The sequence below is a fragment of the Sparus aurata genome, chromosome 9, assembly GCF_900880675.1.
Source record: "Sparus aurata chromosome 9, fSpaAur1.1, whole genome shotgun sequence".
NCBI classification, from domain to species: domain Eukaryota; kingdom Metazoa; phylum Chordata; class Actinopteri; order Spariformes; family Sparidae; genus Sparus; species Sparus aurata.
In genome coordinates, this window is record NC_044195.1 from 8,635,148 (window position 1) to 8,779,326 (window position 144,179).

Here is a 144,179-nt window from a genome sequence, read left to right on the forward strand (position 1 = left end):
TCGTGGTTGAAAATGTCACCTAGGTCCACCTCCAAGGTTGAGTTGTACTTGAGGCATGCATTAGGTTAAACATAAAGGGAGATCTTAACCTTTAAGATATAGAAAAAAAACTGGAACTTGACTGTTAGAAACATGACAACTGTCCATGGATTTGAAGACCATGACAGAAACAGATAAGTCTTTTACCACATTAGATATTTTGCCAAGCAATCATCAAACTGGAAAACACTTTCACAGAGAAAAATCATTTTAATCAGTGTATAAAAAAAATTCAACAAACCTAACAGTACAGAAAGTTTAAACACCAATGATGTCACTTCCTTCAAATCTCAATTGAAATCTCTTTGAAATCATACAAAAAAGATAATATACAATTCAAGGAAGTCAAGAAGTTTGGCTCATCATTTTTATACATTCTGACATAATCACAGTTGTGACAATAAAGTTCATGCTGATAACTTCACTGATCTGAAGTCTGTTTTCTGGTTGTTGTTTTAAAAAAAAAAAAAAAAAAAAAAAATAGACACGACTGAAGAGAAAACAACCATTTTTACTCAAATGCTCCAGAGTTGTATTTGTGACATTCTGGACAACTCATTGTCATATTCCGACTTAAATCTTAACTTCTGTGAAAGCATTAAGTGAGGAAAGTCACTCATTTTCAATGCACCTTTACTTGGAATTATTCCACCCCACTGAATGTTTTCACTGTAACAGGAAAATAAGATTTAAAGACATTTAACAGCTGATTAAAATTGTTAACATCTACTTCACTTCGATTGTTTATTGAGTTAAAATGGGACTCTGAAATGTCCTTAAACTGACACGTTGCATCTTCCTGTTGCAAACATGAAAGTTCCAACTTAATAAGGCCCACATTTAGGCTGAGCTTGGATGTCATGTGACATTGTCAGTCCACGTTTCTGCATCAGGAGTTTTGAATCAGTGGGGATAGCTAAGGACAAGAGCTTAAAGAGGTGTGTGTGTGTGTGTGTGTGTGTGTGTGTGTGTGTGTGTGTGGAGGGGTTGTTTTTTGCCAACAGAGCTGAAATTATTTAAAGATGTGCAGATTCCTGACGTTATGACAGTGTGTGGGAGCACAGTAGGCGTCAGGACAGAGCAGGTGAGACTCTTCCCAACAGTGGCAGAAGATAGTCAACCAGAATTCACATTTACTGTGATAGTGTTACATCTTGGCATACCAGACGGGTGGGGACTGCTACATAAGACCGGTGGAAGTTAAGTAGTCACTGGAATGTTTTCAAAGTTTAGTAAATCTTTTTGCAATTGCCCTGATCAAGTAAAACCTCCAGTCTGGTAGTCCAAGTTGAATTGAATTAAGAGTAAAACTGAGCAAACTGTGCAAATAAAAAGGGAAATGAATGACTAAGGAACAAAATGCTCATTTTAACAAACAATTTAACAATAATTTCAATCTCCATTGGCAAGGAGAAAATAAAAATCAGCTGATTCGATCCTGTGAGTGTGAGAATGGAAATCAAACAGCAATTTGAAACTTGAAAACAAATCTACACCTTCTCATGAGTGAAGACCAGAGAGAGCAGCGCAACTGAAAAGTAGCCAGCATTTCACAAGACAAATCAGAAACAAATACGTGAGACAATAAATTAGTGCAGTAGGGGAGAATAATGTTTGTAATCCTCTGAAACTGGCGACGAACTGGTGTCATACAGCTGGAAGAAACACATCTGCCGACAGTAAGTACCTTCAGCTGGACAAGTAGTCTGAATTAACAAAGGCTAGGTACCCTTACACAGGCACCATGGAAGAAAACAACAGCCCTGTGATTAAGGACTCAACTAACAACTATTATTATTCATTCATGTATTGATTTTTTTGGTTAAATAGATCAGTTCATTTTTTAATCTCAAAAGTTTCAAGAAATTATGAAAAATGGCCCAGGTGACTTCCTGAATGTGTTTGTTTGTTTCTCTTCTTCTTTGTTTCTAATTTTTTTCAGTTCAAAACCAAACAGTATTCATTATAATAATACGAAACAGAAAAAGCAAATCCACACATTTGAGAAACTGAAACCAGTAAATGTTTGGCATCATTTCTAAATAATTAACTGAAATGACCAATCAATTGGGGAAAAAAGGGGAAAAAAAAGTCGCAGGTTAAATGACTATTTGATTAATTGCTTCAGTGTTAATTTAAGCAGGGTACATGTTCTTTATAAGCCCTGTTGCCTTCTAGACACATCCTTGATTGAGAAAATACAAACTTCCTGTGAGGAATAACCCACAGAAAAGCCAGTGGAGTTTGTTCTCCTCGTAGGAAACAACAAGCTTTTTGTGATGCATATATCGCCACTGTCATGTCTGCGTGGCATCTTACATCTTGAGGAGCAGTACGTCAACAATCCATTGTCAACATATCACCATCAATCCACACAGACACTTTGTGTGGATTTGTAGCTTAAAAGAATTTGTTTACATTTTGGGAAAAAGGTGCTCTCCTGGCCCGAGTTAATGAGTGAGGGATACAACTCAAGGGTATAAATGAAGCTGTGGTTTTACAGGAAACCAAACGTTTCCCCATGCTCACAGCAGTCTGTACGCTAAACTAAGCTCAGCGTCTCCTGGCTGTAGCTTTATATTTAATGTACAAATTTGAGAGTGATATTAATCTTCTCATCTCACTCATAAGGAGAGAGCAAGCAAGTGCATTTCCCAAAATGTGACAGAAAGTTAAAATTCTATGTTAGCATAAAGGGATTTTGCCAGTTGCACAAGCAGTGTGAGGTTTTTTAGATTTTGAATATCCCCCAGGCGTTAATTACTCTCCCCTGGGGTTTACCAATTGTGACCACAGGCGAACACAGAGGTTACAGCTTACCAGGGGGGAATTTCCAACTTCCGCCTGGGTGTAGCATTAGTCTTTACTTCACCCAGAGTTTCTGCTGCTAGCATGGTGTGGTACTGAATTTAATGGTGTGGACAGTCGTAATCTTCTCGTTTTAATCCAGGATTTGAAACATCTGCCAATATTCTGAGACATGACCACATGATGGAAAATGCTTTGAGCAACTGTATGGCTTGACATGATTCTTCATCTTTGAGGATGTTTGAGGAAACTGCTGAATAAGAACTCTTAGTGTAAGGCATAATCCAGAAACCATCCCACATCCAGAAATAGTCTGTGGTGAGCGACAACGACCGTTCACTAGGCCACATGCTGCTAAATGTGGGCTGCGACTGTTAATTTTGTCCTTTTGGCAGGGACAGAACAAAACGCGAGTTTCCTCACTATGGTTCAGAGCCTTAACAAGGGGTTAGGAGTTCAGACCACACGGGCAACATGATGTCCATAAACTGCCTCCTTTTGATAGATTGACGCCACCTTGTCACCCTGACAGGGAGGGCCCGCTGGTCTCCTGTCACAGACCTGAAGACTGGGAGGAATGGTAGGGTCCATTCACCTGAGATGGAGGAGAAGAAAGTCAAGGTCAACACAGATCAATATTTTGATATATTTTAATATAAATAAATTCTTTTTTTTACCTAATGCATTGAATACAATAAATTTTGCAAACTCATTTGTAATATCAAGCATATGTAGAGAACTATTTTTCCGACGTGCCCTCTCATCACATTCTTCAGTGCAACAATTTTTGACATGCTGCCATTTGATTGGCTGAAGGGTTATCATGTTCTCAGCACATGAAGATATTAATGCGCCTCTTGTCACTTCTGGTGAAGAAGACGCGATGTGTGGCAGAGCTGCTGCAAGATAGCTGGACTGATGGTAAGATATCGGGCTGGCTGTTGCAGACTGTGCTGACGTAAATACACCAGGAAATCATGAAAGTAAACCCTCACATCAGTATTTTGTTTGGTCTCACCATTTTTGCCCGTGTTTCTGCTTTGTAGAACCGAAAAAGAAAAGAGACAGCTGAGGCTACTTCACCACCCAGAGAGTAAGTAGTAGCCTAGCTGCTAGGCGGTTGTTAGTCAGCTAACTACCCACACAATGCAAGCCTCCTAGCCTAACATTAACACTCATTTTACTATGGAAAAGTGTTATTAAGGTGTTAGCGTAGTGAACTTAGGCTACTATTAAAGCTAACTGACTGTGGGTTCTGTAATGTTTGCCAGTCGATTTGAAGACAAGTGGATGCGGTCCCACACAAATGCAAACATGCTAGCCTAGCGTAATATCACCAGTTTCGAGGGTAGTAATAAAGCTAACTGTGTCCCTTCTAGTCTTTCAACCAATGTAAGCAATTACAAGGGTTAAACTTGTGAGTAACTGGCTTGTAACTATGAATCAGTGCACACAGGAAAAACAGCAGCATGAAGCTACAAATGTAGAGCAGGCTGATATGAATCAGGAACAGAGTTTCAGGTGAGCTGTTGACAATGACAATTACCAATTTTGTTTAGAATAAAGATGGCATTAGCATTGCAGTTCTTTGTATTAGGATGCCTTGCAGTTGTAACCTATGAATCTCATCATAATGCTGGTTATTTTGAAAATAAATGTTGGATTTGCATAATTAAATGTATCAAGATGTTATTCTTCAAATGTTACCCAAATGTTCTTTACCAAAGCTGAGACAAAACTTACGCCCTTGCATCAGGAGGTCTATATCAAACTGAATAGGGAAAAATTGTGAATTCACAAATAAGACAAAGAAATCAGTAAAAAAAAAAAAGCTGTGTAAAAACATAAAGGAAGGGTGGGGATACTTGTATAGTATGTTATACTGTTATTGCTGCAGTTGTATTCCATTATTACAACAAGGGCTTCACACTTTTCTGTTTTTTTGGCCAGTTTAAATAATAGTTATACTCAGAGCCCTACGCTGCTTACTCCTAACTGTGTGTAAGCTAATTTGAGTTTTAATGTTTATGTTTTAATAACTTAATGTTAGCTAGCTACCTTCAATGAATAATGTCGGCTTATTCTTTCAAAACGTCCAGGGAACCAGCTGTAATCTAGGGTGAGTGGCTAGCTTCAGCATGAATTCATTCATGTTATAATCGTAGCTATACAGTGGAAGAATTCAGTAACTGAAAAATTATTGTGGCCTTCACCTTCTCAATACAGTTTTCAGGGAAGCTACAAATAGCTCAACTCAAAGGCAAATCCAGCTCACCAGTTATCCATGCTGCTTGATGAATTATATAGGTGAAATACCATGAGGCTGTGTGTGTGTGTGTGTATCTGTACTGTAGTTTAGAAAATTGTCCCTGGTGAGATAAATAATGTTGTCTGAATCTGTGTCTGAAGGCTGGTGTTTTTACATAGAGCAACTCTATCACTTTTCATTCAGAGTTGTGTTTCTTGCTACCTGACAAGTCCATTATTCACAGACTCTAAGCTGTTTTTGGTGTCCACCAGCTTCTGTGGGGAATGTCAGGATTTTCACCTAAAAGTTCAACTACATTCACAATACATGGTGAGTTTTTAAGAGCCATTTGCTTGCTGTGGCTGAAAAAAGTAAATAAACCCACTTTAAAGAGCTAAATTCACCCCCCTTCTGGTGGATTTCAGGAAAAATATGTACAGTAGTGAATGTAGAGAGAAATCATTTTTGATCAGTTTGAATTTTACCATGAATTAAAAATTAGGATAAGGATCACTCAGTAAACTACATGGTCACGATCAGCACATGTAACCAACACGGCCTCCAACTCAGAGCAGAAAATGTATTAACAAATGTGAAAATAACTGAACTCAAATTTGCAACTGCAGTTATGTGAAAGGCTAGTTCATCAATTTTGTGAGCAAGGTAGCACACAAGAGCAGCTTTACAATGTTTGAATTACAGGTTTTGGTGACCATTCAACGAGACGGTGGCTGCTTAGTCTTCAAAAATAAATATTTTCACAGTCTTATATTTCATTGGTTTGATTGAAAAAAAACTATTAAATTGACAAACATCATATGTGTGAGCCACGTCACAACTCAAATGGGATCAAAAAATGAACTGTCTCTCTCCATTCACTACCATACAAAGATTTTCTGAAATATGCTCCCATGAGGGAAACCAGAAGGGGTGTGACATAAGCCCCATTCACACTGCCCTTTCGGTGCAGGAATCACGCACCGATACTCCGCCTCGCTGTCTGTGTGAAAGTTTCAGATGCAGAGACAGGGGGACAGTTTTACTGCAGCTCTGATCCGCCTCCGTCGGTAGTACCAGAGCTGCAGCAGAGTTGAGACGGCATCTGTGTGAATGGAAAAGCCGGAGGCGCAAATCTGAGGCGTGTTGGTGTGATGGGGTTCACAGTCTGACAGCTCAACAGATCCTTCACTCATCGTAAAAGCAACGTTACAGGACTAACCAACAGTAATGTGGCAACTGGTAGCGTCTCTGGCAACCTATGTGAGGAAATAAAAATACGGCAGTTATATGTGGAGAAATACCTGTCATCCCCTCTGTCCTACAGGCCCTTTGTCACATTTCTGTCAGAAAAACAGCATCTGTCCCCGGCAGCAGAGCCAAGAGGCTCCCGCAGTCGAATGACAGTGATTATGTGACGTGATTCAGAGCAAACTCACGTCTTTGTCGCTTCCACTATTTTGTTGTTGTTACCGTCTCTGGCAACTTGTATTGAAAAAAAAAATCACCTTGACTTTCAGCCCTCCTGACCGAGACTTTCCCCCCTCACTTTCCAGGATTTTGGCTGATAAATTGGAGGGCTGATAAATTGGAGGTAAAGACTTAAAAAAAACCCACAAAGATGTCAACATCTCTGTGTGAAAAGGGCTTTCAGCTCTCGTTGAGAGTGGGAGTAGTGAACCAAAACAGTCTGAGATCTAAACTTGTCTTTAAAGACCAGAGAAAGTGCAGAGTCAACTGATAAATCTCTGCAGGGTCGAAAAATTACAGATAAGAATCTCTTTATTACACATTTTTATTTGATACATTGTTTATATATAAATATCAAGCCTGGTAGTTAAAAATCATCATATTACACTGTCAGGACAAATCATATATTGTATATTTTGTCAGGTTGATGTGCTCACAGCGTGTGTCTGATGGTGTAAGAGTTTCTCCTAATAATAAATAATCATTATTTCCTGGACTCCACCAGCACTGTAATCCAGGCCAGCAGATCAAAGTATTTCTCAACACCGACGTGTTGATGTGAACGTTATTGCCCAGTTCACTGGCTGGCTGCGGTGCTGAAAAGGGGAAATGCACCGTACTACAACCTTCGAGGAGGCCAGCTCATTGTTTTCACTTACTGACAGTTGAATTCCCCGCCAGAGTCTGAGGTCGACCTAAAAATAAGTTCCTAGAAGAGCAAGTGAGGTCATGGAGAAAGCTTACACACCAGCAGCGGGAGTCATCTCAATATTGCTGAGAGAGACAGACAGCAACTAAGCATCTGACTACAACAACTACTAAAGCTGCTCTATTCTTGGTTAAAGCCGGTTCATAACACACTGCAAAATTCTCTAAACTGACATTTTGAAACATTTTGGTCCCATCCCTGATCAATGCTGTCTGAGAATTTCGACAGTTCTGTTTTGGTTCTGTACTTTGTTGGTACCAAAAGCTTACTGTTTTATTTCACATCCTCTCAGCTTTAATTTCATGGTGTTTGCATCCATATGAGATAAACATTGTGGGATATGTAGCTTTTTTTTATACAAGCCCCCAAGAGAGAGCCCTACACTTTTAACCCAATGTGGACATCCTTAACTGCTCTTAAAGCTCTGCACTGTAAAGCCCTTTTATTTGAATGCCGATGCCCCGATGAACAGGCCGGAAAAAATGAAAAAACTAATTTTCTTCTAGAGGTTTCTGACTGCACTGTATATCTGAATCAAATTCTTAGTTATTGTATCTTCTGCTAGTTTCACTTTTCATTTACAGTGATATTTCAATCTTTATTCATAGTTCCCCCACCAGTCTGACCAGGTTCCTGCTAGCTTTCCCATCACTACATCACTGCTAAAACCACTACTGTCATAAGCTGGGCATACATATATGACTTTAGAAATGTTGATAATTCCAACTCATACATACGAGTACATCTTCTGTGATGTAAAGCTCACGATTAATGTGCTCAACACTGTATGGTCAGATCGTCAAGCCACATCCTGGTAGCTCCCACTGTATGTGTAAGAACGGCCGGCTGGCCCCTGCGGATGTCCTGCCTGTTGACAATTGTCAATAAAGATGAGTTTGTAAGCTGCACTTTTCTGTGGCTGTGATGACATGCAGCTAGAGGGCTATACACATATTCATAGAACAAAAGTAACATATCGTAACTGCTGCTTTCCTCACTAACAGACTTCGGTAACATAAATTTGTTGTAGGTTGACAAGGCAGCCCAATTTCCCCTCTGTTGAAACAACACAACACCACTGTTGTCTTCATATACTCCCACCATCCAAGAAGTGAATATCCACTGGATTAACTTGATTTTTGATGGAAATGTCCCAACAACAACTGCAAAACTCTAACAGGCTGTGAGTGGGCTAACCCTATTACTTCAGACTGCTTTCTTAACGATGGCCAGCTAAATAACGGACTTGTGCACTTTAAAACTCAAGATGGATTGTTGCCAACTTCAAACGTGGAACCTCTAAGTTTTGCCATTTTCCGTCTATTGTAGGACGCTGGAGCAATGTTGGAGTTCCCCCGTCAGGAAAATTGTGTGAACATTAAGCATCATTTGAAGCCAGTAAAATAAGCCAGAAACTCTTCTTAATGTTGCCTTTTGTTGAACTTAATACTGAAATACTGAGTTCTGTAGTTAATGTTATATGAAAGCTCCTTCTGCTCCTTGATCCTGGCAGCATGCGTGTCTTGTTGTGGCCAAATGTACATTTACTTGATAGACGAGCCCCGTTATACATTGACTATAATATTCTTGGGGTTTTCTGACCATGTGTCCCTGTATATATATCAAAAACACATTTATACTGCTCAGTGGGTGATTTGTTAATTTTTAACAAGGGGGATGGCCCAACGCGAGCATCACCCTGCCCCGACACACCTATGTACACACTCTTAACCATAACTATGACATTTCTAATTCAACAATTCCATTTTATCCAGTTATCTTCCTTCTCTACCTACTACAATGGTCTTTTTATAACTGAATTAAAGTATTGAGTAAGTACACCTTTAAATTGTATGCAGTGGACTGAGTTTATTCAGGCAGGGTTTTCTCATGTTTCTCACACTTGGAATTTTTTACCATCTAAATTTCTTGAAGGACACTCAATGAACATTGTGCAAAATAGTAGAGCCTGACCGACTTATTTGTTAGCTGATTTTATCTATTTATTATATCTATTTATCCAATATTATCACAGATATATCGGTATCAGCGAATATATTGTCCAGTATGAAAACCTAATATTTAAAAACTACAAATACAGAATGGAGAAAGTCACTCTTACAGGGTGCGTTTCGACAGGGGGGTAAAAGAGCTCCGAAATGTAACAGCTACCTCACTAATGGTTAAACTATAAACCAGCACAACAATGACAATTACCAACATAACATAAGCCACCATGTTCTTAACAGACACACTAAAAACACTCACAAAAAGTAACATTTAGTTTTAGAACATAAATAACAAACTTACTATTAATATTAAACTGTCTGAAAAAACTCATCTCTGAAAAAAGTTAAACATTACTGAAAATAAACGTGTGCGTCTGCTACAGGTTTTATTCCGCCCTCTGCACGGCATCATAACGGGAACGTTTCAGAAGCGGAGTCTTTTGCCTGCCAGACTTTGGCTAGATACTTTATGCCGTTTCCGTGTCTGTGACTTCCTGTTGGCGCGATCTGCTCTGTGCAGCTTGTTGCGGCTTTCGTCAAAAATAAACCGGGCAGCCGGATCGCAAAGCAGCCGTGCCCGGCTTGACTCCACTGTGCGTCGGAGCTGGTCGCGGCCACTTGTGATTTTAGCACACTATCTGCTACTAGCGGATGGAGACTGATGTCAGGTTAACAAGGGGGATGCTTTTTGGTAATTTTGCTAACAAGGGGGATGGCATCCCCCCTCAAATCACCTACTGATACTGCTTATCAAAACCAAACCCAAAATAAAATCTCAACTGTAATCCCTGTTTCCAAGTATTAAATGCAACAGACTAGACAAGAGTCAGTAGTTTAAACTGTGTAGCTTTTGCTACTTTTGAACAGCCATCAATATTCCCTGCTGATATTCAATCAAACTGGGACATCTGTGTTTCATGAGTTTATATGTCAACTTAAAAATGTTATGCGTCACTGTGAGTTTATGTGTCACTTAAAAATAAGTTACAATTTCAAAATCATTTAATGGAACCTTGTGCGAATTCTGACGTAAGAATCTGTAACATGAAATGAACTCAAGGTTAATGCTCAGCTGGAGATAATACCTCTCAGTCATCATCCAGAGCCCAATATTCACCAAGGAAAAAGACACATTTCTACCTTTTATCAGCCAGCACAAACTTTAAATGACCACAAAGTCAAAATACACAGTCAGACGCAAGCCAACCACGGATCATAGGGAATCCAGACATGATGAATGGATCTTTTTTTGTGTCTTAGAAGTTTTCTGATCTCATTTGACATGTTTCCTTTTAAACAGCTGGCTTGAATTCAGAACAGTCACAGGCCAGAGTCTGCTGGTCTAAACATTTCTTCAGTCTATTTTCTTCAGAAGGACTTTCTAACAGATCTGTGCACAAAAGTAAAACTGGTAAAGCTGTTGTGCGTTCAGAGTTACCTCTTTTTATAGCACCAGAGCCATGCCAAATTGAAGCTATTAATATCCATGACTTCATTCAATTATCTTCACATCGGATCCCAAATTTCAAAGGGAAATCAACACAGACCATCCTGGAAAATCTCATGTTAATTGAGTTTGTGGCCTAACTGATTAATAGGTGTCATTCCTCGAACAACACGCATGCACTATAAACAAGTCATTCACTGATTGTGACTCTGTTTATCCACTCTGGTTTACATCAGAAAGAAGAGAAACTTCAAATTGTAAACAGTAAATAAACACACTTCATTTAGACTATTTTCCCTCATTCCCTCCCTCTGCTCTGCCTTTCCACTTTCTAAAACTGCTGATGAATAGTGCTCTGAATAAAACACACATGGATATAAACACATTTCAGCTTTCAGCTTTAGATTTGGGATGTGAGGACACAGCTAAATCAGTGGGAGGTTAGGTTTCCATTAAAACACAATAAGCTGGAGAGCAGATCTGGGGATTTACAGTGTGTAATTTGAAATGAAGTCTGGTGTCTCTTGCCACCTGTGACTGCAGAACTGATCTGAAATACAAAAAGGGAGCTGCACACACAAACACAAGATTTAAAAAGGAAGTCAGTCTCTGATTAGAAGACATCAGAGCTCTTTAAAGCTGCAATAATTATCTTTAAAAAGTTCAAAACACAGGGTAGCCATTATTTGTTTCAAATTTAAAATCTTTTCCGGACAGTTATTCCATATTCTGGCTTCTAATCAAGACAATCCACATCCTAAGCTAAATGATATACTACACTGCCTGTTGTAGGCTGAAAAGCATTGGCCTGAACACCCTGTATCTTTTGCAACCTACCACAGAAAATCCAGCACTATTTATGCACAGGCTAAACCCCACATACCTGGTCTTTGTTACTGTACTGTTTATATGTCATGCTAATGTCATTATATGATCCAGGACATTGTTTAAGTAGAGCAATTCAGTTTACACAGTATCTGAAAGGTCGGGAGTTACTGACAACTACCAGATACAGTTTTGACTATAGTCTGTCATTAAAACATTAAAAGGATCTGAAGGTTAGGGCCCGAATCTAGCAGCTAGAGAGTGACCTTCTTCTAGATAATGTCATACCAATGTAGGCCTGGGCAATAAACCTAAAATTTACTGATACCGAAATTTACGATGATACCCGACGTCATTTTGGCCATGTCGGTATATTCGGTGTCATAGGCATAACATCCGCTAGGGACAGGGGACATGTTAGGTCCACTTGATTAATCTACCTCGGCGTATACCAATGTGCTTATTTTACATTAATTTGATGGCAAACTCCGCCCGCTGATGCAACACCAGCTTTGCCAGGTTAGTAATCAAGTGAACCCACTCTCGCTGTGAGTCGCGGACAGTTTGTGTAATGATGCTGCGTTCAAAGGCTGCAACAGGCCACTGTCTTCGGCCGGGCCGTCCACTGATCAAACATTTGTGTTTTGTTTTTTATTCACTCAAAATAATGACTGTATTTCCAGCTAGAAAACGCGCATCTCTCTCCTCCCTCCATTGTTGTTTGCATTTGTGTCTCTGCGTGGTCTGACACGCGAGTGTCCTCATGCTGGAAAACGTGACTTCTCGCGTACGTGACGTCACTCCCCGAGACGCAAGAAGAAAGCAAAAAATATATATTTTTTACTAAGGAAAATGACAAAACTAGTAACGCGTTACCGGCATCACTGATTGTGTAGCTTGAGTGCAACATGGAGCATGAAGATGTAAAGAAAAAAATAAAAACAGTAGAATTAACTTTGAGCAAGTTTGGAGGAAAGTCGGAGGTGTGGACCCATTTTAAACAAGTCGTGGGCCGTGATAATAACATTTGTCGGCTTTGTCGAGTGCATTAAGTGCGGCACTTGTTGCATTACTCATTAAGATTTCTGTAGTTCAAACAACTCGCAACTGTAGTCGAGAACGTCAGTTATAACAGCCCACGTATTAAACAGTTGTCGGGTTTAAATCGGTCTCGGGCTCATAATTACATTCAGTGTGTCGGGCCGGGCTCGGACACAACGTGCACGGGCTCGGGCCGGGCTCGGACACAATGTGCACGGGCTCGGGTCGGGCTTGATTCTAAGCTCTACTCGGGTCCAGCCGCGACTTCACTGAGGTTCACCCAGTGTGAGCAGCAGGAGGACGGTCAGCTCACCTCCCAGAACATGGCACTGAATCGCTGGAAACTGATTTAGGGACTGTCATCAAATAACTTAGCATAAATATATTAATACAAAATAATTGCAGTTCTTTCAATATCTTCCATGTCATGGGGCCCAGTGACTCCAGCAGCAGATTGTATTAGTAAACTGACGAATGAGACAGTCATGTTTATTGTACTTTAGTGCTTCCTCTATTTTATATGAATATTAATATGCAGAAATCTTGATTTTTTTTCTCAATAGCTTCCATGTCATGTGACCCACTGACTTCTGAAACAGATTCTGTGTCTATCAAAAATATATAATGATATAGAAAATAATGGTAAAAAAAGTTCTCTAATGCTCAAGAGGTTAACATATTATTAAGCAGCAATGTCAACTTCTCTACTATTTTGTCTCATGTCTTAGATTCTGATTCTGAAGTCCTCAAAATGTTTATTTACATCCAACCTCTTCCACCACCTGCAGTACAACCACGTGATTCAATTCGAAGAAATAAAAAAAGCGAGAAGCGAGAAGCTTAGAGTTGTTTATAAGGGACTGTATATTTTATACTTTTAAACTTGTTCAGTTGTTGTCATTTCAAGTAATCTGTGCTTTTCAGCTGTTCAATCGTGTGCTTATCAGTTGTTCTTAACTACTAAATAAATAATAGAAATCTTAACTACAATGTAGTTTTACAGTCCTTTAAAGTGGCATTTCTGTAAATACACAGGATTTTTTTCCCTTTTTTTTTAGGTGGGTGGGTGGGGGGGTGTTACTTATGTTCATTTATCGTTATCGAGGTGAGTTGCTCAATATATCATGATATTGATTTGAGGCCATATCGCCCAGCCCTATACCAATGTATGAGTACTGTTATGTTAGCAGCATGCATGTCTAAAATGAGAACCGTCAAGATTTAAATAGTTTTCATACTATACTAAATATTCATAGAATAGCGCGAGAGGGACAAAGATCATGTGCCAGTATTCATCTTGTTGCCTACCCGTGCATCATACTCCAGGACAAACGGAGGGATGTCGATCTGCTCAGGTTTGATGCAAGTGAAGAGCTGCTGCAGGTTGTCCAGGTAGCGAACTTTGTCCTTCATCCCTGACACACTGAAGGTGGTGAAGAACCATGTTGAGACCTGGAATGAACCCATGAAAAATGTGTAGAAATAAGAAAGGAACATTGATTTGATCTTGATTTTGTAACCAAGATATTAATCTTGCCATGAACAATGAAGAAAAAAAATAAACACAACTTTCTTAAGCAAACAACAGGCTAGATTAAGTCTAATGAGCCTTTAATGATCCTCAAGGGGAAGTTTGGCCATAGGAGCGAAACGTACTGCATTTCAAGTAAACAACAAAGAAACAGATACAAACCAGAAAGCACTCAGAGACACCAAGGCTGCAAAATTATCTAATCATGTTATTTAGAAGTTTTAATTTTGCATTTGGATCAGGATTAGTAATTAATATACAGTGTGACAAACAATAAAATTTGATTCTGAATAATTCTGAATTCTAGGGCTTTGTCCAAGGAGAACATTGTTCAAAATGTTAAGTGAGGCACATAAAACCACAGTATTTGACACGATCAAGTTTTGGCAAGCACATTTTCATTTTTATTCAAGATCGGATGAAATGGGAATGTGGTACAAAAAAATTGTATGAAACTGGTCTCAAGGCTTTTGGCTGCTATTATGAGCAGAATCACAGTGTTAAATTTAGTTGAAATGTAGGAATGAAAATGAAATGTGAAATCTACCAGTAAACAAACAGAATTCAAATCTTACCTTAGAGCGAAATGTTGGATGGACAAAGTAGAAGGCCTTTAAATTCTTTTTAAACCTGCAATACATAAAACAGAACATCAGCAAGAATGCCTGGCAGCAAACAATGAGCCACCATTCCTTGAATACAACAGAGAAGAAAATTAATACTATGACAAAGATGGAAAAAAAGTGATTAAATGTCTGAAATTTGTGTCTTCAAAGCAATCAGCTCAGGCCTGTCCATCAGGATGGAAATACACAAACATCCTCCTCCCTTTCAGCTTCTCATTCAGCACACTAACTTTTATAGATGAGCAGTATTTGTAGACTGCTTAAGGCCATTTTAATTGTTAATTAATTTATTCCATCATGATCATCTTTGTATAATAGATTAGTACATTAATTAATAGCCTGGAAAAAGTCTGCACAGACAGTAGATACTTCTTCACTTGTCTGTTCAACAATGATGACACAGTTAATGCTAATTATCCAGTTCCAATGTTTGTTCCAAACTAAATTAAAAAAAAGTTACTATAATGGTGGGCAGCAGGGTGCTAATCTTCCAAGTAGCTTTTGTGCAATCCTGCTGAGAAACCAACCAACCAACAAATGAATACAGGTAAAAAACACAACCTCCATGGTAGAGGTAACAAACTTGCTGAAAACTAGTCGTCAGAAGCGATAGTGAAGGAACACACCAACTCTAGAGAGGTGCTGACCATGATGGTCAAGCTGAGAAGGAAAAAATATTCACTCTTGTAGGGTATTGAACCCTGTAATGTCAAAATGTTGTTAATTTATTACAGTATTTTTTGCCTCATAGCTCTGAGTATGTTACAGTTGACCCTGCAGTAGTCACAGTTAATTTCCCCTTTTTGGCTGTGATGCAAACACAACACCAGGGTGAGTGCACTCATTTTCTCCCCTTTTACAGGGCACAATACTATAAGGTGTATCCAAGTTAAGGCTGCTGGCTTGGTAATTATCTTTCCATCCATCAATGTCAAGCAGCTTAAACATCATTCAGTCTGTGCTGAGTCTGGAAGAGAGACTGAAGTTAAAGATATAAACAAAGTAACCATTGTTTGTGGCGTCCATGTGGTCTGAACCTGTCACCTGCCTGATCAATACTGAGCATGTGCAACTCATCAGAGATCAGAAAAAAAGTGAGATTACTCACTCCTTAGCAACTTCGTTATCAGCTCAAGAAAAAAAATACAGATGTGTCCAATTCAGAATATTACTGATTAAGACCAGAACAAGATTAACCTCCTCTGGATGTATTCTGATCTGCAGCTTTCTACTGTTCCCTGTTTATCCAGGGCGTTTGTGATGCTGAATTGTTCACATGGGGAAAAAAAAGCAGAACGGCAAACTTGTGCACCAGCAATGTGAACAGAGATCCTGGGTAAAAGTGGTGTGTTTCCAGCTGTTTCACAGAATCATTAAGCCATCTTTTAAATGATACATTTGTGATGTGATTTTAAATCTCTATGAACTAGATACACCTTGAATTACTGTTGTGTCACAGGATTTAGTTATAGAGGAGCAAAATGGAGATTATGGAGAAATTTAAACATACAGTTTTGGGGCACAGATTTTTCAGTAGGTTCCTTACTTACTGACAAATGTATGCCACAAAACTGTACCCTGGCTCCCAAACTATGAGAAACAGGGTTTAAACCCAAATTCAATTTGAAGTTCAAGTGGCCTTGATCAGGTGACTGAATCTTAATTACTCCACATGACACAGGAAGAAAAATATTTTCCATACAAAGATAACTTATTATAGCATTTGGTCAAACCATCCATTCTGAATATGTTCAGTTATTGAATAGACAAACTCTGCGCTTGAGGATTACATCAGCAAGTGGATCGAGGAATGGATGGATGCTATTATTCAATCCATTGATGATTAATGACTTTGTTAGCTGGAATGGGTATTTCTAACCACACTGGCAGTGGACTTCTGGAAGGTAATGTCTGTTTGTAGGGTTCATCAAAAGTTAAATATTTCAACACCAACTGGATGGATTGTCATTAAAATTGGTAAAGAAATTAATGTTCCCTAGAATATTTCTTAATCATCTGAGGTTTTGCAGTTACTCAGATTTTATCCAATGCAAACATGACATCACAATTGCCAACACTCATCCAACATCTTGGTTCTTGACGATATATTATGAGCAGGCCTCCTGGCCCCTCTAACTGCAATACTGATCAAATTGTCAAGACTGTACACAGGCCGTCCACCAACCATGCACTTCAAATAGTGAATTCCAATTATTATATTTGTCAATGCCTGTCTGAGTGCTCTTCAAATATCTCTGGGATATTCTATATTGGGCAATGGATTAGTGGAGAGTGTATTGTACTGTGCTGCACTGATCAAAACTGATCAGATGTGAGAGCCACCTTAACTACACTTCTGCCACCAGGCCAAACAGCAGGCAAAGGAAACTCATTTTAGTTTCTTGTCCCTATGATCTCATATGCTGAGCTAATGACCAGAGTTGAGTATTGGAATAAAGTGGAAGATTTAAAGAGCTTCACCTTCAGAAAAAGTTCTTCTTACCATGAAATTCTGGATCCGTGTAGCCAAACCAAAAGGTGCACAGGTCTTACACATTTTACTATCCCACATGAAAAGGCAAGACACTTGAACTCATTCCCTTTGGGAGAGCATATCAGTCCCAACCAGCAGGGAGCATTCCACCATTAACTGGAAAAGTACCGTGACCTCAGAACTGGAGGTGCTGACCCTCATCCCAACCACTTCACCCTCGGCTGCAAACCTCCCCAGAGTGTGCTGGAGGTCATGGTCCAATGGAACAAGAAAACCACGTCTTTGGCAAAAAGCAGAGATGCAATCCTGAGGTCAACAAACTAGTCTAAGCCAGTTCAACTGGTGATTCCCCAATAACTGGGAGCACACTCCCAGCTTCCTTGTTTTAAAAATGGGGCCACAAGTGACTGTCTCTTATTTCCATTTGACAGTGAAACCATGGCATCTCAAAAATACCCAGAGCCTCAGGGTTGATGTGCGATGCCAACAAACCTGAAGTAACCTAAACTGTAATTATTAACTGATCACTCAACAAACGTCAGCATTGATTTTCAAATGTTCGTGACTCACTACTTTTATAGATAGCTCATCTATAATCTACTCAGTACTGGTATTGGAGACTTGCCTGCTCATTTCATGTCAGTAAATGGACAATAACCGGCCACATTTGCAACAGTTTGCATTGTCATGCCACACACACGTAGTGGTGGTCTGGCTGTGGTAAGCTACATCTGTTCATATAAAACAAAACAGTTGGCCAAGGGGGGAAACTTGATATTTTAGTTGACAAACTAACTCAGTGGGGAATCAGGAGTACTAAAACATGATGTGGGGACTCTGATCTGGTCCAGCGCTGGACCCTAAAGGGACAAAAATAATGATCAACCTCAAAAGCTCATCTGTCTCCTGTAGAAAGAAATCAACATCTACCCACTTAGCCAGACAGTTTAAAAAACGTTTGAGTCCTTGTTTGGCTTTAGTCTGCTGGTTAGGTTGTCTGGAGCCAAAATGCATCTGCAGCAAATCAATAGCTTGTTGGGTTGAACATTCTGGACATGCCAGGCCATGGTTATTGGTTCCATTGCCTGCGTAGATCAACACTGTCTCGCCAAGCCAAAAGAGCAACAACTGCTTAAGAAGGGAAACTGAGACTGAAGATTTCCTTAGAATTAGTCACACAGCCTGACACAAGAGTTGGAGCACAAGTAGAAAACTGTAAGCCTTTACTAACATTTTCAGATGAAAGTTGTATGTATGTGAAATGTGATGGCAAAAAATTTTACAGAGAAATTACGGTTGAGTGGTACAAGCAAACAAATACCAGGGGAGAGCTTTTGGTTTACACTGGGAGTGCCCGGCCCACACAAGGTTGTAAGGTGCATTATATAGGCAGCCAAGGTGCAATATGCAAATCAAAATACAAATAACACTTTTCATTAAAATCAGCTAGCTGGTGGCTTTCACACAGTTTATAAATGCTGTCGGGCCAATCCACATTCAAGATACTCCTTGTAAGGTTTCATGAGTCAAGGCTGAAGTTTGCAGAGAGCTTGTGGAGCTTCAAACAACCTTGCATTTTAAGGCGATTAGCATTACAACCTGAGCATCAATGCTGTGATGACTCAGCAAAGTGTGCTAAAGCAGTCATGGTCATTGTTTATGACTGAACTGGGTTTTCCTGTTTCAATGAAAGGGGAGGCTGAATGAAGGGGTATTCATTCCTACTGAGCGTATGAATGTGGCATTTTGTCTGGCACTCTACCCGTTTGTCTACTGTGTGACTGAAATATATCACATAACCAGCACATGACTTCGACAGCCTTCGGGTAAGAAATATGTCATGCAAAATGAAGTTCAAACATCGGGAGTATGCTTCTACTTTTGTCTTGTACAAGACATAAGGGTTTGACTGAATTTTCCAGACAAAAAGGTGTGGTGAAACTGACAAGAAATAACCAGTTCCAGAAAGTAATGAACAGAGGAACACGAGGGTTGAAAGATGCATAATGACTGCATGGAGTTTCCCACTGACACAGGAAGCTCATTTGGTTGTGGTTACTTAAAACTAGAAAGATACTAGAAGAAAAAAGTTTTACAGAAGTTTTATTAATAACCGATTGAGCCCTGACGTTGCTCTCCAAGTTTTCATTCAAGTTAGAAAACGAAAAACTTTATTTTTTCAAAGATATGACAGGATTTTCCAGCACTAATTTCTGTTTTGTGTTTTAATGCCTTTGTTTTGATGTTGAGGAGTGCTATACAATCAACATAACTCACTTCAAATACTTTATTAAAGATACAAAGTATCAAACAGACACTAATTTGATGACAAAGTAAAGTAGCACATGTTCATGGGAGTTGCTGCCTTTATTTTTAAACAAGTCTATCTGAGCATTATGTAAAGATGAGCTAGAAAGTTGGTCTGTGAGGTGTGATGGATGTTTTCAACAGACTGTCGGGTAATAACTCACTTTTTGTTTGCTCCTTCTAACCTGGTGATTTGACACTCTGACTGATTGTTTCTTGACCAGTCAGACTTCCTCTAAAACCAAAAGTGCCATGTCTTCAATGGCTACACAGTTAAATCAAACAAGATATCTTAAGCATCAGTTTGCACTTTTCTGCAATTCACCCAGTTATATCATGCATGTTTGAAAGTTTTAATGCTCGACTAAAATTAACAGTAGGTCTAAACCATTCTTGGCTGCACACACACCCAATCACAGAGTCTGTGAGGGTTCAGAGTTCTGTATCACTTCCCAGTAGATAATACTGCACTGTGGACTTAATCTGATGGCCGTGGTGATCTGTAAAAAATCTAATTTCCATTTGCTGGATGTGGCACTGGCTTAATGAAAATATTTATCAAGTATAACTCTCACCAAAGCGAGGTGTAGTGTTAGGCTGGTTGGACCACATGCAGCGTTCCTGATGTGATAATGCTGCGATTTTACATTCAGAATATTGAAAAATAAAATAAGTGTCTCCATAAAATTTCTGATTTGGATGCAGGTCTTACTTCTGGACAGCATCTGTCTCTGTGACAAATTAGCATAATTATTATATCGATCTTATGTAGAAAAATGTAAAAAGTAAAGCAAAAAGCTCATTATTCAGTTGGTAAGTGGTTCATATGAAAGGCCTAACCAACTAGTTCAGAATGAGGTTCTGTTTGTGACTGAGTCACAGCAAATACATCACCCTCACAACCCACTCCAAGTTTTGGTTTCCTGTTCCAAATATGGTCGCCAGAATTCCAAAAACCACAGCGTAACAAAAACGTTTCAAAGTTTGTTCTGCTTTTCCAAAAGTCTAAACACTGTAACCTTGGTGTTGTCATACTGAGGCATGAGCGATGTATCTGAATTTGCGATGCAGCTGCAGATGTCAGTATGGTGAGAAAAGAACCGAGTGAAAGCCAAACAAAAGTCCAATGAAGGTCAAATTGCAGCTAAACCTCAAAGAAGATGTTGCACTGTGCAAACATTATCATACCCAGCCATAGCTTAGTCAGTGATGAGGGAAGAGATCATCTCATCTTGCAATCTTAAATTTATAAAGATATTCCACCTGGCTAGACTTATTGTCTTATTACTATAAACTGAGAAACAACAAACATGCCAGACCTTTGTTCCGTCTGGAAGATTTTTCAAAGACTTTGTGTATCATTACTTAAAAGAAAACTTTTGACACGCAGTTCTGGCTATTACTAAGCAAAGACGTGGTTGGCCAGTAGAGTTAGCCAAATGCCTGCAAACCAGAACATTCAACACAGTACATTTAAGTCATACACTAGGGTGGGTGGGAGGTTGAAGCAATAACAGCTCCAGAGTTCTATTATTCAATCATTTTGTGCAGGAGGATGGGACAAAACTGAGAAGTGAAAGATGGGAACCTTTGAGGATCTAATGTCTGATCTAATTAGGCTTCTACTAGACTTCAAAGAAAACTAATTTTGGATCAAAGCACCTCATGTGTGTTAAATGACCAAATCCAACAACTGGAAAATCTAAAATTATTTGTACAAAATGTTGCACATCCATGAAATGCAAGATATCCTGGCCAGGGTTTATATGCAGTTAAATTTGTAACAGTCGGCGTGTCCTGGGCGATTTCCACGTCCCAGACAAATGTGAGAAATTCAGGACAAGTATTATCTGTGTTTACTGAGCCTGTAAATAATTCACAGAGACTGTGAATTATTTACATTGTTGGTATTTGAGAGTGAGACTCAACAATCAAACATCTTACTCCAGAATCCCTCATCCCATGTTTAATCCGTAAATGTAATCTGCAGTAGGGACACGTTCCCACCCCTCTTTAAAAGCACAGTTAAAAATAATTGAGGAAAACCCTGCACCACGAAATGTTAACTAACAAGTAAGAACACTTTGCACTCCATCAGCAACCACAGTTATGAAGATACACAGGACCTAAACTAGTCCTGTGTATTGTCAAGTTAAAATATTAAACTATAAACTGCAGTTAAGCAACAACAAACAACATGTGCAGAAGAACTGTGATTCTTCATAAGATTAAAGACGTGATAAGCGTGACATAAATTAGATGGGCTGAGTAGGTAGCTAGCAAGACTAGTCATATGGTTTGCAAACAACATAAGATCATTGTGTCTTATTTGTTGGGTTTTATGGTAGTCCTTTAAGGTGGTGACTTAAAGTGCTGCATGCTACAGAAGTATTAAAATGTCTGCAGTCATTCCAGAAATTCGTTGGTTTGCAGCTTTAAAAAAAAAAAAAAAAAGTGTTGGCAGCTACTTCATGATTGATGATTCTGTGTTAGGCCCTAGTGGAGGAGATCCACAAGTATAGTACTCAAGTTTAATTGTATAAAAAATCTCAATTGATTGTATGTAATCTTAAAAGAACAAATAAAAAGAAACTCCAGGATTTGTTTTTGTTTTATAATTAATATGTATTTTAAAAAACTAGAGTAGATAATGCCTGCTCCAGTTTAACTCATTTTCTCACATAAAGATATTTGCACCTTATTGGTTAAACTTGACTCATGAACTATGAACTATCTTTAAGTATGCAGTATGCAGTTTAGTCTTCGGCGTTCAGTATGTCCCTACCATTTCAACAAAAGTGACGCCCTTGCTTTAATGCAATTGCAAATTGTGTTTATGAGGGATTATTTTCACCAGACATTATGACCAGGGAGATTTAAATACGTCGGACTTCATTAGATTTTCCAAAAAGAAAAAAAAAAAATCCCACCATGTATTTGGTGCACAGTTCAGATTATATTCATTTGATTTTTTACCCTTTTATGTATCCCTCACACAGGAAGTCATTACTAATAGTGCAGTTTTTGGCTCAGATTTACAAGGAATGTAAAATGTCAGACTGACTTGGCATCAACGATATCGTAGAGGTTCTTGAGAAAGTCAGAGTCCAGGTGGTTGTGCTCTCCGGTCAGCGTGTGGAAGTAAACCATTACATATTCCTTCACTGTGATGTGATCCATCACATGGATGAAGTACAGCAGGGCCTGCACATGCAAACACAGACACAATCAGTGTGCGCACATTCTCCCACAATTTTTCACACAAGTTAAGTTATATTTTAATTTGTTTCAAGCTTTGGAATTTCAGGGGGTGGTAAACATTCTGCAAGTGCACACACACAAAATACGTTGACATGTAAACAGACTCATGGATCAAGTAAAGTCTGACTTTGATTTCGTTAAAAGGATTTTATTTTGAAATAACTACTGCATTTTGTTACCTTTTCAATGTCGATAAGGGTGACTGGGATGTTTCGGCCAACCAGAATCATCACTGTCCTGCCACACATATCCACACCTGGGGGGGGGGGACACACAATACTAAAGATCAATCACACACAGGCTCAGACTTATAACAGGTAGAAACACAGGATGAAGAAATACGACTGTTGCAGTGTCTCAGCAGTTAAATATCCAAAGATCATCTCTTAGCTGAACAAAATGTATGTTAGTACGACATCTCTTTTGGATTTCATGTTTTTGCAGAGTGACTTTGTTTCGGTGATGTTTCTTTTCCTGTTCAGCCTTGATCACAGTTAACACTGCTGGTGGTAACAATCTTCTGTTTTTTCATAGATCAAAAGTTTGTTCGAAATAACGTTTCAGCATTTGAGCATCGTTTTAGTGCAGTTTGTCAAATAGATCATTCAAAAAAAGGAAGAATGCCAAATATTCACTGGTTACAGCTTCTAAAATGTAAGGATTTGTCATTGTAAATTGACCATCTTTTGGTTTGAGGCAGCTGGTTGGACAAAAAAAAAGGAATTTTAACATGTTACCTTGGGTTCTAAGGAGTTGTGATGTTTTACTGACTAAATGAAGAATTGACAATTTGTTTAAGAAATTAGATTACAACAGATTAAATGATGAATACTACAGCGACAAATTGAAATAGAGGTTAATGGAGGCCATGTCCCTGTTTTATCAAAACTGCAAAGTTATTTATCTGAAGTTACCTGCATGTGAAACACACCATATATTTAATGTTGATCTTTAATGAGTAGTTGATTAATTGATTAGTCAATCATCAAAATAACAACTTTGATGATCAGTTAATCAAGTACTTTATTCATCGAACTAAGTTGCCAAACATTGTCTGGTTTAATTCTTTCACATAAATAAAATGATACATAAAAACTGAGGCCTTTATAAAATGATTTGTTTCATTTCAATCAAAAATTGTTAGGATTTAAATCAGGACAAAATGGGCTCAGTAGGCTCCCTGGTTTGAGACAACAGGTTATAAACTGTTTTGCATCAAATTACCGTTTCAAATCTAAGGTCAAGGGAAAATTGTTATGTGACCCCTAGAACCAACCATGGGGCTAAATTGTATAAAAACACTGCCTCCTACTGGTTAAGATATTCAACTGCACCTCATAACAGCTGTGACTGGGGTCTGACCCCACCAGTATTCTCTGTACACGCACGCACACACACCAGTTTGGTATAAGGCCTTCAGTGCAGCGATGTCTGACAGATCCTCTGCTCTCGCCCGACACAGCCAGCGATTGTAACTGAAGACGAGAATCACACACAGAAATGGCTTTCAATTTATGGTTCATGGTTAAAAGGTGATACACAGCATATCAGAATCAGAAATCAGAAATACTTTAATAATACAGATTGGACTGCTGCCTCCCTAAAAATGTCAGTTATGTAAAAATAAAGTAAACCGTGGTTCATCTGGTAACACTTTAAATGCAGGTAGATTACCAGTGGGTTTGTGAATAATGGAACAGTGATTGGTTGGGGTTTGGCACGAGGTATCTTTCACCATCCCCGATTGGTTAGTCGCCACCCGCAAGGGGAGATGGGATAACAATGGCAGCGTCAACAACACGAGCAGAACATGCTGCTGCAACTTGCCTGAACACCCCGTGCTGCGTAAAGCCACTTTTGACGGTTGGAGATAAAAACATTACTTTAAATTTGTTGAACGTAAGGAAAATAACTTGACTGTAAGGTGCACACTTTGCCCGTGTTGGAAACTTCTCTCCATCGCTGCTAACACTACCTCAAACTTAACGAAGCACCCGGAAGCACCTACAAAGACAGCACGCACACACAAAGCTTGTTGCCAAGGAACCGTGGAGCAACATGAATGTAAAGAGTAATGTAACTAGTAATGTAACTAATTACTTTCTTCAGGAAGTAATCATTTAATGTAAGTCATTACTATTTTTGAGAGTAATGTGTAATGTGTAGTATATTACTTTTTTGAGTAACGAGCCCCAACACTGGCTATGACTCTTAGAAATGCACAGTTCATGCAATAAAATAATTCTGTTGGTCAATGGCTATGAAAATATTTCAATTTATGATCTCATGATAAACTATAACCTTTAGAAATTTAAGTGTCAGCCAAAATTTCTTACAAAGCAGACTCGTCTGCACGATCAGGTGTTAAACTAGAGACTCCATGTTCCCCGTCTGTCCCCTCTATCAGCAACTGAATAAAGCCGGAAGTGTCAATGCTAACATCGATAATGCTAGTGTCCGTTGAACACAATTGAGACTTGGAGCATTTAATTTTGTCGTACGAACGTTTGTGTTGTCACAGCATGTTCCAGTTGAACCCTTACTTCCTCTGGTGTTGTTTCTGCATGGCCGCCTCTGACATCTGCCCCTGCAGGATCTGTTTCCGCTGTTTGTCCACATCACCCTCCATGCGGGCAAAAGCGTGGTTCCCCACCTGACCCAGATCCAACTCCAGACTCTCCTCTTCAGAGTCGTCTGCAATCACAATCAAACAAACTGATGATAGTCAGTCATTTATTTGTAATTTACTTCACTAGCTACAATGGATTCATAATGGTTGTGGGGGCATACACAAGAGTTCTGATAAAGTTGGATTCACATAAGTCAAATTTTGCACACATTAGTGTTTGTCCCAGATGAAACACACACATATGAGACTCTAAGTATACTTCTTACAGGATCCAAGCAATAAATTATCCTGGGTCTAGCTTCATTGTGATTGTTAATATAATAATTTTTCCCCCAAAAGATCGACTGTATATACACACACACACACACACATTTGCATGGTGTACTTGTTTGCCTGTCTTTGTTTTTGTATTTCACTGATCCTCATCTATCTGAAGCATTACATTATTTGTGTGTGTGTTTGTGAAAAAGCCGTCGGTGAGGTCATGAACTCGGAGAATAGAATTCCGGCTCAGCTTCAAGTCTGTTTCTCTGCTTGCTTTTCTACAACCACATGTACGCTCATATGCATGTCCCCACATTTTATTGACATCCAAATGGACATGTGTGTCTGTCAGTTTGTATATACAGCAGCCTGTTGTTATTGGGTTTCACTCGCAGGCTGCCTGCTTGCTTTGGATCAACATCCTGAGGCCACATCTCGCTTCTTTGAAGCATCACGCCAGCAGACCATCAGAATGGAGATCAATGGAGGCAACAGGCTCAAAGCTGAAACCACAAACACTTCCTAACACATGGGCTGGTCTTACTTTCACAATCCTCTTCACCAAAAACTGACATTTAGACGAAGTGCAGCAAAAGCTTAGGCTGCTAAATTAAGAGGTCATACAAAATACAGTTTTGTTACGGTTGAAAGCCTTAACGAGAATTTAAACTGTTTAAGCCAAAATGTCTTATTATACTCATCCTTGCTTGTCTTATTGTTTTTGCAACAGAGCCAACCACTGTACAAACTGTGGTATAAGTATCAGCATTCTCTCAATTGCTCCATTACAATGGCAAAACTCCTCAGTCTACATATACATGGAGGACGACTAAATGTAAAAATCATAAAACATAAAAATATGATGTTTTTTGGGGCCAAACTGAGACTCCAGGACGGCTTTAATGGGCCTTGATATAGATTCTACCAGTTTCTGGAACACTACTGGATTGACCTTATTTGAAGGGGTTTGATATACTTATTGTGACACTGTAACATTCAAAGCTGCCTATTTCTCCCCTACTTTTCAGTCAGATCTCAACTGTACACCTTCTTATTAAGGAAAAAAAGGTCAGGAAATCATTCCCATAATTGTGGCAGACAGGGATCGAGTGATAATCTGGGGGTTCAGGAGAAATCGAGGTGGGCTACTATTGTTCTGAGATGATAACTGTGACTGCAGGCCAGTCACAGATGAAGTTCAGTATTAGCACTCTCTTTGAACTTACAAATATGCATTCAGTATCCAACAAAACAGTCTACCCTAAAAGTTCCTGGCAGCTGCCAGTGCTGTAATAAGATGCATCCAGGTGCCTGCTGGAAATGAATGCTGGCTTAGCCACATTTTTACAGCCTAACCTATTAGATGAACTTCTGCTTGCACAATGTATTATTTTTCTCCAATTTGCTCAGCACAAGTAAGTTCATGAAATCATTAAAAACACAAACCAAATGTTTTAATTCATATAGATTACTCAATGCCCCGCTAATTACAAACTATTACATCGTTGTTATTGTCTCCTTAGCTAGATTTTTGGCTGACTGCTGTGTAATAATCTCAAGCTGATGAAACTATTCATAAAATCAGTCGAACATTTGACCCTGTGATCACTTATATTTGAATAATGCATGTGAACTTGCCACAGTAGGACAGTGGTGTTACATGTATGCCTTCGAACAAGGCACAAACCAAATGTGTGCATGTGGTAAGGCAGCAAGTAAAAATTCAATATTACGACAGGGAATGCCGCAAACGAGCACATGACAAAGGGCTAAGAAGAACAACGCTGGACCAAAAGCAGTTTGTGTTTTGAATCTGAAATAAGAAGGCAGCATCTTACCTGATGTCCCACTTTTAGAATTATTATATATCGATTTAGCATGTCTGAAATCACCCTAAATAAGACTGAAATGGACTTCTTGTCCTTATATTCTGATAAATCCTTTGTAAGTCAGCAGAACTTCATACGCACTTATTATTCAGTTTAATTCCCTTAATGTGTTTTTGATATCACATTCAAAAGTATGGACAGTTGGATGAATGGATGAAAACATAATGCCTCCAGCTGAGGTAATTACTGGTGTCCAGTCATAAAAAATGTCTTTAAAACAAAGAGACTGGAATTTAATTTGAAGTTAAATACAAACAAGATGTCCTTAAATAACCTCTGAGTTCAGAACACAGAAGAAAAACATTCTACACAGCTCTTCTACTCTTTGACTGGCTCACTGACTGACCAAGCACGAACACACTGTCCTCATCAGAACTAAATTGTTCAGACCTTCATCTTTGGGCTGTATTTGATGTTTTGGTTTACTGAGTGGTTGACTGGTTGACTTTGACAGTGGAGAGGTGATTGTGGTTGCCCGAATGTCCTGTTGACTGATTTACTGGTCAGTTGACAGGCTGTATGTTGGGCAGTTTAAATGGTAGCCAAATGTTTGATTGACTCACTACTTGTGTAAGTGAACAGCTGGTCAACACTCTAGTTTTATTTTGTTTCAAATCTTTTTTATATATTAAAAGCAAAAACAATTTAAGATGGTCACACATCAATTTTTGTATCTATTAAAATGAGCACTCTCTCTTCTATGTGCAGTTGACACTGCAAAATAACATGAAAGCCCTCATCTGTCTGAGATCAAAATTAAACTGGAGGGAAAAAACAACAAATGCCTCCCTTTCTTCAGTATGTGATGAGTGAGGAGAGACATGGAAATGAATCAAAAATGATTCAAAAATTGATTCAATAAATCATGACTGAGTGTTTATTTAGCTGACTCTTACGGCCATAAAAGTACATCAGTTGATCTTGGACTATTCTTTATTGGTACAAGATGAGAAGACACAAGACTCAATAATTAAATAACTGACTGAAAAAAGAAAAAAAGTCTACACTGTTTAACAGATTGCTGACATAAAAGTGGACCACATTATTTGTCTTTCTTATGCCGGGAAACATTTCGTCACATCACAAAAGACTTGTTTAAACTGTCTACCTTCCAGGGTGCCGGGTTTCTCGGCGATGCGGATCTGTCTCTCTGGGACGACAGGTTCACCCTCAGAGTTGCCGATGTCAGCTGGGATGAGAGGCAGGCAAGCCTTCTCCTCTTCCTCAGAGCGAGGGTAGTACAGAGGCAGTAACTTCTTGTATACAGACTAAAAGAACACACACACACACACACACACACACACACACACACACACACACACACACACACACACACATGTGGTACATTTAGGTGCTTATCATCAACTGTTAAATTCAGAATTTCAAGTTGGCTTTCTTCTGACTACACTTTTAAGTCACCCATACTGTGACTGTTGCTAAATACAGCTAGATGGAACTGTCACAGATTGAAGTCATACAAACCTCCTCTGTGTCTGACACTGTGAACACCACGGCCTCCAAGCTATTTCCATGATTTTCCAGGAACCTGCGCACTGTTCCTATAAACATGTGAACACACACACACACACACACACACACACACACACACACACACACACACACACACACACACACACACACACACACACACACACACACACACAACTTTACATATGCCACTGACTTAAAGAGGTCATATTATTCTAATTTTCAGGTTTATTGTTTTAATAGGGGGTTCTAGTAGAATAGGTTTACACTTACACTTTCAAAAAAATCACATTATGTTTCTCATATGATGCATTACTGCAGCCTCCCTTTTCCCACTGTGTCTTGACATGCACAAAAATGCAACATAACACAATAAGGGAAAGACAAAAACTCAAAAAGCATAATATGACCTCTTTAACAATTAAAGGAATTAGGAATTTTGATTGATTTACTACAATTATAAATGGTGAAATACCCTGTGTAAACAATTTCTCCAAATGGCTTGTTCAGTCCAAAAACAAGAATTTTTTTCACATAATGCAACATTATCATAATAAAAAGTGCCATTGTATGTTTATTTATTTTTTGTCTAATCTTGTTTGTATGACCAGAACAAAAACTTTTGAAAATTGAAAAGTAATAAACCCATATGTATTAACTTGTGTGTCTGTATTTGGTAAACTATCTAAAACATGATATTCAGTTTTTGTTAAAATGGTTTAAGAGAAGTTTTTGGTTGGTGCTGCTGTTGCTGAAACAGATCCTTAAAGCCCCAATTGACCCAATTCCCACTTTTTGCAGGCAAGGCCTGTGATTTTTTTATCTGAAGCGTCACGTTGTACATCACTGATGTCATGTTTCATGTTTCAAATACACCGGAAACAGTTGCAGCAGAAAAGAAAACAATGAATATTATGCACTTCAGTGGTTTTAATGTTGTGGCTAGTTGGTGAATATGCAAGTACTCCTGATGCATCACCTCCACTGCTGGTTAAGCTCATTGGAGATGTAATATATTTGGATGCATCTGGCTGTTTTATTTTATCTTGTCAGGACATCGATTGAGCTTAATGGAACATGAACATTAAACTGAATGCCAACAGACATTAAGAATTGTAGTGTGTGTTTAAAATAAATTAGCCTGTCCGCCTGTATAATTTGTTGACCTAATTTGGTGCATATATATTATATACAGCCACGAGTTGTATGTCGTATTGTCAACCAGTGATTAGGTGTTTTGTGTGTTTTTGTATGATCCTGGCTGCAAGCTTATCCACGGGATGGACAAATGTGTGTCTTTGCGTGACCAAAGTTAGTGCTGTTACTTAGTATTCGGGACAATTATCTGTACGTATGTAGAAAAGGATGAAATGTGACAGGATAAAGGGATTTCACTCTGAATTGTAAGTTGTGTATCTCTGTATCTCAATGATCAAAAGCTGTGTGTGTGATGTTGTAAAGGTCTTACTGAGAGCGATGTGTGTAGCGTCCTCCAGTGGGTAACCTCTTTTGGTTGTGCTCACCACACAGAAGCCAACAGACGCCATTGACTGCTCTCTGTGGCGACAAGAAAAACAATCTCATGCACCGTACACCACATTTATAGATGGTTTGCATAGCAAATGACAGAAGTTCTTTTCATTAAAACATCTGTATATTTCATATATGTTAGATCATTCTTGATGTATGGTCTACCTTACACAAAATATAATGTTAAATTCATAAAGTGTTAAATAAACCAAACATTTTACATGATTATGAATTTTTTATTACACATTCCATTTTCCAATTCCACACACTCCAATTGTGTGCGTGCCAGTGGTTGTAAGTGCACTCCTATCTGGTCTGGGGATTTGCCAGGGTGATCATGGAGCCATGGAGTGAAGGCATAACCTCTTTCCCCTGTGTTACATCTTACATCTGGGTTTAATAAAATGTAAACTGGATGGTGGTTTTTAGAATGACACATCATTTACCAATCAGCCACCGATCTCCATCAGCTCTTTGAACAAGATGCACCCCACAGAACTATCTGCAGCAAAAATTAGTTGTGTGCTCCCCCTGCTCAATGGGCCACAACATTCAGGAGGTGTAGGAATTCGATTGAGGAAAAGGAATATGCGTGGACTCTACAGCACCACTGATATTCTGCACTACAACAAAAACAGCAGGAACAATATGTACTGGGGCATTAATGATATTATCACTTTCAGTACTCTCTGAAGCACACGGCTCAAATAGCACTGTGAAATGCCTGACCTGTCTCCCATCTATCTCTGAAATGATCCTGTGGCCAAAACACTGCATGTGCAGAGTACTTGGAGGTGCGGGTGTATGGAATTTGACCAGCGTGTGTTTCGCTTAAATTGAGGCTCCAGGTTACTGCACAAATCCATGAGCAGTGCTCGAGGTAATCTGCAGCCATTCATCTGTCTCATCAAACAGATACGTGCAATCTCTAAAAACGTGCTCTTGGTGTAAGGCCTGGTTTACCAAAACATCTATTAGCAGTAGGTAAGTCATGATTCAGCTGCTGAACATATGCAATCATCCCAGGGTTTTTATAGTCTTAATAACGATCAATTGAACAATAGTATTTTGCACAGAGTAAGAGTGCTCTCAACCACTCTACGACAATTTTCTCTTAACAAAGAGAAAAGCAAAAATAAGAAAACATGGGTGAATCTGAGAAATCAATGGGTTCTAACAAAATAAGAGAAAATTGCGGATAAAAATACAATTAAGAGCGAATTTGTATATCATGAGGCCCAATATTTAGCAACCAAAAAGATTTCAAATCCGAGAGGAAAGAAGAATATATAAGAAAAAATCCATCATCATCTGTCTTGACAGCTCTACTCTAAGAGAAATACATTTCACCTATATAACATATTGCTTCACCAGATTAACCTGGTTTAAGAGCAATTGAGGGGCTGACAGGCTTAATGTCTTATTGAATGACTTGTCGTTTTGATGGTTCTTACGCAGCCAGCTGCATGATGTTCCTGTAGCAGCTGTACAGCGAGCTCTCTGCCGCCGTCCTGTACTTGGCTTTGTATTTCGGTCCCACTGTGTGGATGATAAACCTCGCTGCCAGGTTGAAGCCTTTGGTTAGCTTCGCTTCTCCTGTCCGACATCCTGCACACAAAAATGCAAAGCAACGTCATTTACCATTTAGTATGAAGGCGGAAAAAATGTTTTACTAAGTTCGAAAATTAGGAAAGGCTAATGGCTGCAAAGGTGGGTGACTGGTCTATTTGTACATTAAAGTTTCTTTAATTGCTGCAAAAGTAAAAAAAAAAAAATGTTTATTCCTTTTCAAAGTTGAATTTTCATGTATGGGAGTCTTAAAAGGTTTAAGTTATTCAGATTACAAGAGCATATCTGGTATCTAGCCATAAAAATATTTTCAGCTTCGAGTGCAAATCTTTTTACATATTTTCCTTTAAAACTTGCAGCATGTCACTACCCTAATGACACCTTGGTGAATGACATGACATTGGTACTCACCAGGGCTGCACGATGTGGTAGAAAAAAAACCCAACAGATTGACATTAATGTGACAGATCTTGCCATCGTCATATGATTAATGATTAGTTGGAATGATCACTTTTGCTTCATAATTTTAATTTTCACTGAAAAACTATATATATAACTATTTAAATAATGATGATGTGACATTTGTTTTCTTACATTTGAAGAACAAGTTCTGTAGGCCAGGACATCTGTTCCACACTACAGTACTACATTATAATGCTGTTTTGTACATGTACCTTTATCAAATAACTGTAGCTTCTCGCAATTTGGATATTGCACTCAGCTTTATTGTGGTCTCAATTATTTTGTGATTAATTTTGCATCCTTGGTGCTCACAAACAATACATCAAAACAATACAATACAAAACATCTCTTTGCAAAACATGTAGAATTTTTCTGTTTGTTACGTGGATTATCTAGAGCAACGTTCTTCAATCCTGGTCCCCTGCTCTGCATGTTTTACAAGTTTCCCTGCCAGCACACACCTGTTTTAAATGAATGGGTCCTTATCAGGCTTTAACAGAGTCACTGAATAGTTTGTTTAGTATGAAATGATAAATGTACAATAGTGATGTACAATCACTTTGGACTCTTCACAATGGGTGTTCTGTCCATTATCAAAATCACAAAATAATGGAATATATTTTGGAAGGACAGTTTTAGTTCAAACTTGTGCAATCTATTTTATTATTATTATTTTGGCCTTTCATGGCTTTGTTTGAAAGGACAGCTCGAAACTGACAGGGAATTGGAAAAGAGAAAAGACGTGACATGTGATAAAAGGGCCACAGAGGATTCAAACCCTGTGCTGCTGCGGCAGCCTCAGTACATGGGGAGCTCGCTGTACCAACTGAGTTACCTGGGTGCCCAGTCCAGAGACAATCTATGCCAAGAGGATTGAGGCTGTTCTGGCACCCTGTGGTGGCTAGACACCCTACATAAAGACACTGTTCTTTTTGTAATACTTTTTGAAGCATATTTAAAGCCAATTAATAAATCATTACAAAGTGTTACTGATGTTTCACTGGTAAAACATCATTGTACTTGATGTACATTGTATTGAGTGCCATGAAAGGCGCCATCAAATAAAATGTATTATTATTATTATCATTATTATTATTATTATTAACGTTTTAGAGAAATGTATTTTCCTGATTTATCTCAGGGTTTCATATTGCATATCTTCGTGAGAAGCAGCTGAGGAGTTGTTGTAGATCAGCAATGTAATGAGCCTTTATTTCAATTTCAGCTGATCATCATGTGCCTGGTTATGTCTGTGTAAAACAATCAGAGAATTCAGTTTCATATCTTCTGTTCTCCGACTGACATTTATGTCTTCTGCCTCCAGACATTGGCCTGCAACATCACTGAGGAGGGAAACTCAATCTAAACTTTTTGTTGAAGTTACTGCTCATCTTTGCAGTTTTTCCCTCAACCGACCTTTGAGTTTGAGCAGCTCGTCTCGCAGCTCGGGCCCCGCCAGCTGATGGATGCTGTCAGACACTGGGTTCTTGTCATTAAGCGACTCGTTGCTGGTGTTCACGATTGAGGTGCAATTCAGCAGGGCCACGTCACCAGTGCTGTTGTGGAAAGAAAAAAAGTTAGTCTTCTAAAACACATACGTGAATGATATGATATGTCATTCATGGTATCCGGCTACAAATTACAACTATCTTTTAGATGTAAAAATCTAAAATGGCCTTGACTGAATCTCATTTTGTTTGGTATGTTTTTGTTATACCATTTTGTCTGGTTGACCTCATGTTATACTGATACTGGTATACACTCTCGATTTGTTTGAATCAATGTTTCTCTAGTAATGTAAATAATTTTATACCTCTATCTATACACATTTTTATCTAAACAACCTTGAAGACTGAGCCATTTAGCCAAAGTAAAAAGCTTATTTGATTGCTTAAAGTAGAGTCATTTCTCCATAGCGAAGCCCTGCAGGGTGTGTTTGGAAAGAATAATGAGGAACTGCTTGTGTTGAAAGAAACTGGTCACAGGACATGTTTAGCCTCAAAGATCGAGAAGCAAGAGGCTTTTTTTAACATCATCCCTATGAGGTAAATAAAAGATGAGGCACAATTCAAAACAAACCAGGCTGCCATAAACTAAACTAACTCTTACTCAGACACACAGCTAGATGACAGTATCTGAGAATGTTTAGGTTACAAATATTGCCTGTGAAGCAAAATGGTGACAAGTATTTTCCCAGATAAGCAGATTTATACAGGCAGGGTTACATCAACACAAACATTACAGTCTCCCCCGCCACCATTTATCATAGAAACAAAACTGTTTGCATGAATGTGTATGAGTGACAGTTAGGGGTGTGCCATATGCCAATGTTCATGATAATAGTGACATCATTTTTTATGTGATAAAAAAGTGTGACATGTTCGTGTGATGACTAATGCAGCAACAACAATGTCTGAAAGTGAAAATAATGTTGGTGCCAGCTCTGCTCTGCTGAGTTGGATCCACAAAAGGAGGTGACTTAGTGCGGCGGTGCTTAAGTTGTAAGAGCTCAGATCAGCAGCACACAATGGTCACGTGTAAGCAGTCAGAAGAGTTAAGAAGATGCTAACAGCAACAGGGAACAACACAGGAAACCCAAAACGTCTGGTTGGGGTTGCCCCAGTAGCTTTTGTAAAATTGTACAATTGTTTACAATATATTGTCATGTATTCTTTAGATGCAAAATGGCACTAGGATCCTAACTTTGCTTATCTGATTGACTTCTTGCATGTCACTTTGCCTTTTGTGCTCAGATTATCAAAAATATTTGTTTAATGAGGATCATTTACTGTCGGCGTGAACTGAAATATACCTTCGTAAATGTCTCAAATGTCAAAAGCCAATAAAAAAATTAAACATTTAGGAATGATATTAAATTTAAGAATTATGTATCCAACTGCATTACTATTTGCTAGCTTCAGTTTATATTGTTCAGTATTATGAAAAGCATAGATTAATCTGGAAGACAATCAAAGCCTGTCAAATTTTCACATGTTTAGACTAGTCACTGTCACCCACATTTAAGTGAGATAGTGCGACATTTTAGTTGGGTTGCATGGAAATCATGGGATCTCAATCCTGCTTCAGTTTCCTACCATCTTTCTCTAGAATCATGGTTCTAATCCTTGGGGGTAGGGACTCTTGAGTAAATGTGAGGAGCAAAATTATTACCAAGAAAGAGGTAAAAAACAACAACAACTGTTCAGTATTATAAAATTATAATATTCATTTTCTTAATTTTTCTTTTTTTCATTGAAAACACTAAATAATTTTACCATTTCTAAAATGTATTCAATTGCAATAATCTACAGTTATAAGAGAGAAATATATCTATGGTGGGAATGTTCACCATTCATAATCAACCTGAGACTAGGGGTCTCCAGCTTAAAGATACCACAGGTCAGATTTTATTGAAGCTCTGGTCATGTTAGTACAGCAGGAATGTGCTCACTCCTGATGACAGAGCAGGGGAGGGCTGCTACAACAACAAGGCTCTTATAGGGAGGCTGCTGCCAAGTCAGGCTGCAGTTGGTCATGTGTTTCTACACAAAAGATTTATGAGGTGATCTGGACTCTGAACTGGTCCGTGCAAGCTCATGGCGGGACACAGTCAGCGTTCACACTACAGATCCAAAACTGCGAAGAATACCTGATGAGTCACATCTGAAAATACTATTAACTGACAGGGATGACCAAAACAAATGCATGTGTAGAGTAACAATAAAGACTGTCACAAGCACGTCTGTGTCTCAGCTTCTCCTGCTTCTGTCTTTGTTTTAACTACTCAGCAACCTGTCACCAGACATGGGGTCACTCTGAATTTATCTAAACTCTATTGAGCTAGTTAGAATTACAAAACTGCAAACTGACTCAATCTAATCAGAGAAACATTAAAGTCCAGCCTGGCTGAATGTATCCCATCCACACTGTAGGCTGAATTGAGTGGAACCAGATGATTCAATTTAAAACACAAAGCAATGTTTGAATAAAGGAACTCAGTTTTCTGATACTATAAACTAACATTTCCATAACAGAATTCAGGATGATAAATGGGCAGACAATGATTTTCTTTTTAAAAGAGCATGAGCCTACCATGAGATATTTTCTGTAAACATTAGGCTTTGAGAATGGACTATAAAGAACTATTGACAACCTGAGATATTTGGAGGATAGCTTCATCACTGGGCTGATGGAAAAAAAATCCACTCCACTTTGATCCACAGTAATTCCAACAAGTACAAAGCCAGAATAACCTTTAATTGTACTTTACCGATTAATAGAAGCAATATGGAATTCAAGAGCCACAGTCACAGTATATTAGATTTTTCGTGTGCCCTCTCTTTGCCGTAAAATGGTTCAAAGCAGCTGGATGTGATGTCTGATCCACAGAGAGCAAATACAAACTCAGGTAAACATGAGTATACGTGAGGTTTGGAAAGAACATTTTCAGGGCAAAAATAATGCACACTTCTCCCATTAAATGACCATTTCACACCTAAATGAAAAGTGTGACGGGTGCAAATCTAATTTTCCATTGATTAGGACGTGTTATTAGTTTGTTTACACATAAAATTCCCATTAAAAAGCATGATTGCGTGACCATCTGAAGAGTGTAAACTGCATGGGTTTAATTCTGATCTGTACCGGTGCCAGCTAAAGTCAGTTCAGTTCACACTTCTTGTGTGAGGATCCCATGATTTTACAAGATGGAGGAAAGGGTCAAACAAAAAAGAAAAAGGTAGAATCAGCAGGTAAGCACAAATGGAGCAGAAATAATTTAATCAATTATTGATGCTAAATTTAAAATCATTATGATGATGAAGAAAAGTACTGGGCAGGCCTCATAAGCAGCATTGAAATTTAAAGGGACATGCTCACTCCTATGTGCAAGAGAATACATATGAATGAAAGTAATATGTGATTCCTGAGAGTATTACTACATCATATTATATTTTAGTTGTCACCAGAATGTGGTGTTTTCCTTTACATAAAGATATTTCAACCACAGACTGATGATGAGAAGGCACAAACTGACACATAACAAATGTACTATAAACACAGCAAATGAACTGTTTGTCACTCAGAATTTTTAAATGATTTATGACCCTTTCTACAGTCTGCCTTAATCCATTGCTTTCCAAACGTAAGAGGCAAACTCAAAATCCAACAGCAAGTGTGAAGACATATTTTGTGTGACTCACAATAGGATGATCTTGCGGTTGATGTCTGGTCTGATGGGGAAGGGCGAGGGGAAGGCTTCCTGGCCAAGCAGGCTTTCACTTTGGTTCAGGGGTGTCTCCTTGACATCCTCACCCAGCTGCTGCTGCCAAGTGGGGAGAGTCTGGACGTCAATGAACTGAGAGCGAGCACCCAGAGGATCCATCCCCTCTGCTACTGCACACCGACGCTGGATCTACAGGCTCACTGCAAGCAGATGAGAGAGAAGGAGAGGGCGAGAGAGAGAAAGAGAGAAATAGAGACAGAGAGAGAGAGACTTGGATCACAAGAATAGAGTTCAAGTCATTTTCTTAAAACAATTTATCACTTAATCAAAAGAATTTTGTTTAGGGCCTCATTATCAGTAAATCTACCTCTAAACTGTTTGGCCAACTAATTCTAAAAATGTTTGCAAAATAGAAAATATTTTAAAAAATGGATTTGTTAATTCACAACCACAATGACATCCTCAATTGTCTTGTTTTGTCCACAATCCAAAAATATTCTGTTAACTGTCATATCGGAGTAAAGAGACCAAAACATATTCACATTTAACAAACTGGAATCATTTCAGAATTTTCCTGACAAGTTACTCAAACTGATTCATTGACTGACAAAATAGCTGTCAATTAATACAATGCTTGGCAAATAAGAGATGAATCATTGCAGCTCTACTGCCCAGTGTTTCCTCAGTTGGCCAATTCATCATTTTTTCTGTAAAGACCACAGAACAGTGAGTATAACTAAGAGAGCACAGGGACATCTTCAATTACTTGGTTATATTCTTCACCACGAGTACAAAGCACAAAGACATTCAATTTTCTATTAGAGACGACAAAGAAAAGCTGATTACATTCATTATTTGTTGACAGACTAATGAATTAAGCAATTGATAGTTTCAGCTCTGTAATTTGATCCGTTAATCTTTAAAATTATTCATGAGGCAAAAATACCAAAGCACCTGTGGCTGCCAGTTCGACACATACTGGGATCTTTTTAATTAAAATATGTGTTAGCTTCAAGCCAGAATCAATCTATGTCAACTCATATTAATGTTCAGTTTTTATACTTGCATTTAGTGAAAAGGAGATGTATTTCACCCCCTTTTTCCTCAGCTTGCTCTGTCTAATTCTACTTCACTACATGATTTTCACTTTTACCAGACTCCCTGCTGACCCCGACTCAGACTGTAACCTGTGCTGCCGCTTGTTGGTCAGGAGGTAGAGTGGTCGTACAATAACTGGAAGGTTAGCAGTTCAATCCCCTGCCCCCATAGTCTCATAGTCAAAGTGCCCCTGGGCAAGATACAGCAATCAAATTGCTCCTGTAGACATAGCCATCGTTGTATAAGTGTGTGTGAATGGTTACCTCTGCTGATGAGCAGGAGGCACTTTGCATTGTAGCCTCTGCCTCTTGAATGGTTGATAAGATGAGACAAGAGCTACATAAATGCAGTCCATTTACCATGCATGCTTCCTGCTGCCTCTCAGGATAAATTGCTGCAGGTTGTTGTAAAACGCTGTTGCCATTAGATTCTGCAGAAATCGTCATGGCTGCCATTTGAGATTGCTGAAACATTTTGTAACACTGCAATTGTGATTGCTGGAAAGTTCTTTTTTGTTTTGGCAGATATGCACAGGACTGAAAGAAAGCTTAAATAATTGACAATAATTCACCCTGGAAAGACTGAAACCCAAAATGAAATGGCACGCTACCCCTCAGATGGCAAAGTGCCATGTCTGTGTTTTAATGTGGACTAATCTAGGACTGTAGCCACTAAATATTGTCAATTTCAATTAATCCAGAGATTTTAGAGGTGTCACGATTTTTTCAAATAAACTATTTGATTCATTTTTCAGTTTTCAATTTAAACATTTTCCTTTCCATGTCATTCCTCAACTTTTCAGTCTTGATTTGTAAAGACCAAGGGGTCATTGGTTTTAAGCTAATTCAATTTTCAATTTTCCTTACAAAGATTGGCTAAATAATATCAAGTGTGATGTAACCACCATGCCATTTTGGAATGTATCAAACTTAGGTAATAAGGTCAAATTTAAATCATTTATTTAAACGTTGTAACAATAATTCAACAGACAATTAGGAATAAACTGAAACAAAAAGACAAAGGGAAGAATCACTAGATGATGTACTTTAAAGATTTAAAGCGGGTGTGCATATAAGCAAAGGCAGAGACAAGAAATAGTAAGGAGAACTGCAGATTCTGCATCTTATTCTGTTACTCAAAATCATTTTGGTGCCAATTTTGTGGACGCCAATTGTAGATTTTTTTTATTTTTTTTTTATCAACTGATTTCTTTGTCCATTATTATATTGCCAGAAAATCAGTTCCTTAAGCCCACACCAACACCTTCAGATAGCTTGTTTTGTCTAAAAACAGTCTTTAATCCAGTATCCAATATTGGATCCAATAATAGGGATAATATAATGCACCCGATACCGCTACCGATACCGATACTGATGCCTGGGCCTGTGTATCTGTTGATACCTGATACCGATCTGATACTGTTGTTGAATTTTTATAATAAAGTGTATACCTTCCACCTTATACCTTCCTTCCACCAAGTGGAAGAGACTAAAGGCACCAGACTTTCCTAACTAGACATTACTTTCCTAACTAAGACAAAATAATCAAACAGTTACCAAACATTGTAAACATGTAAAAAAAATTTGAATTCTTATTCATTTGTTATTAAAAAAAACAACTGAATTCAAATCTAAAACAGAATGTAATTAAACTTCTTAGATTAAAATACATAAAATGTAGCTGCAGAAACAAAACACTGTATTGGTTGAACATACAATACTAATCACACAGTTACCAAACATTGTAAACATGTAAAAAATATATTAAGTGCAACGTCCTGCAAACAGGAATTCAAAATAAAACATAGCAGCTGAACCTGAGAATAAACTAATAAAAAGTTGGTCAAACAACAACTTGTGCTCTTCCTGATGAATGACATAGGATGTGCTGCGACGTAGGAAAAAAAAACAATGGATCGTCCTGTGGATCTGTTAATTTTTCCGATCCCCGATCCAGCTATTTTGTCAATATTGGGGACGATATCTGATCTTAATATCGGATCGGTGAGCCCCTAATATGTAATCAATATAAAATAGTATAAAATATCGCGAATTTGGAACAGACTGACTTTCTCTGACTGTTGTTGTGTGCCACAGTTTCATGTCTCAAGTTTTAAAATGTCATTCAAAGAAGAAAAGTCTGAGGAACCACTGAATATTTGTCTTTGTTAGCATGAAATTGCTCAAATCTGCAACAGATCAGCATGAAATACTGGTTAACAACTGCTAAATGAGAGAATCTGTCACAGGACAGCTGCTTTTCTCTGTACATCTTTGTTGGGTGGACATATAAAGTGCTAAAACAATTTGTCTGTCAAAGAAAGTTAATCAACAACTATTCGGACAATATATTAAATCAGCCCAACTGTTAAATTCAATCAAGCAAAAATGCCTAACATTAACTACTGCCAGTTTCTCAAAGGTGAAGATTTCTTGCTTTTCTCTGCTTCACATCAGAGTTTTAAAATGTTGCGCAGAGGAGAAAAATCCGAGGAAGCACTGCATATTTGTCTTTGTCAGCATGAAATTGCTCAAATCTGCAACAGATCAGTTAACAGCAACTTCATTGTGATAAACCTGAAAACATCAGTGCTGTCAGTCTCAGAAAAACCCAGCACTGATCAAACTACAGTACTTCTGGGGCTATCTTCAGTCTGACTTCAGCCAGATAAACCTTTACTAATTTCAAGCAGCAAATCTACTAATGTGATAACATTATCAGCAGATTAGAGAAGAGGAGCTCCAGGTCTCATTACATTAGCATGACAGCAGCGTCTGTTCATGAATCAGACATGATTTCACAGTTATGTGATAAGTAGTAGTTTAGAGAATATTTCTCAACACCCTAACACCAATTTTGAGTAAGTTACTGATGAGGTAAAACTTTCCAGCTGCTAAATGAGAGAATCTGCTGTGTCTGCTCGTTGATTGGACAAAAAGTGCTTAAACAATGTGTCTGTTAAATTCAATCAAGCAAAAATGCCTGACATTTACTACTGCCAGTTTCTCAAAGGTGAACATTTCTTGCTTTTCTCTGCTTCACATCAGACTGACTATCATTGAGCTTTGGGTCATTCCAACGGGGGTAAAAGACATATTCATCAACAGTTAATAGAGTTGTTAATTAGTCTTTAGGATGAGGAAAACACGATGCAGTCCTCAAAGATCTGGGTTTGTTTTTGGTTTGTTTGTTGGGTTGCTTATACTGGTTGTGAAATGACAACCAGGATATTCCTGTGACATATTCCCCTCTGTGTCACTGCTTCATATCTGAAGGCAGGGCTTCAAAACAGCTGCATCTCATTAAGTTAAGTTACCCAAAACACGGGGGGACTGTGACAAAGTCAGAGGCAGCAGTGGTCCGAACAGTCACGTTTCTGTCAAAAAATAAATAAATAATAATAATAATAATAATAATTAAAAAAAACAAACAATTTCCACGTGACAACTGAACTTCATTTACCTCTTAAAAACATGTATGCCAACCTCTAAGAGAAATACTTTCTATATAAACCATTACGTTGGTATTTTGGCCAGCCACCGTCTCTCAACCACACAACCAGCAGTTACCCACCTAGCCAGTTGTATTTCCTCCGGACAGGGGTGATGTCCACACCAGAAAAATAACGAAAAAATAATGAAGGTCGACACGACAGTTTACAGTGACAAGAGGTGTGGTCGTCCCTCTTTTCTTCTCATAGTAGCGCGCAAAGTAGTCGCCAAAGCCGTCAAAAATGAAGTTAACCAGGTTTAACTACACATTTAGCCAGTATGCTAGGTGCGTATTGCTGCAGCGTCATGGTAGCGCCGCCAACACAACACCATCCGGTCGGGACTTTCAAAATAAACCTCCAATCGGGCCTTAAAATATTGATTTTCAATGTTTTAGACAGGCAGCCTAAATTTCACACTGTGTGTAATAATTACTGGATTGGAGACACATTCTCAAATACACTACGCTTTTATAGAAACAGAAGCACATTTTAATTTTCGTAATCTTTAGATACATGTATTTTTTACATGGGGATGGACTTTTGTAAAGAAGAAACAAATGATAACTTTATTAATCCATTTCCAGATAAATTATTTTTTCCCCCACTCTGTTGTAAATGCCAGGGAAACCGGGAGGAGACTTTTTTACCGTAAGGGTGGAGGGCTAGATGATGATCAATTGTTGTATTTATTTATTTTCTATGTTATTTAACTCGTTTGTGTATGAATTATAACCAGCATCATGGGTAGCTTTTTCTTTGTGCAAATAAAACTGTTATAGGGTTATCATTAATGTTCTTTAAATGTATCATATTCCACAAAGGTAGGACCATAGTATAGCAAATGTTATTTGATAGACTCCCAGAGTTGTAACGCTTTTATTTTGTTTGAGCATTTAAGACAACGTCCGGCACAGTTCCTGTTATTTCTGTTGAAATTGACGAACCAGTCTGTCGATCCAAATCAGCTGACCAAGTAGAGACAAACACTTCCGCTCTAGCTATTTTGGGGTACTGAGAGAAGTCATTTCATAGTTTTTAACTGCAAAACCACTGACTGTAAAACAAACATGTCTGACCACTAATAAAATAATCGAAATGGTTGGCTGCAACGAAAAAACGTATAGTATTTTGGAGTTTGTTTTCTAATAACCGAGACAACTCAATAAAGTCTCTTATCAAGCGTGTTGTGCTTCTTCAGGGAGCGTAGACAAAAGCAACAGATAAAAAACAATCGAGCAGAAAAAGACAGACACAAGCTGTCACTTACAACACACAGTTGTGATTCACCACTGGTCCTAAATACTTGTTTGTAACAGTGTATTGTACTTTATTGGACAAGCTAGTGATACGTGGTGACAACAAGATTGTTTTTCTTTTAGTGTTTGTACCGATATGTGATCGACTGGTTGAGTCTGAAAGAGCTGCACAGGAAACACAACACAAGTTTAGCTAGCAGCCGCATTTCAGAGGTAAGAGGAGAAACTAACTGACCACAAAACACTTTACTTTGAAGGAAGAAACGTTAGCTTGATTTAAAACATGTACGGGCATACGTTAACATTATATCACATTTCAGGAGCTACATTTATCCAGGAACTTCACCACGTGGGTTCATGAACAACCGGTGTGCTATGGTTAGGTGTACTCGATTCGTTGTACAGTGGTTGCTAGGCGGACGGGGTTTGTCGCGTGTTGTGTTAATTATCAAGGCTGAACCGCTAAACCCCGACCACGCGGGCGATTAGGTAGTGACGAAACAAGCACCACGCTAACTGTGCGGACCAGCGTGCTATACCTCGCTAGAACCGTGTTAAAAGTAAAGTTGTAGGTTAACTGCGCATATTTAAAATCTGGTCAAACATACGCTAGTGACAGTAATACACAGGCACACATATAGTGACATTAAAGTGACACCAACGGGGGAGAATACACATCGAAACAATCAGACTCACTCTGGACCATCAGAGACGCATTATAAACCGTTTTAAGGTACGCATTATGATTACACTAATGATGGCATATAGCAGAAGAAGGTCCGTCATTAATGTAATGTTTAGTGCCTTATGCTTCAATGTTTTGGGGGGATTTATTACTATATGGTGTAAAGCATGGGATAACATACATAATTGATCAGAATAGAAATATGAATCGCAATGCACACATACATGCTTTGTAGTTAAGTTTTTACAATATATTTTCAAAAATATCATGAATATTACCATGTATAAATTGCCTCAGACACACTGTAGATTCCCATGGGAGCAGTTTAGGAATATTACAGTGTTTTTTCTCATGAAATGTTGTGGTCTGGATGTGTGTGCTCCAGTATAAATTGGACCTGAGGTTTTTTCTTGTCACTGCAATGTATTCCCCCCCCCCCCCTTATAAGTGATCAATCAGAGTCTCTTATGTGTTTTTGTGAAACAGTTATCACCATCACTTTAGGCTGCCGGTCATGGGGTTGACCAAGCAGTACCTGCGCTATGCCGCCAGCGCAGTGTTTGGAGTCATCGGCAGCCAGAAAGCCAACATCGCGTATGTGACCCTCAGAGGGGGAGAGAAGGGGCGCTACGTTGCTGTGGCTGCATGTGAACAGGTGTTCATCTGGGATGTCCGAAAGGGAGAGAAGGTGAGATTGTGCAGTAGATATAACAGCAGCGGAGCAACGGTCCAGGAAACGTCTTCCAACTCATATACACTAGATTTAAACCAGCCACCGTGTCTCTGTCCAGGTCCTGATCCTGCAGGGACAGAAACATGAGGTGACCTTCCTCTGCCCTTCACCCGATGGCATCCATATCGCTGTGGGATACGAAGATGGTGCTGTGAGAATCTTTAGCTTGCTGAATGGAGAGAGCAACGTCTCTTTCAATGGCCACAAGTCTGCCGTCAGCGTCATACGCTATGACAAGCTCGGAGCTCGGCTCGTCACGGGCTCCAAGGTAAGTCAGGAAGGGTTTTAATGATTTTTGTCGAGGTGATTTTCACACTGTTTCAAAATTGTACACAGGGTCGGCGTGTTAAGTGTTACAATCGGCAGAAGACAAAGTGGGTTGAGGGAATCCTTTATTTGTGTCCTGACTTGATCAAATCGGTCAAATTCCAGTCTGGATTCAGGCCTAATGGTTTGTTGCCTATTTGTCACAGCATGCGTTACACATGTTATTACATTTTCCTCCTCCCTTTAGGACACAGACGTGATCGTGTGGGACATCATCAATGAGTGTGGGTTGTACAGGCTCAGAGGCCACAAAGACGTCATCTCCGAGGCCTTGTTCCTCAAAGACAAGAACCTCCTGGTCACGAGGTAACACAGCTTTTACCTGCTGCCTTCGCTGATTCACCAATTTATTGATAACATGTAGATTCTTAAAACACTAACACATTATTACAGTAATGTCAGTGATTGACTATGTATTTTATTGAGGATCATTGAGGACTAGAGGTTGAAAGATAGTTCTTTTTCTTAATAACAAAACACTGAGATGCACTGCCCGGCCAAGAAAAATCTAACATATTCACAAAAATCTGAAATCCAAAATTTTCACTGGATCGTCTTTGGCTTTGATTATGGCACACATTTGCTGTGGCATCGTTTGATAAGCTCATGCAGTGTCACAACATTTATTTCCGGCCAGAGTCGTATTCATTTTTCACCAAGCTCGTGTACTGATGATGGGAGATACAGGTCGCTGTCTGACGTCTTCTCCAGCACAACCCAAAGATTCTCAATGGGGTTAAGGTCTGGACTCTGTGGCAGCCAGTCAATGTGTGTAAATGACGTCTCATGCTCAATGAACCACTGTTTCGCAATTTGAGCACAATTAATGGTGGCATTGTCATCTTGGATAAGCCCGTGCCATCAGGGAAGAAAAAGTCCATTGATGGAAAAACCTGGTTATTCAGTACATTCACGTAGTCAGAGCTGACAACATGTTTTGGGCAGATAACGATGCTGAACGTAGACCTGACCAACTGAATACACCCCAGATTATAACACTGCCCCCACAGGCTTGTACGCTAGGCACTAGGCATGATGGCTGCATCACTTCATCTGCCTCTCTTCTTACCCTGATGCGCCCATCCCTCAGGTACAGGGCAAGTCTGGACTCATCAGACCACATGACCTTCCTCCATTGCTCCAGAGTCCAATCCTTGCGCTGCCTAGCAAGTTGATGCCTTTTTTCCCATTAGCCTCACTGATGAGTTGTTTTCTTTAGGGCTACACAGCCGTTTGGTCCCAATGTGGGGATGCTCTGACTTTCACAGTTAAACATAGCTGTGAGCTCTACTAGTGATTTCTACCATTTCATTTGATCTCCACTGAAGATGTAGAAGAGTCAAACTTTTGGTCCACTCTATCCTCAGTGGTGACAGAGGTCAAGCGTATGTTAAAAGACAAACTGAACAAAAATCATTTTTTTACTTTGTATGTACAGTAAATACAACAAGCATGCAGGTTAAAGCTACGCTACACAACTTCACACTGTCTTTTATGCAACCAGACAGCCGTATGACCTGCATGTGGATTTCATTAGTGCTACTGTGTTTTAAATGATATGATCCTAAATTGAATAGTTTTTTTAAGCTAATAACCTTTTTAAGCCATTAGATTTAATAACATTGATAACATCCTCGTAGGGTTTTCACTGATCAGAACAAGATCTGCACTGCTGTGAACAAAGTGTGTGTCTGTGTGTGTGTGTGTGTGTGTGCTCTGCCCCTGTACAGCTCTAAGGACAGTTTCGTGAAGTGGTGGGACCTGGACACACAGCACTGCTTCAAGACCATGGTGGGCCATCGCAGTGAGGTGAGGGGCTCCTGACTCTGCAGTCATTCACACAAACGGAGTGACGCCCTGACAAGAGGAAGAGCAACTCAAAGTACACGGCACACGAGCCAGACTAGCTGAGTGAGAATGTGCAGCGGTTACTGGATTGGTTACTAAACACACGCAAACATAACTGGTGTTGTCAGAGAACTCGGAGCAGGTTTCACTTGTGATTGCTCTTCCTCTGACTTTTCAGCCCTGCTTTTTCTAAAGCAGAGCTAATTTAGTTTCAGTCTTTTGAGTTTTGCCTGAAAACATAATTTGATTTTATTACTGCTGTTGACATTAGGCCAGCGAGACAGGATTTATTAGCTTAACCTAATAGAGGCTGATGATTAGATCACTGTGGCTCCTCTTTGTGAAACAGTATTCTCCATTACACTCTACTGTTACATCTCTCTATTTGTTGTCAGCAAGCCCTTGGACTTCAGCGGAAAAAAAAAATAAGCTAAGAGTTTGAAATAGTCCAGATGTGCAGTTTTTACATGACATGTTTAGCATTGTATATTTTCGTGCGTATTGAGTGGTTTAAGTTAGTCTGGAAGCTATTTGTTAAACGGCAGCAATTTAATGTTGACCGGTCCTTGGACTGCTGGTAAAGACTTGGAGATGTTTCTTTGGTCTTCATCAGACAGTAATTACAAAAAAAGAGTCCATTGGAGTGTTTGGATTTTTTGAGTTTATTGTTTATTTTCTGTGTGTATGTGTGTGTGTGTTTGTGTGTAAGGTGTGGGGCATGGCACTGCTGAACCAGGAGAACAGGCTGTTAACAGGATCAGCAGACAGTGAACTTCGAGCGTGGGACATCAACTACCTGGAGGAGGTGAGGAAGAACACAGCTGGATTCTGTTCTCAATACATGCCAGCTGCTCAGCTCACTGTAACCGCCTGATACCGGGAAGAACTGGGAAGTTAGCTTGAGCTCTGTTAGCCACCATTGATAAGTCCCAACTATAAACCTTACTAAAAGAGAATAAATAAAGGAGACCGAAAAGCTTTGAATTGCTAGAAGATGAAGTTTGAGTGAACATAATATAGTCTTATGCGCAAAATGAAATGTGATAATAGGAAAGCTGATAAATAAGTTTGATCATATTTAGTACCACAACAGTGACTTAATAGAGAAAATAATGACTGTATATTTATGTTTAAATAAGTCAACATACACTACTCAAAATGAGTTAGGGATATTGGGATATGGGACAAATCCAGATTTGTCACAGAATATATATTATATATAATATACCATTAAAGGTCCAGTGTGTAGGATGTAGGGGGATCTTGTGGCAAAGATGTAATATGATAATTACCTTTTTGTTCGTAAAACTAAGAACTTTTGTGTTTTTGTTACCTCAGTCTGAGGTTTTATATCAACAGAGGGAGTGGGTCCTCTCCACCATGTTGCACCGCCATGTTTCTACAGTAGTCCCAAATGGACAAACCAAACACTGGCTCTAGAGAGAGCCTTTCAGGTTTTTAGCAGTCAGTGTAGTAGAGGGTGAAATGAGGGGTGGTCAACTGGTTTGATTTGCAACCTCACTGCAAGATACTACTAAATCCTAAGTACTTGACCTTTAAAGCAGCCAGACAAAGAAAAACTGATGTTCCCTTACAGTGTGCTGTAACAGTTCTGTCTGTCTGTCTGTCTGTCTGTCTGGCTGCCTGTCTGTCTTTCTGTCTGTCTGTCTGTCTGTCTGTTTGCTTCCTGCTCAGGAGAAAGCTGAGGGTGAGCCCAAAGTGAAGAAGGGGAAATCTCTGCTGGATGATGACGATGATGAAGACGATGAGGAAGGCGCGGATGAAAGTCTTGAGGAGGTATGACAAGAGTCGCAGTTTATATTTATATTCTTCAGAGAAAAAACTGTATTTTTATATACGTTGTTTTAGTCCTTATCAAGTGATGGAGGTATAAAGGCTACATCTCTGGATCGTAGTACCATGGAACACAGTACCATTAGTCTCTCAGAACAGTTATTAACAGCGTCTGTTTAAATGTGATATATTAAGTGTGCCACATTTACACTTCTCACTGATGAATTGTGTTTTAATGGTGAGGCTGTTGTGCCTCAGAAAGTATTTTTCAGCTCCACCGACAGCAGTGCTCCATCTTAAGCTCAAATAAATCTTCCCTTTAGTGTACGCGGTGTAAGCTTTGTCCTCGCTCTGTCTTTCTTTCTCTCCCTAGCGGATTTTGAGTTGTAAGAAAGCCGGCTCTATCCTGAGAGAGGCCCGAGACAGAGTCGTCTCACTGACAGCAGACGCCAAGGCCAGAGTCATCGCCTGCCATGTGAGTATCGAAGAGTGTTCTGGTTCTCTGACAGGTTAAGAAATATCTTGGACACACAGGTGTCAAATTGTCACAACATGAATAATATCAACATACTGAGATATTCTGAATATTTTTAGATTATAAGCATGCATAATGGTGGATATGGAAGATACATCAGAGACACAATAAAGCAAAGCACTAGCTTAGAATCATTTTGAAATCTCAGGAGGAGGAGCTGGAGGAGTACGGCCGGATCAGGACGACCATTAGTTTTGGGGGTTTTCCCAGCACTGTTAAATCAAATAGGTGCTCATCAGTGGCTGTGTGGCTGATTTAGCACACTAACTGCATTCACACTGCCCTTTCAGTGCAGGAATCATGCGCAGATACAACGCCTTGCCATCTTTGTCAAAGTTACAGTTACGGCGAGGGGGGTACAGTTTGACTGTGGCTCCGATCCGCCTCTGAAGGTAGAATCAGAGCCGGCGGCTTTGTGAAAATGAAAGAGCATGACACAGGAGTGTGTCGGCCTGATGGTGTTCACAGTCTGAGAGCTAAACAGATCCTTTACTCAGCAAATGAAAGAGAAATGTCCAACAAAGCAATGTTACAGGACCGAGCTACAGTATTGTGGTAACGTGTAGTGTCCTTGGCAACTTGTGTAAGAAAAATGAAACCACATCCATACGTGGAAAAGTGTCTGTCATCCTGTCTGTCCTACTGAGTTTTCGTCACATTACTGCCCGAATAACAGCATCTGTCTCAGGCAGTTGATTTGCGGTGATTATGTGACGTGATTCAAAGCAAAAACCATTATTTTGTTGTTGTAGTTGTTGTTACTGGCTCTGGCAACTTGTATTAAAAAAAAACACTGCGAGGGTCAGCCGTCCTGACCGAGACTTCAGTGAACTTTCCCTCAGAAAACATCGTCCCTCCCCGAGTGAAAGAGTTAATTATCGTTGCGGTGATAATGCGGAGTCTCTGTGTGAAAAGTTCTCTTGATTCAGTGTTGAGGGCAGTCTTGTGGCTCTTCAGCCTGGTGATATAGTGACTTTGCTCATTTACAGCGGTTTCCCGTTAATTGTGTTATTTTCTATTTGCACAAGCATGAAACCCCTCCCTTGACAACCTATCAATTAGAGACGTTTTAATACCATCCTCTGTGGCCGCCACAACTTTCACATCTCCTTGTTGGGTTTGTTTGTCGTTCCTTAATGTTTGTCGGATTAGGAGCGCTGTTTATTGACAAGTTATTTCCTGTCATGCAAGGAGAGGCAGGATGAATGTGCTCTGCTGCGTTCAGCTGGCTGTCAGATGTAGTTTTTGTTGTGTTCTGTTTAAATGGATCAGTGTGTGGCAGCTGTTGGTTATTGTTTCTGATAGTTACAGGAAGATTGTCTGGACTCTAAAACTGGAAATACAGACAGATTTGTATTTGTTTTTTGTAGTTTTATATGGAATCAATGCACTTTGTGTTTATCAGAGTGTGTGACTATTGATGGGAGGTAACGATACACAGACGTCACGGCTCCTACCTCGATTTTGAGTTCTCCTTCTCCTTCTCCTCCTTCTCTTTCTCCTTCCTCCCACTGCTTCTTATTTTTCTTCTTCTTCTTCTGCTTTTACTCTGGCACATAAACACTCATTTTTCCTATGACTGTATGCACTTGAACCAAGACATCCAAAACATGATGATTAGGGATGAATAAATATACAGATACACCTCTAAATATATGATATTTATAGGCAGTTAATATCTCTGTACATATGTCTCCCCTCTCCGTCAGGGCAATGATTCTGTCCTGGAGCTCTTCACTGTGCTGTCAGAGGAGGAAGTGCAGAAGAAAATGACAAAGAAGCTGAAGAAAGCCAAAAAGAAGGCAGCCAAGTAAGTTTTGGTTACCACTGCTACGACTAATATTACTCCTGATTACAACATTCGGTGTAAAACCTTCTGCTACCTCTCATATAACTGTGTCTTCTACCTACTTCCATGTCTTCATCTGCTAAGTTTAGCAGGTTTTTTTTGTTTTTTTAACATTACTGCACACCTGCTGCTACAACTGCCACTCCTTATACTGCTATTTTACTCACTTCCCCTACCTTTGCAAGTGCTTCTACAGTTTCTGACACTGCTGCACTCGTGTGTATGCAGCGGTTCCTCAGTCGCGGGGTTTTGATTGCAATGCTTGTTGAACGTCTGCCCCCTGCTGTAGAGCTCAGGAAGATGCAGGCGAGGAGGCAGCGGAGCCGGTGGTGGAGAGGATGCTGAAGGACGAGATCATCAGACTGACAAACATCAAGGCCTCCGCCAAGATCAGGTCAGTGTGGAGCCAAACATGACAGGAGCTCCTGGAGCTGGTTCTAAAGAAAAAACAAAACAAAAGCTGGCACTCCAAAGCACAGTCATTTATTTAGAAGAAGAAAGAAAGACATCAATCTTATCTTTATTTCCTAACCTCGTGCACACCTCTCCTCCATCTCCTCTCAGATGGGCGGAGTGCCTGTCCTGTGCAGGTGGTGAGCTGAAGGTGGCACTGCTGCTGCAGAACAACACCATCGAGACCTACAGCCTGAAGACTTCAGACAAGACCCCCGCGGCCAATAAGACGGCTCGCCTCACGCTCGGAGGCCACCGCACCGATGTGCGCACGCTGGCCTTCAGCTCGGACAACCTGGCCGTCCTCTCCGCCTCTGGGGACACCGTCAAAATCTGGAACAGGTGAAGCTGTCTCAGTCCCAGCTTGTCTTAGAGATGTCTTTGAAGTGTTACTGAGTGGTGGTCTAACAGGATGTGCCCCCCCCCCCCCCCAACATTACAGGTCGACTCTGCAAGTGATCCGCACGATGGCCTGTGAATACGCCCTCTGCTCCCTCTTTGTGCCTGGAGACAGACAGATCATTCTGGGAACCAAGGTAATCAACTCACTGAGACACTGTGGAGCAGGGTTTATGGTAGAAGTTCATCTTATTTTCCTTGTAGAAGAAGTTTCAATAGCTGGTTAATTAATCTGTGTAATTTCCACCTTTGCATAAATGTGCTGCTGTGTGGCAGCCGGTTCATTGTTTCAATTTAAAGTTTCAATGAAGAACTTCTGTGTGACAGAAGGACGGGGTTGCTACTGAGACTACAGACATTCGAGGAAAAGTCTTCTGTTGTTAATGTTTTGGGTTTGTTTTATCTGTCAGAGTGGGAAGCTGCAGATCTTTGAGTTGGCCTCAGGAAGCCTGCTGGAGACTGTGGACGCCCACGATGGAGCCGTGTGGTCTCTGTGTCTCGCCCCGGACCAGGTAAACATGACCATCTGCCTGTCTGTCTGTCTGCAGTCACACCCGTCTTTTCTTACTGTTTCTTACCATGTCATCGTCAGAGTTCAACAACTGGCTTCTCTCGCTTTTTCATTTGTTGTCTGTGTGTCATTCCTGTAGAGGGGGATTGTGACAGGAAGTGCAGATAAGACAGTAAGGTTCTGGGACTTTGAGCTGATAAAGGACGAAGGGACTGGCCAGAAGTAAGTCACCAGCTTGTTCACTGTTCAAGTATCAGTACGGTGCATTTAGGATGATCTCACACGTCCTTGCATCTAGTTTAAGTACTCAACTGTAACAGAAACCTTTTGTTAAAGGTTGTTTTTAATATTAGACTGCACAATGAATCCAAATATCATCAAGATCACAATATTTCCAAGTGCAATATTCAGTTAGCGGAAGCTACAATTTTTTGATGAAGGTAAAGAGTATATGACAAAACAGCATTATAAGCATTATAGTTATACAACAGGAAGTACAGTAGTGCTGTGGTTTGTAAAAAAAACACGTTTGTTTGGTACAGACCCCAACAAGTACCACATCATTCGGATTTTAATAGTTTTCTCAGTGATCTTTTACACTGATTGTGAATCATATTGCAACCGTAGCATCTGTTAGAATAGTCACAACATGATTTTATATATTTTTTTTCAACAGTAGTACATATAATCTGTACTAAATACGAAGTAGACTTCATGACTGTTTCATATCAAGTCCTATTACTATTCTATAGGAAATTCAGAAGTGAAAATTGTCATATTTAATATTGTGTTCAAATGACATATGGTGTGTGTGTGTGTGTGTGTGTGTGTGTGTGTGTGTGTGTGTGTGTGTGTGTGTGTGTGTGTGTGTGTGTGTGTGTGTGTGTGTGTGTGTGTGTGTGTGTGATACAGGAGGCTGACGGTGAAACACACGCGCACTCTGCAGCTGGAGGAAGACGTCCTGTGTGTGAAGTTCTCCCCTGACCACAGACTGCTGGCTGTGTCTCTGTTGGATTGCACCGTCAAGATCTTCTACACAGACACACTCAAGGTACATAAATACATGTTGTACATGACATTACACAAAGAGTAGAACTGCCCTTCAATCAATACGACTGTTCTGTGTAAACCTGCTTCATTTCTGGTGTAATAGATTGTGTTGACTTCATATCTCTCCTCCTTCTTTCTCCGCTCCAGTTCTTCTTGTCTCTGTATGGACACAAGCTGCCTGTACTGTGTCTGGACATCTCACATGTGAGTACTGTCGAGCTGCAAAATCAGCTGCTTTTAGGCCTCAATGATAAGATGTCGATATGGTTCATTTTGCAAGATGATGAATCAACGACTCAGAAAAATTCTCTTTCATTAGATCCTGATTGTAAACAGAATGTATGGTAGGGTTATATTAGCAGCTGGGTCAGGTTCAGCTCACGACGGTCACATCCCAGCTGGACTGCAGGTGTTGGGATTGTTAATTATCGGCATCTTGGTGTTGAATGAGATGCTTTTTGATGTTTGTTGTCGGTGCAGTTTGTGTAATCAGTTTCAGGCTCCAGCGGTATCTGTTTCCTTCATTATTCATTTATTATTTGACTGGGGTATACAGTGTGTGATGGTGTTTGTGTAAAAAAAAATCTGGGCTCGCATGTGTTGCATTATATAGTATAAAACAATGTGTTTCTGATACGCACTTAGCCTACTCAGACAAGACGTGAGGGAAACAAGCATCCTTCTTCTATAGATTCTTGCGGAGGACCTGATGACAATGCACATGAACTCAGCTTTGTCTGTGTCAGCTGCACAGAGACGGAGGCACTTTTTTAAAAACTTCTCCTGCAGTGTTAACTCTGCTGCTCGTAGTGGCCAACTTTCTTACCTAAGCTACCTGTTCCACCCATGGAACCTAAAAAAGAAGGTCGCTGAATCTTTCTTTGGGGCCAGACTGTGGTGACAGCAGTGCTGAAGTCAACTACATCGTATGACTTCTGATAAAGAAATGCCTCCAGAAAATGAAAGAACACATTTCAGAATCAGAGAGTTGGTTAACCACTATGACAAATCTGAGGAGAGGAACAATGTGTTGAAAAAAGAAGTTGTGTTAACCTCCTCTCTGAAGTGTGTTCTTTCATTTTTATGGAGGCATTTCTCCATCAGAAGTCATACGATAGTCATATGTTGGTTTTAGTTGGTTTCCCATGCATCTCCTATTGACTTGAACACAGCTGACACCACAGTCATTCTTTAATGAAAATCATACCTTTCGATATCTCTAAATACCCAGATACACCACAATACCTTGATACCAGCCAAGACTAACTGACCTCGTCTGAAGTACAGTGATGTTGACCCACAGTCCCGGCTCATGGTCTCTGATCTTGTGTTAACCAGGACAGCACGATCATCGCCACTGGCTCCGCCGACAGGAACGTGAAGATCTGGGGTTTGGACTTCGGCGACTGTCACCGCTCCATGTTCGCTCATGACGACAGGTAACGCCCAGCGACGAGGACCCAAACCAAACAGTCCGTGTGTTCGCTGGAACAAAAAAACGGCGTACATCAAATATGTGGTGGTGAAATCACTCCTGGGCTCTCGAGTTTCCAGCTCTGACTTCATGTGTTGTGTTCAGGGACTGTGATCCATGTCCTGTTAACTCACGCTGCCCGGTGACTTCACACCAGCTGCTCTTTCATCTCCCCGCTCATCTGTTCTCTCGTGGATCGTCTCACTTTGTCCTTGGTGTTTTTTTTCTTGTTCTGCATTTCTTATTTTCAGCCTCCCTGTGTTCATTTAGTTTTCTTTCAACCTCATTCTTTGTTACTTCTGAGCTTTTTTCTGTGTCTTTCTGTCGTTCTTCCCTACTTTCAAGCTCTCGATTTATTCTGCATATTATCTTTGCTCTCGGCTGACTTTCCCTTTCTACCCTCTCCCTGTTTGCTCTCCACAGCGTCATGTTCCTCCAGTTCGTCCCGAAGACTCATCTCTTCTACACAGCAGGGAAGGACAAGAAGATTAAACAGTGGGACGCTGACAAGTTTGAGCACATCCAGACGCTGGAGGTGACATGTTTCTCTCTGCTCTCGATATTTGAGGTCGAGTGGTGTAGCCCGAGGACCACACCTCATTTGTCAGCTGTGAACCAGATTTGTTGAACCGAGTCCAAAACTAGATACGGAGCAATTGCTGATTTGTGGGGTGATCACTTGTGTGCAGTTGTTAGCAGTTTGAATGATGATTTGCATTTGAAAGACGGTTCATAGGAAGGATGTAACGCCATTTACACAACAGAAATGTGTTATTCATCGCCACTAAGACGACTAAACCCTTCCAGGCTGACATTTGGCCCTTCTCTCTGCCTCGCAGGGCCATCATCGGGAGGTCTGGTGTCTGACCATCAGCCCAAACGGTGACCACATTGTGTCGTCATCTCACGACAAATCCCTGCGCCTGTGGGAGAGGACCAGGGAGCCCATCATCCTGGAGGAGGAGCGGGAGATGGTGAGGTGGCGGACAGGGCAGACACAGACGACTTCACAGCACACAGTTTCTCTGTTTTTATTGACCGAGCCTGTTTTTATCTTGACAGGAGAGAGAGGCTGAGTTCGAGGAGAGCCTGGCCAAAGGAGACGCGCCTGTGGTGAGTGCTCACTTTTCAACCTCCTGTCATCATCAGCATCTTTTTACTTTACACCAGACACTAACATGTATTTTAATTTGTTCAGCCCTAAAAGATAAACAACAGTTCACTTGTTTATTTTAGTTAACTAACACTGAGCTAAAAACTACAGCTAGGAGTGAAAAAACATTTTAGTTTACTGAAATTAATGTAAAAAAACAACTGAAAACCATTTTGTGTGGCTCCGGGTTTAAGTCCTGTCCTGGGGGCCTTTTGCTGCGTGTCACCCCACCTTCTTCTCACCCTGTTTCCTGTCATCTCTGAAGCTGTCCTGTCAATAAAAAGCCATACATGGGCCAAAACCCCCCAAAACAAAAAAAACAACAATATTGTATACTTTCAAAACACACTAAAACAAAATAAATCCAGAAAATGTCTTTAGTCTTTGTCAATTTGGTTAAATCTGTCAAAACAACAAGCACAAAAAGGCATCCCGGTCTCAATATGTTTATTGAGACTGGGAGTCAATAGAGTGTAGTAATGAGTCCAAAAACCCAACGCTAACACATTTTGCAGTTCTGGTTCCCTCATCTCAGTGTCTGAGTTTTCAAATTTGTTTTTGTGTAAATGCCTGAAATAAGGTGTGTGGTTACCACAGGCCAAAGATATTTACATGTTTTGTTCCACAACATAAAATACATCATTAAATGTCCCACAGTTTGATTGTTAAACTCTTAGGTGTATAAAAAAGAGACTACAGAGGTTTTCAGGAACATTAAACGTCATCACAGCAAACACAGAGACTCATCTGCCCACTAGTCCGTCTCTACAGGCCCACTTTAGTAACAAACTATTCTAACTCGAACCTCACAACTTATACATTGATCAGTTTATAGAAAACCTGTATAGTTATTGTGTAGAGGATGCTTAGTGGTGGTGATGTTTAAAGTCGTGTGACTGTGATGTCGTCTGTTAATAGTCTGACATTAGAAGTTTTTGAATGGAATCATCTGTCCAACTAACTGAATTGAAGGAATTTTACAAATGATATCCCCGCTAAATCTCCAGTAGAGCTTCCTGTTATAATCAAAGCAGATCAGTCCTGCCGATGTGTACGGTGGATGTAAGTGACGCATTAACCCTTGTTTCCACAGGTACCTGGAGAGACGGAAGGAGAGGCAGCGCCGGCCGGCAAGAAGACCGTCGAGACAGTCAAAGCTGTGAGCTGACTTCACCTCTTGTAGCACGAATATCTTTCCCATTCTTATTAGATCGTAGTCATCTTAGCTGATGTCACTGAGATTAAAGTACATCTGAATGAGTAAGTTTGCGTTGTTATCGTATGTCTTTTCTGATGTTCGTGCGATTTCTTTGCAGGCGGAGCGGATCATGGAGGCTCTGGAGCTTTACAAAGAGGAAACCAGGAAGATGGAGGAGCACAGATATGCTTGCGCGAACGCAGGCAAAGAGGTAGAGGCACGATCCGGTAGTGACGCATTTCGACATCTCTGGAATTTGGCGTGGAGCTTAAAAAAACTCGTTTGTGAATTTCTATGATGTCAGGATTCTGATTTATCCGACAAATGTGACAAACGGCTGATGTTGTTTTGCAGCTGCCTCCACCAAAACCCAATCCTGTCCTGGTGGCTTATGGAAACGTTTCGGTGAGTAGATCGACGATGAAGATTGACGCCTCTCCGACACTGAGCATTGATATCACCAGTAAACCTACATATTGTTATCAGCTGTAGGTAACTGAGTCTGTCTCTGTCCTCCTCTCAGCCGTCCCGCCACGTTTTAGATGTCATAAAGAAGGTCAGATCGAGGTGAGACGCGAGCTCTGGGTTGACAACACCAAACCCACATGATATCTCACTCTGACCTCACCCATAAATATAATCACCGTCTGCAGTGCTCTGTGCATATAAACAGCCTGTGGCTTTCCCTTCTCCTTTGTGCTGTGATCACCAGTGAGCTGGAGGTTTCTCTGCTGGTCTTACCGTTCCCTTACATCCCTGAACTGCTGAGGCTGTTCAGCAGCTACATCAAGGAGGGCCTGGAGGTGGAGCTGGTCTGCCGCTGCCTCTTCTTCCTTCTCAAGTAGGTGCTCTGTACGTGTGTGTGTGCGTGTGTGTATGTGTGTGAAAGGGAAAACAAAACAACAAAGAGCAGAAACTGGATGAGCTTTTTTTTTTAATACATTTATTTAAATACCATGTTGCCCAAAAGTTAATTAGCTGCATTATCAGCAACCACGTCACAATTATAATTTTTTTTGTTTCTGAATATATGTCATTGTCCAAAAACACAGATCTGAGGATCATAAAATCCTCTTTCCTGATATGTTTCAAACTCAAATTAATGTTTCCTTTCAAAACACAAGTTCATTCATTTATTTTACAACGTGGATAGTGGAAAAAGAATTGTAAAAACAAAATGATTGACTTCTCGATGCCTAGATCAGGTTCAGAGCAAAAATAAAAAAAGTTGATGCAGTGTTCTCCCAGACATCTGAAGTAGCTGGGGGAAAAAAACAACAAAAAATGGCTTCCAAAATGATTTCAAAAGACTTTATTTACACCCTTTTTAAGCTGAAATCTTCACTGGAGCTGCTAAACTTATAGCACTAGGGCACACCCAATTTTAAATGGGTGCACAAGCTCGACTATACATCAAGGGTGTAAATAACGTCTTTTCAGATCAATTTGGTATATCAGGGCTTAGGTAGACTTGGATTATACCACTAAAATGATACCTGGTTTACCATCGACTGTCTGCCTGAAGCCATGTGAATGCAGCATTAAAAGGCCTCTCTTCCCTTTAGATAACAATTAGAAGAACAAGTAGAAGAAAACCTTGCAACTAGTATTCAGGGTAATTAAGATATTAGTTTCTAGTTAGAACAATTTTAGTGTTACTATTCTGAAAGTAGAATATTAGAAGAGGAGTCTTTATTTATGCCACATATCTTACAATGTACATCATGGTGAAGCAGGAACTCGTACAGCGTGCACCCCACGGTGACCGGGAACGTGAATCTCTCGTAGAGCAAATCTAACTGCAAATGTAGATCTGCACAAGCTGCAGGTGCTTGCAGTATGCAGTACTGGGCTGATCTGACAGTGTTGTCTGTTTCTTTCAAGGATCCACTTTGGTCAGATCTCCAGCAACCAGATGCTGCTGTCAGTCATAGATGAGCTACGGACCAACACTCTCTCTAAAGTGCGCGAAATCAGAGTGAGTAACATCTGTGAAAGAGATTTGGTCACGAGGAAAGTTTTTTTTTGTCATCCTGACCAACGCGATCATCGCACCCTCCCTTCCTCATTTCCTCATCACTTCTGCTCCCTGTGTGTCTCAGGACGTGATGGGCTTCAACAGCGCCGCGCTGCAGTTCCTCCAGCGGGAGATCGAGAGCAAAGAGGACGTGATGTTCTTCGCTGAAGCCACGGGCCAGCTGAAGGACAAGAAGAAGAGGAGGAGGAAGAGGGAGCGGGCCATCCTGACCATCGCCTGAATCCTTATGGACATTCTGGACTGTTTGTGTATAAACATCCTCTCCCCATCTCCTCCCAGCTGTCTCCAGAGGCCTCACGCTGTTGGTTTTTGTATGTTATGAATTTCTGGTCGGATGTAACGCAGTGTTATTCAGCGACACGCTTCATTTCCCAAATAAACTGCATCGGACTTTTTCTCACAGTACTTCAGGTTTTATGGGGGGCTTTTAAAACAAATAAATCCTCCGCTGCAGAGAGAAATGTAGTGTGTATACACAGCAGCTCCCTCTGCTGCTGCAGCTCTCTATAAAATACATTCATATACGGCTGAGCTCTGAATACATTTCATGTTTAAATCAGTACCAGTGCTCCCCTCCGTGATCACCACACACAGAGGACAGCTATGATTTAAGCTGCTCTCTGTCCTACAGGCCCAAAGGGAGCGATTCAGGTCCGGAGCCAACCGGGCTAAAGATGGTTTGGACATGAAACCTGTCAGGAGTACCTGAGCTCCGGACCACCTGGGTGTCCCACAGAGCAAGTCTCCAGCTAGACGCTGAGAAAAAACGACCCTGATCCCCCGTTGGCCTCGCCACAGCCGTCCAGCACTGAAGTCAGGGAGATGTAGCTTGACTTTACAGCCCTGTTAACTGTGCCTGAATTTATAGTCCCGAGGCTTGCTAGATGTGGTAAACATATTTCATAGCAGGGGGGAGAAAATCTCGGTTTTCAGCTCCGCGTTTCACCCAAAAGTGAACAGTGGACGTTGTGGAGTGCCCGGCCCCACTTATCGCGTGACCTTTACAAAAGTTTCACACCCACATCAGACACTTCATTTTCCACAAGTGTGTTTATTTCCTGACCGTGGGGCGCTTAGGAATAATGAAATGAACCCTTTAAAACACCTCGCGCTCACTATTCGTGTTTTAATCTCACGGCGGACAAAAAACAAATTAACTCTGTATTTACGGGGTTGTTAAAAAAAAGAGGCCAGCCGCTCTTTATGGGGCTGGATTTGGTCTCTAGGCCGTAAATGTCACACCTACCAAAATTAAAAATTCTTCAGGAATATCCCAGACTGCACTCTCACACTCGCACAGCACTTACAGCGTATTAGCACCCATAACTGCAGTTTAGATTAACAATCACACACTGGGTTTAAAAGAGGGAAAATGCAACGCAGAAGTGAAGGTGTTTCACCTTAATTTGAGCCAAACGTGTAAATAATCCTGTGACATTTTATTGCAGTGGCGTCGCTGTACAAGACACAGTTCAGCAAATTTCAAATGGCTCAAAATCCGAACATGAAATCCCGCAGCAATATTTGCTGGGTGTTGTGCTCGGCAACAGAACACGAGCAGTGTAAATGAAATGTTGACAACGTTTCTGGCCTTTCTGCAATCAGTCCTGAATGTATTGTTCATCTGAGCCGTGTTTTCTTACAGTCTCAAGACACCAGCGAGGCGTTGCAGAAAGTTTGATCACTTTCAGTTTGTGCTCTCAACCACTGGCCACAAAATGAGTCTGACCTCAAATAACTTAAAGGATAACTACTCATTTTACACATTAAAGTCTGTTTACAGGTCTTTGGGAGGAAGTTGCTAAGTTGCATTGTGGGTAAGGTGTGGAATACGAAAGGAGATATCTCTGGTTCTGCTGTATCAATTCTGATTTTCATTTGTTTTTTAAATTGTCCATAATAACTCCAACAGTGTTACAGGAGTGACATGTTAGACCAGTGGACTGCTTTTCTAAACCTGGTGTCTACATTACCCACAATGCAGTTTACCCACTGAGGGTAATTTATCAGATTGCATTCCGCGTCCTCTGGAGCCACAAAAAGCTTTATACTACTTTTTTCACACACACAGAGGTACTCCCCGAGACCTGTACACACACTTTAATGTGGAAAGGTGGAGTTGCCCTTTAAAGGCTCCTGTTCAGCAGCTTGATGTTGGATTTTAACTTCAAGTGATTTTTTTTTTTTAAATAAACTTTAGCTATGTTTCAGTTGTTAACACATGTAAACCAGGAACATATGATCACCTAATGACCCAGTGTGCTGACAGTACGGATACGGTTTTAGGCACCAATCACATGGAACACATCATGGACATTTCATTCCGTTTATGTGTAGGCTTGCACTAGTAGGAAATTAGAAACATCTTAATTTATGACTGAAAGTCTTAAGAAGATTTTCCATTACATTTAAATTCAACACATTTCAGCATATTTATTCTGTTGTTCAGGCACGACACAGTCCAGTCACACACATTCACAATATACCGTCAAAGACAACATGTGTTTCATTGTTTTGATCTTAGTGGCAGTGTTGTTTAAAGAACCCCAGAGTCCTACTTGACTTAAAGTAGAGATATTTGTTAAAATACCAACAGTATCTGATTTAGGGTGATAAATGTACTTAATTATTGAAAGTAAATTATACATATATTGAGGTGTATTCATACACTGTGTAACAACAGCGACTATCAGATTTGATATTAAGCATTTGAACTATTATCAGATTCAGTGTTTGCTTGATCTAATTAACTTGTAAAATGTACTTAAGTATAGTATTAGAGCAAATGCACTTGGTTGCATTCCAGTGCTGCTTCATAGTGAAATTACTAAGAGTATGAATAACCATCAGGACACTGAACAGTCTGCTGTTGAGTCACTGGATGGCAGTCTTGTCTTTTCTTAAACTGGTTCCAGACTGCACCCTCTGGTGTCTGGACTCCATGTTCGGTGCTGACACACCACCTGCTGCAGCGCTCAGCCACATGACGGTAGAGAGTCCAGCGCTGGCTGCTGGCCACAAGTCAGAGATACTCTGGCAGGATAGTCCTCTCTGCACTGATACCCACTGATGGCATCACAGGCACTTCTAGTGCTGATGGGCTTGGGGCCATGTGTGAGCGCTCCTACAACACCGTCTGTCTTTCACAATGATTTTCTGTCACTGACACTAAAGTTTGGAGTTTAAAAGGTGGTGCTCTTTACTTATTGTTTAACCAGCGCTTACTGCTTGTGATAATGATAATACAAAAAATAGTAGTTATTGAATAGTTTACTGCGGTTTAGAAGGTAAGGAGTTACCAGGCAGTGAGTGTTAGTTCCTAGAATGTGCTGTGCCTCTACCACACAGTATGATGTTCATGTCACAGCCGGCATTTACATTACATCTTGATGGACAGGAGATAGTGTTGCTTTATGTGGTCTCCACTACTACAGTCTGTCATCATATGGTCTGCATGACATTATATACGATGGTCTCACGGCTGCTGACTTGATTTGGTGGTGTCTATAGCCGGTGAATGTGATACGAGCTATAAATGTGTATGACCCATACTTGAGATAGATGTTGTTGGCAGTGACAGGCCTCCTGTTACAGCAGCTCTCTGCACAACAACTCTAACACTGGCTTACTGAAGCTGAGTGATAGAGGAGCCCATAGGTGTGTTGGTATGTGTCCATGCTATATCAATAAATATCATTTTACCCACCGTCGACGTGCAACATGTCAATAAAAAAAAGGCATCTTATTGTGTGGGTTTTAAAATTATAACCATTAAAGGCAGCTGCTCAATTAGAAATTCAGCTCTGCCAGGTTTTAAAGCAGTAAATGGTCCAGTCAGCAGAATATTGAAAACATTTTAAAACATTATTTCCCAAGTTTAAAAGAAATGTAAATTAATATAATAAAAAATCACATTGTTACAACATGATCGCAGCTACAGGAATGTATGTGGGAGACACACACACACACACACACACATATACATATATACACATATATATATATATACAGTACATACATATATATACATACATATATATATGTATATGTAAATATATATATATATATATATATATATATATATATATATATATATATACATACATTTATTTTTTATTTTTTTTCCATACATCAGATGTATGTATGTTGAGCCACTGGGATGAGGCCTGTTGACTGATGTGTCCCACGGGCTGCTAGTTGACCTGACCTGGAAAAAGTCCCAAACCCTTGCACTCATCTTTTCTCGACTCGACGGCTGTAACTCCATCTCCCTCCCACCTCTGACTCATCCAGAATGCAGCAGCCCATTTTCTTACTGGTTCTAACTGATGACATCACATCACTGCTGTCCTGGCGTCTTTTCATTGGCTCCCCTGTCCACATCAGAATTGTTTTTAAGATTTTACTGATCACTTTTAAAGCCTGTCTGGAGAAATGTCGACCCCATATGAGCCTGTTTGCAGCTGGAGGTCCTCAGGAGGCCTTCCGGTCGTTCCAAAAGTCAAGGCTCGAATCTAACTGTGACGTGCCTTCACCATCAGAGCCCATCGACTTTAGAACGAGCTACCCGAGGAGATAAAGCTCGGAGAATCAGTGACTTCCACTCTGTCCCTGCTCATCTGATCTGTTTCCAATTCCTTTTCTGTGATGTCATCTTTTTATCGTCCTCTGCTTTTTAAAAAAAAAAAAACGTTTTTAAATCACTTTTATTCCTTTTACTTATCTTATTTTTATTTGACTGATTTTGTGTTTTGCATTTAGTCTGGGCTTCTTTCTGTTTGGTTTGACTGTTTATTCTGTGATATGGTCTTCCTGAGTAACATGCTTTTGCTTTGTCTGTCAAAGCACTTCGTAAACTCTGTGGTTAAAGGTGCTCTACAAATAAAGTGACTTTCATTTTTATTATTATTATTATTATTATCATTATTATTATTATTATTATTACTATTATTATCATTATCATTATTATTATTATTATTATCATTATCATTATGATTATCATCATCATTATTATTATTATTATTATTATTATGATAATAATAATAATAACAATAATAATATTACTGTTATTATTATTGTTATTATTATAATTATCAATGATAGTAGTGATTTAGGGTTTACTGTGTTAGAATATAACACAAATTAAGAATAAAGAATATTACATTTATACAATGGTACTACTACAGTAGAAATACACAGTAGCACAGCATGTAGCAACACTGATTGATTGTGAATAATCAAGTTTTAATCGACAGATGAAAATAGTCCCCAACAGAAGCACCACATTCTGAGGAAAGTAATTAGAGGTCAACCAGCACATCGTTGGTTTTGCACTTTTCACTGTATTTTTTTTTAACAAAAACAAAAATACTATTGTGCTTTAAATGCTTAAATGTGTTTAAACACATTTTTGAAGTTGCAGGTCTTCTTCAGATGAATGCAAATGTTGACATTCATGCTTAACAGAAGTAAGCATTACAAATTCATCCATAACATTTTGTAGCTTTAAGAACAGTAGCAGTTAGGTCAAAGTATGCAGTCCGAAAAAAGTTCAAAAAGTGCATTTTTTATTTCAAGTATATATTTGACCTTCTTCGGTTAACTGCGATAGCGGTGACCTCTGACCTTCTGAACTCATGTAATCCTGTGAGAGCCCAAAGCTAGAATAACAATAACTATAAATAATAGCTTTACATTTCCGGGAATGATCTCCCCTATGCAAATTTAATTTTAAATTACTTAAAAAAAACTGAACTCAGTTGGCAGTGTGCTGTAGCTGTGTGAAGTGAAGTGATTCAATCTCCACATTCTCACTGCATCTCAAGTGATAAATCTTCCCATGTGGCAGCCACAAATTCATTTCATGTAACCCTAAAAATAGATCGAATCAAACCAGCTTCTAATGTCCAGGAACGTTTCCCAGCAGCACATTCTGCTTCATCTGTCTGCCATGACCTCAGCACGGTCAAAAGGCGTCCAGTCAGACAGCAGAACAGCTCCGACCGACAGGCAGGCCGTCCATCATCCTGCCAGGCCACCACTCATGCCTCCGACGGGCCTCGTGTTAAATCTGTGTCCAGCACTCATGAATGAGCCCGTACCTGTACTGAGATATGAGGTGGTGGCTCATTCTGTAATGTGGCTGCTCCAGCAGCAGCAGCAGCAGCAGCAGCGGCGGGAGGAGGGTGCAGCCGCTGGGCGTCCAGGCAGGCCGGTGAGTGATGAGGTGATGGTACATGTGGAGGAGGCCAGGACTGACTGGCCACCAACTGAACTGCATAGCTGCACACATACGGCCATGAATGTTTCCTTTCTCTGCGTTCTCTGGGCTTTTTTCCAGCCCTCAGCTGTCCTCAGACGTTTCACACTTCATTCCTTGATGCTTGTTTGTCTTCTCTTGCAGCTGATTTCTTCATACACAGGTAGGCTGAATGCAGATGCAGGAGATTTGTACTGAAATGGTCAACATCTAAAAGATACGATGTGAGGACTTAAATGTGGTTAATTGTTTATTTTGTCCAAGAACTTGGTGCACTTGACTACATTTAGGTGAGACAAGGTCTTTGTTTCTTAGTGAAAAAATCCTTTCAATTAAATTCCAGAAATGCAATCAACCCGGAAAGAAACCGATCAAATCAATCAATAAAAAATAATTAAGTCTTTTTCCTGTATAACCTATATCCTTTCCATGTCAGGTTTTAAAGGCGCTGTCGGCTGAAAAAGTGTTGGTAGCACGTGTTGAGGGGGTCAGCAGCTCACCTCCTCTCATCTCAGCGGAAGAGCGAAACATGTTTTAATAACCAGAGTCTGCAGAGATCAGGGGAGAGGAAACCAGTTTTTTCCTCCCGCGCTGCACCGAGGTCAGCCCTCTGTGGGCTGTTACGAACCACACACACATACGTGTGCACATGTGCACAACACACGTAGGCTCGTAATACCACAGCACACACAGAGGCATGAAGTTAACCGAGCAAATGGACCAAAATATTCATTTTGACACGAGACAGCCAAAAAGGGCACAAGAACTAGACATATTAGTCTGTATGAGCCTGAACACACACACACACACACACACACGAACCCACACACACACACACTCAGAGCCACCAATACCCCTTTTAAGAGCTCTCCCCAGAAATCCACATAGCTGATGTAATTAGTGATTTTAGAGCTCCGCACTTCATATTACAAGTCATAAACAGACATTCAATACTGGGCTTTGAGAGACCTGTTTATTCTAGAGTTTTATAGTCCACGCAGGACCCTTCTGTGTTTATTCTCTGAGAACAATAATGCCACTATGCTCCCCGGCTGGAATGCGATTCATTTGTCCAATTAAACACAGAAAATAAATACAAGATCGAGCCGACTCGTTCTGCCCCAGCTTTGCTCCAAAAACACTTTAACAACGGCACTCTGCTGGGGGATTTACAGGGTGGTGCTGGCTGAACGATGAAATGACATGGAACCGAATGTGTGCCGGAGCTATAATCTGTGTTATTATGTCATTAATACACCGTGGTATAAATGAGGATTAGCAAACACTGATTGTTAAACTGGAAAATCTTGGAGTTGTGGTTTGTATTCAGCTTTGAATAAAAAAAATAAAAATAAATTAACAATGGAATTTAAGGCCAATAAACATTCAACCCATTGAGAGTCTGAAATGTCCGATTCATCAGAGATCATTAAACAGAAAAATAGAGTCAATTTGCAGAAGTACACTGAAGTCAGCCTTGGGTAATGTGAATGTTGCTTGAAACGAGTTTTAGGACTTTTAAAAAATTTGAATGTGGCACAATTTGCCCAAAAATAACAGTTTGTCTAACAACAAATTAAAGGGAGAAGAAGCATTTCATGTAGCATGAAGAGTTAGTGCGTGGTCACAGTTAGAGCCCTGATTTATGAGCAGGAGGCTGACCCACAATCCCCCTGACAGACTTGCAATTTCCTGTGTGAGAAAAAACACTAACTTAATCCATACTGCAAAGAAAGCCATGGACAGAAACTATTTGTTCATGAATAATAGTGAAAACCACGAGCAGAGAACGCCAGGCGGGACCGTTCCACTGTCACTGCTGGAGAGTTTCAACTCACATTTTCCCCTGAAAACCTTCGACTATTTACTTTTACGGTGTTTCCTGTGAAAATCCATAAACACCGACAGCACAATTGGCCTGCAGAGTTTACTTACTTCATGTAATTCCACAAATCTGGAGGCACACATCATAAATATTCTGCACACACATCGAACCAGTCAAAAGTTTCATCCACGCACTGACATTGTCATAAATCTTCCAGTAATCATTTGAAAATACTCAGAGGTTTTGAGCAGTGTGGTTAAAAAAAAAAAAATCTGAGTCGAGATGGAAACACGCAAGTTTGGATCATTAATATTTTGAATGATCACAGAAATGCATTTTATAAAAACAAATACAGGCAAAAGGGTTGTCCTCACTTAGACAAACTGAAAATTACATTTGAATGTTTTGTGGTACAGTGACATTTGAGTTCAGCTCACAGCTGGTCTAGCTGCAGTTTTTGAGCACCGAATGCAAATCAGAGTCACGTTTAAAGACCTAAAGTACTGCAAATCTTCTTCACCTGAAACATCTAGTTTTATGGAAAACACCAGGCTCACCTTATGGCACATGAAACTAATCATTTTGGTAGTAGTGACGTTTCCGTAGTAACTCTCTTGAGGGATGCTCAACAACGCCATCCTACGTACACATGAAAACAGTCTCACTGTAACAGCTTGATGTGTGTTTAGATTTTTTTTTTTTATCTTTGTCCCCCCTCAGCCTTTAGATTCTTCTTTTCTTCTTTTTCTTCACTGTGTGTTCCCTTGTATAGCCTACATGTTGTATCTGGTTTACAGTCAACGCTGTAAATGTATTAGATCTTGATGATAAGTAATAAAGGGAACACACATTATTAAAACAGTCACATGATCGGACGGGTGAATGTTTCTCTGATGAGGTAAACTGGTAGAAAAATTACAACAATATATGCACACACACACACACACACACACACACACACACACACACACAAAAAGGGGGGGTAACTTTTTATAAAATTCACTTTGAATCACTTTTGAATTGTATCAAGGCTTCTTTGAGTGACAGCCTGCTGTGCTGTCTGCTCAGCTTCACCTCAGCTAATTCCAGTCACTGAACTTGACTTGCGGGCATGTCTGTTTGTGGTGTTGGTGCCTTTTGGAGAATTTATATTGTGAGTAATACGTCTTTGTGGTTAATATGGACCAACAGACCTGAGTGGAGGGACAAACGCCGGTGTTTTGGATTAATGAGAGAACCTGTTAGTGTCAACTGGCAGACAGCTGCTGGAGCTGGTGAGTTCTGGAAGAGACAGCAGTGGACAGAGCCCACAGCCTCTGGAGGAATAAACACCCGCAGTTAAGGACAGTTCATAGGTGATTTTTTTTTTTTACTTTTGGTATTAAAAGCAGATTTACTTCACTCCACTTCTTAACCTGTCTGCAACAACGGAAAAAAAATACACTTAAGGACACCAGAAAAGAAATAGTTTGAGTGCTACACTGGTCAGAACCAAAGCTGAACACAGACACAGACACAGGCCTGAACAGCCTCATTTGAGCCTCATTCTGGCTCTCAAAAACTATGGGTGACTTCACGGTGGCTCTAACCACTGTTTTTTGCAGTTAATGGGCAAAGGGTGTCCATATGACGCTCAATACGTATCGTAAAAAAAGTTGATGTAAATACACACAAGAATACATATCACAGATGGAAGACACTCAGTGGGGTCTATGTAACCACCATCAAGCTACAATTTTGGCAAAGCAGTAATTAAAAAGATCGAGTGTTAAATAGCAGTAGTAAAACTGATCCATGTGCCACAGAAAACTGCCACCCTGCTTGGTTTCCATTCCATGCAAAAAATACTGTTTTCAAAAACCCACCTGTCCTTTAAAACTCAGATACCCACACTGCCTCTGTCTTTAGGTTGACTAAGTGTGGTTGCTCCTTGGTGGTACAACAGAAACCCAAACAAACAGCCAATTACTGCCTTCAGCGGGGAGGTCCTCTCACTCTGTTGACCCAAACATCCTCCTGAACGTTCAGGCAGACATGATCAGCAGTTCATCCCTGCAGCCGTGTCCAAGGCTCTGTGTTTTGTCTAGCATTGGATCAAGGTGTCAAAACTACTGTGGACTAGGAACCACAGACAAAATGAGAAGCACTCTGAAGAATGCCTGTGAAGTCTGGTTGGTGGTAAAGACCCACATCTGGATGAGGTGTGACACTTAAAGGTCAGCAGGTCAATGACTGTTTTAAGCCTTTAGCAGTGACACGGTTATTAGCCTGCAGCAAGACGTGAGCTTGAGGTGAGATGGCTGCCAGTTAAAACTGATGATAGAGTTGAGGACATATGGAGGGAGAAAGTTAAACTCTCTGCTCTCTCAGCAACCACAGCCAAGGATGTGCTATTGTGATTTTAGTCCCCCCAGGAATCTGCAGAGAAAAAAAAATTGCGGAGAGCAATTATTGATTCCGCGGCTTGATTGATAAAATTCAGCAAACATTAAAAAAACATACTTTTTTAATGTAATAATGAATTCAATATTCTCTTGTGAAATGAATTGCAATACCAGAACACTGTAAAACATTGTGGAACCTACTATTACTGGTTTTAAAATAATCAACATCAACATTTTCTTTGTCCCTGTTGGGCAGATTTTTACAACATAAAAAGTTCAAAACTTTTCACCAAACTATGGGTGAAGGTTTAGGAACAGAACGTGCCTACTGCATACTGCAGATAGTAAATGTAAACATTCAGCTACAGCAATGAAATGCTGACTTGATGTGCAATCGAGTCCAAATTATAAACCGTTTTTTCTTTTGTAAACGTTTCCTGCGTCCACCGGATGCAGTGAGTAGTGTATTTCTACTGTGAGTCTAGAGCTCAGTCTATCTGACAGCGACCGGGATGAAAACTACATGCAAAATGTGATATTCCGCGGAAGGTCTTTGAATCCGCGGACGGACGAGAAATCTGCGGTAATTTCCGCGATCGCGGAATCGCGGATTCCTGGGGGGACTATTCAATACAACACAAACGAAAAGATGCATTGCAACAGAATGAAAACATCTCAACTGGAGTGAAACGTTAGCTTATTGACTCAACTCACAATGAAAACGGTGAGACTTTTGGGCCCAGGCAAAACCACGAAGGCTTCTTCGAGGTGATAATGATATCTGCCTGTAGCATGACTGAGAGTCAGCTTAAAGGAACAGTTCATCAAGTTTCATATTCTACAAAACATTTATGAAGCTTCACATCAAAACAGCATTGCGACGATAACCTACAGTGGAGTAGCTCGAGACTTGCCTTAAAATGAAAAATAATAAAAAACAACCACAAACATAAAATGGCCCCATACAGCTCGTTTGGTGTAGTCCAACTTTCAGGAAGCCCGGACATCCCAAATTAAAGTGGAAAGACGTTATTTAGACCCTTGATGCATGGGTGAGCTCGTGGGGCGAGCTTGCGCACCCACATGTGCAATCACCTTTGTCCTTGGCCAGGCTCACACTACAGGACCCTTGGGCAGATTTAACCAGATTCGCCCCTCCTGACAATGGGAGAAATCTGGGTGGAGAGCTGGGTCGCTCCCGGTCAACCCAGATTTATCATATAATAGAAGGGGTTTACAGATTTACAGTTTACCTATGATAAATATCAAACGTGATTGATATTTAGTATTTAAAATCTGAACACTATTGTCATCGTGTCACTTTTTCCTGACTCGTTTCTTCTGCTTTTGTTTTTACACTACAATGTATCAACGTTACTGCAGCCACTTATCTCCATTCATTTACATTTGAGATCATGTGAGCTTATTTCCTGTATTGTAAGATGCTCTGTTATATTCAAGTCCTGTAGTGCGTGCAGGTTTGAGATCAGAGAAGAGTGTCTATGGAGATTACAGTCGGTTATAGGATTCTAAAACTCCTGTAGTGTGAGCCTGGCTTTAGCAGGTACAGTGAAGATATTAGCTTTAAAAATGGCGTAAATAACACATTCTCAAATCAATTTGGGATCTCTGGGCTTCTGGAGACCTGGATTAGACCAGCCGAGGTGTATGGAGACATTCTATGTTTGTTTTGGTTGTTTATTAAGTTTTAAAGTCCTCATCTATGTCAGTTGTTTACTGTGAAGCTCCAGAAATATTTTGTGGGCTATGGAACTAACTTCACTTTGTCACGGGGTGAGTTATTACCAGGTCATTTACCTGTTTCAATTTACTCAGAATAACATACCTGTAATTTGATGTTGCAAAATAGGTTAAGTCCATATAATAATCCACGTCCCTATGTGGCAAATAGGGACTTGGTGTTGCTGATACAACACTATTGCTGTTGCCATATTGTTAGATAAAACAAAAGTTGCCTATGACCAACTCCAGGTTTTAACCCACATTTTTACCAACATTACAACAATTATTAATCCTAAATAATCTGGAAACTCAAAGAATCACCCATAAAACGTGTCACAAACCCGATGAATGTAGTCTTAAACTCTGTTAAAGCCTTCAGCCTTCTTAGTTTTTAAACTATTCTTCAATAATGGGCTCCGAGCCAAGCGGGGTCGCCTGTGACTCCAGGGTGAACCATGTTAAAACCTGTCATAATATCCCACAGAGGAAAGGAGTGAAATCTTTAAAGAGGGCAGCGTGTCTCTTAAAGGAGTTAGATTCTGAACATGTGAGAATCGCCTCTGGGGCTGAAGAGCAGACACATGACATCGGTCATGTGGCTGCTCTCTTTAAAGTTCTGTGTGGGGAAAAAACGAGGGATGAAAAATGGCGGAGGGGTTAACATCGGGCCTGTCAGCCCCCTCACCCCCACTACTGGAACCACCGCCGCCGCCGCCTGGAGACCACCCAGAAAGAATAGTGAGCTGTCAATCATTTCATTTAGGGGAATAAACACTGCAGTATTTTGTTTCTCAGTGAAGTATCACTCTATATTGCTCTTTAACTCATATACCAATATCTTGGCATGGCTTACCACAATTTATGTGTATGTGAGAGCAGAGGTTCACTTTTGGTAGCGGTGAACTTCACGCAGTTTCCCACCGAGTCGGCTCAAATTCATTCAGACTACTTGAATCCCACTGGTTTTCTAACAGCAATTCTCATGTAGAGATTACATTATGGAGACTTAAGAAAGCAATTCCTCCAGACATTTTTTGCAAGATCCACTTTGATTTCACACAGACTGGCCTTTCAAGCCTGACCCAAAGCTGAAAAAAGACCCCTCTGTGGATATCAGGAAATCTTAACATAGACGCGGTGTGCATCTCCAGAGGCCTGTGGCATGATCGCTGCAGTTATTTGATGTCATCAAATTACAACGGGACATTGACAAACTTGATAAAGGCAGCCCTGAAGTGCTGCCCCACCGTCACCTGGATAAAAACACACACATCAGTGTCAGCGAGGGCGCAGGCGGCGTGTGTCTCCAGAGTGTGTGTCGACTCTCTGGGGCAAGTTGTCTGTCAGCACAGAGGCTTGAACTCCGAGCTCGCCGTAATCCCTCTGTCAATAACTGGACCTCCTGCCAGTTACACACATACACACACACACACACACCACTGACCAACCAATCAACCCACCCAGTCTTTTAACATCAGTCCAAACATAACCTGCTGCCTTAGTCCACACCGCCAAACAGCCTCCTGGCATCTGGCTAATCTAGGGAGATTTAGGGGAGGTTGATGTAAACGGCATTCCTTTCATGTAATGACAGGCAAAGTGATATACGATTACATATTGAAAAACACTGAGCACCACTCATGATTGATTTGTTAGACAGGCACTATGTGAACCTGATAGGAGCCTTTGTCTGTGGCAGCGGATGGTGAAACGTCTACGTGGTGCAGCTACGCTGTAAGTTGTCCTCTCATATAATGATAAATGAAGGAGAGGCTTTACAGGAAACTACATCTGATCTGATTCCAACCTGTGAATATGTTAATCTTCACAAAAAAAAACTATTGATTAATCAGGAAAATACTCGAAAATGAAAATAATTGCTGCAGCCCAAATTCTGATTCATCACACAGGGTTCTTTGCTATCTGGCCAAAAGTATGTAGACATGTGAAAGATTCATACATTGTTGAACATCTCAATCCAAGGTCCAAGGTCATCTGCTGCTATCAGTCTCCAGTCCTCTGATTTCTGGAACCCGGAAGGAAGGCATTTGTTCCCCATTCAGCCAGAAGAACCTTACCGTTCCAAAACTGATGTTGTGTGATGAGGTCTGGCTCTCAGATGGCGTTCCAGTGTTGGACTGGGCTGAGGTCAGCTTTCTGTGCAGGCCAGTAAAAACTGTGAAAATCACTTCTTCAAGGACCGTTCTTTCTCTACAGAGCCACTGTCATGTATGGTAAGAGTTCCATCACATGTCCACATACTTTTGGACATATAGTGTATGCCTTTGTGTGTGAGAGAGTCGGAGTGTTTACACCAACTTCACTAATGTTCACTGATGTCTGAATGCAACATTTTACATTTGATTTGATGTCAAATATCATAAATGTGTTTTTTTAAAATGCTTTTTCCTTCATAAAATACATTTTCTTGACTTGGGCTCAGCTACACACACACACACACACACACACACACACACACACACAAACCCTGTGGCCTCTGACTAATCCTATCAGACTAATGTTATCAAAACACACACTCACACACAGCACCACACACACAGACACACACACACACACACACACACACACACACACACACACACACTAATCTTTCTATCCTCATCTAATAACACCTCTGACTTGGCCAGTATTGGAGACTCCAGGGGGGTCCATGCTCACAAACTTCACCTCCAGCCAGACACACACACATACACACACACACACACACACACACACACACACACACACACACACACACACAATTCACGCACACATGAAAGCCCCCTTGAAAAGTAAAGGGGGAGAGGCACTGACTGCTTCATATTAGTGTTTAATTAAGTTAAAACCTCTCTCGCTCTGCAGTCCAATAACTCAATTGAAGTTGTCTATTCTTTCATGGCTGTGAGCTGGCGTTCCTGCGGCCTGGAATCACAGGCCACAAAAAGCAGATTGTGGCATCGCCGCCTCTGGCCATAGCTGATGTCTCACTCGCGATTAACTCAATAAAACTATTACACAGACCTCCCTCTGTCCACAAACCTTCCTCGTGCTTTGTCTTTGGTGCCCCCTCTTTTTGTTTTCTTTTCATACTACCTGCTCTCTCTCATCTCTGATCAGCCCTCTCCTCTCTGACAGTGTCCAAACTTTTTTACTCTCTGAGGTTCAGGTTTTACCCTCCGGCTAAAAGTTCAGCCGCGCCGCTGCCAAAGCAAGCAGGTGGGATTCTTTTATCTCTACTGACACATTCTAAATATTGTACGAGGGAGCAGGCAGCCAGAAAATCCGATTTGTTTATCTAATCTGATCTTTAAGGCGGACTCTCCAAATGTTAATGTTCAGAACAATATACAGTGGAATATCTGGCAGTTATTCTATCTTCAGCTGTCCAGCAACTGACAAACAGAATCATACATCTAATGATATAATGAACATTTCTCAAGATAGTCATGAAAATACCCTGACACTGACTCCTTACCCTGCTGATATGTTTATCGCCTCGAATAATTTACAGAGGAAAGCTGATATTTATCATGTTGTCTGTCTAGGCTGGGCTGTATTGTATTCTCTTGCAGACGCCCCGGCTGGTAGATCCTTCAAATTCAGATACATTTTTGTTTTTGTAAATATAAATAATCTTTTGGCTTCTGTCACTGAAAGACATATTGCCTATGGCAGAACAAAACACAAATCAGCATGGTAGGAGAAAGCACAGGATTTGGATTAAGAGCAGCGGACTTTGCGATGATCACCCCATCTTTTGACCAACCATCCATGGAGGGAGGGAGTGGGGAGAATGCTGTTTCAGCTTGGTGTAGGAGCTGCTCCTGGCTAATGTCCTGTCTCAGCAAAATGAAATGGAACTCAGGCTGGTCAAACAATCTCAAAGCAGAGACTGTTTTGCCCACTTTGTTACTGAGACATCCAGGATCGAGCCGATGAGCTCGATGGGTGTACCATGTTCCGAGCCGGCAGAGCCCAGAACTATAGCGTTGTCATTGATGTCATTAATGCATGGTGATCAAATGCAGTGAAAGTTGATGGACAGCTCATACCTGATGTCAAACGTTAAATGTCAAGATGAAAACCATATTATTTCCTAGGTATATGTGCGTTTATGTATATATGTTTAGAGCCTAAATTACTGGACTATATAGTGTGTTTTACGTTGGTGTAGCATTGCGTTATGCAACCCTGTGTTGTATAATTACAAATAAATCACTCTGAACCTTGAACCTTACGTGCTACATGCAACCTTTCAATATTTTCAAAGTCTTATTTCAGAGGCTTTCATGTATATGCACAAAGGGTGTGATGTATATTCTAGTCAGAGACATTAGGTCAAGGAATTTGCCATTTATAGCAAACGCTTGGAGGAAGGAGGAGGTCGCGGTGACAGGGAGAGCTACGGCAGCATATGATGTCAGCTCGAGCTTAATCAGCATTCAGCTGTCAGGAGTGTCCTGTTGTAATGTCCGTGCTGAACACCTGTATGAATGTGATTGAGCATATCTAGCCGCACAGCTGTGGATGAGCCAATTAAGCCCATTTTGAAGCCGACGGGAAACAGCTGACACCAACGAGGGAGACTTTAGTGCTCTGTCTTAACTAAATCTTTAACGTGGGAGAAGGAAGACTACCAGCTGCTTTTGTTCCCACTTTGTGTCTTGTTTTGATGTTTTTTACACGTGACAAATGTTACTCTGCGTTTCACAAAAATAGCTTTGTCAATTTAGACAGGGGTAGAATAACAGAGCTACGGATAGTTCCTCACAAGCTTCAAATTGTCTTTCCTTTGCTGCATGAAGAGCTTTATTTGCTTCTCCACTGGTTACCTTCAGTACATGTTTTACCGCGCATGTTACCCAGCAAGGCCGCAGATAACTGACAGCTAATTCATGTCCTTGGAAACTGTCTCTCACAGACTTCCTCAGCAGATTGAGATGCTCAGTCTGGTCATGTGACAACAGGTAGTGGTTGAGATGTCAGCCCCTACATGCAGGTGTACTCATTGGTCAGAGTAAGATGTACATTTTGCCTCACGCGACCTTTTCACGTTCCTCTCCTCCCTCGCTTCGGTGTTTTTCCCACCTCGCCTTCCTCCTATACGTCCTGTCTTTTTCATCACCACTCCGCTCCTTCTCCTGCACCGTAACGCCCTCCCTCCTCCACCCGCTCATTAGCTCTTTCCTCCCCGTCCTCCTCCACGGCGACAGATCTCTGCTTAGCGCCTTCGTACATCGCAGATAACCTGCTTTAGCGCCGAATAAACACGTCCAGGCCTCGTCTCCAGAGGCTGCCGCTGAGGTTCCGATCGGATGTCAGGGAGGGAAAGAGAAAACAGATGAAATCTCTTTGAAAAATCCTCTCCGTTCCTCACTTGTTTTATCAGCCTGTGGAGAGGAGAGGAGAAGGCTTCTCAGCTGCTGCTGAGATAAGATGAGCAGCATGTGTGAGAGATCATTAGATAGGAAGGCTGGGGATTTCTTTTGGTCGCACTCTCTCCCCTCATCTTAATTTTTCCTCCTCCGCGTCATTTTATACCTCTTTATCCGTCGACATCTCTCGGGCTTGCTATCTCGCCCCCAGCCGCCCAGAGCGCGCGGCTCATTTTCAAACACAGAACGCTTCAGCTTCTCTCGAGTAACATTTTATCTGGCTAACACGCCGCTGCACGGGCGATAAATCATCCCCCGCGCTCGCTGCGACTCCCACGGTTCGATTACACCGCTTTGGCAGCGCGTTTTATTTCATATCCCCAAATTACCGTGTCAGAAGAAATCTATGAAGCTGTATAAAACCCTTCATTCATCACGCTACTGTTAAAGTCCAGTGAAAGTCCATGTTGATTCAAGCCCTCGGTATTTCATCCCTGGCCTTAGCTGAAAAAGCGGAAAAAAGAGCCGGCAATATAACTGCTGTGTTGAGGGTTGTGTTTAGCCTCAGATAAATCAAAGCCTTGGAAATGAAGCGATTTGAGATGAGGCCGCTCCTGAATTCTGCCGGCGCGGGGTGTTGAGAGGGTTAAGGACCACTATCCGCCGGTGGTAGAGGTGGTGGGGGTCTCCCGGGCAGAGTGCCATCGACCAGCGGGGGGTCCGGTACTGAAGCTGCCTCATTCCCTGCTTGAATAGAATATAAATTTACACCAGGGGGAGATTAACCACCCATATCGTATGTGAGCGTCGTGTGTCCGAATTGTAAAAATAAAGTGCGTGTGACACCACCGCTGCTTTCACTTCCTCCTCACTGCACACTTGTGGCACATTTTTGCTTGGTTGGGTAAGAGTATCTTATTCAGCGGCCCAGAGATACTGGCAATGGATACATCGACTTGTTGCACAATTGGGACAGAAGGGAGGAGGAGACAGGGCGAGGCGGGAGGTGATAGACGTGGATGTCCAGCCCTAACGAGAGGCGGTAACTCATGTCACGGGAGAGAGTCGTGAGTTATGACCTTTAAAGCCATCGTGGGGTTAAGTGTTTTCATTCCCAGACCAGCTGACACTCGACCTAAGGAGTGCGTGGACAGCTTGATGTGTCTGGGGCACAATTTATGGCCATGATCATTGTCTTTGTTATTTTTTGCCCTCTGAACCCCCTCGTTACCACGCGCCCGCCTCCCACCTCATCTCTAAACTGTGCATTTCTGGCTCGCCCGTCTGTAGCTTGATAGTCTCGGATCTTCCTCTGCGTATCCTGGTGTCAGGCAAGAAATGTAGGATGTCTGGATGAGAGGATGGGGCAGAAATGCCGGGGAACTGGAGCGACGCAGGCTCTTTGGCTGACATTTGGGATTTTAATTAGCCTAAGAGTGACCCCTTGACACTTGAACCCTCATCTGCAGGGGTGGGTTTCGCTTTGACGTAATGAACCCGGGAGTTGGGTTGTTTCTGATTCGGCCGATAACGCGCTCATGTGTTGCTTGTGTGGCTATTTTTTCCCTTCCCTCATCCATCTCCTACCATGAAACAGTCGCACGTCCTGGCAGAGCGTCAGCCATTTGCTCTAGTGACACTTTTTCCATGAGCTGTCAATGTGGCTTGACACCCGGTCAGGACGTCCAACTTTCCACCAGGCTCTCCTGCGAAAAAAAAATTGATCTCATCACCAAGTAAATAAACGTGGTGATGGATGGTGGAGGTCATTTTTTCTGTTGCTCGGACCCGCTACTTTGTGTGAATCCATCTGTCTTTGAAGACATTATGCGGTGGCTGTCTGACAGACTTGGGCAAAACATGACTTCAAGCCTCTCAAATATGTAGGAAAAATATAAAGTTCAGAGGATCTGTGCTTATGTGGCAAGCAGGGTTTCCATTCACTGATGTCTGAGTGGTTGAGTTTAGGGATGTAGCCGAAAGGTGACTCTGTTTACTTTGACTTTATTTGTGGAATTTACAGCTTTTTGGCACTCATAAATCAAGGGGCGCTATCTAGATCTTGCACAAAGCGCTGCACGGCAGAGCTAGAGTGTTGTCGCTAGTTTCCAACCAAAGCAGTTGTCATTCTCCCACCCAACGCCAAGCAGCAAATCAACTCGCACTCATCTGCTCAGCCATAAATGTATCGGTCTTACAATACGGTGTGGTCAGGCACATTGATGATGAATTGCTAATCGTGGTACCTGAAAGTGACAGTGCCACTGACCCAAAAAAGCAGGTTTGAAGTCAACAGTTTTTTTCCCTGTTGATTAAAGGGGCACATTAGTCAGACAGTTAGATGGTCCTACATATGCGAGTTCATCACCACACACTGCTTGTTACTAGGGATGCGCCGATTCAATATTCAGTATCAGTATTGGCCTGGTGGGGGTTTTATTGTGAAGAGGTTATCGTAAATGAAACGTGTTTGTAACTGTGTTAGCAGAGCCACTTTGTGAGTGCTGATTCTTTGGTAGAACTGCGGGGAAAAATGAATCGGATTGACGTTGGTATTTGCAGATACTCAGTGTTGTCTCAACTGGTATCGAGCTATTCCTACTTGTTACATGCTGGTGAACTCCAGTGATGCTCTGGCATCATCAGCATCAGCAAGTACATTTTCATCTGCCTGTCATCCAGCCAGGCGAATGATTTTTTGCTTCGATTTAGAGACCCGCATCCACAAGAACATTTCACTCCACCTCTAGCAGTCCCTCTTGGCTATAATGCATTTGAAATGACGTCAAGCACGGTAATATTCCACAGTGTCTTGACGGATGACGACACTTTGCATTGTTGCACCAATGCTGCACAACAGACTTTCCTCATTTGAATAAACACAGAGGTTAGAGAGGTTTGATCAAGCAATTTACATGACATTGTTCAGTCCAGTCTAGTTAATAACTTCACAGCTCTCTAGCTAATTCAAAATGAAAAAAAAAAAAAACCTTCAGTTACTTTTCCCCAATTGACCCAAATGATCAATATAATCCGATCGGTCCTGGCTTCATTGTCCGTGACATCCATTCCAGCTGAATTTGAAATAAATATTTCGAATGATAAGAAAATATAGGAATAAATGAACCCCCAGAGACTGAGTTTTGCACTTTGACTCCATGTCAAACACATGCGCACAGCCACTTCCTCATTTTCCGCCTCTTTTACATTGTTTTATTCATTCCTTTTCCTTATCACACACTCCCTTTCTCTCCACCAGCTTCTCTACATCTCTACTGCCTCCACTTGTGTCATCCCTCTCTCTCTTTCTACACATCTTTCTCTGAAACCCTCTGCGTCTCAGCAGGAGAGCAGAGATGCTGAGTGCCGAGCTCCATAAATTTTGCCCGGTGTGAAACAGAAGATGGATTCCCCGGACGGCTGGGAGGTTTTTCATCACCAGAGCCTTTTTAGTGGCGTCCACTGCCACCACCACATGTCACCAAACCCATGCTGGGCTACGTGTTTATGTGTATGTATTTGGGACTTGGAGGTCTAAGTGCATGGTAACATCTAAGCAGCCAAAAGTGGAGAGCAGAGGGAAAAATGTCAGATGCAAAGGACGGGTGGACGAGGAGCGGAGTGGTGAAGTTCACAGACTTATCAAGCGATTGAAGTGCTGGTTTGTAAAAGAAAAGGGCAAAAAAAACCATAGGGTCATTTAGTGACAAGATTAACATGCAGTTGATGGGAAGGTTTTCACGACAGGGTGCCAACAAATAAACACAATTCAGGGATGACACCTCCCCCGTGTGGTGGGCACCGTGGAGGGACAGCGCCATTCCCCAAATTCCACTTGGGTGATCTGGTGTCAGATGGTCCCAGCCATTCTGTCTTGGCCCCCGAGGGACCGAAAGGTTATCCCGTTCTGCGAGAAACACGAATATGGAGGCACGAAAGGTTCACTGGGACAGCTGTGGCCTAATTTCAAATCCTCACCAGCCGTTACGCGGCGCTGGCAGATCACAGTCAGTTATCTGATAGCAGTGTGAAAATGAGACAATTTGTTTTAAGATACATACAAATCAATTTTCTTGCACTTGTGGTGCCTGATTACATCTACCAGGGCCGATAATCTGACTGAACTCAAGACAGAACCTGCAGGTGGAAATGTACTCACCCGCCGCAAAATTGTGCATGTTTTATCAAACCTTTGACAGAAATGTCTCAAGTTCATTCTTCATTGCTGCCAATCAAACATTTGTCTCGTCCTCGTGAAGGGATCTTTTGTGATCTGAGACATGATTTTATGTTGCAGTCCTGAGCTGGTGGTGAGGGGCCACTGGATGGTGGTGAAGATAAGTTCATAGATCACGCCTCTGTCACAGTACAGTTTTAAACTACCTGCTTATAGGATCCATGTACACACATTCGACCAAGAAGTTATACAAAATAAAGAAGGGGGAAAAAGACAAAACAATAATGTGTTGTCATCTTTTTCAGGGAGCTGTCGGCATTCTGGACCCCTTAAAAATGTTAAAGGAGACCCTGCAAAAATCTATAATGTATATTCAAATGAGAGTACAATTAGTCCCATAAAAAAAAGTGAAAGTAGAAATTACCATTTGAAAAACGTACTCAAGTAAAGGTAATTAATTACTGGCTTAATGAATGACTCAAGTTACTTTCCATTTTAATATGTTTTTTAAAAGCTTTCATTTCATTTAATTCAAATTAATAAAGAAACGTTAATGTTATATTTGCTGCTTACTAAAACACACAATTCATACTAGCCATGAGATAAGTTCATGTCATTATCAAAACATCAAAGAGGAATTTTACAATGATAAACGAACATATCAAACATCAGCTGGCTGGACTTTCACCTGCAGGTTATGCAGCGAACTTCGTTTTGCGTTGGTTAGAAAAGGGATTTTTAACAGCAAGCATCATCATGTAACTATTGAGCAGCAGTCGTAATAAAGACATAAATGGCAAATGTAGCAAGGTTAAAAGTAGATTAGTAGCTCAAAAATATACCTGAAGTACAGTTATATAAAAGGAATATGAAAAGTCCTTGTATACATATGTTCTGAAGCTAATATGAGGCTTCAGCAGTCTGACGTAAACACATCCAGAGGCTATCTTACAAAGTATTTTAGATAGAATTTCCTATTAGTGTGGCTGTCCCAGCAAGGAAACACAGTTACGTGAGACATTAGTACGAAAAAGACTGTACTTAAACATAGTCATCCACCAAAATAAAGTATGACATACAGTCCTGACTCAAGGTGTATTAGCTTTTCCCCCTGAGCTTTCAAATGCATGGTGAAGATCATGAGATATGGCCAAAAGCTGAAGATAATCTGGCGAGTGGACCTCGAGTCAAAATCATTTAGTCAAACTATTATTTCCAAGGTCACTAATGACACATATGGGCGTATGTGATATTTAAAGCGTGGCCTCCATAAGCAACTGAAGGCACTAATTTGAGAAACAAGAGGAAGCAGAACTTGATGCAGACGAAGGAATGATCCCTCTCCGGGGATACAAAGTGTCCCGCTTCATCAGCTTGTCCCGTCCTGCGCCAAGCTAAATCTTTACCCTCCCTCGTCTCGTCTGTTACCATCTCAGCATGCTCTAGGCTTACTGGGGGAGTGTGATGGAAATAACATGCAAGAACAGATGGCCTTCGCGCTGGACACATGCTCAGGACTGTACGACAAATGTTTAGGACTGACGAGGCAAATGTTAAAATCTGGCCCTCTATGTTTTTTCATCATTAACTTTGGGAGTGGCGGACAGGTGGGCTGCCTTCATTCTCACACGTCCTCCGAAGACGCTGAACACTAATTACTAAGCCGCTCAAGCACCCACTTAGACTTGTGTACATGTGAGTGGGAGCAAAAGACAGATGGAGTGAGAGTGGACACAGAGGGAGAAATGCAAACAGACGCCTCCTGCTGATGAGCAGACAGAACGTAATGCCAGCCGTCCACCTCAAGGGGTCTGCGTGTTTGCATACCCCGTGTTATTTATGTGCGACTTGAGAAGTGGACAGCGGTCCATGTCTTTTCTTTAGCATGTTTACGGACAAATTCAAACGGACGCCAAAGACCAACATGGAGTCCCGATTACGATCCGGATGCATCATGTTTCTGCTCTAATGTCACATCCAGATGTGTTCAAGCTAACCGGAGTGTTACCAGAGTCGGTGTAAAATGTTATAATTGTGGTATCTTGGCTTAGCAACTTAAACATAATAAACATAAAAGGGAACACAACTTGTATTTTAGTGTGCATGTGTGGAAGAGCGACCTCTGTCTGTGTCTTTGCTGGGGTATGGACAGAGCCGAAGTTGCCAGGTTGTGTCAAATGCTCCGAATGGTCTCTGTGGTCCGTCAGAGTTTTCACCAGGTGTGTGTTTAAGGAGTGTAGAAAAGAGGTGAATGGATAGATTGCTGTAGTGTACGCTCTGTGCTTAACTGTTATGCAGGATTGTCGCATTGGGCTGTCGCTGAACTTTCACCAAAGCATCCAGTTAGTCCGATGTGATGCTGGCCAAGCGACACATTGCATGAAACAGGCACAGCAGCAACATCCGATAGGTCAGACCACTGTGTGTTATTCACACCTTGAAAAGAGCAGTTTGTATGACATGGCCAAACACCGTTTTTATGGTTTACATTTTTTAATTAGATTTTTTTTCAAAAAAGGAGCATCCATTATTAATGAAATGTGAAGAAACAACAATGTTGCTGTTCTGTCAAAGATGTCTTTGTACTGTTTTGCAGAAATGTCAACTGAAGTTAGCATGCTAACCAGCTAGCCCCGTCCCGTCCTGTCTTGTGATGCCAGGAGAGTTTCTGGAGGAGAGCTGCCAGTCACAGTCGCTATGTTTCACAAGTCCATGTCGATTTTAGTAAAAACAATGAACAAAATAAACTGACATCTCCCATCGCCTCCATTTCCTCTTACCAAAACAGAACAATACGACTGTACGCCCTCTGAGTTTCTCTTTTTTACAAACTCGTTCACTCATCGTAAAACACACTTCCTATGAAACTCAAAATGACCTCCAGCCCCTGTTGTCTCCTCAGAGGAAGACTGTCCACAGTGTGGATGGTGAAACCTGGTAAGCGTGTTCATTACTGGGTCACCTTGTATAAAGCAACGGCTCATTGTGGATAGCCTTCTTCAACTCACTTACACAACCGGTAAACACAGGACTGTTTTGTTGTAAAGGGATATAATCTGCTCACATTACAGATCTTCCTTCCCCTGATGGAGAAAGTATGTTCATTATATACAGACACACAAAAAAAAACACAGTGTACAGCAGTGACAGGTCTGTGACAGCTCTCCCAGTCGTCAGATTTAAATTTAACTCAGAGGTGGAGGGAGTGGACGAGGCCGGAGGCTGTCAGAGTTGTCACCGTCCTCCTGCCCTTCTCTCTGTCTCTTCTTCCTTCCTCTCCTCACTCCTTCCACATGTCCAATCATTCATCATGGCCGGAGTGCCTCCTCCATCTTCTTCATCTCCTCACATAGCGATGTCTCTTCCTCCCGCACGCGGCATTCGGCTGATACTTTTATCCCGAGTTCCTTGCAGTATGATGGCTGTGTACATTTTTAGCATGGTTTTTTTCTCAGTAGGAAATGGACCGATGGCAACTGGTGGAGTCCGGGTGCAAACAGCCACCCAACTCCAAGCCAACCTTTGAATCTGAGGGTAGTGTGTGTCTGTCTCCACTCTACCCGACACTCAACATGTCTCCCCTGCTTGCTTCTGTTCCTGCTTCTGCTATTGAATTAGTTTAATTTCTCACTTTAATTTCTTATATTCTTAGCATCAGAGTGAAAACCCTTATTATCTACTGCAGCACTTTCTACTAGAACTTAGAGGTGCATTACGTAAGAGTAATGTTAGTTTAAAACATTCAAAAATTAACTAGAATTATCAAAAGAATATAAAGAAATAACAGTGTGGACATAATGCCAAAGTCGCCTTTCTATATTGTTTCAGAGGTATCTCCTGAAGTTAGCATGCTAACCAGCTAGCCCCAGACCTTGAAACGTCTTTCTCACAGCGGTCCAAAAGTCTGGTGCTAGCAGTGTAAACACCAACTCTCTGGCTAGCTGCAGGGCTACCTAAGCCAACACGCTAACAGTAGCTACAGGGATAAACAGAGTATAGTTAGCAGCATTTGGCTACTTTTGTGATATTTTACCTCTATTTGTTGGAGTCTAAGTTCAACAAGTGGCTATTTTGTACACATTGCACCTTTAAACCATTTGAATAAAGTTCAGTGTGATTTTAATTAAGTTCTCTTATTCTTGAACAGTAGCTGTGGGTGTTCTGCATGACAGGTTGATGCTGACAGCTCGTCTTCATCAAGGCTATCGCTGTGAGCAGTCAGCAACAGTGTCACTTCCTGTGCCAAGAACACACCGAGCATGCTGGGAGATGTAAATGATCTGTCGCTCAACCTGTCTGCCCTGTGACCGGCGCCCAATAACCCCCAGCAGGCCGCTGCTGACCCCTCGGGCTCAGCAGTCGCGTCTATGAACACACACGCTGTCATGAATATGCCATAAATACAAGTTCATTCAAACTCACACATTTTAACAAACTAACATATGCATTTAAGTGAACACACATACAAACACACACGGCATGCATCAGAATCCTGAATTTGTCATTTTTATGCCTATACATAATGTCTTTCAACAAGAGTGTTTAAGTCTAGTCTGTCCTCTGTCCGCACACACACACATACACACACACACACACACACACACACACACACACCTGCTAGCGCAGCAAACTGCTAACAGCCAAGGATCACAGAGTCCTTTTGTCAAACAGGGAAATTAGCGCTGGCTCTCACTCGTTAGAGACCCATTGTAGCATTAGCACATTGTCATATGGCCACTGAGCCTCTTCACTTTAGCACCGTGGCACTCCTGCTCAAACAGTTTTCCCTCCAGGGGAAACACATTTGCTTATAAATTATCTTTGAAGTCTCCAAACCATGTGATGGTTGTATGAATTTCCTCTGAGACTAGTGAGTAAGCTTGCTAAAACAAGCTGGCACAATGAAGGGATGAATACAGTAAACATTTTTTCTCATGTATTCTGCTCTCAGTTGTCAACTAAACATTAAGAAAGAGTGACTTGTATAGAAAATGCATCATCAGAACATCCAGAGGAGAACATGTGACAGAACCACACTGTTTGCTACGCAGTACGTATTGAAAACTAAAGTCTCCTTCCTGGCTCAGCCATTCCACTAACCACCAGTATGTGGAGGCTTCATATTTATGAGGTTAATACTTCAAATAATACCCCCTACTTACTTTATTTACTATTCTGTGTCACCAGGATACAATGTAAGCAGTTTCTATAAAATACAGATAGCCTACTTTCAAGACATTTGTAGCTAATAGTTTTTTTTACTTTTTTAAGGGGACCTGTGGACATTTCCAACCAGTTTTCTGGTGACCAATACTGCCAGTTTTTCACGGCTGGTCAGACCACCTTCACCTGTGATCACGGCCCATGGTGTTTCTCTAACCCTACCAAAGTGGTTTTTGTTCCTAAACCTAAGCCGAGCATAAGCAGTGTCGTGACAAGAGAGGAATAAAGAAGTCCAACTAAACAGACAAAAAGTTACAACATTAAGAAAACAGACAGTTTAAAATGATCTGTGGTTTTGCTGACATTCATTCTGTCAGAGTGCCTGTTGACCTGACAGGGCCGAACCAGGTGAGCAGAGCGGCTAGCTTGGCCTCTTCATGAGTCCCTCAACATTACTGTAAACTACACACTGAGGAAATAACGGCGTGTATCCAGCTTGTGCAGCCGTCTGTTAGTTTCATCGTGGTCTTTCCACAAGTACGCACCTAAAGCATCATTCTGGGTGAGCAAAGCAGTTCTGGTAGAGGAGAGTGCAGGAAAGGTTTTCCTCTACGGTTTAAAATATTTAGAGTTGAAGAAAGGATAACCTCTAATGCAATTGTTTAAAATGAGATAAATAAATAAATAAAATAAAAACCCCTCCTCTGCGCTACAAAATTCTTGAGAGCTTCACAGTTAGTTCTAAAAACTCACCTGCAAGTTTAGCCGAGCCGGGTTGGACTCAAGTTTTATTAGAAGGCAGATAGAAACTGCATACACACACACTGAAGGCAAAGATGTGAATACACGTTAGCCATGTAAAACCAGTTAAAGGGTCAATAGCCTGCGGCTGAGGATGTGAGTTAGCTAACTTTTGTATATGTGTATATGTGCATGTGGCAAGGTGTTGAGTATAATGTTCAGCATTAGTTTCAAGGTCACAGGCCCGGATACCCTCCCACACCCACCCATCCACACACACACACACACACACACACACACACACTTGCACACACACAGAGGATGGTAATAGCAGTGCTGACAGACATGTGCGACCAGCTGAGCTGGAAGTCTCAGCGGCAGTTGAAAGCTCTGAAAAGGCCGTCCGGACACTTTTAAACATCAGCGACTTACAGCAGCAAAGAGAGAGACATCTGTAAACAAGAGCCGGGAACAGACGAGGGATTACTGGAAATGTCGAGGACTAGCTGTCCATCTATCCCTCTGCCTGACAAATGACCTGTTCATTAACTTCACTGTAAATATCAATTCATTATTTACCTCATAGGAAAAATGTTGCTTTTTTCCCTGATAATAGTAAAGATGTGAGTACACTAATAATATTTCAATTATAACATACTTTAGTTTTTAGATACATTTCTGTGAAATACATTCAACATATTAAACTATAAACATACAAAACGGAGTTCTGTATTAAACTTTCTTTGTGTGTATTTTATTACACACAAAGAAAGTTGTCACAAATGTTTAAGAAGCCCTTCACAGTATAATGATTCTGATATGATAACAATATGCAGATTATCTGAATTTGTTAATACCATTTTGACAAATGTACACTTACTCCCTGTTTTATTAAAAAAATGAGGAAAATGAAGGAATTTGGCATAACTGCAGCAATTTTAAAAATAGAAGAAATTCTCTATATTTCTATTTTAATGAATATAAATTTTTAACTTTTACCTCTCTGTGAATGGGATTAATATAATATTATCTTTTAACACACATCATGATAGTTTAAATTTGTCATTAAATCAACTCAATTATAGAAAGCTAATTTAACATCAAATTTAACTCAATATGTTGTCATTAATATAAATGAAGATATATATAAATTATTATATCCTTCGCTTAAAATACCTATAAAATTATAAAACATAATAATTATATAATATATATTTTATTCAACTAGATATATTTAACAAATACATACATAGTTTTTTAGAATACACGTCTGTGTTGATATTGCACTCAGGAGACCTCTCTGCTTCTTTTTAGAACAAATCGATGCTGGTGGATTCTGCTGGCTCGCTGTCTCGTACCTTGTAAGATGAGTGTCGGCGTTCGTCACGGTCATGCGCCAAATTCCACGTAACATCCAGCACCTGGCTGTTGACAGTCATGGGCCTCCTGCCATTTTAATTGGTGCGCGCGGACACACACACACAGATCAAAGTCTTTACTAGTGGTGAACAACACTATAAATACCTTCTGTGACGAGCCTGAGACATGGCTGATGTATGATAATGTTCTCATTACAACAGGCTTTGTGTGTGCATGTGTGTACAGGAATGTGTGTGTTTATATGCGGTATGGGTATGTGTGTACACTCTGCCACTGTTTAATGTGTGTGTGTGTGTGTGTGTGTGTGTGTGTGTGTGTGTGTGTGTGTATGGGTGCAAATGGATCAAATGGATGTGTTTGATTTTGTCTGATTGTGCTCAGAACTGTTCATCTCTACGTGTGTGTGTGTCCGTTTGAATTTCCATGCCTGTGTGTGTGTGCGTGTGTTGTCTGTGTGTGTGTGTGTGTGTGTGTGTGTGCGTGCGTCAGTGACAGCGTGAGTGTGAAGCCGACAGGTTTCACCACCTCGCTGATCCACGGGCCCGGCTCGATTCTCTCCTCTGGAGAATCCAGTTTCTGGTGGTCAGTTCCTGTGACTCTGTCGCCTCGAAGACGATGGTAAACAACATTTAGGATGTTTATCACACTGCAGCTCGCTCACATGACACGACACTGAAATTACACTTCAGCTTGGGAGATGAACACTCACTAGTTTATTCTGTATTACTGCTGAAGAAAAGCTTCTCCAACACTTGAATATTTTGCTACACAGGGTTTTTTATGAGCAATAGCAAATGTCTGACGGATGTAAGTTTGATGGTGGATTGTAGATTGTAGAGATTGTAGAGATGGTGGGTTGCTCGTGATATTGCTCTTTAATATGGAGGAGAACCAGCACCCATTACTACACCTTAGTCTGTGTATACCTCCACTGGCTCCACCATGTTGTGTATCTACTCCATGGCTGCTCCTAAAGTCCGAACTCCTTCACTAGCAGATGCACAAGGCTTCTATTTCTGCCGGATGCCGGAGCACGGTGCATCGATTCAGCCGACTTCATCACAGAGCGGATCGAGCAAGACAGGAAGTCACTGAAAGAACATTAAAACATCTGGTTAATTTTCAGATTAAAGCACTTACTCACCAATCCTTTGGGGTGGGTGTTGAAGAACGAGGGAGCCCTTCTGCAACGTACATGCGACCTGGTGTAAGTCTTTGTTTGGAGTAACCTGGGGAAGGACACCTGCTGCTTAGCTTGCCATAGCACTAGCGGCTAGCTTGAATTATTTGCCAGTGTGGGGTAGGCATCATGGTGATGAGACAGATAAGAGTCTGTGAGCACATTTAAAAGTTAAAATAAGAATCTTTCCATTAATGATTTGTCAAATAGGCCGGCCATTTTAAAATGAATTGGCAACAATGAAGCTCATGGCAGCTTTAACCCATTACAACGAATTTCAGCCTAATCAAATCAGCTCCTATGTTCCTGGATTTTTCTCTAAAAGGGCTAATTCTTTGTATGACTACTGTTACCAACAATAATAATCCTAAAAAGGAAATCCAGAAAAAGCAGGGTAAACAGGGTTTGGGCCCATCCTGCGGGTCTCCTGGCAAAGAGAGCCGGTTGTTCTGATCCGAGAGCAGCTGGAGAAACACAAGGTCACATGGGATCAGGCTTTCCCTCCAAACAGCTGGGAAAACAAACCCAGCCTGACCAGACACATACACACCGAGACACACACAGAGTCAGACACACGTTGACACACATATTGTACCCAGTGCACAAAGGCTGTGAACATGCTGTACACGCACACACACACACACAAAACTCTTGTCACTGCTCACCAGTCAGTGCGCACAAACCATGTTAGCACAACACACACCGTGTGAAAAAGTTTCCAGAAGGGAAGAAAATGATAAATGGGCATTCATCACTCTTCCATCGCCCACGTGTGAACATTTCAGATGCAGAGGGAAAAGTGACCGCCATGCATTTTTGAGTTTAATTTCAAATGTTTAATTATGGCATCAAATGTATTCCATATGAAAAACCACAAAATCGCAACAATAAAAGCTTGCCAGTTTCTTTCTACGTATCAGCAGCAATTTGCCAGCAAATTATGAATGTATATATCAATAAGTGACAATCAATAAGTATAAATTTTTTTTTTTTCTTTTTTAAAGATATTTGTAGATGCGCTCAAACATCTGCCCTTCCTGGCTTCTTTCAACTTCGTCCTCGTTTGTCTTTGTCATGCAGTCAGACTGGTCTGAATCACAGCCCAGGCCAACCCTCACAGTCTGCGCAATTTCGCAAAACAAAGAGAGAAGTTGTGTGAAGATTAATGAATCATGACAACCCTGAATCCAGCAGTACCAAAAGTTCTGGTTTTTGTCTTAAATAAATATGAACAGAAACTAGGCAGAGAGTGAAGTGCTGTCAATGTGACCTGACATCAGGCCTGTTTTATTACTGCTGTTGATTATAGTTACTATAGAATATTTTTGATAGTTCTACGAATGATCACGATAAGACAGGCTGGGATATGATTGTTTTAAAATAACTGTTTCATGATTTTGATCAGTACCTGCCACAAATTCTAGCGGAAAAAAAATGGACAATAATGACGTACGATAATCAATGTAATGTTTTTTTCAATCTCAAATACAAATATGCACAAAACACGGCCTGTCCTCGTCAGAAAAATACCCTGTACCGAAATGATTGCCTTCTGGACAGCGGGAGCTTAATTTCCATCTAACTCACTCATTTCTATTATATTTAGACAAAAGAAATATGCATAATTAGGGATGAGGCTTCTTTGAGTGACAGCTAGTGGCTTGGATTCACATCAGTTAATTCCAGTCAGTGAAGTCTTGGATGTATTTGTGGTGTTGGTGCCTTTGGGAGAATTTTAATGCAAATATCAGACACCTAATATGTATTCCTGTGCGATTAATCAGACTGACAGACCGGAGTGGGGAGACAGATTTGGATTAACGAGTGACTGTGTTAAGTGTTAACTGGCAGGCAGTCGCTGGACTGTTGAGCCAGTGCCCTCCAGAGGAAACAGAAATGGGCAGAGTACATGTACATTTATATAGTTTACATGCTTTTGGAGGAAAAGACTGAAGGTCGAAGTGCACAGAGTTAGTTTTTCAAACAACTGGAATGACTGGAACAACCCATGGAGGGACCAAAATTCACAAAAATGTACTGAATCCCTTTTATTTGACTGCGGGATGAAGGGGACATGTACCTTACTAAGTGTCTGTACAGAGAAGAGATGGGAAAAGAAGTGACTGGTGACTGTTAACTTTGCTAATTGCTGCTGATTGAAGGCAAACAGCTAATGCACAGTTACTATAAGTATTGTTTCTGTTTGGGGCAAATAAAACTACAATCAAACTTGTGTTAGTAATGTGAATGCAAAATTGACTCACCTTTAAGTTTGAACATTAATAGCATGTTAGCCCTAGCTAGCCATATTAATGTTTATGGTTAGGTGGCGGCATGGCGCCCTCTAGTGGTTGTAGTGGTTATTATGGCGGCAAAGGAGAATGTCAGGCAAAGTAGTGTAACGAGGCCACATGCAGAGGAGGTCGGGGTGGATGGCTGGGTAAAACAAGCGTGGGACTTGGTCAACAGCAGGTTATTTCAAACTGCTGCGGAAGTTTAAGCTGCTGTAATTGATATGTAACTAAAGATACATTTACATAACATAATCATTTTACACCACACCAGGATGTTTTCCTAAACCTAACCAAACTGCGAGCATACGTCTGTCAATGGTACACTGCAACGCTCATGTTGTTTGTTGATGATATTATATGTCGTTTTTTGAGTCACTGGGAATCAACCTATTCTGTTTGTTAAGGGTGTGCTGACAAGTTGTATACGCTATATGACAAGTAGGTGTTTAGCATATGAGAACTTGCTACAAGTTGTTATGAGCAGCTGTACGCTAAGGTGTTTCTGAATCATGACAACATTGCTATTGTACGCTTAAGTTTTAGAATTGAGCATCAAAACCAACTACATATTATGGACACACTTATTGACTGAAAAACAGGCCAATCTCCTGTTGAGTAAATTAAGATTCATTAAATAGCTGAAGTTTATCTGCTTAGTCCAGTTTCAAAATTAAATAAAAAAGATGTTAATAATTTCTTTATGTTTACAGGGCCGGGCTGAGAGAGGGGGCTGTTCCAGCATTTGTTCTGTGTGTAGGTTGTGGCCGTGCTTGTTGGAGGCACATTTGCCGGGTTTTTACATCATGTTTCCAGGCGGGATCATTAACGTGTAACAACATTGTTCACAGCTTATCAGAACATTTACGTCTCACCATGAGATGTCTGCGCCCAGGCGGATCACCCTGCCGTCCCTGACAGAGATGGATTGAGTCGAAAGAATGAGTAGGAGTGGTTGCCCTAAATACACAATCTAAATTTAGGGGGGACACGGAGCGGAGGAGATGAGCTGGGGGACAAAGGGTGGGGGTTAGAGGGTCATTGGACGATTTTTTAAGCTCCCAGAGCCCTCAGCTTTATTCCTCTCGACTCTTTCTCTCCACCTGATCTCTTACTGGCAAAACCAACAAAGAGCAAAGCTTTTGCAGATGAATGCTGTCTATGTGTGATGTGAAAAGTGTCTCCTTTTAAGGATTACAGGAGATAAACTGGCTTTGCAGTTATACAAATGTCTCCCTAAAGTCAACTGATAAACCCCAGTGCTGTAAGTGGACCCAAGGAACCACACTTTTTCTGCTATGAAGCCCGGTGAAGGCTCTGAGAACATACATCAGCATAATAATTCTCAGTGAAACATTACTTACATGTACTTGAAAACAGTTCTTTGAAGTCTTAATGCAAGAAACACATCTCAGTGTAATAAGAACAACAAATATGACCAAACATTGAGCGATCTAACTCACTCTCATCTCAGCTCCCCTTTGGGCTTTACTATCTTTGATGTTATTCTGATATACATGTATGTATCTGTAGAAGACATAAAATGTTCATGTGTGGCTTTCAGGTTCTTCCTAACACTGAATGCGTTCAAACACTCATGTAGCGGGTTGTGGTGCTGTCTTCCAAGATATCATTTTCAGTACTACCACTAGGAGCCGCCAAAGACAAACTCTCACAAAGTGGGGGTTCAGAGGTTCACCATCCAGAGAATGGCTCAGATTTATCAAGTCACACCAATTCCATTAAAACAATGTAACTTGGCCAGGTTTACCCACAGAGGTTAAACTTAACCAGTCAGAATTATTTCACCTCCATCACTGAAGTGAGTCAGTTGAGGCTGGTCACTGAAATGTGCCATCAGCGAACACTTGACCTTTCTCGACCTATACCAAACGGGTGAGTGGCATTTTCCTGTGCACAGGATCTGATGTAAGTAGCGCTGTGCCTGGGGAGAGATTAAACTGGGATCTGCTGCATCTACGGTGAACTGTCTGTGCTGACTGATGGAGCGTTTATGCTGTAAAAAGGAGACCTCAAAGAGAGCTGCATGTCAGCATGGCAAGTCAATTTATAGCAATCCGTCTACCAGCTCCTCAGTCACAGATTCACTGTGTAACCCTATCTGTTCAGCCTGGACACACACACACACACACACACACACACACACACATGTACACACACACACACAGGCACACACACAGGCACACGCACACACATTTTTCTCTCTATGGAGGATTTAATGGCCATTGGACCATCTTTGACACGATGAACACATTTAAGGTAACTGAAACCCAAATCTTATACAGTTTGCAATAAATACATAGAAAATCACACAAGCCACTACTTTTGAAAGTGCTCTCAAGTTAAAGAGGTACAAACATAAATCATGTTACATTATACATAACAATATACTTGACTCATTATGCATTTTGCATTATTTCAAAGAACCTTAATGATCCAGCTGATTCCCCCCCAAAATAAAACATATCAACAAATCAACATATTGGTGATGCACCCGGGCCGATTATGTCTGCTTACAAAAACACAACGAAGTCCACATCTGAATTGAGCCATCGTGGCTGAATGGGTTGAGGTTACTGCTCTCTCCCAGGAGAATAGGGCTTATATCCTGTTAGGAACACTTTGTAATACCTGTCACTTCTTAGTTTCTTTTCAGTGTTTAGGAAAGCATGGTTTATCTTTCCACCATGTTTAACACATATTTGAAAGGATAACTTCTCCCATGTATGTATTTTTGTGTTGTTTTTTCAAAGTTGCATAGATAGGATTTTACAAAAACGCTGTTGTAAAGTTATTATGTGTCATCCGTATTGAGTAAAGTAAAGATTGCTGCTTGACTTTTCATTACTTGGGAACCCAGCAATGCTCAGAATAATGAACAGCTTCAGTACAGATGAGCAAACCTCATCTGCTGATGAAGACTGTCAAAAACTACAGAAGAAGCAAGTGAGTGGACCTTAAGTGGAGATTTGAGTTTTGACAGCTGCCGTTTGCCAAGGTCAAAAAAGGTCAAATATGTATAATGTTTTAATGACAAGCGCCAAAAAAATCGTTAAAATTATCAATACAAATTATTGTTAAGGGAACCAACTGATATGATATAATATAATATATATTTAGTCTATTATAAGACGTAAACATTGATTGACCAATGCTTTATTGGCACTACATTAGTATCAACATGCATTTAAAGGCCAATATTACTTTTTCTCTAAATGTATTGCCTAATTATAAGTGATCACTGACAGTGCATTAGCTGTTAACGTTAGGAAGCTATGGATCGTGGGGTTTTTGTTGAAAATCATCATGAATGGCAGCTTTCTCTCCGCTGTTATTGCAGCGTACCCCCTCCTGCTCCCAGGGGCTGCGAGAGCTTTCACCAAGTTCAAATGATTTACATTTTCATTGACACTAACGTTTGTTTTCTGTCAGTCTGTACGTTTAGACGTCCGGCGACACCCAGACATGCTTCCTGGGGCAAAGGTCAAAGAGTTTGAAATCCATTACAAGCTAAAGCTGTGGGCCTCATTTTCTCAGAGTCGAAGGAATGTGACAATAGAACTGAATGCAAATGGATAGCATTTTACCCTTTATAGGCTGGAGAAATTATGCTGACCGGAGGAAATGCTGTGGATAACAAAAAAAAAACAAAAAAAAAACATGACATTGTCAGCTTATATTTTGTTTCTCTCATGAAAACCTTTAGATTCGCTCTTGTGTCATATTGCTCTTCCTCAGGAACACAGGAAGTGATGACTTAAATTAGCATTTACCTTGTTGTTAAGGTAAAAAAAATCCTTGAAGTACCATAAATTACTACTTCTTTCATCTTGGTATTCATTCTGCGTCCCAAAAAATTAAAAGCCCAGGGTTCGTAGGGGTGCTTGAAATCCTTGAAAGTGCTTGAATTTCAATGTTGTGTTTTCAAGGTCTGAAAAGTGCTTGGATTTTAGTTTAAGTGCTTGAAAGTGCTTGACATTATAAATCTAAAATTGGGATCAGACTGGATAATTAATTTCTGAAGTTTTTGCTATTATGAAACATAATTTTAGATGTTTACAGCATAATACAATGTACATAATTGTGATAAAAAGTGAAGAAAAAAATCACGAGTATATATATTCCTGTAGATACGTATTTTACCCCAGCAATAAGGTGCTGGAAAATCTTGAAAATGACCCTTAAAAGTGCTTGAAAAGTGCTTGAATTTGACCTTGAAAAATGTGTACGAACCCTGAAAGCCTCTAATTAACACATTCACAGCACAGGACCTCAGAGATCATTTGAAGGCGTCCTGCAGTATCGAGACCTGGCTGCAGCGTATCTGCGCCGGGGCTGAGCAGAAGGTTAGATGATGTGAGCTGACGAGCAGCAGAGTGCGAGCTGCAGGGAAGAGGTGGTCCGCTGGACTCTGACAGAGTGTCGCTGCTGTCTTCCAGATGTGCCGCGGAGGGAACGTCTCACCTCTGGAGCTTCCATCTGAGGAGTGACGCTGACCCCGGCTGTGACCCGGCTCACCCTGCGCACATACATGTACGCACGCTCGTACGTGCAATTCAAGCATATATACATACATTCGCAATTTAAACCATTCAACATTTTTAGTGTTCTTTTTTGCATTGCTCACATACTTCATTACTGAACCACAACTGCGTCACTTTGTGTAATGCATTCAGGAGGGGACTATTTGATGCATGAGAATTTAAGGGGATTGAATACATTTTTATGCAGCTCTTGCATGAAAACATCTCTCTACTTATGCTACAGAAATGTTTCTAATTATTCCAAATTTCTTCATTTTGAGGAGAATAGAAACCACTGTTCATCATCTACACGGATGACATCTTTGATATGTGGTACTGACAGTTGCTGTTGAAATTTGCCAAATATCATTTCTATGCAGTGAAAAACAGAAAGAGAATCTTCCCTCTACTGTCTGGAGCTGGAGGCAAACGTCTCACAGAAGGAAAACCTGGCCAAATGAAACCAGAACTACCTGTTTGGATGGAAAACACTAAAGGTAGGGTTGGGGAGCCAGCTCTTTTTTATAGCGCATCATGGCACGTATATGCAGCACCAGGTTGAATATAAATGTATAGGAATCATCAAAACTCATGGAGTTCATTTGCTGTGAACCTAAAAGCCATTTTTCCAAGCTGCATGACAACACTTCACTTGTACTGCAGGCCAGAGAGAAGCGCAACAAGCTGTCAGCTGAAAGTCATTAATTTTCTGTGAACACAGACGTGATGATAGCCATTACCAGAAATTAATTTTTGGAAAATATTGTGAATTTCACAAACGTGGATGGGACGTTGCCGCCCTGCTGTGTGATTCATGCCACTATGACTGTCTTCTTTTTTTTCTTTTTTGCACAAAAATGTTTCCCAGCTACACTGCCTCTCACGCTCCCCCCCCCCATTTCTCCCTCTGGAAGTCTGAGTGCTCGGAGCTCATCCACAAAAGCGAGGGGGTTATATTTACTGCATGTAGACACGTGAAGGTCAGACGCGTAAAGTGCTCCTGATGGCTTTGCCAAATGGCAGCTCTCGCCGTCCCCGCCAGACTTCTGCGGGGAGCAAATGTCATTTCCACCATCCGGGACTTGTATACGCCTCCGCAGACACAGCCACGGTGAGAATCCAGAGCAACTTTGGGAGGTGACAAAGAGTGGTCTGTGCTGACATCTCAGGAGTGACAATAAAACGAGTAAGGCGACTGGATCGAACGGCATCGGGCTGGTAGGCTGCACGGTAACGCAGACAAAAAAGAACAGGGAGTATTCCGAAGGCAGGAGCCAGGCTGTAAAGGGACGTCTGAGGCCCCTGAGTCGTGTCCAGTGAATAATTCACGTTGAAAAGTTTTTTCCTCCTTAATTTTCAGTCTGGCAGCCCTTTTCCCCTTCAAATAATTTAGGGCTTGTTCCTTGGGAGCAGCGGGCACTGGGCATTAATCACCAGCCGTCCACCGAAGCCTTGCTCAAGAGCATAAATGTCTGACAATCGGCGATGTCTTGCTGTGTGTGTAAATAGCACCTTCATAACCACTGTGTTCTCATGGAAACACCGTTAACTCGATGGCTCCTTAAAATTCATTTCCACATGGCTTCCAAATGGATGGAAAGTTCCAGAAACACTGAATGTGTTCCGCCGTCTGCAGTACCTTTTGCTTCAGATTCTGATTTCGATGTTTCTTTATTGGGCTATTATTTCATATCTTAATGGACAGGTGCTGAAAATAAAGGTAGAAATAGCGGGGCGACGGTCTCTGTAGCGCCACCTGCCTCCAGACTTGTAAAAGTTATGAGATTCCACGGCTCACGCTCACCTGCTGTAAAGAGGCGTGTGGTCCGCCTGACCTCAGAGACAGAGGGGTCAGAGGTGAATGACATCAGGCTTGGATATCAGAGAGGTTGTGTCTGACTTTGACCTTGGGTTAACGGCTCTGAAGGACAAACTGACCTGACCTCCCACGCTCACTGTGGACGAGGCCGCAGACAGTTTTTAACCTGTGGGCCTGTGTGGGGCTGCATTGTGTATATGGGATTCTTAAACCCACCACAAGGTGCTTTGAACTGTGTTTGAAACGGTCTCAGTTATATAGCGGTGCCTGTATGAAGACCATTCAGCAAGAAGATTGCCTATTTCTATATAGATATTAGAGTTTTTCTTAATGCCTGTCACTGGGTCAGATTCCAACGTATCCCACTTCAATAAGTCATAAAATGGAAAAAAAAGAAAAAAGTATTGCATAGTGCTGAGGATGAACTGCGGAGCCTCACAGCCTGAGGAGGAGAGCTGCTCTGTAGTCTGGTGGTTCGGCACTTAAACCAAAAGTCTTTTGTCCACAGGGACCGCCAGAAACATACAAATTAAACTTACTTGTAGTAGCGTTGAATGTAAACCAAGTATCTTGCGGGCTCTCCACTAATGTGGTATTTTACTTCAAGGTCCCATATTATGGTTTCCTGTCATGTTCACACTTTTATGTTGGGTGTCTGCCAGAATCTGTTCACATGCTGACATGTCCTGTCTGAACACTCAGTGTCAGCGCCTGTCTCTGACACAAAAAGCCCAAGTATGCTCTGATTGGTCGGTTTTGATCTGTTATGGTTAAGCACTGACCGCCATGTTTACGCATCAGCTCTGTCTGTGTTTTTGCAACCCCGCCCGATGCTGGGGGCGCGGCTGAGGGCGGTGACCGTGCAGGTGTGACATCACGACCTTAAGGAAGGTCTGAAGGCTCATCTGAAGGCTCAGTATCTGAAGACGAGCTCTGTGCATTGCTCTGCGTGTTGAGCGTTTTGATACTTTGGCAGTAGTTATTAAAGCACTTAGATAGTTTTTTTTTTTTTTTTTTTACAAATTCTGTATAATAAAATGTTTTCAAGCACTCACACGTGTTTCTTTCTTTTTTGCTACTTGTGGGCAGCAAAATTAAGCCAACTGAAACAAACAAAAAGCACTCCGCTTCGTTCACTAGTGAGTTGCTAAATGTGTCCGTCTGGTGTGTGGTTCTGGGCAGTACCATGAACCACGACAGTAAAGTTAAACGCTGGAATAAAGAAAAAGAGCTGATAGATGATGAAAAGCCCTTAAGAGCCGGAGGAAACAGCAGGGTCGGGTGATAATTCTGTGTGGGTTCATCACTATGCAACAGTTGTCACATTTAAATAGTCACGTTATCCATTTTTAACATAAGAATAGTGGAGAGATTAAAGCAGCAGCAGAAAGCCTTCCTTCACTTCAGTGTAATAATGAAGGTTATACCGAAGCATGATCCCTGATGGAAACTATTCACAGCGAGTTCTCAAGTTATTCAGAGCAATACAGACATTGATTCTGAAAAAAAGATGTTACTGTTGATTTTTTTTTTTCCTGTGATTTGAATAACGAGTATTCATTCACCTTCATTATTCTGCAGTGGCAACCAGAATAAATACATGTACAAAAACAAAAACGATCTGCCTGGCTAGACGCCACCAGAGATGATTGATAAAATGTGTATATAAAGGTGCTCCCGCACAGAACCTAAGTTCCTCGGTACCTCTGTCAGAATAGAGGAGTGTTTTACGGGGTGATCACATCCTTGTGAAGGACAGGCCACAGTGAGCTGAGAGGCTCATCACATCTTTTTCCATCTCCCACATTGTCTCTGACACCGGCCAGGGCTTTTGTCACGAGGTGGATAAAGATGATGGAAAGGTGAAGCTCAGTGGTTTAGCCATGGACTGCAAGAACTGCCGGCATCTGATACGAGCAGTCACACAGAGCTCATTCGCTGTATGTATACATGCGCGCAACCGTGCACGCACGCACACACACGCTGATGGCTTTAACATCTGAAGTCCAGCTTTGGTTTTAACAGTCTTGGCTTGGCCGGCAGGATTCCTGAAATAGATATCACAGAGCAAAAAGTGGGTGAGACTACAATGTCAAAGGCAATCGTTCAGCGTCTCCGTTTGCTTCAATCGCCGAATCGGATTTTATCACTGGAGGCTACAGACGCTGGCGAGGCCACAAGGTGCTGAGCCATAGCTGTAAATATTTCCTTTGTGACCCAGAAAGCGGTGTTGTGACAGATCAGGGTCCCGCTCGCTGTGATTCTCCCTCATCTTTCCTCTGATCTCCCACTGCTGCTCGTTGACCTGTAAATCTAGTATTGGGGTGTATTTATAGCAGAAGTGGAGAGCCTAAGTCTCTCACATCAACAACAAGCTGATGGGCTCAGCTCGCTGCACAATAAAGCCTGTCTGTTTTCATCGGCCTCGCAGCGTGACACTAAGTGGTGTCACTCACCAACGCCGAGTCCATTTAACAATGTCACAGCATCGGCCACAGCGTCACACTTCAGTTACTGAATACAGCTGCTGGGGGTGACACCGTGTCACCTCTTTGTGCGTCCCGCATTGTGGCGGCGATGACAACGTAGCACCCTGTCTGCCCAATGTCGTCTCCTCCTCCTTCCTGTTCTGACAGCATCGCACCCAGCAGCTGTCACCTGCCTCAAGACTCTGCGACATCGCCGATAGATCGAGGAGCAGCGTCTGGCAATGTCATGTCCTGCTGCAGCGCCGTGTTTAAGTGTGCATCGTGGCTGAACAAGCCAGCGCTAAGCTCCGGGCATGTAGCACCAGATAATGTCATCATTTGCTGAAAATGGAATTAAATTTGCAGGTTATTGGATAGAAAATGTAATAAAACTCGATAATGCACTACTTTGAGCAGTAATGTAATAAACTGCCCTGACTGACGTTGCAATAACATGTTTACTGACACGAAATGTAGTTACTTCAAATGGGCCACTGTTCTACACAAAATGCAGAACTTTGGACGGAAAATGGACGCACTGTAGTGGTACATTATCTGTAAAGAAGAATACATTATGGGGCACCTGTACAGAGGCGGCGTCCTGAAGGGGGATGACATGCAGCAACAGGCCACAGGTCTCCTGTTTCCTGCTGGTCCTCACCTGTCCTGTCATATAAGCCACGAAAAGACCCAAATAATAACAATAAAAAAATTCATCTTCAGGTTTGAAAAATGGGACCCACCTTACAATATAAAAAGTTCCCAACAAAGGCCTAAACATATTGGACTGCTGTTCTGCCAAATAATCACTAAAGGCAGCACCGCTAGTGATCAAGAAGTTCACAAACACGAACGTATGCAAGGAGTACATTTTATGCAAAAGTGACAAATTGTACTGCAAACCGTGTGTAACTTAGTGAATCCAGTGGAGTGTATGATTTTAGTCCTCCTGTGGTTTTTGCAGTCCTCCCTCCCTCCTCACAGTATACACTTCTGTAGAGACTAATGAACAAGGGCACATTTACATTATTTCTTGTCCCTTTTCGATAAACAAAGAAAAGAAAGACTAACAAAATGCAGCTGTGTTCAGCGAGGAGGACTCCACTGATTACATGCGAGATACGCCTCAAGTCTGGAAGCAAATGTGCACACATATCATGCAAAGATGTTTCTTATGCGCTTGTACTAATGTTGCGTGTAACATTTATTGCTTTTTCCATTTCGATCAGCTGGCATAACACTCAGGTCCACATGACTTGTGGTTGAAATCTGTAAAGGTTTCTGCGCTGGCACCGTCCCTCTGTGCCAGCCCTGTCTGTGTGGGTTCACAGAGATGTTTACATGCGTCTTCAGAGAACCATGATTCCAGTCTTGGACGACTCTTCCAGGCCGGTGCACCTGCTTGATGAATAAAACACGTCTCTGGTTGCAGAATGTGTCTAAGACAAAGTGTAAAAGCTTAGTTAATCTGTTCCTCTGTATCCTCTGGCTCAGCAGGCGTGATAAAAGCTCCACAATAGAGCCACTGTATCATCTGCCAGCACAGACACACAGCACAGCTGCACCCACCGCTCTGTACCACACGGCCCCGACACAGCTGACCCATACTGTACAAAATACACTCTGCAGCCCCCCCAAAACACACATGTAAGCATTTACACACACGCACACACACACACACACACACAGATGTTTAAACCTTCATTAAACCAGCCCCGCTGCGGCTGACACTTATATCACCTGGGCAGAAACATGAAAGTTATTGATCGCGTTAACATCGAGGTGTGAAGACAAACATGCTTAAAAACACACACACGTTCAAACAAACATAAATAACCGACAACACACAACACACACACACGGTTTCATTGATGCAAGTGGTCATGCATGCAAACAGACACACACACACACACACACACACACATACATACACCATGCAACATTGATTACCCCCGCTGCATTAGAGCCAGACATTAAGCTCCGAGCTCCACGGCATCCAGAAGCGACACCTTAGCCCAGGATTTAATTTTGTGTGGCGGCGGGCGTTAGGAAAACACATGATGTAGCCAGTTGTTTTGGAGGGCAAATGGAGCAGCCATCATAAAGGCCGGTTTTATTAGCTGTTGCTTGATTTGTTCCTGCAGCCTGCGGAGCGAGCCGCTAAATCAATGCGTCCAGCTGTTCTCTGAGCTCGCCGGGGCTCTCTGGACGCGCAGCAGGTGTATGGCCCCCTCGGCCCAGTCACACACACCCGCTCACATAACAAATAATAACGGCCTCCACACACGGCCCATCCATCACTAATATGGCCCGGCCCGGGAGACCGCCGCTCGTACACTCACGCACGCCGAGGGACTGCTGGTGTGTGTGAGCGTGGAGCACAGAGCACACTCACATGCTCACACACAGTCGTGGAAACACACTGACAGGAATTCCTGCACGTATAGTACATATTATATGTGCGCACACATGTTGGGGTTGCTATACTTGTGAGAACCCTTGGTGCTGATGATGGATTCCTTCTAACTTTTACCTCAAACACTACATGCTTTACCTCAAGACAAGGGTCTTTACTCTCATACGGCCATTTTGAAAAAAGTGACTTGAGAAAAGAAATGTCTTCATGTCTCTAAGGGCTTTCACAAACTGGGAACATGACAATTAAACAACATAAATATACCAAATCGTCGCTGGCAAACATGTTGCATCAACACCATTGTATGCTGCAAACTTTGGTATGCACACCAAAGTTGCAAGCAAACTAATCGTTGGATGCAGCAGTAGATCAGCAAGTCCCAGGTTCTGCCAGGTTAAGTTTCTGTTATTGTCACCTGTGTCAGCTGTTGGTTTGTTTTATCGGCAGGATTACACAAAAACTACTGAGCAGATTTCCATGAAACTTGGAGGTTCGGTTTCAGCCCAGAATAGTTTGAGTTGGATCTGGATAAAGGGATGCATTCAGGACCGTTTTCTAATTTTCTTAAAAATCGCGAGATAAGATTTTTGGTATTTTGTTCATCTCTCAGATAATATTACAATATATTCATTGATCGCGGTAAAAAAAAATCAGGCCCATGATGCTGGTATCTGTGAGGTTGAGCGCATTTAGACATGGACCCTTTTAAATATCTAGATCTAGTGGATTGAAATGTCTTCATCGAGAGCAGTCTTTTTTTAGCTGCTGTATGTAAAAAAAAAAAAAAGAGGATATTGGATTAGTCTTCTTTAAATTAAAGGCGACTGTTGGGCCTGGCTATCACAGTCGCCTGGTGGATTTGAAGAGAGCACAGATGGATATAACAGCTTTAGTTCCCCGCCCGTGAATCCTGCGTATACATCGTTCCGTCTGGAAAGTGATCGCCCCAGTCACACATTGTCCTTATAATTTGGTGTCCTTAGTCACCAAACACAGGCTGATGACAAACCATGAGCTGTGATGTGACGATGCTCTTTGGCCACATTATAGCCTACTTCATTTCAGTGTGAAAGTACTGCGACAAAAACAACACTTTGAAAAATACTGACGTGCAAATGAAAAACTCACTGAGAAACATACGTACATGCACACTTTCACAGACCAAACAACACAGTGTGAAACACACACTGACACACACACAGCATTGTCTATACACACGAGTATAACTAACAGAGAGACGGAGTGTTTGACATGCAGTAGTCAGGAGTTACACACATAGTAAAATATGCCATAGTAGTGGAGGAGACATAAACACTTTAGGTACACACACACACACACACACACACACACACACACACAACCACACACAGGGGGGTGATCTATCATAGTTATGGCTCAGTTCCACTCAGAGCCCACTTTTTTTTTGAAGTAACTCAGTGAAGGGCTCGAGTGGATGAAGAAAAATGTTCCATGTGCTTCTGTCACCAAACTGTCCTCTGCTGCTCCTGCTGCATGTTACACAACATGATGAGTTTAAAGGGTCAGTTCACACGAGTTATGAGTATGTCTTTGTCCAAATACTTTCAATGAAAAGAGCTTCCTGCTGAATCTGACATTCATTTCTTCATTTTTTGATTTTCATATATACGGAATAACATCCCATTCACCTTCAGTGTTTTCGGGAAGGCAGCGTCCCAGAAACGTATGTACGCGAATGCATTGTTCGAAGAGGAAGGTAAGAGAGCCTCGTTTGCCAGCAGCTCACAAATACAACAGCTGGATTGCGGTGAAGTAAAATCAATCAGCCTTCCAAACAGCGAGGGTCCACATCTGGCGTAACTCAAAACTAGAGGGGGAGGAGGAGAGGCGATCCAGCAGGTGATGGCAGCAGACTTCACTAAGGAGTGAAACTGAGAGGAGAGGCACGAGGGGAGGGAAAGGAAAGGAAAGGAAAGGAGAGGAAAGGAAAGGAAAGGAAAGGAAAGGAAAGGAAAGGAAAAGAGGAGATGTGAGGGAAGCAGGAGAGGTAACATCGGGATAGGAGAGTTGGGGATAGCAGAGGAAAGGAAAAGGAACAAGGGAAGGTGAAAAGTAGAGCAAAGGAAAAGATGGGAGAAAAGGAAAGAAGAGAAAACAAGAAGGAGGGAACAGAACATGAAAAGAAAGTGAGGAAGGAGAGGAGAGGAGAGGAGAGGAAAAGAGAAAAAGATGGGGAAAAGGAGGGGAGTGGAAGGAAAAAGTGGGAGCAGAGAGCAAAGCAGGAGAAAAGAGGAGAGGTCAGGATGGAAAATAAAAGAAAGGAAAAGGAGGGGAGGGATGGGACAGGAGAGCAAACGAAAATGGGAAAGGGAAGAAGCTGAGAGTGAAAAGTTTATGGGAGGGTAGAGTGCGAGGAAATGAGTTGAGAAGAGGAGGCCCAGCAGGAGACAAAGTGATCCTGTGATGTGACTTATCTTCTTCTTCATTTTCAGATATTGCTCCTTATGAAACTGTAGACACGCTCAGCCTCTGTGCAGCCAATCAGAAGCTCTCTGGGGTAAATGGCAGTCAACACTACGTCAAATACAATGACATTTTATAATGGTACAGGAATGTGTGTGTGTGTTTGTGTGTGTTTGTGTATATACATTTGTGTGTGTGTGTGTGTGTGTGTGTGTGTGCGTGTGTGCGCGTGTGTGTGTGTGTGTGTATGACCTAGCTGCAGAGAAGGCAACTGCTCTGGGGAGAGAGGCATATCTGCTTCAGTTCTTATAACAGCTGGTCCCTGCAGTTGCCCTTTTCCACACATGAAAGGGCAGCATTCACAGTGTGTACATGCATGCGTGAGTGTGTGTGAGGGTGTGTGTGTGTGTGTGTGTGTGTGTGTGTGTGAAAACATGAAAGACAAAGGCAGCAGCAGGCATCACTGCGAAATATTCAGTGCCTTGTAAACCAGTTGCACTGATGCATGAACAGTTTTAGTGTGTGTTCAGATTGAGTGTGTGGGAAAGTGTGATTCTATACATGCCTGTTTCTGAGCCGCTGGTTCTGATTACATTCATGGATAGAAGTTTATTTCAGTTCATTTGGCTATTTTGCTATGCACTTTGTTTTGCTAATAAACTATATTCAACGCAGACGCATGGTTACTGTTATCTGACAGCCACTCATCTATTCTCATTTTTAAATGTCTACTTAAGCAGGTAAGTGTTTCTGATTGTCTGTTATCATAAGTGTGATTGACGCTTGTTGTTTTTTGGTGGAAAAAGATATATGTCCACAATTGAAAACAGGACAAGGCAGTATATTCAATGTTTTACCACATCAGCTTTATTGATTTTTGTAAATACCTGCTTTAATTATGAACGTGATGCCAGTTTGGACAATTCCTCAGATGAAGAAGTTCACTGGTAACAGGTGACAGTATCATGACAGAGTATGAGAGGGGCGTCTTCAAAAGGCTCAGTCGCCCACCAGCAAAGATGACTACATGAGCTCAGGAGCACTTTATAAAACACAGTTTGCTCACAAATGGTTGCATTCTGTTTTTCATTAGGTTTTCACAACGTTTCACAACGTCCCAACTTCTTTTTGGGAATAAGGGCTGTCATTTCAAAGGTTTTCTCCACTTGTGCACATGCTATTAGAAAGTTATGTTACTAATAAGTAACTTATGATTTACAGATGGCAAAAGATCAGACCAAATGTCTTTTTTTTCAAGATTCAGGTTTAATTTAATTGTCATTACGCAAAGATTTGTATGAATTGTAGGCTGTATAGATTTCATCCCAGGAAGTCCCTGCAACAGCTCATTCTAACTGAACGGGGTCAGGTGTCATTTCTTGCCATGTCTCATATTCAGGATCTGAAATGCGCCTTCTTACAGAAAGACAAAACAGACTGTATGATGTTTCAAATGGCACTAACTATAAACACTTAGCCAAAGTGTGTCGTACTAAACAAACAAACTTTATTTAAGTTAATACTTCCTTTTTAATGTTGCTTTGCTATATCAGAAAATGTGTAAAAAAAAATATAGAAACTGTTTTGGAAATGCTAACAATTTCAGAGAACAGAGAAAATGCAGAGTTTGGGAGGTAACACAAGGTTCTGAAATCAGCTCCCAAGCAGATCAATCCCTGAACCTGGCACAGGTACCATCGTGTATTCTGTAACGATGGCTACACTGGACTGTTGGTTTTATAAATATGAAAAATGTAATATTATAAATATGAAGTTCACTTTCCAAATACAGAGGCCCTCAACACCTAACACCTAACAACAAACAAGGATTTCTTAATTACCAGCTTGTCCTTCATGGATTTAAAATCCTCTATCATGTAATGTTCCTGTTTTCTTCTAGCCATGCAGCTCAGCTCTGTGTTACACTCACGCCTCTGTGAAAAGACTTTGGTTGATTGGAGTGAAAGGAGTTCTGGTTTCAGCGCAGAGGTCAGCGAGGTCTCACGTTACCACCAAGGAAAGTTGACTGTATTGTCACTGCTGTCTTGACCTCGTTCGCTTTATGGTATATACATAGAACATAAAAGCTCCATTTCAGTGTCAGGCGGTTGTGGTGTCAATTACTGACCTTCTAGAACAACTTTATTAACACTGGCACACCCATGTATGGAAAAAACCCTGAGTTTGGCTCTCAGGTGAATTATTGTTGCAGTCTACATCTCACCATTATCGTGACGACAACTTTCTCTGCAGGGAAATCCTTGGCGACCCCATCGACCGGCTCTGCACTCATACAGATTTGGGATGTCACATGACCACCGTGTATTTTTTATCCTTAATCCACATAACTGTATTTTAACTGAGTGTTGCGCTAATAAACATTAAGCGTGTTGCACCTCTGAGCATTAACACATTTCACATGTGACATTTCATTTCCTTAACATAACAATTGGGTGCTGAGCGGACTTCTGTGGCAGCTAGCTTTACAGGGTGATATATTATCTGGTGTGAACCAGGTCAAGGCTATAATGGCAAAGCAGCAGCAAGCCGGCAGAGGAGGAAGCCCCCGAAGAAAGTATGAAACAGACAAAAATTCAATTAGGACAGGGCCAAACATGGGGAGAAGAGGCGAGGTATGTGAGTGTGTATAACTACACTCTGAGCACACTGTTCCACTGTTTTCACTCAGTTACACATAAAAACTCTAAACACAAATCCCATCATTTAACACATCTTACTCACCTGGAAAACACGTAAACCTTCAAAATGGCCCCACCCTGCCACCACCACTTGGTTCATCTGTTCAAAGTCAAAACACTCAACAATATCCTCATCCAGGGACCAGAGCAGCTCATCGACTTTGTCATTCCAGATGCACAGTTTTATATATCTGAATATGTAACATCACCGCATGAAGCCGAGACATGAGTAAACAGTGTTTTGATAGTTTTAAATCACACCAGTGTTTAAATGTGTGCTGTGTAAGCAATGTTTATATGATAGCTGTGTGTACTGTTTCTATGGAAAGTATCGGGTTTGACAAAAGGGTTAACTGTTTTTTGTTTTGTGTTTCGTGTTTTGAGAAACTGTGTTTAGACAAATATGAACGACAGGTCAAAAATATCTGATCACAAGTATGGATCCTGAACTGAGGACAAAAGAACTATGGAAGGCCTATGAGGAAGCTGTAACATGTGTCCTGTAACAGCTCAGACTACAAGGCAAATGGAGAGACGCTCTGGTCAGAGCAGCAGATTAACACTCAGCTGGTGTTCTCTGTACAGTCCTGCTGACAGTCACATCACTTCACTTCCTCTGTCTCAAAAACTATCATCACCTCGTTGCTGTAAGCGGCGAGACAGAATAACCCACAGGGCCCAATCATAACAGGGAGCCGGTTGGTCACGACCTGTGCAGTTAGAACAGCGGCACACGGTTGTGTTTTTCCTCCGAACACAAATCCCACCTCGTTTTTCTCCTTTTTTCACCTTCCCGCCCCTGCGACCCCTCAGCACTGCAGACCCTCGGCTGATCTGGCGGCTCTGGCCATTAATCACACAGCCGGAGCGGAGGTGAACAAGCAGGAGAGCAGGCGACCCTCCCTCACCACCCTCCTGACCCCGTCATCCCCCAAACACCAGTCCCCCACCCCAATAAATTCACAGCAGGACTCCGACAGAGTCTGTTTGTCGTCCTTCCTCTCACTTCCTGTCTGATGTCATCACTGCCGATGAGACGTGTCATTAATAAAGGACAACAAGGGGATCTGACATGACATGTGAGCAGCTGTGGAAAGTAACTTAATACATGTATTTAAGTACTGTGGTTAAGTACAATTGTGAGGTACTTCTACTTTAGTAGTACTAGTATTTTTTTCGGTTATTTTATACCTCAGTTCAGAGGCAAATGTTGTACTATATACTCCACTACATTCATTTGAAAACTTTAGTTACTCTGCAGACTTACTTTTATAATACAAGATATAATCATCAACTAGATTAAGATGTAATATTTTCAATTAAGATGTAACTTTATTGATCCCCGAGGGTAACTTTACAAGTTGATCAGCTGTTATTTTATATCAGTTAAATCATCTTTACTGGTTCAACACTAGAATGATGAATACATAAATAACTATACTCCAATAATGTAAAAAAACAAGATTCTGACATATACATAATGCTTACTTTATTATTTTACTTTTTTAAGTTGTACTCTTTACAAAGTATTTATGCACTGTGGAATTGTCTATGGGTTAAAGAAACAAAGAGCCTGCAACAGAGCCAGCCAAGAGAATACACTTTTTTTTCTTTTAAATGTCAGGAACAACAAATGGTAATCTGGTATGAAGAGTGTGAAAGATACTGTATGTATGTAAAGAGATATCAAACTTCACACACATTCAGTATCTGTGCTGCTAAAGTAGGTTTTCAAGATTTGGTGGCATTACATCCAGTCAGTTCCCTCTACTGTACTTACATAAAGGCAAGAGGTGCCCTATTATACAGTGAGGACATTATAAACTAGGTCACATTACAGATTGTCCTTGTGGCACAATGCAGGATGTCACGAGAGACATGCTCAGTGATCTTCGGGTTATGCATTATCAACCCATGTTTAGTTCATCTACTTCAATGTCAATTAGATTTTCTCACATTTTCCCATAATATCAATTGATTCAGACCAAAATCTCAGACTGGTGTAATCTGTATATCCCTGACTACTTTGGGATGATAATGTTATGTGTATTGGTGTAGATGATATGATTTTTGCAGAAGAGGCTACAATGGGAATAAAACATTGGGAATATGTACATAGTGTAAGAGTTTGTAATAACCATCATTAATAAATGGTTTATTAATATCAATTAAACTTTAGGTATTATTCATTTCACTGTCAAGGAACAATGAGATGCTTTATGAACCATTTAGTAAATAATACAACAATCGTTTTGTTTATTGTGAAGTTAAAACTGATGTTCATAGTACAGTTTCGTCAAACATTATTTGATGGTCGAAACTGATTTTCAATAACCTTTATAATTGCTTCATAAATGTTATATAAAGCATCATTAAAGTTTGATCACCAATAAATGTACCAATCATTGATGACTGTTATCATGAAGTGTGGACCGGAATAAGACAAAATTGGCACAGTGTGCAGTTTCAGAGCCAAGTATCATGTATTGTTGTTTTGCATGTTTTTCTAACTTGGTCAGTCAGGTAGGAAACCTTGAAAGTGTTGCTGTTTTTCTACCTTCTTTATGTTCAACAGCTCAACATAAAAGCTTTAAATACAAGTTACGGCAAATTTGAGAAAAAGAGGTGTTCCTTGAGGATTTGGATAGAGATACACAGTCATCAAAGTGACAGTCTTTCTGCTCATCATTGCATTTTGTATGAAAAGTGGGCACCACTTACAGTAGGATATGACAGGAACAAGGAATAAGGTACATTTTTTGTCATTTTAAATCACAAGGATTTGAAAAAAAAAACCAATACCTGAGACTACTGAGTGCTGCTACATGTATTTTGGAAAATGGACTGTTGATGATGAATTGATGACAAGGATTGGTTTATATTCATCATGCCCTCGTGCATCACTTCACTAGTCTTATAGTGTTGTTGATGAAGGTTCTCAGTCATCCAGGTCATGGTAAATATAGGTACTGTGTCATCGTTCACCTCTCATTCAAGAGGCTTCTTCAGTTCTTTCTAACTGGAGGGGAGTTGCAGGCTTTTAAACTCTGTGTGGGAGTGTCCGGACAGAGTCGTTTAGGACACATGTGAGCTCTGAGTTTCAGAGTTATTAGGGCCACTTTTTGGTCGTTGGTCAAACCGGCCTTCATGTGGGTTTCTAGGGCTGGATGAGCCCAAGTGTGAATGGTAGTTAAGTTGTCTGGGGAGAGAGCTCAGTACGCCATTCTAAGTAGGTGATAGTCCTCAAGTCATATTTTGATCTGTTCCAAATTGCGACAGATTTGTTCATTGGCCAAACCCTAGTACGTACTTATTCATTGTCTAATATTAGGCTTACTCATTCAGGTCATTATGATGCGAACTACCATCGCTCTCTGGCTGACCAAACCACTGCTGGGTGAACACATCACTAAATGTGCGCCGCTTGTGATATTTTCCGAGAACGTAGCCACCGACACCCAGTGCACATGTTTGGTGTTACAGGGTAACTTTACAAGTTGATCAGCTGTTATTTTATATCAGTTAAATCATCTTTACTGGTTCAACACTAGAATGATGAATACATAAATAACTATACTCCAATAATGTAAAAAAACAAGATTCTGACATATACATAATGCTTACTTTATTATTTTACTTTTTTAAGTTGTACTCTTTACAAAGTATTTATGCACTGTGGAATTGTCTATGGGTTAAAGAAACAAAGAGCCTGCAACAGAGCCAGCCAAGAGAATACACTTTTTTTTCTTTTAAATGTCAGGAACAACAAATGGTAATCTGGTATGAAGAGTGTGAAAGATACGGTATGTATGTAAAGAGATATCAAACTTCACACACATTCAGTATCTGTGCTGCTAAAGTAGGTTTTCAAGATTTGGTGGCATTACATCCAGTCAGTTCCCTCTACTGTACTTACATAAAGGCAAGAGGTGCCCTATTATACAGTGAGGACATTATAAACTAGGTCACATTACAGATTGTCCTTGTGGCACAATGCAGGATGTCACTAATATTAGGCTTACTCATTCATTCAGGTCATTATGATGCGAACTACCATCGCTCTCTGGCTGACCAAACCACTGCTGGGTGAACACATCACTAAATGTGCGCCGCTTGTGATATTTTCCGAGAACGTAGCCACCGACACCCAGTGCACATGTTTGGTGTTACAGGGTAACTTTACAAGTTGATCAGCTGTTATTTTATATCAGTTAAATCATCTTTACTGGTTCAACACTAGAATGATGAATACATAAATAACTATACTCCAATAATGTAAAAAAACAAGATTCTGACATATACATAATGCTTACTTTATTATTTTACTTTTTTAAGTTGTACTCTTTACAAAGTATTTATGCACTGTGGAATTGTCTATGGGTTAAAGAAACAAAGAGCCTGCAACGGAGCCAGCCAAGAGAATACACTTTTTTTTCTTTTAAATGTCAGGAACAACAAATGGTAATCTGGTATGAAGAGTTCGAAAGATACGGTATGTATGTAAAGAGATATCAAACTTCACACACATTCAGTATCTGTGCTGCTAAAGTAGGTTTTCAATATTTGGTGGCATTACATCCAGTCAGTTCCCTCTACTGTACTTACATAAAGGCAAGAGGTGCCCTATTATACAGTGAGGACATTATAAACTAGGTCACATTACAGATTGTCCTTGTGGCACAATGCAGGATGTCACTAATATTAGGCTTACTCATTCATTCAGGTCATTATGATGCGAACTACCATCGCTCTCTGGCTGACCAAACCACTGCTGGGTGAACACATCACTAAATGTGCGCCGCTTGTGATATTTTCCGAGAACGTAGCCACCGACACCCAGTGCACATGTTTGGTGTTACAGCAAATGCAAGGGCTTTCCTCAGTGGGCCATAAGCTCAATCATTGTTGTGTGACCTTATTCGGCGATACATGGTGACTTTACATTTATTTATTTACATGAAAATCTTGGAGATTATCACTTTAAGGACATGCTCTCAGTGATCCTTACATATTTAATGAAAGGTTGAATGAATACAAATGAAAACATACCATTTGATATGAGTGAGATCTCTTACTTCTCTTTGTGTTTACAGTATTTTGATCTGGTCTGGTTAGTTTGTGTAAGGTTCATTTATGTGCCTGTTATAGATATTGAAGCCCTACCTGGTCTCTGTCACGATTCAGTAGGAATTGTTACCTTTGTCTCTACTGACACTGCTTAGATTCAGTTACCTTAACAATACACTGCAGGATTAGCTTGTCCTTTCATCACTCGCCTCTGAATGTATGCTAGCAACAATAGGAGATGAATATATATAACATAATAGGCTGGTGCGCTTCCCATATGTGACACCAATATCAAGCCAAACTCTGCCCATTTCACCTTTATCACACAGTGGATATGATTTCTAGAGTATAGGATAAATTAATGAGTTTTAGGTTTCTGTCTTACAAGTACTGAATAAATGAAGGAAGATGAAAGTTAACATGGTTTTGTGTTTTAATAATCATTCAGTAACCAAAGTATTGCAATTAGAGAATGTTTGTTTTAACTACATATTTAACTTTACTCTTCCATTTGGGGGGCTCTTTCATACAATCAGAGATAAGACTACTCAACACCACCACTACAGCTCCAAACACCTCCTTTCTCCACTGATTTACATTTACATTTTACCACAATTTAGTAGACTCTTTTGTCCAAAGCGACTTACAGTAATTCCTACAGACATTCATACACTGATGGCGGTGACTACCATGTAAGGTGCCAACTAGCACATCAGGAGCAGTATGGGATTCAGTAGGTTTCCTAAGGCCATTTCGACATGCAGACCAGGGAAATCGAACCAACGGCACTCCAATAACAACACCCCTGAGCCACAGCTAGTTGATTAAGGATTCAACCATGCACTTCACTGTCACAAAGACTGTTTTTTATTCTTGTTGTTATTTATTATCTCAGGAACCCTGCACATTGCACTTGCACAGTCACATTTATTTCATATTGCACATGTCATGTACATACCAGGACAGTTACTGTATATAGTATGTTTATCTTTACTGTAATAGTTTTTTGTTTATATATTCTATTCAAATTGTTATTTTATTCTTTCCAATATATCTCTATTATTGTCTGTATTTTTGGAGACTTACTCTTGTGCTGCTACAGTATTTCCCTCTGTACTGCTCCCTGTGTTACCTGCAAATTTATCCCAAGGGGGATCATTAAAAGAACATCTTAATCTTAATCTTAATTTATATGTTATCATGACTATTACTATCAAACAAATACCAGGTAAATATAGAGCACAATGGTTGAATCATCAAGTGGGCCACCGAGTGCTTCACTGGATTCAAACTAGGTCATTAATGAAGCTGCTGGTGCTCAAACCGGATAGAAAAACCTTTGCACCATTGTATGTGTTACACAGAAATTCATCTCATGCAGTGTTATGTTCACTTACTTCACCAGGGCTTAGTTATGGGGGGCCATGGAAATCTATATTTTGAAGCACATACAACAAAGGGTAAAGGCCATTGTCTCTGTTTTTCAAGACAGCATGTTGCTTCAAGTTTCACTTGCTGCCCTGAGGATATAGTCCAGGATGGAGCTCTCGCACCAAATACAATACTGTTGTTCATAAATAGCAAGGTGCTTGACCTTATTTTCGACCAATCCTAGAGGACACACTTACCTATAAAGACCCCTGAATACAATCTGAAGACTTCAAACAAACAGAGACCATCTACCAGCGTTCATCAGCAGAGTCAGCATTTTAACAGAGAGATTAACAAATTCGAGGCAAAGCTGAAGATCGAAAATGAAGATTTTTTTACTTTTACTCTCCATAATAGTCCGAAGTAATCAGCTATTGCTGAGTGACTGTGGAAGTGAGTTAAGACGACCACAGGTCACTGACATCTCGGTGCAGTGTGGTACTTCATCCATTGGTCTGGCAATTCAAATCTGCCCTGTCGTCTACACCGGCTACAATGAGACTCTGCTCATCCTGAACCATATGATGGACCCAGCCTGTAGAGCAACCATCGATGAATCTGTGAATCCACCTGTTGCTCGCTTTAACTTCCCACTCAATATGACCAATTCTTGTGGAAGCACCTTCAGGACCACCAGTGCTGCTGGAACAGGTATATTCTCAGACTTCTCCAACATCCAGACGGTCAACATCAGCGGTGTTGTTCGGTCCATTGATCCCACAACAGGAACCATCACTTACAATGCTGAGCTGAAGTACTACTACTCCTGCGCTTATCCCTTAGAATATCTGATCAACAACACCCAGATTGATGTGTCTGCCTCCTCCATTGCAATTAAGGACAACAACGGGAGTTTCATCAGCACCTTGAACATGGAGCTGTACAGTGATGCCAACTACACGCAACAGCTGGTTATGCCATCGCTTGGCATCGAACTGAGGACCGATGTGTTTGTTAAGGTCAAGGCCACCAACTTGACAGGGCAGTACCATGTCCTGCTCGACCGATGCTATGCCTCTATCTCCCGGCTGCCTTCTAACTCTAGCTTCTTCAACCTGTTTGTCCCATGTTCAAGAGATCAGTTCACCACCATGATTGAGAACGGAGACAGCCAGACTGCTCGCTTCCGCTTCCCAGCCTTTCGCTTCATCGAGCAGCAGAACGAGACCGTGTCTACCTACTACCTGCACTGTATTACCCGGCTGTGTGAAAAGAGCACTTGCAGCACCTTTAAGCAGTGCAGCAACAGAAGGAAGAGGAGCACCCTGGATAGCACCTCACTGAGCACAGACCAGACCTACACCATCTCTTCTCCGGAGATCATCACCAAAACCGAGAGCGACGAGTCCAAAGAGAAGCCGCTTGTGGCCGGAGAAAAAGATGAGTCATCTGTCGGACTTGGTGCGGCTGTCGGGGTCCTTGCCTTTGTTTGCCTTATTGCTCTTTGTGTTGCAGCATTGTTTTACAAAAAGCTCAGGAACTAAGGAGGCATCCATTCGCAGAAATGCAGAATACTGGCCTAAGGCCTATAGGCCAAACACGTCTTAGGCGTACTTGCTTTCTCAGTTTACTTTTCTGGTGGAGGACAGGGCTCATCTCATCACTGCATTTATTGGGAGATCTTTGTATGTCTGTAACTGTAGATCTAACTCTGTATCAGTCCTGGAAAGATAGTTGGGAGAATTGAAGATCTTTAGAGGATTCAGTAGATTTTGTTAGTGTTGCAAATTACTAATTTCCCAAATGTACAAAGACAAGCTTTAAGTGTTAATGCATGTCTGCACTTTATAAGCTTTGAAAAAAAAAAAAAAAAAAAACATAGAGGAGAAAAATGGTAACAGGAGGAAAAATAACAAAAGAACATAACAAGAGTCCCAGTCTTTACGTGAAATGTGAGGTGTGTGGGGTGTTTTGAAAGTGAAGTCAAAGTACCTTTCAAAGTATTATGTCTAATTTATTGAATTCCTCTCATTGCTATTGAGCAAATAAAGTTGTCTGAAAATGAGACATTACCTGAATCCAGAATCCATTTTTCTTTTTCACTGATCTACTTCAGATAACCTCAGCCTCTAAACTTTTCAATTATCAAGTCCACAAAGCACCTTCGGCCCCACCACCCTTGTGTTCATCTTCCACACTCAAGCCGTTAATGGACAAGTAAAATACCAAAGTGTCAGAACAGTGCATTGTCTCATCAAGTGCCATTACAAGAAATTGAATATAGAACAAAATATTTTCCTTGTGTGTTAACCATTGCTGATTTGTCTTAATTGCTCTGCATTCATCTACTAATGTATGAGATAAACTACTACAAATAAAAATAAATGGATCAAATTTAAGAGTCTGTGTTTTTCATTAATGTACTACATGCATGTAACTGTCAATACAGGAATGAGGTGTCACAGTATGAAATGCTATTTTGAGGCAGTAAAAACCTACCTACCTACCCAATTCACAAAATTGAGATATTACTAAATAGTGGACAGCGCATGGAGGAAACTCACACAGACACAGAAAGAGAATGAAATCTATATATTTACACTATAAGCACAATAAGCTATGTATCCATTTATTTATATATTCATAAAACCCCTCTTAAGTGGCACGCAAGCGTTTATATGTGACAGCATTAAAGCTTCTCCTGGTACTTCAAATGCCAGACAGTATTACTGTCTATTGTGATAGTTCCAGTTTTCCCAGCGGACCTCAGGCCCCGTATGGCCAGTGTATATGTCAGAGGAGGAAGCTGCCTGCCTATCTGGATACACAGGGCAGTATATCTCTGACCCCACTGGTCCACAACTGCCTGGTCTCTCTGTGAAGTGCCCCAAAGGTGAAGGTTGATGAATGGAAGGAAGATGCAGAGCCCCTCATGAGGGTTATTTGCCCTGAAAATGTTCATCTTTGTGCTTGTTTCGTAGACAGGCAGTTTCCTGCTTCAGGTTCTCAGAAAAGAGTAAAAACTGTTGTGAAATCATTTAACGTGTTAACGAACAATAACACATAACAAATGATTGAGTAACATGTCTGTACGCCTACTTGCAGTGATAAATTGCTGTTGGAGATTCAATCTTTCATCCAAATTTCATTATATTATCACAAGCAGGGACTATTTTAAAATAATAGCCCTCAGGTACAGCAATTATGGAGGGAAACATTTATCATGTATCAAAATGAAGGAATAAAACAGAAAACACAGTAAATTCATACAACAGTGACCTCATAGAGATCTAATGACATTTTTTAAATATAATAATAACAATAATAATAATAATAATAATAATAATAATAATAATAATAACACCTGTGGAGGATTCTCTTTTTCAAGCAACCTTTTGTTTTTGCCAAAACATCCTCATACCTAAGTGACTAAATAGATAGCAATGACTCCCAAAACAATATGATTGTTTCAATGTACCAGCAACAGACATACTAGACATTCATTAAATGCAGTTTGGTTAGGTTTAGGCTCTAAAATTACTAGGTTAGGTTAAGATTAATATTTTGGGTTATAATAAGTATGTTTCTTAAGCAACTTAACTTACATACATACCTACCTATGTATGCTACATACTTAACTTTGATTATTTTATTCAGTGTATGTGATGTAAGTTACCTACATTAGCAAGTTAAAATAACACTGTTGGCTTTTTGTTCCACAAGGAACACGAACAGTAGTGTCCAGGTTGAAAGTCCAGTGTCCAACCCGGCTTTTTACTTATAAGGACTTTGCCACTATTATGCTACTTCACCTGACCAACTGCATTGCTTCGGTTATAGTAACTATGGCCATTAAAGGTTGCGGGATGTGAGGGAGAAACTAATTTAAAAATGTGTGAGAGGCTTCGGAAAACATTGTGGAGTGAAGTATAAATAATGAGATATCCAGTTAATAGGCTAAATCATGTAAACTGACAGAGTTCGACAGTCAATAAATTACTGATTGTTTTGATAGTCACAGAGCCTTTTAGTGTTCCAACTCTCATTCATCTTGTTCTCCAGGCAGGTTATAACATACTCAAAGGACATAATATATACTATAACCTAGGTCTGTAGATAATAGGTCATCCTCTGTTTAACACTTTTAAAGAGTTGTAAATGAGAGTCCAGTCACTACTGTAGCCTATATGCCTACTATAAGAAAATACATACAGTACAGCATAAAGTGAGATGGGAATGTTTCCGAAGACACATTTTACATTGCTGAACAGTGCTTACTGTAAGTCTGCCCACACATATGGGTGACTTGCACACTCACCACATGGAGCAAGTTATGCATGGTTTTCATACTACACTCAAATCCCGATCAAATCATTATTTGCTGCAGAGAAGAGTGAATCTGGAACTGAACCGTTTCCCAGAGTCATGCAGGATTTGATCTATGGCAGTTTAGCATCCAGCGAGGTTTGGCGAGGAAACGATAAGAGCTGAAGAGGAGAGCAAGAGGAAGAAAGAGAGAGATGGAGAGGCAGTAGGAAGGAGGCCCATTTTTTGATTGCTCTCCTGCGTATAAGCATTACATATTCTATGAGATTTATTCTCTGAGGCTTTTTTCGGGGGAGTTTAGTTTACTGGGAAGTCTATTTGTCTGCCTGACTGTCCCTGACTCCAGCTGGCATGTGTATGTATGCATGCATGTATGCAGCAGATTGAATTTCATTTATACAGCAATTGGAACTTAAGTCCAGTCTTGCAGGCAGAGCTGCTCTGGAGGCTGAAAATCTCATTGGCCGAGTTAAACCTCGAAGAACCAGAGCCTCTCTGCCAAATTTAGCCTTAAAGGAACAGCCCACCCCAAAATCACACAAAACCCATTTTTTTCTCTAATCTTTATTGCTATTTATTGATCTAGATCGTTTTTGTGCGAGTTGCTAAGTTTTGGAGATATTGAAAGAAAAATGCCTGGCTTCTCTTGATTAATGAAATGAGCAAAGGTGTGTGATGTGGGATTGATATCAACTAATAACCATTTCTCTCCAGAATTACTCACCCCACTATTTTAGCCTTCTTTATCATTCAAGACCCAGAATCCCTTAATGTAGCAATCAGCAGCCAGTGGCATTCCCTCCCTGCCTCTGATTGACCAGCATGACTACCAGGGGTACCCAGGGGTGTGTGACAGGGGATGCTTTTGGTCATTTTTTCTGGCCTGCAAGGACCGGAGGACAAAGCCATGTATGGACAAACTAGAGTGGAATATGTTAACTCTTAACCCGGGCTGATGTTTTATGAGGCGGCTAACTTCCACTACAAGAGCAGGGATGCCATTTTCACAGGAGATATTTTGACTTAGTGTTAGTAATATCATACCAGGTGCAGTTTAATATAGTCCATTTCTATTTTTCATAGGAATTTATTTGTAGCCACTGGTAACTTTACATCCTCCAATCTCCTCCTATGGAGTACCTCAAGGCTCAGTTCTTGGCCCTTAATTTCTATCTATTTATATGTTACATGTCAAATCAAATCTTTTTGACCTTGACAGGTACAACATTAATTTTCACTGTTTATGACAAAGCTGGTCCTCAGTTAAGACTAAAAAAGAGAAGAGTCAGAGCCTTTCGAGTCAGGGCTAGAGGCGATCAATGTTTCTACTTTCAAATATGGTAAGTCTTTTGTATCATTCTCAGAACTAGTATCACAGTATTACTTTCTTGTGAGTTGGTCATTCTTCCATTTCCCTTTGTATTAATGGGCTTTAGTAATTCTTACTATGCTTGTTTAAACATTGTTTGAATTGTAAACATTTATTTTTACGTGTAAATCCTCCTGTTTTATGTCTTCGTTAACCATGTTGTAACTTGTGTTATAGAGTGCTACCTAAATAAAGTTATTATTGTTATTATTATTATCATTATTATATTGTTATTATTATTACTTTTTTATTATTTGGTATGTTTGTTTAAGTCAGGATGTGGCAACCATGGAGTTGCTGGAAGGCAAGATGACTAATTTCCTTACTGTTCAATTCATCAGTATACCAATTTCTACAGTACAACTTTAGTTTTATTCTTGAAGGTCTGCAAGCGTGACTGTGAAATGGATTTAAATTGAAGGCATATTATCTGAACATGTATATGCATCATGTGTTGCATAGTGTTTTAGTTAACTGATATAAATATATCTGCCCAACGTATGTATGTACTATAAAGGAATGTACACGAGACAGTCAAGGACATTTAAGAGAAAATAAACAACATATGACATAAAATGAAATGCTACAGTATAATAAAAGCCAGTAATGAAATCAGAAACCACCTGGCTTTCCTGACATTTCAGCACTGATACTTTATATTAGTGTTATGTATCCAGAGATGGCCTTGCTGTGTTCATATGATAGCAGTGAGAGGCCTTGAGCAGCGGTAGTGAGATGATCGCAGAGCATGCTAAACATATTACGTGAGTTTACGACCAAGCAGCAGGAGGCAGTCGGGCTGGAAGGCGGAGGAAACAGGAGGAGGAAGACCTGCTGTCCACAAACAGAGGAGTGTGTGCATGTGTGAGATAGAGTGTGTGTACATATGAGAACGTGTGGGGATGTGTCTGTGTGAGAAAACCCCAAACTAATTTGTCAGCTTTGTTAAATTTTCACAATTTTGACACGCATTTCAGTCACTGGCTCTTCCAGGCATTTGTTAGGCACTTTACACATTACGGTCTGATTTTAATAATAAGGAGAGGAAGAGTGTGAGAGAGAAAAGTACTGTTACCTGTTTTTCCTCTGAGTTCTGTCATGTTTGTGTTACACTAAGCACATTTTTCGTCTCCATGTTTCTTGAGCTCTCAATGATTTTAGATTATTAACCTTCCTCACTGGGGGCAAATTGGTCCGAGCTGGAAAAGCATATATACAGGCGTACAGTTTCAGCTCCATAAATCTGGATTGCTCTGCAGAGAGAGATGAAACTGCCTCCTATAGAGCTGGCATGGGCAAACAGGGGGAGCCTCATACATCATATCAGCAGTACATGCACTCCTGCAGTTCGAGTTAGAGATCGACGACCCTGCTACTCTCTGTCTATTTCTGTGTAACTGCACTGAGAGTAATGAAAAGCTGGAGTCAAATGCTGTGTTTGTGTGCACATACTTGGCTCATACAACTGATTCTGATTCTCTGTGTTCATTTTTTTTTTTTTTCTCTGTTTGTTTCCAAATGGGCTCCCTGACCTACAAACGTTAAGCAACAGGAATTGTCTTTTATTTGTTGGCCATGCTAGCTCTATGAACTGTGTGTCTGCGTGTCTTTTGGTCAATTGGTCCACACTAAAATATAGCAACAACGACAAGCCAAGCCCCCCGTGACACCTCATAGAAGAACAAATGCCAAATAATGCCATAATAACGTGAATGCCCAGGTTCTGCACGAACCCATGGAGCCCATGCCAAGTGGAGTGCACGCCACCGTCAACACAAAAGAGGAAAACACATTGAATTTTGCAGAGACCTTTCTGGTCCAGAGAGGATTAACACCAGGGGCTTTGGTGACATTATCTTCCTGCAGTGCCAGCAGCAGGTAAAAGTTTTCACTTATCCTGTAGTATTTCAACATCCATTGGATGGATTTTCATGAAGATGCATGTAATGTACCCTAATGACTTTGGTGATGCCCTGATAGATTTGCCCTCAGAGATAGCTGGAGGAGCTCAGACATCCGCAGGGATCTCAAAATAGAGCCACTGCTATTTGTCTTATTCGGGCCTGGGAACACCTCAGAACCCCTTAGGAGGAGCTGGGAAGTGTTGCTGGGAAGGGGGACTTCAGGAATACCCTGCTAAGCCTGCTAAGCCTGCTGACCCTGCGACTTGTCCCCGGATAATTGGAAGACAATGGATGAATGGATGAATAACTAATTCTTATGTATAGACTGGTATAGAATGAAAAATAAAAAACATTATTGAATTCAAAGTGTGCAAACATGTGTATACATCTATATATATGTTGCCCGAGACACACACACACACGCACACACACACACACGCACACACACACACACACACACACACACACACTGTAGTGTTAATATATAAAAAGCAATGCAGAGAAGAAAATACAGAATATATACATGTATTAAAGCCACATTTCCCTGATTGAGCCAAGCTGTCTGCTGGTCTCACTGTCTGCCAACATGCCAAGTCATCAAGTGTCTCATTTAGACTGTGGACTCCATGAATGTGGCCTTCCAAACTGGAGAGAGATTTACGGTTCGGTTAAAAGCTTACATCTGGGATCATGTGTTTCAGATTTCAATCTGAAAGAGGTTTTCATCATTTTCATCATTAAAAAAGACCCCAGGAAACATTTCAACATTGAATGACCCCAACTCTGATCGTACACCAAACAAAGAGTGTCTGAAATTTTACCCACTGGTGTTTTCCAGTGTAGGCATTATGTGTGTTGGTGTGTGTGAGTGTGCAAGTGTGTGTGTGTGCGTGTGTCAAAGGTCTCCATCATTCCTTCACAACTGAGTAAATGTTCCACGACGTTTCACTCAGCAAAAATAAATGAGCTGCAGAGCAATTAGCTGCGCATCCCTCACAAATACTTCATGAACAAGATCAAACTCACTGTTGAGGCTTCAACAAATGATCTGTGTATGACCGAGGCATGCCCTGTTTATCTTGTACAGTATGCTGTGAATTTTGACAGATCAGTACATTTTTGACACATGAGTAGTCAGAGTAGTTCAGGATGAAGACTTACAGCCCCAATAAAACTATAATGTAGCTATGTGGAGCGCAAGATCAGTGTAGTCAATATTGACCTCACTTCAATCCCAGATGTCTGTGTACACAGCTAAACTGTGAGTCTGCCCAACTAATCCAAAACATGTTTTAACCTCATTTGGATTTTGAACCAGACACAATAAGTCTGGGACATTATGAATCAATACTTAGCCAAGATCATTATTAAATGCACTGGCCTGCCTTACTGCATCAGTACTGCTGCCTCATGGATCTTGTCACAACAACATTTTTGTAGGATTGTTTATAGAATGCAGATGCCGTCAAATTCCAGGATTACTTTAAGTGCTTACCCGTCAGTCTGATACATAACAAAAACAACAACAAGTTCATGGGTGGCGTGTGTTGGTTGGGGTTTGGAACGTCAGTGGATGTCAGGAAAGCCCCTGGATCTTTCACATGTTGATTTCTTACCAACAGGGAATACAGAATAATAGTTGTCTGACAGATCTATCAACCAAGCGTGGCCGCACAGAGGTCTGCTTGAGGATTTATGTGATGACACAAAAGAGCCAAAAACTCCAGCGCACTCTCCTCTTCCAGTTCCCATCAGGAAAACAATATGTCAGTACACAGATGCTGGCAGTGAGGAGGCACATACGTCTCCTCGTTCTTATTCACTGGCCAGACTGTGTCCTCCTCACCAGAGGAGAGTGTAGTTGGATGTTTAGATGTTATATGTGTTCACAATAACATAGTCATACCTGTGATGAACTGGTGACTTGTCCAGGGTTTACCCCGCCACTCGCACAATGTCAGCTGTTACTAGCCCCTTTTAGATAGAAAAGGCGACACATTTGCAGCAAGGTAAAGGCTGCAATCTGCCGCCTTGTCTATCTAAAAGGGAGGTGTAATATTCCTTCTTCTCCAAAAAGCCGGCACTGGGGTAGGCGTAAACATGTGACGTGACGTGTAACGCGAAGTTGGCCCTGAACAGTGTCGTACAACATATGTGTCGGAAGAATAATTAGCCCTGTGGTACCAGTGTCAGCGATAATTGCTACGCAGCTGCTTGCTCAAGGCCGGCTGGATGATCATCATGAATGGCCGCTGCCTCGTCATAGGTGCTTCCTTCCTGCCGTGGTATTAAATGGGGCGACACTTGATAGATTTACTTAATTATAGACCCGTGGCCCATTTTTTTGCCTTCTCAGTCAAACCCACGCCGATGTTAAACTCCCACTATTAAAGGAAGAGAGCGGCGGAGCGCCTCAACCCCTCTGTTAGCTTCCTTGTGACAGCAAACAGGAAGCAGGTCGAATATGTCTTCAAAATAAGAGCTTTACATCGCACCCCATTGGAGTTTAGAACTGGGTTCTTATCGGGGGGCTTTTAGTTTAAAAGTAGCAACCGTTTGTAGCTTGCAGCTACAACAACAAGCGGACAAGGAAGACAGCTACAGTGACCGAGGAGACGCTAGCATCTCCCAAATCTAAGCGACTTTCCAGTCGCTCATCTTGACATCTGCGGATGAAGTGATGGACTGACTGCTGTGATCAGCTGTTTCCTGGTTTTAAAACTCCCCAGCTGTGGGTCGGGTTAGCTAGTAATAAACCAAACTTCTACAGATCTATCACATGGATCATGATGAAAAGAGCTGCAACCAATTTAGAAAACTTTGTCATGTTTTTAGAAAAGAAAAGACACTGCCTTGTATTCTGTGACTCCAATTATTCAGGGTCACATAGAAGACCTCCATCATGATTGAGAGGTCATTCTGCATAGCCCAGTTGACTTTTTGTCCTTACCTTGTGAGGCAGCTCCTCTCACAAATCTCTCTCGCCAAGCATTACGCAACCTTTTGACCAATCAGTGTCAAATGGAATGGAATGGAAGATGAAAAGGTGTTTTTGCTCTTCTCTTGACTGGCTTTAGTAAGAGTTTAATGTAACAGCAGGCTCCCATGGCAGAGCCCTCCCACAATTGATCCAATTGGTTGAAGTCAGCCTGCGAAAGATGGTGATAGATGGTTCCGGTTTCCAAGGACGACTTACCAGATGGTTCTGTGCAACAAACCACCCGACTCTTTCGGTTATTTCTGTCCTTAGTTGTAGGGTAAACTTCTCAGGCTGTGTACAAATCCTGCATCATGAGTATCTTCCCTGCACAAAAACTTTCATTCTGTGATGACAGTTAAGTTTTGAGAAATATGAGTTGCGTTTGGTTAATGGAACACCATGTGCAAAGGCAGAACACTAATCCTATAGGTTAGCTGTAGCGGAGGTGAGAGAGTGGGACATCCACGCATTGAAAGGTTGGCGGTTCGATGCCTGGGTCCCATGGCTGCACATCAAAGTATCCTTCGGCCAGATACTTAACCCCAAATTGCTCCCAATAGCTATTACATCAGTGTGATTGTGTGAATGTACAATGGAAATCCGATGGGATGCCATGGGTAGGAAGAGCTGCATCGCTGCTGATGAGCGGGTCAGAACCTTGCATGGCAGCCTCAGACATCAGTGTATAAATGTGTGAATGAATGGGTGAATGTTACAAGTGGTAGACCAGAAAGGGATAAATGCAAGTCTGTTTACCAAGCTAGTACGGTTTTGGACTCTCAATGACACTGGTACATGCTGAGATTGCTGTGAAATTATGTGTAAGGAGCTGGCTAATCTTAACTTAACCATCTACAGTAACAATAATAGTATTACATCTACATATGTAGTAAAGCAAGAGCAGTGCAAAGTAATGTTGTGAGGCTATTTTTCAAGGGTAAAACAGTCTTTTTTTTAGACTTAGACTTTACCATCCCAAGGGGAAATTCTTTTTCACAGCACCTACAACAGACAGTATACAAAAGCAGTGCACACACATAAGGCCTCATAGTAGACGACTCATAATCGCCCCTGCAGGTGTTCCTTGCCTATGTTGAGGTGAATCAGTACTGTCATATGCGTGTGTCTTGAAAACATATTAAACAGTTGACATGAGACAACAGAAGTGATTTGGGTCCGTGCAGGGATTTTCATTCATTTGTTTTTGAAGATCGATTTATGGGGATCTAAAAACTTTCCCAGCTCCAAAAGGAAAATATGAATCTGTGAGAAGCCAACTATATCAAAACATCCAGCGAAAGGACGGACACAGTTTGACCCCAAAGTTTGCCAGTTTGGCTTCCTGCACTGTATTTACCCTAAACTCACCTCGCCCTGTCAGCACACACCTCAAACAGCGCTGATATCTGTATGTTGAGGAGAGCAGATGTGTCAGAGCTGAGGGTGAAGAAGTGTGAGCGGAGAGAGACGTGGTGAGTGAGGACTCCATGTTTATTCCTCCATGGGGAGAGGGCTGTCATTGCTGAATTCCTGTGCATGAAGTATGGCGGCTGATTCCTGTGAGCCAGATAATTCACAGTTATAGGTCTGATGTATCCTATGTGGAAGTGACACTTCCACAATAGTGTCGAGAATTCACATGAGGCCCGGCGACACGGACTCCCGTGGAGCCACTAATACTGGCAGTTTTAAGAGGGACAATCACCGGCCGATATGACTGACAGGCTGCGAAGGTGTCGAGTTATTTAGATGCCTAATCCGAGCTGTGACAATAGCAGAGGAGGGCGAGGATGAGCTGTCTCACCAGGGAGCTTTCAATAACAAATTAAACCGGATGGATAAAAAATAGCACCTGAGTGATAACAGTGCACAGCTGCTGTAAAACCAAAGGAGAAGTTGATGATATATAGGACCATGAGGGTTAGGTAATGTTCATTAGATAGGATTTTAAATCAAACTCCAGTTTCTCCCATTTGTGTTTTCTTTACAAAAGCCAGTCATGTGTTCACGTGTCAGATTCATATGTTTGCAGTGATATTAATGTAAAAATGCACTACACCTTTCACCACTACACCACCTATACTATATGAATTTTTCAGAGAAAATATAATTGCTTTTTATACACACTATATTATGCTAACCTGTTTAACCACATCTATCAGCAGCAAAGAACAATGTTCATTGGAGGTGCGGTCAGGGGCATTGTTGGTGCAATGCTATTTTGAGGCAGCAGAAAGTGTCTGCTCATCAACAAAAACTTATTCTTAACTCAAAGGATGCAGTATTTTTTTAATTCAGTTTAGAGAGCGCATCATTCAGAAAGTAAGAAGCACCAGCGTGTTTCCATGAATGTGGTGCATTCAAGCAACAAAACTGAGATGTTCTAAAACTCGACAGGGCTGAGGGAACTCTTTATGAGGAACAGAATTAAACTTTTGACATCTAAAATCAACCTTTTTCAGAGAGCAGTGATGAAACAAGTTCCGCTGAAATAGCATTGTGCCAGATGTGAGTGCACCAGACTTTTAAATGGAATGGGAGATGACACTCTGATTGGTTTGAATATATTCACGTATTCCTGGAGACTCAATACAACCCCTTTGTACCTTGTCCCTTGTTTTGCACTCAGATAATGCACCCTTTAAGTGATTCATATTACATTTAGTGTCATCCTCAGGATTCCTTCTTCACTCTCTGACTCACACCTTCAGTTACCTCAAGTCCATTTACAGATTTCTCTTGGTTTAAACGCTATTGGAAACATTTGGGATATCATAGACTATATTTCAAAATGTTTATGTAGAAACACTAAACATAATGTTGTCAGTTCTTATTTGCTCATGTGCAACATGTAAGCGTTTCTCTGCTGGTTATTTTTTGCCTCATCCATACAGTTAATCCAGCTGCATCAATTCAGACTTTGCTATGCTGAAAATGTTAAATATAGGTAGAGACTTGTGGCCAGATTATTACTTTGAGTTACCAGGAAATTTTTATATGCCTGACATAATAACAGATTAAGAGATAAAGATTGAAATATTACATTTATTACATTGCCATTAGACAGCAGTAATGTTAGAACATGTTGCTCTTTCTGTCTCTCTCTCTGTGTGTTACACCTTGTGCTGCCTTCTCATTAATCCAGCTGCATCAATTCAGACTTTGCTGTGTTGACATTGATACAAAACTGTTACTACATCTTAGCCACTAAGATTGCTGTCATGCCTTTTATCCAAAAGTGACTTTAGTACCTCTTAAGCTACGTTTAACTGCCATCAGATCAGTAGGTGTGCATGCAAGTGTGCATGTCCAAAAGGGGTTGTAGGGATAGTACTTGGTAAAGACAAAGAATACAACTTTGGAGACATGAGAGGCACATAGTAGGACGAGTCCCCGCTATACACAGAACAGAAGCAGATATTTGGGGGACTAGTTTAGATAGTGCTGCATCTCTTGATGTTAATCACTTAAAGTTTCTGTCCCAATTCCCAAGTCACTCTGCTGAGGAGGTCAGTGATCTCTGCAGAGAGGAGCATCGTGTATATATACATATACCGGTATATATATATACAAAACATATATATATTTACAAAACATCTATCTATCTATCTATCTATCTTTTTATATATATATATATATATATATATATATATATATATATATATATATATATATATATATATATATATATATATATATATATATATATATATATATATACACTATTTTTTTAACACCCTCAAAGACATTGTAATGTTTGATTGATGGATTGCTGAATGAAGATTGAGTGCTGGCTCTTGAAAGGCAGCCTAAGTGGTGGTTAAAATTCACATCAGTTGCAGGCGGATATATGTCTGAATCAGTTTTCATAAAGAAAACAAACAGTACAGAGGAGGAGAGTCAGAGAGACAAACTGATCTCCTGACATGATGACAGCCTGCTCAACACATGCAGCCTTCTTCTTATTTACTGTCTGCTGACAGCCGAGGTCGTCTCAGAGATACTCAGGCAGCCTTTGTGAGCCCAAGACAAACACCTTTTCCCATTAAAGAGTTGTGATTGTTGTTGTAACACAGGGTCACACTCAATGTCTTCGGCTATAATTTATGTGGGAAAATGTTCTTTAAACTTTAGACGTATGTCTCAAGATGTAATACTGACTGTACATTGCTAATGGTGAGTTTTCACTGCTTAAGGAGGATCCAGTTTATTTATCTATTTTCTTTGTGGATCTTGAGCAATCAAGTAGACTAAAATCAATATTGGACACTTACAACTTCAACTTACTAAAATGTATTCAAGTACTGTACTTCAATGTCCTTTTGAGGTATTTTAATGAGTACTGTATTTCCAATTCCTCCTACTTTATACTTCCACTTCATTCCACTTATTTCTTAACTTAGTTACTAGTTACTTTACAGATTTAAAGTATTCAGATTGTTGTGGACACTTTTGTTGTGTAACCAATCAGATGGTGATGTGGGCGGAGCACTGAGTGAAACAACAGAGTGATAACTACAGACAGTGAGGGAATGCTGCATCAGAACTAAAGTGCTGCATCTTTAAATGTATTTTTAATTAATTTTATCTGCAATCAAGCACTAAAATCTCAGATACAGATAATCAGAAAAATTATAATTATCGGCCCGACAATCGGCCTATCACTGTGTGAACAGATGCTTTGTGAGTTCTGTGCTGCCGGAGCCTCTGTGGGGAATCCTCTCTGTCTCACTGACATTATCTAATACTTTTGTTTCATACATGTGGAACTATACCTTTATTGTGTCCCAGGGAACCACCTGAGGCTTGGGTGTATGTCCTCCCTGCTTGGGATTGTTTTACATCCATAAAAACAGCTTCCCTCATCACACTCAGATATTCTATATCAGATATCATTCTCAGTTATCTCTGCTAAGTTTCCTGGGGTTTCCTTGGCTCGGAGGCTGAGCTCCAGCCCGCTCCTGAAGGCCGATCCTGGGGTTTCAGCTACTCTCAGTTCTCTAAGTGATTGTAAACCTGCTCAGGTTTTCACCTGCTGTGGCCATGAAACCCAAACTGCCATTTAAAGAAAAAAACGACAAAAAGGAAGAAATATTATTTTGCCTGGTTGTCAGTGATATACTGTACACTCTGAAACACACTCCAGAAATCCTTCCTTTGCTCTGCGCACATGCGTGGGAGGACCAGAAGTGAGGGTGGAGTGCTGGACTGGACTCTAAGTCGGAAGAGAAATGAGCATGTTTCCAGTAATCGTCTGCCTCACCGTACCTCTGGATATCTATCAGTGTTATTCTGTTTTACGAGGAGAGAGAGAGCAGGATGGAGCTGTACTCCATGAAAGATATTTAAAAGGTCTACACCCCAGCTCCCCCACACACACCATCACCTCTTCATCCCTGGCATGTCGGACCTGCAGTGGAGCGTGTAATCGTAACACCATGTCCAATGTTGGAGAGAACTCACAGGCCAAATTGTCCATGTCATCGCCCGCTTCTGGCTGTGAAATACTGGATCTGACATCATCGCCACTCATGGAGGGCACGGAGGGATGGGAAGAGGGGCGGGTTGTGTAGGATACAACAAGATTGGGGGTGAAGCTGCTTGGAATGTTGAATCTGTGGAAGTCGTTACGTCGAATTCCCCCGGTAGACATCTAAAATTATTACCTGGTCCCTTTTACCCTTTAAATGTTGCTTCCGCTCTCTTTTTCTCTCTCTGTCTTCCCACTACTCTGCTTCCCTTCATCATCCTGCCCTTCTTTTTTAATTTGTCACTTCCTGACTCTTTTTAACACTGCAGGAGGACACATCTGGAGCTTCTTGTCATGGGGTGAATGAAGTCTTTTGCACTTATAGGTAGCTTAACTTTTTCAGTCATGAGCATTTTTGAGGGTAAGGGGCACCCGCCAGGCGTTGAACCACCCACCGCATATTGATTATATCACCTGAGCTGCAGGCGCCAAAGTTTACAGAGAGACATTGCTTCAGCAACGGCTGTTGTTTCGGATACTATTTCTAAAGTTTCAACAAAGCTAGACCTTTCAGACACTGTGCTGTTTCAATTATTTCAAAAACTGAAGTTCAAAACCCAAACAGACAAATGAAACAACTGCAATAAAAATTGTCAGGTTGATGTGTCAAAAAAGAACCTTGGCAAGCAGATGGTTTGTTTCACAGAACCTACTGGGAATGCAGCAAGGAACAGTTTGGAAAAGGGCAGAGGTGACTTGACCAACTATTTATCTATCAGCGTCAATCAGTGGCTTACTTTAACCAAACAGATAAACAGTAGAGAGTTCTTGTGGAGTCAGCTGGTAAATCTAACCACTCGTAAGAAGACTGAAAACATATTTTCCATTGAGAGAAGCCCTCAGTGCCGTTCTTTGCTCTTCATTTGATGGAATAAACTCTCCAGTTCTGTGTTAACAGATGCCTTAGCAGCATCTACGCTAACCTCTCGATGAGCTGCAATTGTTAATTTTAAAGTGATATTCCAGTGTAAATTAAATCCATGGTCTAACGCACCGTGACACCGAGTAAGAATATTGGAATCGGAATATCCCTTTAATCAGTTGCTTCTGGTCGTAACACGTAGAACAGGACCGTAGCTGCCGTCTGTAGCTCCTCAGATGGCGTTGATTGGCGCCACCATGGTATGTTTGGCCATAATGCATAGCTTGATGCCTGGCAAGATGGATTTGTGAGATCACATGAACAGATGATCTTGAAAATATAGGGGCCTCGCAAGAAAATTCCCAAAAGGACATCTTTGAATGTCAGTTTTTTTTACTGGTTACTGGCTCTCATCTATCTTATTGTTGACCTTCAAGCTCCAAGTGTTCCTTGTGTTTTGGTGAGAATCTACACTGCAATTAAATATTACAGCGTGCTCCATGTGCAAACCACATTCCCCTATAAAAAATAAAACAGTTAAGAAGGTTGATAGCACCTAAAACTATCATTGTTCTGTTGTCCATGTCCTCATTAAAGTTGAACTGTTGTTGATACAAACCCTGGAAAAGAATACCCAACAGAGGACGTGTGGAGAACACATGAGTGAAGTGTGTAGACAGCCTGCTGGACTGGAATCAGATCTGTCGCCCTCTGAAATTTCACAAATGTTGAAAGCGTTGCTAAAACTGGTGGCCTAACCAGAGGTTGATGACATCCAATCTGATGCTAAGGAGCTGCTGATTTTCCCACTTTACTTATCTTTTCTCAGCTGGTACCCTCACCCTACCATACAACTTGAAGCAATATTGGATCTGAACCTCTTGGTTGTTCTGGGACTTGGGTGCATGTCAGTGCACATGAGTCCTACCCTGTCCTTTCCCATGCCTGTCTTCTACATGGCATACTTGTAAGAAACGTTTTCATATTGTAGCTAAACAGAACACTGAAATTTGTATCTGAAAACATTTGAGGCAATAGGTTGTGCCCTTACAGAGTATTGATTCATATTTGATCAGGTGAATCAGGCGAGTTTCATTAGAAGTGTGTATTCAGAAGTCAGAAGAAGCTTTATTTTCTCCCTAACTTCACTTGGGTGTAAGATGTACACATTGTTTGGTCTGAGATGCTGGTGCTCAGATGTGATATGTAGTAGCGGTGGATGTTGTATATTTCACCTTTCACCTTACATTGGATGTAAGACATGGACTGCTCCCTTCACCCCGTTTAAAAGGGTTTGAGTTGCAGGTAAAACAAACTGTCAACACTCATCGTTGTCTCTCTGCAGCCACAGTTCAGGCTTCCTAAATTTTGAGCAGTGTATTGCACAAACACAACTGAACTAAAAATGTGCTAACCACAACGACTGAAAATCAACAGAGAGAAGTGGCAACGTCATTCACAATTAATGGCATAATAAAACCAAAGAGACAACTACACTAAAACATATTGTTAGGGGACAAGTACACTACATGTCAATTCAGTTACACATAGTTATATTTAGTTTATATGTCAATAAAAAGTAAGACATAAACTTAAAAAGTACTTTAAGACAACTTCACTGTCCTCTCTCAAACATTTCAACGTTTCTGATCACACTGTGTCACTGATGGCTTGTGGTGGTCCTGTGATTGTGAGAGTTGTTGCATCATAAGGGGGAAACTTAACAAACTTATACAGCAAATTCTAAATCAGTGGTGCCTTGTTGTAAATCCGGCATTAAATACAAAACATTAAGATCTTTCTCTCCTCGTTTCCTCCTTCAATTTGTCGTGGCACTGCTGTAAACGCCTGTTTTCCGCGTTTGAGGTGCATCTTACCTCCCAGCAGCTGTTTGAACACACTGTTTCAACTGATGTCACCATTTACAGTATAAAGTAATTTAGTTTATTGACCGTGAACATGTAACATTTTACAAATCCAGTAAACAGTACCTGTTATAGGTTACACTACACTTCTTTGTGTAATAAATGTATCATTCCAGTGAGGAAAGTGTATTTCTGCATATAGAGCAGGGAAGTGAGATCAGGTCTCAAGTGGTCATTTGAGATGCGTTCAAGGTCAGGTTTGAATTGACGTTTGTTTGTTTGGTTAAAATAGAGACCCCCTTAAAGCTCAGATTATAACTTGAACCCTGGTTACATGCTTATGTAACTTAAGTTTCATTCTATACGTGATGTAAGTAAACTTACTGTTGACTTTTGACATAAATAGCAGCCTCCTTGATGAAAATCCTGTATTTGTTGACCTATCCATCCTCATCCCTTTGTTAACTTTCTCGCACTTACAGTTACACAACATCACATGACTTCCTCCTTTGCTGTCATCATTCTTGTTGTGGCCGCTAGAGGTCACCTCTTAAATGTAAATGTGGGCTGTGTTACACTGCTTTCACGGCTGACCTCTATGTTTCTTATGAGGATGGGCTTGTTACTCATCTGTGGTGAAGTCTGATTTGCTCTTTACTCAATAAATCAACTACTAACATGTACAGATGACACAGGGGAAAACATTCTTGCTCAATGCAGACATCAGGAGTTCAATTCCAGGTATTTGACCTGCATGCCCACAACCAGGTGGAGGCTGGCTTGCCGGTGTTAACGAATCAGAAGCCAGTAAGGTGTCATAGCTAGTTGATCAGGACACCTAATCAGTCAAATAAAATATATAAAAAGTTATCAGAATATCAGATGTCATTGTAGACTGGCTCTAAAGGTCAGTCTGTGTCTGTATTCAAAAGGCGGTCTTGTAGCGTACCTCTGCCCGCCCCACCATGCCCTTCCTCTGGGGGATTCTGTGACGGTGGTTGTGGATGGGCAGCTGCGACCTCAGGAGACCCACCGGCTCGCAGGCATCTCTGACCGGCTCTCACCGGTCCCTTTTAAGTGTTTGACAGGTGAAATACGACAGGCTAATCTCTCTGCTCCCCTCAGGGACACGGCCAGAGAGAAAAACATTAGTCCTGACCTTGGAGTTTCAGATGCAAATACATTCTAGAGGAGACAACCGGTCGACCCCCCTGCGACCCCCATAGTTTACTACGGACATGCACATACACACACGTACGTGCTGCCTGCTCGCACAGAGGCAATTTATCACAAGCAAAGAATCACTCATTTCGGTTGAGAAAAAACATGAACACACACATCCACAAAACACAGACTCACACACAGGTAAGCGCACACATGCTGATACTCATTGGTGCACGTTGAAAAGAAGCAGGTCCCCAAACAGCACACTGCTCCTCTCCAGTCTTACAAAAGGTGAAACAAATGACACATACTGTAGTGTAGAAACACCGTCTAAACTTAGTTCCTGTGGTATATTTCAAAGTGAAGCCTTGTCTACACATAAACACCTGAAATATGAGCCAGGCCACGTTATACACAGCCAAAAACATGTTGACGAATACATACTCACATCTCTCTTCTATTTATATGTGGTTTGCTTTTATTTTAATGTGATAGAGTGTGACTCACAAAGGAGCTTCTCAGCTTGCAGGTTTACATTCAGCCACTGTGAGAGCGCTCGCACCAGGGAGGTGAATCGCACTACATGGCTGTGGAGAAAGGCTGCGTTACATTTTGGCCAGTTCAGGTGGAAACCCGTTCAGAGGCAGGAAGCATATTTCTGTTCTATTAGTGTTCTGTCCTCATGAAATTAAATCTGTTTTTAATTGAAGCGAAAACACATATCACTGGTGAAATAAGTATTCTTTATTACAGAACAAAAATAAAAGATCATTAACAGGTTTCATTTACACACCACGTTAGCTTTATAAAAAAGGATGTTGTATCTGCAGCTCCCAAAGTGGAGATGGTTATATTTGCTTTTAACCCCATCGTGGAAACATTTCTTATTTAATCATGCACAATATTGGATGGAGGCTCGATATAATAAATAAAGTTTATTCTCCTTTGTCCTCAGGATGTTGCTCAATCCATAAATAGATTGAAGCTGTAGAGGAACTGAGAATATGAACTTTATTATTCTGAAATATATATATATACATTTTAAATCTAAATTTAAAGTTTGATACAAACCTCCTGTGGACCTTGACTCATCCTCCCTCTCCAAGTGCATAAGAGAACTGACAAGGACCACTTAAAATGCTATAGGCCCTCTCTAGAGTCAGTTATTGGCTTGTCTGTACTATGGTATAAACCATTAACTGTATGAAGTAATGGACCGAGCCACTGTGATGCCTACCATACAGTGCGTTTCTGAAGGGCCAGAATGAAGCGCAACATTGAAGCGCAGTCTTTCAATCCAATTAACTGCATGGACAGAAATATAATGCTATGCTATATCTTCATTCAAAATTCTCCAAAAGCACCAACACCGCAAATTCAGCCGGGAGATCAAGTTCAGCGACTGTAACTAGCTGAGGTGAAGCCGAGCAGACAGATTGTGGATACCCATGACTCAAAGTGGCCACAGCCTTAATTATGTGTATCTGAAAGCCTTGATATAACTTAAAGGGGTGAGTTTTATAAAATTCCCCTCCCTGTAGAATTCATTAGGTGAAGAGACCAAAGCTGTTTTTTCTTTTTGTTCCAGGTTATGAACATGTTTATTTCTGCTGTAAAGTTGGACATTTTAACATGGGCTCTTGTGGGGTTTGACTCGCTTTTCCAGCCTCAAGTGGCCACTAGAGGAACTACAGCTTTTGGTACTTCTGCATAGGCTTCAGTTCTCAGAGCCAGAGATTGGCACTTGGTATAAACATGCCAATACAACATGGTGGAAGAGCACTTGCTCCATTTGTAGATATAAAAGACTCATTTTAGAGCAGTGAAAACACAAGAGTTCTTTCTTTCAGGTGATTTTATCCGAGTGAAAACATAATCCTGAACATTATATTCCATTTCTGCCAAGAGGTCCTCCTGAATCCTACACACTAGACCTTTAAATTACAAAATCAGCAATTAAAATATTCCATCTGTCATGCTGATGTCTTCCTAACATGTTGCCCACTGATTGACTGAGATCATGTTGGATCTCTTCTGCAGTGCCTTTGAGACTTGACTGAACGGATGACATCATTCGTGACGGTGGGATACAGTGACCCGCGACTTAAAACCAGCATGGGCCAGATGTGTGAAGTGGGGAGCCCCTTTCTCACCGCTTTGCTCAGACCACACCCATCCTCAAACTAGGCATTCATTCTGATCTTAACTACACACCTGTCAAGTTTCTCAACTGCATCTTTCACAATCCTGACACAATTGTCCATAAAGAGAGATAAAAACCTGGCAAAGTACTGAAAACACCTGTTGTTGTTACCACTACAATAGGTGTGTTCAGGAGCACATTTTGCCTTGATAACCAAACACACACACACACACACACACACACACACACAAATGATGTTGGAAACAGATGGAAGTGTTTTGTCTTGCACTGCTATGAAGTTGACATTTACTACAGTTTTTTTTTTTTTTTTTTTACAGTTTGCAGTGTTGATAGTTGTTATCTGTTATTAACCAGCACTATACCTGCGGAGACAGGACCAGTGTACTTTAACTGTGGGTCAGACATATTGTGAAAGATTATTTTGGCCTCAAAAAACCCACACCTGCTGTTTGAAGACTGATCTTTGATAGTGTCACATTGTGAAAGAGTGGAATATTTTCATTGGAGAATATAAGAACAGCTTCCACCCATTAAATCTTCTACCACTATGTCTGCCCTGCCTCCCACTCCCACACAGATTAGTTTTGTGGGTCTGTAAAGTCCATTGACAGGAGCATAGGGATAGAGGACCGGCTGACTACGGCAGCGTGGGGCTTGTTAACACAGTTTTACTTCAACCACAACATGAAATCAGGCAGAGAAAAAGGCCAGATACTGCACATGACCTCTAATTGACATTTAAGGAATTTAGCTGACGTTGTAAAAAAAAGCTGACTTAATAAGGAGGCAGGAACATTCTTTAGTGTAGAGCTCTGATTGGTTGTTTTCATTCTTTTGTTTTTTCATCTTTTCAAATCACGAACACGAGGCACCCACCAGGTGCAGAAGTATCACTGAGTTAACAACCAAAGACACAATTATAAATATTGAATTAAATTGTAAATAAAATCATACGTCATCATACATACAAACATGGTGACTAGGCTTTCAGTATGTTAACAAACAAATATTTGTGAATATATTTACATCTACATTCAGTCTTGTTCTCAACAACTCTTACTTTGAGGTGGCTGTCATAGCTTGGGTGCCATAGCGCAAGCACACTCGAGATGTCCACACCGCCATCCACTGTATCGGCGTATATAACATCATGCTATACACTGATGGGTGCGCTTTGTTGAATGAGTTAAAATGGGACACACGCCTCCAAAAATAGAAAATCAATATGTGGTGTGTGCTGATAAGTGAATGTGTGGGAAACACTTGTATTGTTTTCTGGGTTGTCACCAAGAGCCGATATAGCCACTATGGCTGAACGGCTTCAGAAAACAGTGGTGGAAACTTTTGTCAATATCCACCAAAGCAAAAAGCGTTTCATGTTGCCTTATGACACTTTTGTCCATTGATGCAAAACATTCAGCACCAATAACACATGTTATGCATTATAGGCAGAACAAATACAGACATAATGTGTTTGACAGTGTACGTGTGATAGTGTTACACTGGGTCTGCTGCTCTATCTGCCTGCTCTGACGCAGAGGGGCCTTTTGGAAAGAGTATGTGACTTCAGGTTGGGTCTGTTACAGAGAACAGGTGGTGGACACGTGCGGCAGCGAGCCTCAGATGCTCGCATTCCTTATTACAAGCACATCTCTGTCATCAAAGGACTTTTTAAAAATCACAGTTTCCTTCTCTTTTGTTACAGGAAAAACCTGCCCGGGGAAGGAGCCAGAGGATGTCCTACTATCAAATTTCTACTTCTAATCCTCTTTGAAAAGTGAAATCTGTCAAGATGAATATTGCAACACGTCATTATGGTCTAGATATGAGCATAAATAGAAGAGTGAAGGTGGTACAAATGGGGAACAAGAATAGAATGAAAAGGAAGAACAGGAGGAGACGGGGACAAAGAGCAACAGAATATCGAGTGTGAGATGAAAATGATGATGAGCAAATCCCTGCTCTCCTCGTACTTTAACAAGAAAAGAAGAACTGTTATCTGAGAGCAGAGAAAGAGAGAAATAATTGTAAAAGGTTAGGACCACACAAAACCTGCACACATCTCATGCTTGCTCTGAACCTCAAGGGAACTCTAAGCCATACAGTGAGGTAATTCAGACCATCTGCAGGGAGACGAGGCTGCAGAGGGGCCCTCCATTTTAGCGGGGCTGTATAAAACAGGTTTGGTGGGTGGATTTGGTCCACACATCTTTACATATTTACACACCTACACACATACAAAATGAAGCCCTCAAAACACTGTTGTGCTCCCTTGTACCACTAAATTAATTATAAAAGTGAGCTTCAAGAGGGAGGACAACCTCATCTACTCATTCATCCACTCACTGATTTATCCTTGCTGCTCAGATTACAGATTTTGAGATAGGTTTGGTCACTGAAAGAAAATTGCGATAGAAAAATAGAAAGAGGGAGAGAGAGAGAGAGAGAGAGATGTAAGATATTACTTAGCATCTTAAATACACAATGGGCAAGCGCTCAGACACTGATGTTTTTTTTTACTCTCTTCAGTCTCATCTGCGATTTTTGAAGGCACTGATGAATATTGTCCTGTAGATGCTGTTGCAATGGAGGGAAGCTTCAACAATATTTTGTTGTTCGATGTGAGTAGAAAAAATTGGGTCAAGATTTGTATGTTGTCAGGCTCACACTGAAGGACTGTTTCTCATGTTGCTGAAGGTGATTCCTCAGCTTTTAATGACAGTTATCTCGTGTCTTCACATTCAGTGAGATCCTATAGAAAATGTTTTTCATGTTGTAGGTGAGGCCACTGTACCAAGTCATTCTCCATTTGTTAGATGCTATGTGCAATACCACCAACTGTGCTATTCCACCTCTCCCCCTTTCCATCGCGTTCACATCACAACACCGCTGTTGTTCCAATCATCTGCTCCCTCAAGTGGTTGCCAGTTTGTGCACTAGCTAAACTTGCTAATGCTGAGTTGCTAAAATTAATGCTGCTTATGCTAACTAACGCTAACATGGCTAACCCTACCTAACGCTACGACTGGGTGCACACTGTATTTTTAGGTTTTTTTCACAAACTGGCAACTAGAAGAATGTTGATGCTGATGAAACACAGATACCATGTGATACCAACAGAGTTATACTATTGGCTAACAAGCCTTGTTTGAATGTGAAACCAACCACAGAGTTGATTGAGAGTATTATTATTATCCTCCACCTTCTCGTCCTACTTCTCCTCCTCCTCCTCCACCTTTTACTCTTCCACTTTCTCCTCCTCCTCTTCTTCCACCTTCTCTTCATTCTTCTCCCCTTCCACCTTCTCCTCCTCCTCCTCTACCTTCTCCCCCACGTTCTCTTCCTCCTCCACCTACACCTCCTCCAGTTTACATAATGCTGCAAGGTCAGTCCTGTAGGAATATGAATCAGTTTTATTAGCATGTCCTCTCTCTCCCTCTCTCTCTCTGTCTCTCTCTCTCTCCCCCTCTCTCTCTCTCTCTCTCTCACACACACACCCTCACGTCTGGCTGTTCAGATGAGAACAGAGACACATACAGTCATGCTCACTTGATCTCAGAGCCTATCAGTGCTCCTCATATAGAATGTCCCTCACCACAGCCAGAAGTCACATTCAATTTGGGAGTGATCTGCTGGTGGATATTCTTGGAAAAGAACATATAGTGAATATGTGCATACCTAGTGAAATGCTAGAAGAGGCCTTAATCTCATTTTCAGGGGGGATTAGTGGTAAGGTCAACCATGGTAAATCATCAGTCAGCCTTTTCTGAGCATCACTCAGGAGGGAAGACGTCTGTGAGGATGCTATCAGGACAGCAGAGGGACAGAAGGTACATGTTGTCCCGAGGTCCGTCTGGGTTCAACAGACTCTTGCACACAAACTGCGTGTTAAGAAAACAAGCTTGTTAGACCGACAGACAGACAGGGTGCAGTGTCGTATTATCTGTATACAGATAGAACAGACAGCAACGCAGTGGTTGTGCTAACCAGTCTGAATGCCACTCCATGATCCTGCTGCATGAATTAAAGTCTGTCGCGTAATTGAATCTGGTAATTGATGCAAATACATAAAAAGCTCTGGTTGAATTTGAAGTGCGTTTTATCTCAGTGCCATGCGCTTTAGCTACCAGCTGCCATGGCTTTAACTTCACAGTTTCACACGGGGCAAAGCAGGGAGTTGTTGTAGAGTGTCAAAGTCTCCTTATAGTCAGGTGGAGGTCGGATGGATGGATGGATGGATGGATGGCTAAACTGGACCCTACCTCAGGAGGCTGATGTTTGTTTCTCGTTGCATCGTTGATCTCACTGAATCAAACTGGATTAGTTTAAAACGCACCCATTATCAGCCCTAAACCACGACGATGAAGCTCGTCTTACAGAGAGGCAGTTCACCCAAACATGAACTACTTTGTTTAATTTGTCGGGTGAGTGGAAAGTTACGAGAGGGTGCTTCCCACGTGTATTTTATCTTTTAAACTTCTTCTATGGCTGACGTGAGGTAAAAAAAAACACGCTTCACAGATGTGTGGTCGGGACGATAATTAAAGTCATCAACTGCTGATTGGACACCGAATCGATGGACAACAATTATGCATAGGCGCACAGAACAACATGTGAAAGCACCCTGTGAGCCACGATACATCAATCACCATTTATGTTACACTCATTATTGATAAAGTCAGCTGTACTGACCAGGGCAGATCAGAATGCCTACTGACAAGATAGAATTAGACTTAATCTAATTAAGCTTAATGTCTTTCTTCGTATATCATTCATTTAGATTAGAAAAGCAAATGGTTATTTATCACTTCAGACTGCTCTGAAGCCCCATCTTATTCCGTGTTCCCACGCTGGTTCACATAATCTCAACAATCCTCCCCAGAAGTGACTGAACTCTCTGACAACAACAATGAATAAAGACAAAAGGATCAAGTGAGATCCAAGTAGTTTAGCACCTGAACCCTAGTGAGTACAATAAACGTCACAGGGATATTTATAGCGCAGTATATGGAGAATGTCCAATTCCCCTCTCCGCAATAACGCACATGCATCTGCTAACGGCATCAGAGCAAAAACCCTTTTGCTCCATCCGAGGGGGTCGGAGGGGGTTTTTGGGAAGTGAAAATAGAAAAGTGCATCGCGTCAGCTCATCTCTGTGCCACTGTACACTTTCTATTAACTTACACTTTAAGCCCCTCGTAACCCAAACCCCAGCCAACTGCCGGCCACGCTGCCCTGTAGGGCCCTGGACGGAGAGCTATATATATCTAACACTCACCTTTACAAGTGCCAAGAGAGCACAGCACACAGCAAGCTGTAACTCCATCACACCATACATGAGATCTTTGCCCTCAGCAAAACAACTGCCATAAACGGCTCATGAGACACAAACACTGACTACACAAAGTACAGAGTATCTGCACAGTTCTAATTCAGAATGTGATATCATTTTCATTGTAGAAATCGGTTGGGATTAAAATAGCTTTTTGTGAAAAGAGAGTCCTTAATAGAAGCATGATAATGTCACAACTACAGAGCCAATATTCACGGAGGGAAGAATGACAGCGGCAGGAAAATAGACATAAACAAGATATCATGACGCAGCAAAAACTAGTTAGGTCTCAATCTTTCAACATCTGCGACTGTGCTCAGAATCACAGGTGTGGACCTGGTGACACTAGGAGCTAATTTTTGACTCACAGTGACTTTTTATCCAACCAAAGGACAGAGATAAGATATTTAGATATGCTGAAAAAATAAGCCTCAAAATGACTTTATGATCTCCACCTGATAATACAGCAGAAACAACTTTCAGTGACTCTAAATGATCCTGTATGAAATGAGGGAAATACAGGGGTACAATAACCCAACAGCTTAAAAAGAAAGACCCTCACAACCAGCATGAACGAATGGTTTATTGTTTGTATTTAGATAAACTAACTTTAAGCTAAATAAGGGCCGGCTCCCAATTTAATCTCTAAAGCCTGAAGCAACCGAGCCCTCACAGACTGAGCTGATGTCAGCTGGAGTCTGCATGGGGCTGAACTGGTTTGATAGGAAGGATACAGCACTTTGTGACATTTCACTTTACATTGTAGGTTTTGGGATTTTTATTTTACATTTTAAAATGCATATCATTATAATAATAAAAAAAAGGAGAACAATAAAAAAAAAAAATAGTAGTCAGACGTTTCAAGGAAAAAATCCAATATTGTTTCATTACCTTACTGAGTGGTTTAAGTGGAGAATCAGTTCCTAGAATAGTGAGCTTGTTTTTTCTAAGCGTTTTCTTCAATGTCTCCATGGTAACCCGAGGCATCCCTGTGTTTAATGTTACAATGCAATGAACTGTGGGTTGTTCCCTTACACAAAATGCAGACGTGTGGAAAGTGGCCACGAGGGTTCAAGATGTTTGAGCCCTCATGCGCCTCGTGATTTGACAGCAGGACTGTCCTGAAGGCCCACACACACTGAAAGTGTTAATTGAAGTGAGTCATTTAATTCAACTGCACTCATTTGATACTTCAAAATGAAAATGAGGTCGGAGTAGGGGTGTCATGGCATTTAAAACAAGTGTGTACTTCAACATGCACATGTCACACACTTTCATGGTATCTGGCTTTTAAACTCTTACAAACTTACGTCAGCTGAAGTCAGCTGTTCATGAAATGCCCAGCTACCTTTGGTTAATTAAATCCACCATTAATTAAAATTTCCTTTCACAAGTATTTAAGATCAGTTGATTTGGATTTTGACAGTGAGGAAGGATGATTAAAGCTCTGCTTTACTGACTTGTACATTTTTTATAGAAGGTTAAACTTCTTCAGTCAGTCACAGCACCGTCAAAAATGAAAAATGATAGGAGGCCTCTTCTTCGTCCCAGACATCTCTCCCAGAGTTTATTCTTGTA

At 41.0% G+C, this 144,179-nt stretch overlaps 3 protein-coding genes across 5 annotated transcripts; 2 read left to right on the forward strand and 1 right to left on the reverse strand.

Annotated features, from left to right (window-relative positions):
- Positions 1-229: 229 nt before the first annotated feature.
- On the reverse strand, positions 230-42,785 carry gdap2 (ganglioside induced differentiation associated protein 2). The gene is made up of 14 exons (XM_030429018.1): positions 42,539-42,785; positions 37,845-38,067; positions 34,060-34,199; positions 32,067-32,220; positions 30,551-30,639; positions 29,077-29,153; positions 28,703-28,862; positions 25,356-25,506; positions 24,211-24,287; positions 22,992-23,068; positions 22,616-22,755; positions 14,700-14,754; positions 13,902-14,045; positions 230-3,442 (listed from the first exon to the last, which is right to left on the reverse strand). Exons 2-14 carry the CDS (start codon positions 38,024-38,026, stop codon positions 3,401-3,403), a joined length of 1,488 nt encoding a protein of 495 aa, XP_030284878.1. The 5' UTR covers positions 38,027-38,067; positions 42,539-42,785; the 3' UTR covers positions 230-3,400.
- A 996-nt stretch (positions 42,786-43,781) lies between these two features.
- wdr3 (WD repeat domain 3) lies at positions 43,782-60,163 on the forward strand. 3 transcript variants are annotated; one of them, XM_030429437.1, is made up of 27 exons: positions 43,782-43,927; positions 44,886-45,087; positions 45,191-45,400; positions 45,647-45,765; positions 47,190-47,268; positions 48,017-48,112; positions 49,003-49,104; positions 49,475-49,576; positions 51,346-51,446; positions 51,775-51,879; positions 52,050-52,280; positions 52,381-52,474; positions 52,748-52,849; positions 52,988-53,070; positions 53,761-53,899; positions 54,046-54,102; positions 55,237-55,337; positions 55,796-55,907; positions 56,212-56,346; positions 56,435-56,485; positions 57,619-57,684; positions 57,842-57,934; positions 58,078-58,128; positions 58,247-58,290; positions 58,436-58,564; positions 59,608-59,701; positions 59,826-60,163. In XM_030429437.1, the coding sequence occupies exons 2-27, from the start codon at positions 44,914-44,916 to the stop codon at positions 59,979-59,981; spliced, it is 2,826 nt and encodes a 941-aa protein (XP_030285297.1). In that variant the 5' UTR covers positions 43,782-43,927; positions 44,886-44,913; the 3' UTR covers positions 59,982-60,163. The 3 variants fall into 3 exon arrangements, with proteins under 3 accessions (XP_030285297.1, XP_030285299.1, XP_030285298.1); XM_030429439.1 differs by having other exon boundaries at positions 49,006-49,104; XM_030429438.1 differs by lacking the exon at positions 43,782-43,927 and adding an exon at positions 43,940-44,447.
- A 55,249-nt stretch (positions 60,164-115,412) lies between these two features.
- On the forward strand, positions 115,413-117,003 carry LOC115587594 (zona pellucida-like domain-containing protein 1). The gene has a single exon (XM_030427509.1). It carries the CDS (start codon positions 115,489-115,491, stop codon positions 116,647-116,649), a length of 1,161 nt encoding a protein of 386 aa, XP_030283369.1. The 5' UTR covers positions 115,413-115,488; the 3' UTR covers positions 116,650-117,003.
- The last annotated feature ends 27,176 nt before the right edge of the window (positions 117,004-144,179 follow it).

What these genes read in the sequence shown, in the direction of transcription:
- gdap2 (XM_030429018.1), bottom strand. Translation starts at nt 38,026, where the DNA reads ATGGATCCTCTGGGTGCTCGCTCTCAGTTCATTGACGTCCAGACTCTC. An exon ending in GAAGGCCTTATACCAAACTG is followed by an intron (nt 23,069 to 24,210) that starts GTGTGTGTGCGT and finishes CCCCCCCCCCAG; the next exon opens with GTGTGGATATGTGTGGCAGG. An exon ending in TCCTGGAGTATGATGCACGG is followed by an intron (nt 3,443 to 13,901) that starts GTAGGCAACAAG and finishes CCTCCATCTCAG; the next exon opens with GTGAATGGACCCTACCATTC.
- wdr3 (XM_030429437.1), top strand. Translation starts at nt 44,914, where the DNA reads ATGGGGTTGACCAAGCAGTACCTGCGCTATGCCGCCAGCGCAGTGTTT. An exon ending in TCTACACAGACACACTCAAG is followed by an intron (nt 53,900 to 54,045) that starts GTACATAAATAC and finishes TCTCCGCTCCAG; the next exon opens with TTCTTCTTGTCTCTGTATGG. An exon ending in GCGCGAACGCAGGCAAAGAG is followed by an intron (nt 57,935 to 58,077) that starts GTAGAGGCACGA and finishes GTTGTTTTGCAG; the next exon opens with CTGCCTCCACCAAAACCCAA.
- LOC115587594 (XM_030427509.1), top strand. Translation starts at nt 115,489, where the DNA reads ATGAAGATTTTTTTACTTTTACTCTCCATAATAGTCCGAAGTAATCAG.